The sequence below is a fragment of the Thunnus albacares genome, chromosome 21 (genome assembly GCF_914725855.1).
Source record: "Thunnus albacares chromosome 21, fThuAlb1.1, whole genome shotgun sequence".
Classification (NCBI taxonomy): Eukaryota; Metazoa; Chordata; class Actinopteri; order Scombriformes; family Scombridae; genus Thunnus; species Thunnus albacares.
The window spans coordinates 12438022-12559917 of record NC_058126.1 but is presented as its reverse complement, the minus strand read 5'-3'; the positions used below and the strand labels follow the sequence as shown (position 1 = coordinate 12559917).

Sequence of the window (121896 nt, the reverse complement as noted above, 5' to 3'; positions counted from 1 at the left end):
CAGACTTTACTGTCAACAGGTAACATGATTCCACAAAGTGCTGTTTTGTCCCTCCTAAAGCATTTTGAGCCCTTCCACACTCCTGTGCTTACGCATCTTTTGCTGAGCACACAGATAATGTTAAATCTGAAGGTTCAGGTCTTAAGAGTCGACATTGGGCTCCAAGATCTTGGCAGCTGCACAACAGCTGGACTTCAGCCTGAAGGATGCTTACATGTTGCATTTTAATACTTGGGTAGTCTGTTTGTTAGCAACTTGGGAGGTCATAAAAGCACAGTGATTGTCAGTTTAAACATTAACTTACAAGAGGACAGTCAAGTTGACTGTCGGTCGACATTGCTGAAAGCTAGACATTTCTCTGTCCCACGCTGCACTCTGAGAACATTCACATACCAACATGAGCAACTTTGGGCAAATCCTGAAGGAGATTGGGGAGTTTGGTTTCTTTCAGAAACGCTTGGTGGCTGCATTATGCCTCACCAGCATATTTACCGCCTTCGATGTGATTAGCCAGGTGTTTACTGGCATGAACTTCCCAAATTACTGTAACACTGACTGGATCTTGGAACGTGGGCCAAACCTGACATATGAGAAACAAAGAAATCTCACAATCCCAGTGAACAAGGATGGAAAGTTTGAAAGCTGTAAAATGTTCACACCTGTGGATTTGGATTTGGAGACCATTGAGGCATATGGGATTAACACTACAACAGACTGCACTAATGGATCTATTTTTGAGGTGCCCAAAGGTTCCTTCAGCATTGTGACAGAGGTAAGAGATATTTATATATCCACTGAGGAGCACATTTAACTGTTCTACCAAGCCAGTAAAATGTAGTGCTGAGCAAAAATGACAAAATTAGTCTTTTAGTACTGATTCATTTAAAAAAAATGAAGTGTGGCAGCTCTTCTGTGTTGTGTAGCAGTTGTTCACTTTGACTTCTTGTACCTTCTGAGCTATTATACTGTTGTGACAATGCCCAGTAATGGCTTGTATACTAGCTGTACAGGCTGCTGTTCATACTTTAATTGTTCCTACATCTATTTCATTTAATGTACACCAATTACATTTAATTGTAATGATGGGATAATGAAAAATATTTAACTGAGTTACATCCTCATATAAGAAAACTGTTGGTCTGCTTTCTAGCAGCCACAAACAGATTCTGAAATCTGAAAATCCTCTTCCTTTTCCACTATCAGTTCGACTTGGTGTGTGACAGGAGCAGTCTGATTGAGGCATCTCAGTCCATCTACATGGCCGGTCTCCTGGTTGGAGCCTTGGTGTTGGGCCAGATGGCTGACAGGTATGAACTTACAACACATCAACATACTCAGTATTTTCTATTCTTTGAGAATTTTTGTGGTCTTTTACAGCACGAAGCATAATTAGAAATGGATTTGAATGTACTTAAATAATGACAAGTACAGAGGATAAAGTGTGGAGCCAGCCCTGGGTTCTGCAAACTTGAAAATGAGAAATTACGTTGGAATTTATTCACATTTTCCTCCTGAATTCATCTAAAAGCACTGCACATACTGTAACTTCCCCACATCTCATCCATTATTGGTTGCATTGTCCAGAAAATATCCTCCTGTAACTGTGTGTAATCTCCTGTTGGTAATATTACACAAGATTTTTTTTATTTTGTTTAATTCTAAAAATATTATACAGATTTTTTAAAGAAAGATAGATTGTGACCAAAATTCATTTGGCTGTACATATAGTATCTACACTGTGCTGAACCTTTAGGAGGGAAAAGCCATATACGGTACATCTTATATTCATACAAAACTCAAGTACCAATGTAACAGTTTTTCTCATCTCTTTGTAGGTTTGGGCGTCGCTTTGTGGTCCTGCTTTCACTCCTTCTCCTGATGTTGTTTGGTGTCGGCGCTGGTTTCTCACCCAACATCTATGTTTATATGGTTCTCAAATTTTTAGGTGGCATCTCAAATTCAGGCATTGTTGCTAATTCATTTGTGATTGGTAAGTACAATGTTCACAACTAAAACTCAATGCTACACTACTATGATGGTCTGTCGTATTTGCAGGTGGCATCATTGCTGTCTGCCTCAGTGTCCTTTTTGATACAACCCCTGCAGGGCATCAAAGTCAGGCATTTTTATATTCTAATCATGTGCTCTGCCAATGAAAGGCACCTGGTACCACCACCACAACATGGCCCTTGGCACCTATGTCCTATTGGACTCAAACTCAGCTTTATGGCATTTACTCGTGTTGTTTTCTCCTGACTAGATGCTCGCTTGTGTTGTATCAGCTCTCAGATGTACGTTGCTTTGGATAAAAATGTCTGCCAAATAAAATTGTAAATTGTGGTTTAAATAGTGGCTTTAAAGATGCAATGTGTAGAATTTAGTTACATCTAGAGGAACGGATTTGGCAGAAATGGAATATAATTTTCATATCTATGTTTTAATTAGTGTATAATTCCATGAAAATAAGAATTGTTGTGTTTTCGTTACGTTAGAATGAGCCCTTTATATCTACACAGGGAGTGGGTCCACCACCATGTTTCTACAGTAGCCCATAACAAACAAACCAAACACTGGCTCTAGAGAGGTCCTTTCGCATTTTTTGCGAGTTTCGCAGCAACTGCAGGTTCTCCTACACATTTAGAAGAGGAGGGTTACAATCTACAACCTCACCACTAAATGCCACTAAATCTTACACACTGGTCCTTTAACCACAAAACACAAACTTTAAGAATGGGCAAGAGTGTTATTGTGGCAGTGTGCAAATAGCAGTGTTTGCCCTAACTGTGCCCTGATGCATAATGCATTACATAATCATATCATAAAGCTGATTATTTCACACATACAATTTTTTTTTTTACAGTTTTGGAATAGACATCGTTCACCTAAATTAAAAGTAATACAAGCACCTTCAAATCAAAACAAGAAGCATCGAGGGCTGACCATATGTGTCGACATCTGCAGCTGAAACATATTACAAACTACAGGTCAATTGACCCTCATTTTAATTTTACTAATAACATGATATTTTGTCATCTTGCTGCGGCCCTACAGCAACATAAAGTGCCTGAGCTTCACAAGGCAAAGCTGCCTGCTGAGGGTGTTGTTTGTAAAATTTAAATGAAAGTTACTAATGGTTGATGCTTTGTCTTGCAATGCATTTCAGCCCCAAATGTCAACTCATACATTGACAATAAACCTGTGGGAACACGTCTGGCTCTTTGTTCAGCTTATTGATCTGATTGCATTTTTTTTTAGCACTGCCTTGAGTTAGATTGCAGATGTGTTATATTGTAATTAAAGCACTGAATGTATTACATTTATCTCATTTTTACCTTACAGAAGCATACATAAACAAAACTGGATTAAATTACTTATAAATAATAGTAATACATATTGAATTACATACACTTGCTATAGTTACAGAACATATCATAGGATAGTTGAAATGATGCCATTTTTGTCTATCTTATTGCTTCTTAGGTGGAGAGTGGAGTGATTCCTCCAGGTTTGCTTTCTGCACCATTATCTGTCACTCTTTTTTCCCTGTTGGACTGATGATGTTGTCTGGCATTGCCTATTTGATCCGGAACTGGAGGATCCTGCAGATGGTGCTCTTCAGCCCCGTTGTCCTCGTTTTAGGATTATTTTACTGGTCAGCAGCCTCTCGAGCCACTTTAGATGCGCATGTCCAACATTTTAGCATTAAAAAATTAAACTTAGTGCACATTTACATTTGTGTTCTGACTAGGATTCTCCCAGAATCAGCTCGCTGGCTTATTACCCAGGGCAGGAAGGAGGAGGCCATAAAGGAGGTCCGGAGGGCAGCAAGGGTGAATGGGAGGAAGGTACCTGAAGATCTGTTAGACAAGGTGAGCAGCAACAAAAACACATTTTTCTCTAAAATTAAACAGAAAAAACCCTAAAATCAATACACACCAACTAAAAAATGCACCTACATTGTTTAGCTGGTCGTTGATGGTACATCTAAAAGAGGAACCATGTTGGACATCTTCAGGATATCATATCTGAGAAAACGTGCTTTTGTACTGAGCTATCTCTGGTGAGTATTTATTTCAACCACAACCTGCTTCCACAACTACATCAATACTTTTGTGGTGGCACTGAGGTTATCTCTTCCAATCTATTGACAGGTTTGCAACCAGTCTGATGTACTATGGACTGAGCCTGAATGTTGGCAATTTTGGTCTGGATATCTACCTCACACAGTTCATCTTTGGCATGGTAGAACTTCCTGCACGCCTGGGTTGTTTGCCTTTTATACAGCACTTCGGGAGGAGAATATGTCAAACAGGGGCGCTATTGTTTGGAGGTGCTGCTTGCCTTGGGATCCTTGCTGTTCCAACTGGTAATTTACCCTTTTATATTAAAATGTATCCTCTCTAACAGACACATTTTGCACAAATAACTTCAATATGTGTGTCACTTTTCCCGTCAGATCTTCCTATAGTGGTAACGGTCATAGCTGTACTGGGGAAATTTGCCGCCACTGCTAGTTTCTCCATAGTCTATGTTTATACGGCTGAACTGTACCCTACCACTCTAAGGTAAGGTAGGTAATGTCCCAGCGGTAAAACTTATTATAATTAACTGATTGCAGAAAATAAAAAACTTTGTCATGTTTGCTAGTATGACATGTTATGACTTTGCTAAATGGTCCTTACAGGCAGAATGGTGTAGGTCTGAACTCCATGTTTGCTCGTGTGGCGGGCATCCTCGCTCCGTTGATCAGGCTCCTGGATGTCTACCATTACACCATCCCCATGCTGATATATGGCACTATCCCCATTGTTGCCGGGGGTGTCTGTTTGCTTCTGCCTGAGACCCTCAATGTCGAACTTCAGGACCACGCTGAACCCACGTGAGTTGATGAGCGCTTACTTACTTTGCTTAAAAGAAAATAAAATCAATTCTACATAATAATCTTCTTCTTTTTAATTGCAGGGAACCTGAAAGTGGAACTGTTGACATGGGATCCGTTAAGAAAGACGAAAAATCAGGGAACAACACAAAATTCTAGTTTATAACAGTGTGCTTGCTCTCAACTGATACAGCGATAACTTGTCAGTATGCAGTTACCTAAAATGGAAAGCTTCAACTGAATCACATTTTACTTATAAATTATTACATAAATATTTTAATTTTTGCTGTTAAAATCTGTTTGAATGTATATGTATATTTGCTCTGCACTTATTTGTTTCTTTTTCTGGTCTAAATGTAATTGCTGAATGATGTACAGTATTATTATGTCTTATTCTTCTCTCATGGATGAATAAGAGTGAGTTTTGATTGTAATGAGTCAACTGATATAATGTGAAACAGAAATGGGCACTTTGACATGTTGGAGTAGGCACAGGCCTAACAGATCATATCTAGTCAAAGTTCACCTCTGAGCTAAAAATTTGCACATCTACAATGTCTCTCAAATGTCTTAAAGCTGCACTAATCAATATTTTTATGTGAACAATGGGTCAACTGATTGTGTGTAATATGAAAGGTGTCATTCATAGTGATGAACCCACAGAGAAATAACACCTGACTCTGCACTTCCACTCCGCTCTATGGAGCATTTCAGCATCTTTTGGCTCATTGTTTTGGTTTTTGCAGTTTGCAACTTTGCAGTTTTAGTTCCTTTTCACCGCTTCTTCGGCGAAATCCACTGTACACTCCCTGCCTGGCACCAAACAGCAGACAGACAAAGTCAGCAACTAGCAGGTGAACATAGTGGAGCGTAAAGCACCTACAGACCGACATATGAACACGAGTCCAAATGAATGCTCAAATGTGACTCCCTGGAAGGAGATATTGATGCATCTTGTCTGTGTTTTTGATTGTATGTGAATATTTCATTTTGGAGTCTATGTTCCTTGTACGAGTGCATTCAGTCTCTTTTGTGTTATGTTCCTGTACCTTGTGATGTTTTGAAGTCAACTTTATTTATCAAAACTGATTAAAGCTGCTTTAAGCAGAGTTGTCTTTCATCTTGTGTTTGAAAATGGAGAGGTTACTGTTCTACAAACTGCAACTGCAACTTTTTTAGGGATGCAGAGTGCAGGGGTGGACAGTCATGAAGCACCTTTACTTGAATACTGTACTTAAGTACATTTTTGGAGTATCTGTACTTTACTTGAGTATACATTTCTTTTTTAAAACTTATGACTTTTACTCCGCTACATTTGAAAGACAAATATTGTACTTTTGACTACATTTCTATGAAGGTTCCCGATACTCATTACTTTGAATCATAGCTTTGAAGTCAGTGAATTCATTTTCTTTTCTTTTCTAAAATATGATAAGCCATATGCTGTGTTAGTCACAGGAGAAAAAACTATCACAGTAAACTACTCTTATGCTTTCAGTCAATTTCTAAGTGCTTTCTGAACCGTTCAATTTGAACCTGTCGGTGGTAATGATGACTACGGCAGATAAAGATAACGATTCCTTGCCAGTTCACCCATGGCCATATCTGAAATCCATGTTTCAGATTCTTGAAAAGAAGAGAGATTCATATTGTTTTTTGTTTTTTGTTTTTGTCTCACCTAAAGCAGTGTTGCTGTTGGGCAGTTATAAAGCTAGAGGTGTGTAACTGGGATTTTAAGGTAGGTTAGTTGTTTTATTTATTCTTTATTTTCTGAGGAAGCTGCATCTTCAGCAATCCCACTGTCTGCCTGATGCACACACACACACACACACACTGCAAGAGCTGTGTCAGAGCACTGCCATGCTTTTTTGTGGAGGTGGAGTGGAGTGTGTTAAATAAAAAATGAAAATGACAATGGCTCTCCTGTCGATTCAACTGTGTTTCAGGCATTTCTTCAGGCTTCAGGCTTTTTATTCTATAGGCTCTACAGGCAAGTCAATGCATTCAGTAAGTTGTTCCAGAGTCATTAGGTTCTGTAAATGCGTTGTGGCAACAATACAACAATGTGTTGACATTAAAAAGAAAATGTACTTTTGAAGACAGTTACTTTCACTTGTATTGGAGTAACATTTGACCAGGAGTATCTATACTTTGACTCAAGTAATGGAGTTGTGCACTTTGTCCACCACTGGCAGACTGAGAGCAAACGTGACGTACATTCCATGTTTATCTGTCTCCTGCTATGACGTACCCCTCACTTGTTTTCATGGAATTGAGTAACCCAATTAGAGCAGTACTCATTGAAGAATCTGTTTTCCGATGACAGTGCCAGTGCCATCTATACTGGTCACAGTCTTATATGCCAAAATGCACTTACAACGGCAGTTTTAAAAGTTATTTTGAAAAAAGAAAATCTGATATACCCCATATAACTATCCAGCCAAACATTATATTTAGCAGATGTGGAACATGGACTCAAACTGTCTTTTTGACAGTGTTAAAACCTGTGAAATAAATCTGAACCATATTGCAATTATTCCCCTCTATACTGAAAATGTAGGTCTTCCATATGATAATGTAGGCACACTCAAAAACACTGACACCACTTTTGCAAAATGAGGTGCAGGCGGTCTGTTAGCATTACAGCATTCCTTTTCCAGTGTATTCATTACCAAAACTGTAAGGGATCTCTATATGAATCTCCTTAGCAGACAAATTTATGTCACGTTATATGCTGACATACATATTTTGAAAGTTAATGAGGGAATTTTATTGGAAATGCTTTAAGGTTTCAGTGAACATTGCAGGTTTCCTCTTTTGACTACTGTATATATCCACATGACTGCACTCTGTGCTGTAACTCTTTATATGTTGGTATATACGACAGGCTTTTTCTCTATGTCTGGATTTTGCTTCTGAATCCATTTCTGAACTTTTCTGTCAGAAACCTTCAGATCTTCTGAACCCTTGTGTTCTGTAGATTTTGGACTTTTCTCTATGGTTGGCTTACATTTAAGGAATCCCCTTTTGAGATTCAAGATTCAGCCTAAAACATATTTTTGCTGTCTGATTTATTTTTAGTATATTATGTTTGTTGGTGTTAAATTTTATTGCTACATTAGTGCAGTCAAGGTGAGTAGAGTCACATATACTGTCATTATCTGTTATTAATCATTTATTATTTTGTTGCACATCTCAACTTTTATAATTGTTGGAGCCGTGACAACTATTGTTCCCTAATAAAACACTATTACAAGTGCCGTATCACATTTTGACAAGCAGAATGGTGTAGATCTAAACTCCACATGTGCTTCTGTGACGGGCGTCCTTGCACCACTGATCAGGTTCTATCATTACAATATCCCTATGCTGATATGCAGCCTTGTCTCTATAGCTGCTGGGGGTTTCTGTTTGCTACCGCCTGAAACCCTCAATGTTGAACTTCAGGACCATGTTGAATTCAAGTGAGTTATGAGTATAAAATAGTCTGTATAGCACTGAAAAAATATATAAAACTTAAGTGTCATATGATTTTAAGGACAAAATTCAGTAACTGTTAAGTATAACTAATTCTTTATAATATCTGTATAAAATCTGTTTTTAATTTCAGAAAATCAGTAAATGGGCCTACAGGAAACCAATGCTCGGCCCGACAAATGAATGAAGAGCAGAAGCTTTAATTTGTGCTGAAATCCTCATCACAAGTTTATAATTTCTCCTTTTCCTTACTTATTATCAAGTATAAAAGCTGTAAACTACAGTTTGTAGTTTTTATTACAGTTTAGGATGCAGGAATCAAAGTGATGGTGTTTTACAAATTGATCAATCCAAGTGTTCCTTTCCCAACATACAATATATACCACACATATATCATCATCATGGAAGGCCAGTTAGATTAGTGTCAAACACAAACAGCAGTGCCTCCTAATGGCCATAAATCAATGAATCAATGATTCAGTGAAGGAGTATGTGAGTTAGTATCTCTAAATTGGGAGTTTTCCATCTTAACAGTTTTGAACAACTTTTGCATTTTTCATAATAATCAATCAACAACAGGATGTTTCTGCAAAACTACTACAACTTGATTCTTCTTTGTTATCCCAGTTCAAATAAAATTTATAAACTCTTTTTTCTATGTCACTTTCTGTCAATGAGAAAACAAGGTACATAGATATATTACTGTAATTTGTTGGAGTGATTGTGAACTAAAAAAATGTGAAAAGTCATTTAACAAAACAATCAGTGACAATTACATGTGTCAGCATTTGTCATACTTAATAGTTTCTTACAGTAATTAAGACATCAGTTTTGTGTCAACACACTTCATTAGCAATCAAAAGATGAACACACTGTAAAATTTTGACCATTTTATGGTGCCTCAAACACAGCTTCAAGATTTTCTGCGTTGTCACAGTCACCGTCACATCAGCTGAGAACAGAAAGAGAACACAGCTTTAATGAAGGGAAGCCACTATGATAAATTACTGTATCATGAAAATGACAGGAAAGCATAATAACATAATGTTGCCTTTTTTTTTTTTTTTTTTTGCTGGTACTCACATTGTCACAGGAGGTTTATCTATACCTCAGATTCATTGGACGTCATGTCAGGAGTATTCCTTAAAAGCCATCGGGTCTTGTGCTGAGTGTATCCAAAGCCCTCGTCGTAATTCCCTTTTCTTTTGAACAGTTGTTGGTAGTGAGATATGCAGTAGAATTCTCCATATAAGGGCGCATAATTTTGCATGCTACAAATAAGCACAGTTTGTCAGTCTCATTTAAAACTTACAACGGTTTAAAAATGAAGCATGTACATTTAATTTTGCATTTTTTTAAACAGTTAAACAATATCTCTTAATCTCTTGGCTAGTGGTTCATGTTTTCTGTCATGGTTTTGACTGTCGTTGTAGGAAAAGCACAGGTGGAACTAATGACATAAACAATGGCTCTGTTCCCACGTTACAGTATTACAATGCAATGCAGCAATTAACAATGTTATTAGGTACACCTGTATTTGACAATTAAAAATGTGATAAATGCAGTGGAGTAAAAAGTACTATATTTGCTTCCAAAATGTAGTGGAGTAGAAGTATTAAGTAGCATAAAAAGGAAATATTCAAGTAAAGTAAAAGTATCTCATAACTGTACTTAAGTGAATACTTGAGTAAATGTACATATTTACATTCCAACACTGTTCACTCCACATTTTTACCACTGGTCAAGTGTGGCCCAATGGCTATTCCACTCCTCTAACATTAGTTATGCTGTAAAGTTTCTCACAGTTACTTTTTTAATTTTTGGTGAAGAGATTTATATTTAATCAGTCAGCAAATTAAGCAATCCATTGATTTTGGATGTATTCAGCAAACATCCGGTCTGTAGTCAAATTACATTTGAATATATATATATATATATATATATATATAAATGCCTGTGTGTGTGTGGTTATATATATATATATATATATATATATATATATATATATATATATATATATATATATATATATATATATATATATATACACACGCGCGTGCACACACACATATTACATATTCACAACACCATCTTTTTCTGAAAAGAGTCAGGACAGAGCTTACAGAGTGAGCCTGTCACTTTAAAAGAGTGTTGCATTGTGGGTTGTTTGTAGCCTTAATGTTGCTAGGTTAGCTAGTTTCAATGGTCCAAACTGTATCTATAGCAACAGCCAAAGTTTACCCACCCCAAAAGTGTCCAGTTTATTATACAGAAGTTGCCTGTTGAATATATGAACACTAAGTGTTTTTCTCTCCTTTTGTTATAATATTTTTGTTTCTGGGTGAAACATGTAAAGCATCTCCTGAGGAATTTGCTGCTATAAACAGACTAAACAGAATCACCTGCTACAAGAGTTGAGAAGAAATGTCACACAAAGTCATGTTAGGAGCTTTTAATATTATCACTTCTGAGAGTTTTGTCAGAGGAGTGTTGGAACATCTTAACAGGTAAGATTCATGCTTTCTTTTTTCTTGATTACTCATTTAACTGTTTTGTCTATAAAATATCAGAAGATAGTGAAAAATGCCTGTTACAATTTCATAGAGCTCATGATGACATCTTCATATGTCTTGTTTTCTCTGACCAACAGTCCAAAACCCAAAGATATTTAGTTTACTGTCATGTATGACACAGAAAAACCTAAAATCTTCACATTTGAGAAGCTGCAACCTGCAAATGTTTATCATTCTTGCTTAAAAAATGACTAAACGATTATTCAATTATCAGAATAGTTGCCAATTAATCTTCTGTTGATCGACTAATCGATTAAACGACTAATTGTTGCAGCTCTACACTTAAGCGTTAAGGTATTTATCTCTCAGAAAACTGATGCTTAACGCTGTTAAAAATGACACATGAAAGACGTAAACTTGTGTCAGGTGCCAGTCTGAAGCAACTGGAACTATTTTTCAGCTGAAAGCTTTGACAAAACAGCTGAATTCATTTTGATGCTGATTTTGTTTTTTTTTTGTTTTTTTTGAGGTGGCAAAATTAAAAAACAAAATAGTAATATTTAAGTTGGTTAATTTGTTTATATGTATTTACTGTAACATATATTATTTAAATGTGATAATGCATTTGATGCATGTTAAATTTGGAATATTTGCCAATTTCAAAAGGCCTTTTTATTTTCTGTAAAAACAATTGTTGCAGACAGTAGGAGGGTTGGGTCATCTTGTAATCAGGGATATTTTATATTCAGGCCAATACAAAGTAAGAAATCATACTTATCAACCATATTAACGTTATCAAAGTAACTACCTCATTTTGGCACAGACAAGAAATTAATCAAATTATGAAAATCATTGATCAATATTGCAGGTGATTTGTTTGTAGAATATTTTAATGTCTCACCTCAACTTTTTCTTGCACTGTTTACAGCAGAAGCAACTTTTGTGAAAAATGTATTTGTCTGCAGTAATTTTTTCCATCGGATACACCGGCTTCAAACAGGCTGAGCACGTCTCATGACAGGCTGGTTGAAACTGATGAGAAAAGTGAGACAAGGCTTAGTTTGATAAACAAAACACGAAGGCATTTGGAAACCAATAGTCTGTATTTAATTTAAAATGCAAAAAGTGTGATAAAGAATACAACAACAAAAAAGATCCCAGCAATTAATAAGAAAATCTAAAACCAGTCATAAATAAACAAACAAGCAATAACAAATATCATATTAATTTCTTCGCAAATCAAATTCTGCACATGACAGCTTTGTCATACAGTACATAAAAAAACACTGCCAGCATTTATTTTTTTGGTGAGAAACTGCAGCCTTTCTGTGATTAAATTAAGGTTTCTGATTGATCGGCAGCCGAACCTCTGGGTACTTAGTCACAGCCTGACCTGTGGATGATGTAATTGTTTCTGGCTGACTATTGACAACAGTGGAGGTTTTAGAGGAGTAAAACCGGTTACCAAAGTTATCAGTCCTCTCATAGTTCTCTGTGACTGTCGTGTTGCCTGAAATACTGTTCCCCCCGCGGTCAGCCTGCACCTCAAGCATGCTGAGCTCTCGTTTAGGTTTAAGTGGGCTGTAAGTGGATTGTTTTTGACCTCCTTTTCTTGGGTCATTTTTTCTGTTTTGAGCTGGGCTGTTGCATTGAAGGGTTTTTGTTGTCCGGAATTTCTCTTCCATCTTCGGGCTTTGCTGACATGTAGGGCAGGTTGTGGTCTCTGGTGGCAGCAGCTCTGTTTTATCCGTCTTTCGAGCGGCTGACTGGATGGAAATGAAGGCCGGTGAAGATGGAGGACTCGCTCGTTGTTTTGCAGAGGCTATTTCCAGGCCTGCACCCTGGCCAGCTGGCATAGCTGTGCTTCCCTGTGTTGAAGGGCCTTCCTGTGTCAGCACTGTTTTTTTTCTGCTTGACCCGATGCTTATTTTGCTAATGTTACCAGAGGATGGTGATCCCTGTACTGTCCCTAAGGACTCTTTGAACAAGCATGATAAACCAGCAATATCTGAGTCTGATTTCAAAGTAGAGACAGAATAAAGAGCCTTTTTTATTGCTTCCTCTATGTCCACAAGCCTGGCTAAAGTCTGCTCTTTTAGATTCATAATTTCCTCACTGGCTCTCTCAAGATCTCCAAAAACATGCGCCATTGAAGATTTGCTTTCAGTGTTGTCCCTTGATACCGGCAACCTCTCCTCTTTTTGTTCTACTTTTATCTTTTTTTGTTTCCTTTTGTTGGAGTTGACAACCCAGTCAGGGACGTTCTCAAACACTCTCCTCAGTGACGTTACGTCAACCTCACTCGTGTCCTCTTCGATTTCTTCAACTCGACTGAGAATGCTCTGCAGTTCCTCCTGTTTTCGCAAGTTGTCAAAAATTTCCATGGCCGCCGTTATGTTCCCTCTCATGATCTCATCCATGTGAACTGACAGCCGCTGCCGGCGTTCGTCCTCTGTCTCGGTTCTTCCTTTCTTTTCCCTCATCTCGACTTTTCCTTCTTGTTTAATTTCTCTCTCGTGTTTGTCTTTGCTGTCAGCAGTTTGTCCACAGGTGTTTGGGTCACTGCATGATGGATCAGATGGAGTTTGTTGTGGTTTTGTCTCTACGTTTGCAAGAATTTTTGAATTATTGTCTCCAGATGAGTGCTTTGGGGTTTTATTGTCAGCATGGGCAATTTTTACTCTTTTTGGCTTTACAGGGGCCTTTTTCGCGGAAAGTACCTTTTTACCTCCAAATTTTTGGCATGCTTTGTTGAAATCTACAGGGCTTTCATCTGTTTCATTCATATTATCATTGACTGGGATGTTCTGGGGGCTTTTCTCCTCTGCCGTGTTATTTATCTTCTCTTGTTGATTGATGATATTTTTATCTGTGTTGTCACTTTCCAAGGTGACGACTGAACCTTGGACTTGATGGCTTACTTGGATTTCCTGGGACATCTGTAACGCTTTACCAAAAAATTGATTTCTTGTAGGTTTTTCATGATCCTCTAAATCTGGTCCTGAGTCTGCACCAGAGTGTATTTTGGACTGGTCTTCTTGCTTATGTTCAGCCTGATGTGACAGAGATGTTGTCAGTGTTTGCGGAGTTTTATCTTTCATATCAGATCTCATAGCATTAGTTTGATGATTCTCTTTGTTGGCCGATTGATTATCTCTTTGTTTCATCTTCAAATGTTCAGGTTTAGGCGGGATGGCTGGTTTTGGACAAACAGGCCTTTTGGTTTTCTCTGAGGCAGCATTTGTAGCTGGTTTATTTAGGGTTTCACTTTGTCTTGGGGGCTCTGTGGCCAGGTCTTGTCTCAGTGGTGCTTGAATTGATTTAGGTTCAGTAACAGCGCAAATCTCATTGTCAGATGTCTTTTGAAAGGACACTGCATCAACATTTTTTGATCTTTCTTTAGAAGATTTTTTGTATATCATTGCTGCTCTGAAATCTCCTCTAGTGACATTAATGTTGGACTTCTCCAGGGAATCTAAGGCTGCTTGAAGTTTACCCTCAAAAACTATTTCCTCCTCCTCTTGCTGTGCAGCTGTTTCTGAACTATTTGAAGACTCCGTAGCAGCTTCAAAGTGTTGCTTCTGGACGACCTCTGTGCTTTTTTGACCCTTTTTGCTGCATGTCTCAGTAGTATGAATTTCTGCAGAATTAATATCTTTAAGGCATGTACTCTCATGTTGATTTACTGGTTTATGTTCTGAAGTGATGCTGGAAGCTGTCTCTGCTTTTTGTGGATTTTCTTGAAGTAATTCTGCTTCTTTTCTCTGGGTTTTCACTGAGTTGACATCAGATATTGTAACTGAGGCAATGGGTTCCTTAGAAGATTCTTGAACAAAGAATTTCTGTTTTTCTTGTGATGACTGATGAAAAGATTTCGCTTCCATTGTGGCCTGTTGGAGGCTATGGATTGCAGTTTTGAGGTTTGAGATTTCGTCATTGTCATCTACCACCTTGACTAATTCAGCCTGGTGGACCCTGTCATTGTCTTGTGTCTCAAAATGCAATACGACTTCAGAGTTACATGCTTTTTCTTGTGCTTGGATGCCACACTCCTTGATTTTATTCTTTTCTTGCACATGGGAGACGACGCCAACATTCCTCTCTGTAGCGGAGTGCCTATTTCCAAGTGGCACATTTTGGCCTATGAATGCAGGAGGGATGGCAGTAAATTGTTTTGGTTGGGTTTGGGGTTGGTTGGGTTGTCTTTGATCTCCAGAGAACATACTTTTCAGTCTCTTTACATCCACTGGTACCCACTCTGATGCACTCTCCTCTGCCTGATCACCTCGCTGTTCGGGATGAAGCTCCGTGCCTTGTCCGCCCACATTTTGGTTGGGAGGAAGTTCCTCTTCTTGAACTGTTGGCTCAGCCTGAAGAGTTTTCAAATACTCCAGATCACCCTTTTCAATACAACTCTTGAACAGTTTCACATTCCCCTTTACTGTGACTTCAGGCCTGATTGATCCTGAGCAGGTTTGGTCTTGAGAGGTTTGATTTGAGAGGTTTAGGCAGCTTATGGTTGATTCAACAACCCCAGTTCTCAATCCTTGATTTTTTGTTTTACTCTCATCGCTCAACATTTCTGTTTCTGGTTCATCATACTCTGCACAATGCACTTGTGGAGGACAGTAACTTTTCACATCTTTCTCATCTACATAATTGTAAAGGGAGTAAACAATTACTTCAGCACATCTGTTGACACCCTCCTGGATTATCACTCCTTTCCTCAGGGAGTTATCTTGATTAAGAATATCCTCAACAAGTTGAACCACATTGGCAGTTTTAACCTCTGTGTCCTGGCTGGTAGTGAAGTGATGCTGGTGCACAGGTACATTCACCGTTGTGGCCTCCATATTTCCTTTGCAATCTTCCTTTAGGTAAGTGATCTGAGGCTTTAGGTTTGCCCGTGGTAGCAACTGGAGTATGAAGTTTTGTGCACCACCTTCAGCCACCTCATCGTATTTTATCTTAGGCCCACTCTCTGATAGTGTGAATTTAGCCTTTTTAGCTATCATTGTCTCATTCACCTCAATGATTGAGCCATCTGAATGTATGGTACTAACGTGATAAAGGGAATCCAATGTCTCCTTGATGTTCTCGACCATTGTTTCTATTTCGTCCCTGTTCTGATGTCTGATTTTGTCAAATGGCATTGATTCAAACAGATGAGCTCTGTTCTTGACATTAGCTTGCAGATAGTGCTCAGCTGCCTCGCTGTCTACTGCTGGGATTTGGGATTTTGCTGTATCCAAACAGGAATGCTCTCTTTCTACATTTGTTGAGATAAATGGGTTGTTTTGGAAAAGAGCTGCTCTCGTTTTGATCGTTTCACCAAATCCTTCTGGATCTGGAAGACTTGTAGGCTCATCCTCAAAGAGTGTTTCACCGGTGGAAACCTCTTCCCTGCCAGAAAACCCAAGATCAGTGCTCTGACCAACAACATGAACACATGACCCTTGATTGTGGTTCTGTTCTGTCAAATCAGTGTCACTGCTTCTGTTTTTGCTGTGTAGATTCTGTTTGCTACACATGTCAAACCCCTGTTTTCGTTTTTGGACTGCCCCTGTCTCATCCCCAGAAATAAAAACTTTCCCCTGGAACTTATTTTCTGGATTTGGTTTAGATGTGTTCACAGACTGACTCTCAAACATCCTTCTGGTAGCCTGAACATCTATTCTTACAATCTCCTCCTCGCACTCTCTATTAGGATCTGGACTAGAACCATTATCAGCCTCCACAATCGCTTTAACACTTGCAACATGAGGCCTCTCCTCTGACACCTCAAACACAGCTGATGTTTTACTGACATTGCCTCTTTCCGCTGTTTCCTCTGCCATGTGCAGCTTGGGGGTGTAAGTAGATACTTTATTACTCAGGGCACAGTTCTCGAATATCAAGCGTCTTGAAAGGACCTCTCCCTCATATCCGGTTTCAGCAGCTGCCACCCCAGACTCTGAGCTCAAAACCTCAGCAAGCTCCTCATCCACAACTTCATCCAACATCTTCAGTTCTGGGTGAGTGTGCTTCAGGAGCCTTCGCAGCTCACATTTCTGCCGCTGTTGGTACAACATTTCTTTGGAAGGTTGGGATGGCATGAGTTGTTGGGAATGTGGCCCAAAGATGTCTTCTGGTCCTGGCTGATGTCTGGCTGATGTTGGTGGAAGGTGGTCATCCTTTTTTTGTAGGGAGTCTTCAGCCATCTTAGAAGAACAAAGTAATGTTTTCATTCATTAGCTATCCAGTGAAAATCATGCTCCAGAGTGCGCAAACATGCTTATAGGAACGAGAGCCATTACCTTCCAAATCATGCCAGTTGTTTTGCTTTCCACATGCGCAGTGTCAGTGTGTCAGCTGAATTCCAAAATAACCAGCAATTTTAAACAAATGCAATGCAACCACAATGCAAAATAAAAGAAAGGAACACTGAGAGTGAGTGGCATCCACTTCTTTTGAAGAAAACTGTGCAGCTCTCAAGAAAAGCAATCATGTTTTGGGTTTTTGAGTTATATATGTGTGATACTGTAGAAAATGTTAGATGTTATTATGACAATGCAATTCCAATGTAAACCACACGGTTGCACCAACCACACCATCATGCAAAAAAAAAAATCTGGTGAAACTCTACCTTACCTTGGTTACTTTGACTCTTTTCCCAGATTCAGATGACTGATCTTGTTCCTGGATGGAAACAATTATTTTTTCAGGTCAACTTTACCTTAAATTAACATTGTCGTCTTGATCACTGTTAATCTTGTTTATCAGTAATCACTGTATGATATGTTTTAGAGTTATACAGTATGACACTGTCAAACATAATTAACAGCAGTGGAACATCTTGTCACAGAGTACATGCATGGGTAGACTTTTATATATTTTTTTGCTTTTGACAACCATTTCCTCTCTCTTCAGTGGAATTTAAAGGTCACAAAAGATAAAACAAAAACATTTTTTGATTTACATTGAACACTTTTTGTCTGATAATAAGATATCTTTCTAATTAAATCTTGAAATAGGGTGATTATGTATTTAGTGTCTGTCATGAAATCTCATAATTTAACAAGTCAAAAACATCACAGAACAGTTTGTAAAAGCATAATATCTCTGAGATACTGTTCATAAGATAGGGGTAAATATATCTACACATGTAGGGACAATGTTCCACGTAGGAGCTGACTTCCATGGAGCACCAAGACTCTTAAAATTTTTTTCGCTCAGGACACATAATGAGTTGGCAGACGTTTACCGGTTTTAAATGGCTGTGTGGTGGTTTCTGAGGTGCCACCTTTGAGAGATAGAGAGCAGATATAGCTTTGACCGAGACACACAGTTGCTCCTTGGTTTGGTTGAAGGAGCTGTCTTTGAAGTCTGCAATCGACCTCCTCTTTTCATCTGCAGACACATCAGACACAGCTGTTATAATGTGTTCGATACTGGTTGTGAATCTCTTTATGACACAAGTTGTACTCTGTAGTATGTAGAAAGGGCGTATTCAGAGCTCTCTGAGATTCATGTTTTACAATGGTATCCAATGCAAGGCTGTGATATAAATTTGGTATTAAATTCTTCACATGGGATTTAAAGACAAAAGTTGTATCCATAATTTAGTCTCTTTGTTTTACTCTCTTTGATCACTGGTTCATATTAGCTGTCAAGGACGGCACTGCACTGTTTATTTCAAGATATTGTCACAACATCATGTGACCGAGAGAGTCATAATTCTATTTGAGCAGAACATGGAAACAGAGTTTAAACAACTGGCTGATTTTATATAGGTGAATTATATATTCAAATCTTTGCATTTTAATTGCAATTTTGGGTCATAACAAATAACGGTTTCTAAGCTGATATTTAACAGCTGCCATGTGGTTGAGTTATAAATGTACCACTTGTGGGTGAGAGGGAGAGATACCTGACTCCACTGACACACATACTGAGATTTAAAAGGACCTGCGAGTCACTGCAGCCACAGTTGACTAAGCATTGACGAGCAGAGGTAAACACGCATATGTCTGAAAATTGTAGATAGATAGATATAGATAGAAAATGAACAGTCCGCTAGCAGCTGTCTATCAGCAAAACAAGGCAAATCAGACACTGTGATGATGATGAATGTTGGCTGTAGCATGTAAAAGGTGATTTTTAAATGTAAACACCCTTTTAGTTCAAGATTCACATAGCCATGAAAACTATTTTTTCAATCATTGGTATAATTAACTCCATCACAGTACAGTGTTTATTAAATTTTATGGGTTTAAAGTTTTCAAGAGCATGTGCAAGCCATATAACACACAGTTAAAGATTATTTGTACTCAGCAGATATACAGATTATTCTCTTTTTGCCACGGTCACAGTCTAAAGATGGACAAAATACAGATCAGTACTCACAGAAAATTAACAGCTCCCAGTTCCTTTGGTCCTGCCTGTCTTCTTACTTTCTGTAAATCTGCGTGAATGTGTTTCGATCTAATGTCTGGTAACGGAGCCTCTGCCACTCTCGGTCGTTCCCTCTCTCTGTGTCACTCCTGCACTAGTGACAGCTGACCCTTTCACCCTCCTGCACATATTCAGGACTTGTAGCGTGCTGGCTATTTCCGTCCTGTGGTGGAGTGTCCTACTACGCCCACACCAGTTTGAGTCAATCACTATTCCTCGCAAAGTCACTGTGCTGATATTAATTTCCACTTCATCCCTTTCATTCCCACTGCCCACAGCTCTGACCTTTGAGTCACAGGATGTACAGGGGGCTTTCTAGGGAATGTTTACCAGCAGAGCTGGCATCTTGTTTGGGGGTTTTCTCGGTTGCATGAGGAGTCAGACACTAAATTTGGCTAACATGAGGAGCTAAACAGGATTTTATGTTTGCTATGGAGATGGATCAAAAGCTAAATATGTTTAGGATACTCTTTTATAGAGTAAGGCAGCACTTTAAAGATTTTAGGGGTTGGTAATTTCCTAATAACTTCCTACTATGTTTTGTAAAAAGCACTAAGCACTAATGATAGGAAGAATAGGAATTTACGTAAAAGAACAACTCCATTTAAACCCAAGTAAATATTAATTTATTATTGTAAACTTAATTCTCCATATATGTTGAATTTTATAAATCACATTTTTGCATGTTTAGCTGACCTGCTATGCACTCCTTAAAATACACTCTATACTAGTAATTAATTTTAATTAATTAATTGGAAATGTACTAATTGAACTCTATTTTCCCTAGAATTTCTACCAAATTTTATAGTTCTTTCCAAGAAATTTCTTAAAGCTTATTGAGAAATTATGGAGCTGTAAAATAAACCATTAGAAATGTTTATTTTGGGAATTTTGATTCTGTTATCTTTGCGTTACTCTGACAGTCCTGTCTCCACCAATCCATGCAAAACAAAAGTTTGTTGTCAATAGTTTTTGATCTGAATCAGGTTTGTAGGGAAGCTGATGATGAGGATGAGGGCATGAAACCAGTTAAAATTCCCATGTCTTTCTATCATGTATAATTATACTTTGAACTTTACTTCATTCCCTAGTTTTTTTGGGCAGGAGGAAACACTGTTTTCAGGTTGCATTTTATCACAGAGCACACTTTGAATGCCAGCTCATAATATATGATGAATTATTTTAGAAGATAATGTCTCGTACTCACCAGCTTGATAGGCTGCAACTTTTTCAAAATCGATCCCCCCTATTGTTTTTCTTCTCTCCCTCCGAGTCTGATTTGCCACCTTGAGGGAGACAGAACTCTTGAAACAATGAACTGTAGGCCTCAATCTGTTTATATGACAATATGTAGTCTTTCTATTTCCGGAAGCAACATGATGGAAGAAATATTTAATGGTTTCAAGTTAAATATTTTTAATACAAACCCATCAAATCTATTGACATAATTAGAATCTTTTAATTTTATTCACCTTTCGAGATGCGTTCTCTTCTTTTGCATCAGGTTTAACATCATTAACAGGAGCATCAGCAGGAATTTGGGTCTTCTGTTTCTCTGCAGAGCTCTTTACTTCTTCAACCTCTCCATTCATCACTGGCAGGATGTCGGCTGCCTTGGAAGGTGTCGTGACATTTGCAGCTCTGAAACTGCTCTTCAGCTTATTTTGTGTTGCACCCTTTGACTCAAACAGAGCCTTCAGGGCATCTATGGATGCGCTGTTATGAAGACTCCCCATTGACTTGCTGCGGCTCAAATTGGTTTTGGGCTGAGAGCGTTCACTCTCATTATTTCTCTTCATCACAGACTCCAGATGAGTCTCTTTAGTTTCCAACGGGCCGCTCACAAGTGGAGGAGATGGTGTTGTCTAACATAAAAAAAAACATATCTGATATCTCATGTTTGTATGCAGTTGCATTGTTTATTTAATTCAAAGGATGCCTTGTGTATGAATGTGTCAGCATTACCTCATGTAGCACTGGCTTTGTATTTGCTTCACCATTATTTCTTGTTGTTGCTTGAATGGATGAGCTTACTGCTGCTGTAGTTTGATACCTGTTATGTACACGAAAGGCATATTTCAGTACTGTACAAGTGCTGCATTTAATTGTAAGTAATTGTAAGGTTTGCGTAATCATTAGTTGTTGTCATAGATATGAAGAGAGTGAGGAAGATGATGTTTCTTTCACCTTGCAACCAGCTGGGACACAGATGCTTGTTTGCCCCGCAGCCCTGCCTCCATCCAGTTGGGCTTGTCACATGACGAGGGGATATTCCACAGTGACTGGGTGCGCCGCAGGTTGCTCTTCCATTCCATGACCAATCACGTCACACACAGTTTGCAAATAACTGTATCACCCAGTATATCTGAAGGATAATCAATGACATAGTTTGGAGTATTGCAGTACATTTTGTCTTTAGAGAACCAGCAGTCACTGGAGGTCATAATCTGTTTTTTCTTTAATCCTAGCATCATCTTAACACTGCCGGTCAGCATTTTATACTTGTAAAATTACACATTTGTCAGTATCTCACAAATATGGCAAGTCATAACATCAATAATGCATAGCCTGGAATGAATGAGATGTTGCAAAGAGATGTTGCAATGTAAAACAATTCAGAGGATGTCATACAACTTAACAACAATGCAAAATAACCACCTAATCTATTTGTTTAAGTGAAATTGCCTTAAAAAAAACTTAAATAGAATCGTTACCTTACAGATGTCAGTTGGTGTCTGCTCCCTGTGGCAGTTAAAAGCACTTCCGCAGCATCATAAGACCTGCACACGATGTTAAGCATTTGGGAGCAAAGTCCTTTTTCCTTATTACTTTACACTGGCTGTGTGAAATGATCTATGAAAATGTCCGTAGTTGCAAACAGCAGGATATGAATCTCCAACAGTGTAACACAAAGTGATTGAATCTGCTGCTTTCATCTTGATTACAGTTAGATTGTCAATTCAGAAAACATTTATCCAACAATCCCCATTTCATTTTTTTTTTCTTTTGCTCCTCTGTGGGATGTGAGGGGAATCCTTGGTTTTTGATGTTAGGTTAAACTTCCAAAGCTCAGATGTAATTCCTTGATTTACAAGTTTACAGTGCAATATAAGATCATGTGAGATGAGGTACAATCCTGCCTTTTTTATCTGGAGAATTTTCACAGCAAAATGTTTCAATTATTTTGAGGAAATGCTTGAGCAGTTAATAATTAACTTCATAACATTTGTTAATGATCACATGTAACAGGATAATTACTGGAAAAACTGAAAAAATCAGCCATGGTCTATGGTTTCAGCAGTGTTAAAACAAGTCTGTGCATCACAAAAAACAGTTCAACTATAAAAACATAGAAAGTAGAAAAGATGCATTATGCATGAGACTGTAGTGCCTGTGGTCCCAGAATTCCCAAACACAGCTTTTGCCCGACAGCACAAATAGGAGGATCCAAGATGTCATGCTCAGCACCACCCTCCTTTATGTTTGTGCCCCACTTTGTCTACTCCATTCACACCCCTAACCCTGGAAACACCGGTGACACGAGTTATTTTTTTTACAGCTTCTCTTAAAAGTTCTTAAATTAGATTTCGACTGACTGGTTTTCCTCGTAGTCCTAGACAGCCAGTGAGGAACAAGTGTTGTGGAAGTTCGTCTCTACCCTGGAATTCCAAGCTCTCGTGACCCTGAGGGGTCAAATAAGAGCAGGAGGAAGCTCTGGTCCCTCTTGACCTCGCTGACAACATTGACACCAACCAGATTCCCGCTGACACATGCTGTGGGAAAACTATACTCCTCTGAACAGACCTTTCTCGAGGCAGTTTTATAAACTAGAGTTCATACTGTATGTTGGGTGAAACAAACTTAATACACATAAACAACCAATGGTTGGCTTCATGTCACACATGCTAGTGCTGTGATTTTTTTTTTCTTGCTAGCCTTATAACGCATAACTTGAGTGCATATGCAGATCAGCTTTTTCCTTATGGGAAATTATACATTTTTGAAATAATAATAAGGCCATCTTGTGGTGAAATATCTTTACTACAGCAAAACTAAAGATCCGTGGACAAGGCACATGGCACTGGTACAAAAACTCAAAAACTAACAACATAATTTTATAGGTGACAGGTAATTAAATACTATAAATTAAGCTGTTAAATCAGTGCAAGCAGAGGTGAAAGTACAGTAACTAAGTGCATTTATTCATGTACTGATCTTAAAGCTGCATTAACTGATTTTTGCCACTTGGAGGCAGTGGAACAAGCTGAAAACACCACATTGACACATTATTATACAGGATTTTATTTCAAAAAATACAAATATGAAGTGCTGGTACTTTTCTTCAGTATTTTCATTCTGTGAAACCAAATGTTTTCACTACACTAAATTTCAGATGGAAATCTTACTAAAAATGTATCTGACGGCTGCAGTTGATAAATACTTTGCAGATTAATGTTTCATTATTAAAAACAGTGTATTAAATGGTTAGAGTCCATCCCACCTTGACTGGACACAACATTAAAATGCTGCTTCCATGTTAACAGTTTAACAGTTAAAAGGAGACATTCTGCATCATACGTAATTTTACTTTTGACACTTATTATCTTTATTATCATATTATCTCACATTAATTACATTTTTGAATACTTTCTACCTGTGATAGAGTATTTTTGAATTGTAATATTTCTATTACTATACTATATATCTATTCTCTGTTTTAATTAATCTAAACACATCTTTGTATCACCCTTTATCTGGCTTTCCCTCTGTTTCACACACTAGTTAAAAGCAGTAGAGGTTTGAGACAATAGAAGCTTTTGTCAGCCCATACAATTCATATTCACTCTCTTTAGTCTTGGTTTCTGTTAATCAGTCTTCAGACAAAGAGAGAGCAACAGAAGCAGCAGCACACACCCCTGGGGCAAAAATGAGAGATTCAGCCTGGTTGTCTCCCCCCTCCTCTGCCCCTCCTCTGACTACAACCCTCATCCCTCCCTTCAAAAACCCACTCCTGTCTCTGTCTCAGAGGCACTGCGGAGATGAAAGGGAATATGCAATGCGCCGCCTTTGACTGTGAACTGTGCAGTGTTATTAGGGGAAGTTTACTGGCCTCGTCTGCACTTTAAACACACTTGCTTACACCAGCCAGCTGTTTGGAGGGAGGATCTGTGGCTGGGTGGAAGGAGACTTAAATACCTGCAGATTACACTCCACGACTGACGAAGAGTTGCAAAGAGGAAAGCACAAATACACTGATAGATACGTGTCTGTTTGTGTTTGATTCCACCTTTTGCATGCTTTTCTTGCATGTGTAAAAATATCCATGAGAAAGGATTGGCCTTTCATATTGTATTGGTAATCCAGCAGGGGGCGGTGAAGACCATGAAAACACTCTATTGTCTTACCCACATTCGGGTTATGTGGGAACATCACAGTGGGGCTATTCAAGGCCAAACTAGGTTATTTCAGTGCACCATAATAACCCAGAATGCACAGCAGTGAGAAAAGACACCAGATAATTCAGAAAGATAAGGTCAGTAATGGCTAATAACGTCTGGCTGGTGAGGCAGACATAAGCATATTTTAGCACAGACGGTGAAATCAATTTAAATGCAGGACTAATGTCTGCTAAACTTCTATTACCTCACTTCACCATGCCGCAGTACTCCCACAATCCCCTGTCTGCCCCACATAAAAAAAGCCAATGTCAGTTCTGCAAAGTGGGATCCTGGTCGTGCAGCATGTTGGATGTAAGTGACACACACGCAAAACACCACATACCACACACCACGCACCTCACACGGCCAGCAGTCATGAGTTTGCCCAGGATGGATAATATGCATGCATCGTGACACAGAGGGCAGGCAGAGTGTGTGTGACTCAGCACTGGTGTGTGTGTGTATGATTCATGCTTCTCCTACTAGTGATACTGCCCAACATGTAATTGAGGTAATCTAGTCGGTCTCCATTCAGAGTCTTTTGAGAAAAACAGACTTGTCATTCGTAAATGTGGGAGAAACCAGTAATATATATAATATAAATAATAATAGGGCTCTGTTAACCAGTTTAGAATAGTTTTGCCTAATATCATAACATTGCAAAAGTATTTCTTCAAATAATGTTTGGCACATTTAGTGGTATCTTATTTATTCATCAATCAGTTCTTGGCCAGCTCGCTTTCTTGCCAAGTGAAGCCCAATTAGTTGAAAATGTCCCATCTGTAGTTTTGATCTCAGTCTTCTTTTCTGAATCAGACCACCCTATCAGCACTAGAAGTAGCATATTTTAGTTTATTCGCTTTACTCCTTACTTTCACAATAATGTGGAACTTAATTATTAATGTGCACCTGTATGATAGTCTAACTTTGATGAATGAAGTCATACTAACAAGAAGATCTGTTAGATCAAGCCCAATTTTATTAATGTTTAGATCAATGTCTTTGTTTTCCGATGAAAGGCTTCCTTTGAAAAAAAAAAAAATCAACACACACCGGTGCAGATGTGATCAGATATTTAGTGATTTTCACTCTTGCAGAAGATTTTTCAGGGTCCTTGACATCACATACTGTACATAATCGGTTATTAGTGAACACATCAGCTTTGTCTCAATATGGATTCTTGTGCGTTCGTCTGTCCTTCATGACGTGTTTGACGTGATAGCAAATGTTCAGTGTATGAATCCAAAACAGAAGCACACAGATGACAGATGATGGTTCCCGAAGTGTACTGCCAAATGGCGAAATATGCAGGAAGCATTGGATGATAATTTGACTGAAAAGAAGAAGTGGAAAGCCCTAGTCAAGGACAAATAAACTAAATATTTAAATAACTAACTTTACAGGTCAAAGATGCTGTAATCAGTAGAGTACTACCAAATTTAAATGGATGAAGTGGCTAGGAAACTGAACACCTGTGGGTCTTTGTGGATTGTGTGACTTGAAGCACACATCTAATTTTAAACAGTTAATGTGTTTTCTGTTCTCATGCTCTTGAAAAATTATTTATCTGCAAGAAAACCTAAGAACAGTCTCCACAAGAACATGAATATCACATTGGATTTTTTTTTTTATTACTGATAATCACATGTGATTAGATTCACAGTTGCTATATGTAAAGGAAAATATTGCAGCAATGTCATCTGACTGTGATGTTTCAGCCTTCGATTTGAGAAATGGATGTAAAAAAGTAACATTTGGTACAATTTGCATTGCTTGTTACAATTGGTGAACATTTAAAAATCCAAATCTTACTGAACCACTTACTTATGCAGATTGAGATTTATTACCGTCATGCCATACTGAAACTCAAATTTTCTAACATTTTGAATCCAGATTTTAGGATTTATTTCAGTTTCTCAATGCATCCCTGCTACCAGCTAGTTCTTCATTCTTCCCTTAGCAAAGAAAAATGAGGAAGTAAGGAAGAAGAACAAGAGGAGGAAGAATGAAAGCAGTGAGATATTTATCCTTTAGCTGAGTCACAAATCAAAGAAACAACTAAAAAGAAGCTAAGACTTGAAAGGAATCACCAAGCGTACTTTGTGCAAGAAGCAATCTGTGGTTGCTGAGTTTACAGCATATTTTACATTTAGATTTTAGTCATTTAATTGACACTTATCAAGCTTAACAAAAGTATAAAAAGTTTAAATTCCTAGATCAGCAAAATCACAAGCAACCCGTAGTTCAGTGATGATGTATCTGTTGCTACAGAGTGTTCTGTTGTCAAAGAAACTAAATTGTTTGTCTGCTGTTGCCTACTCCCTCTGTGTTAATTAATCATTCAAAAAAAAAAAAAAAGTGGTTGATACTTGTCGATTCTTCTAGGTGCAGCTGTACACACAGACTGTTCCAGTGTGTATCATGTTTTGGAGAAAAGTTAAGAAAACAGAGGAAACCAAACCAACCGATTTCTCAGTTCATTTGTGCTCACTGCCTGATGGAAGAACCTAAGAGGGAATCTATGTGTCATTAGGAAAGTGTTTTCTTTCCAGCATTAAAAAAAAAAACGTTCAGGAACACACTGTCAGCTTATCCCAACATATGGCTATGATTTGTTGAAACACCCGTCCCTCCCTCTTTCTCAGGGAGAACATGAGTAGTGGTGATCAGTACATTGTGCATGTGTATTCTCTGTCCCTCTGTCCTGCATGTTTTCCTGCAGGTGTGTGTGTGTGCAGTGTGTTGTGCCTGAAGGGGAACGTGCTTCGGTACAGCTGAGTGGGAGTGACTATGACCTAACCCATCCCCTTTCTGTCCACATGAAGCAGAGCAGACCCCGCCTATCTCACTGTAGCCTTGCACAGGCAGTGACGAGCCCGCCTGCATGTGTTTGTGTGTCAGTGCGAGTGCACGTTTCACACGTGTGACCACCGTGGAGGCGGCTGGAGCTCTAAGCTGCTTTGCGAGGCTTAGGAGGGCAGCCGCTCGCTGGCTACTCAAAGGGCTGTGTTTGCTACATGCCTAGAGGGGGTGACAGCATAGTTGAGCACTGGAGCATGGTGCCCAGGGTTTCACATAACAATGCTGGGTCAGTGGCAGCCCACAGAGGCGCTGCACTGAACTGTACATGGTCACAAACACAGCTCTTGTTCAACAGTCAAAGCAAGTGACAGTATTAATCAGTCAATGAAACTGAAAGTCTTTATCCTTCCTTGCCTGATTAACCAAGAAAGAGCTTCTTTTTTATTGATGAGGAATATCTATGTAAGTGCAGGCAGTTAATTTGATACATTTGAGTGATTTACATATATTTAAATACTTATCTTTGTTGCATTCAATGCTCAGATCAGATAAAGTGTTAGTGCATGGGAAAGCAGGTTAACCTCTGCACTGACACAGTTTCATAACGCTCTTTGGTTGGTGGGATGATTAATTGGGGTTCAGATGTACTGTACAAAAAAAAAGGAAGCACACGCACACACACATGCACACGTGTGGAGAGTGTGTCCTGCAGGACTTAATGTTTGCTGCTGTTGATATCACACACAAGCACGCAATCTCCCTCCCTCTAGATTCAGTCCATGTCGAGAGCTGGAATATCAGGTTTCCTGCCTGTGTGCACAGTTTGTACTCACAGCTTCACCTTTGTTCCTCCTCTGTCAGCACACAGCAGCGCTGCATCAGGGCACTCTCTGCTGCTCTCTAAGGATACCAACCAAAACCACAGGCAAACTGTCACCAGTGAGTTTGGGGTTGCCAGGAGATCATTATCACAGGGAGTTAAAACTGCCTTTGTGTGCATTTGGATAATTGGTAGCATATGAGGAACAATGAATCCTAAAAGTGTTTAATGAGATTTTCTTGGTCAGTGCTGCTGGGCTTTTGCTGGTCTGGGTATTTCTTCTTTGTGTGCGGTTCATTCATGGTTTCATTCTGTAAAAATGTAAGATTGTTGTTTCTATGCATTCCCCTTCTGCTGTAGAACCCCAGATGACCCTGCTGTGGCGCCAGTAGAGGCTGGGCACTGTGAAGGAGGAAGGCGAGGAGGAGGAAAGGGGAGGAGGGCATAGAGGAAGCGACGTGAAGTATATGAGGATATTAGAGAAAATTTATGAAGCTGGAGAAAAAAGACGACAAGCACATAATACTGCAGCGTAGCAACACAGGAAAGGAAAAAGAGGGTGTATCTGTGTAGTTTCCTTTTAGTTTCTTAGGAATGAACTGCTCCTGTGTGTACGCTCGCCTTTATCTAATAAGCCAGTCCTGAAGTTGTTTAATGCTTACAAGTAATCAGCTGCACCAGGAAAGAAGTCTGCGGTTGGACTGTGGGTCAGTGTAGCTGAGCCTTTTGAAATGTGATCCCATGTGTAAGACGTCACACAGCGCAGCTCCTGGAATGTCCTGCGTAGAGACAGAACGAACTCAGAAGCCAACTGTAATCTCTTATCTCTTGGCTGTGACAATTTGTACTCTAGTACCGTCAAATAGGCGCATATCAGCAACCACTGACATGTGAGAAGCCACAATATTGGTATTTCATAGCTGCAGGGAACTTTTGTAATGCATTTTTTTATAAATGCAGTGGGATTTTATGAAGACACCATACATGTTGCTTTTAAAATACTTGAAACTGATCCATTACTATATTTTCCCTGCCCTTTATCTGTATTTCTTATCTCTTATCTCTACTAAAGAAAACACGTTTACAGAAAAGGGATTAAACAGAACCCTTCATGATGTCATCAGGGTTATCTTGGTTTTGGGCTTCGAAACAACACATCATTAAGAGAAACCGTGAATTGCAAAATCCGAAAGACGTTACCAGAAAAGAATGGTCTGACAAAAAGGTGGTATCAAGTTACATTATCAGAAGTTTTTAGAGCTTGACTTACAGTAAATTGGGGAGTAAAAGTCAGATATCTTGGCCTTTTCGCTGCCAAGGAATGATCCTCTTCTTTGTAAATCCTAAAATTTCAAGGAAGTACGATAATGAAATGTGACTAACCTTTTTTAATGAAATTAGTAATGAAAAATATATTTTTTCCCAAGTGTTATTCATTTTAGAGTCATGTATAAACTCAACATGACCCTTAACATGTAATCCAATACAACAAAACCACAAACCACAGCCTCACAAATAACCACAGAGTTGACTCAACACCTATAACACAACCTCAATGAAAAACATATCATTTTATACTTTTGTGGATTGTACTACAGCGAAAGGAGTTCATGTTAATTTGTCCACCCCCTGAGACTGGTTCGCAGTTCTGTCATTAGGACCTGTTTTGGTTATACTGGCCCTCTCCACTGGGAGCAGTGTTCTGCAGGTTTTTTTTGTGGAACACAGTCCTTGCACATGAAGGGCATGGTGCTACAGTAGATACAGTCAGTACATGATGCAATCATGTTGGATATCATCACACTATTGCAGCATTTGATCTCCTCTCATATGCATTTGTTGGGCATGTTTTTTATGATCAAGGGCTTAATCATGAATTACTTTAAACAGTAGAACAGTTGAAGAAAAATATATGTAAATTGACTAAATTAACATATTTTCTTAATTGACCAAAACATGTGGCGAGTGTGAAAGCAGAACTGCCTTTCTTGCTGTTATGAATATTTTATCTGACCTCAGGTTGTTTTAGTCGCACATGTGATTCCTTGCAACTGCACATGCAGAATCCTTCCCCTGTTACACAAGGCAATCACTAGATATGTGCATGTGCTTGTGTGCGAGTTGTGAGAGCTGGGGAGTGTGCACATGACCAGCGCAGAAATGATGAATTACTGTAGCTTGAAAAGACACTTAGACAGGAACTGACTGTATTATCACATCTGTGTGAGCTGCACAAACCAGTAAAAATCCTCTTTACATATTAATCAACTCATTTTTTTTAATACTATACATGTGCTTGTTGCCCTGATATATTTCTCATGTTTAAATCTCCCACAGCTCATAGGGGTTATCTGCAGATCTGCACTTTCTCAAGGCTGATTATCAATGTGCACCTGGCATATCAGCCTTCTGTAATGTAATTCATGTGCAGCAGAATCCAGCTATAATCTGTGACATGTTGTTTACACTTATGATCTAGATGATAGGCCTTCTATGCTCATGTGCTTTATCGCGTCTTATTGCGTTATAGAGACATTGTTTAGGTAATCAGAGTGAAAAGGTAATGTGACTCAGATCACGTCCTCCTTAAGCTGAAGTCAACTGTGTGTACACATTGTGGAGAGACGTCAGAGAGTGAGACATAAAGAGGTCTTTTGTTGCAGATCCAGTCTGCAGAGGGGAGGTTGGGAGGAAGATGACAGCCTGCTGGTTGTGTGTAGTCCTGCTGAGCTCTGGCTGCACGTCCCTCCTCCTCCACCTCCCCTCTCTCTCTCTCCACACTCACACACACACACACACACACACACACACCTCCGCACCATATTCTCCCTCCTGAGGCACGACTCTGGTCACTGTGGATATTAATACACTGCACTGCCACTGAGTGCGCTCAGCACAGGAGTGAAAATATCTGACAGGCACTATTTATAGACCCTGCAGGCGGACAGGCGGAATCCACAGCAACAAGATCCAGCCTATTCTGGAGTCGTGTTCCACAGAAATCGCCCTGGCGGAAGGAGCTGCAAAGCCCAGGGGCCAGGAGCATAACTTGGCCATGACGGGGGAGGAGTTTTTTATAGAACACCGGTGGCAATTATGGGTGGGGAATGCTGTTGTGGAGTATACAGATGAAAGAGACACACATGTGGCCGTTAAAGCAAAAACACATGTAATTTAATATTCATGCAGGTGTGCACTTTTACTCGCCTCTGTGTCACTCTCCTGCACCTTTTTTTAGACATACACACACACACACATGCAGCCTTCTTGGAGGTTTCGCACTATGTATGCACATTTAAAACAGTGAGGAAATCTCTAAGGAATGTGTGTGTGTGTTCCTGTTCATGTTTTGTGGTCATGCTTTTAATCAAGTTCACATTTGGATTTTTAAGCGGACATGAATAAAAGATGAATCACACACCAGCAGCATGAGAGTGTAATAGTAGAGTGTCAAGAGGCGGGTCAGCTGGGTGGACTGACCTTCGTTTGGCTTAGGCATCTTGTGTCATCCTGAGAATTTGGATACAAACAGAGAGGCAGGGATAGATGAATAATGAAAAGCGACTCGGCTGATTGTTGACCTCTGTCGCCTTCTTGATTATTCAAATCCCAGACAGAGGAAGAGGTACAGTATCTCTCTGCCTCCTCAGATCTACAGTGGAAACCCGCGCAGGGCCGATTCAGCCTAATTCATCACCACTGACATTTTAATAAGAGGTGCTTGTTGCCGTGTCCCAACAAAACAATTTGATTTGGCTAATTGGGAATCGTTCCATTCCAAAACATGTCCGTCCTAATCGCACATGACTGCCAGATAGTACATGCTTTTTATTGTATTTTGGCAGCCTGCAGCTTTATATCCTGGCGATAGTTTGCATTGTTGGATGTGAACCAGAGGCTGAAACTGTCACTTTATACGAGTAATCCATCAGCAGTGTGTGTCACGTACGGCAGGAGGAAATGCTGCAGATAGCACAAATTACTCACAGGCAATAGCATCATGCTAATATGCCCTTCCAGTCACTACATAACTCTTTGTGTAAATGCTACAATACAGCACACATTTTGACATTTTTTTTAAAACAAAATTGAAATTGATCCGTGTCCCTTAATACACTTCTTTCTCATTCCACTTGTCACCTTTTCTCAAGCATTTGTGTCCAACAGTCAAACTATTGGATGGATTGTAATTTTCACATTCATGTTTCCCAGAGGAATGACTTTGAGGGTTCTCTGACTTTTCATCAGGTTAATGTGAAATTGTCCAACATTAAGCCTGCATCACATGTCAGCATAGTCACTGTGCACATGTTAGCATGCTGATGTCAGCATTTAGCTCAAAGCACCGCTGCCGCTCGACAGCTGCCAGGCTCTGTAGACTCTTGTTTGTTCACTATACATGAACAAACAGTTAATATATGTTTCATAATGATAGCTGTGCTCTTTTTTTTTTTTTAAGATGATCCTCCTTTCTTCTCCTCTCCTCTTGTGTGAGACTTTTTCGTGATATACTCCCCCTGCTGCTCCTCCATCTCCATCTCCTTTTGCTGCTGTAGCAGAACTGGACTTGACGTTCAGTAGTTATGACACATCTCAGTTGCCCCCTGTAGAGAAGCCTCCTCCTCTTCTTCTGCGCTCCACAAATACAGTGTGTGTGTTTGTGTGTGTGTGTGTGTGTGTGTGCATGTGTCAGAGACAGACACAGACACAGAGAGTGGTAAAACAGACGGACTGGCAGACTGGTCATCTGCTTGTCTGCTTTCAGACTGACCAAACGTTGCCTTTTTGTGACTACACCGTGTACTCGCAAGTTTGAATAAAGGAGGGAGATCTCGCCTCCTGTTATCTGAAGAGTGTGTGTTCTGCCCGAGCATGTGGAGGGAGTCACATGTTCGCGTCGTGCTTTCCAAGCCTGTCTGCTCACCTGGTGGTTGCCATGGGAACAGCCAGACAGCGGCAGACTTTGCACCAGCCTCCTCGGGGGATTGTGAGAAGAGAGAGGTTTAAGGGCGAGGAATCTCTCCAGGACTTTTAAAAAAGCTGTAGGGAAAAACCTCCAAATATTTGGGCTACTTATGCTTTTCAAGGCTGTTTATTCTAAAATACGTGTGTGTTCTTGAAGATTTTAGCTGGGTTTTTTTTAAAATCTAAGGTTTTAATAAGGACTCCTTTGTTAAGCCGTAAAGTTTTAAAACACCTTTTAACAATTTACTTCATATAAATATCCCACTGTGTCTTGTAGCTACAGAGGAATTTAAGCTTTTTGGAAGATTTAGACAAAGGGAGTAATGTTTGTGTGCACAGATATATCAGTCCTCCTTCATAGTGTCATGGCAGAGTAACAGCACATCTGAGGTTAAAACACACATGCTTTGTAGTCTCTCAGTATGTCACTGTCTGATCATTTGCATTCCAGTGAGGGGGGAACAGAATCGCTCTGTTGTCCTTTTTTTTTTCCTGTGTCCTAAAGACAACCCGCAGCTGGACTGAGGCGCTGTGCGTTTTGAAACGCTGAGCACTGCTGCAGCACTGAGCACTTGTTCTTGTGGTTAGGGGGATTTTTTTTTTTTTCCCTTAATTGTGCCTTCAGTTTATTATGCTGACGCTTGAATAGCAAGATGTTCCCAGCTTTATCGCACCAGTTGCACACTTCTCTCCTTTGTGTTTTGCCAGCTGCCCTGAGAGAAGGAGGGGTGGGTGAGGGGAGAGGGGTGGCTGCGAGGCTGAATGTGTGTGGTGTTTCTTTGCATATATGCGGTTAATGTTGTGTACTAAATGTTATTTATAGTATTTGAATTGATGAGTTGTTTTTGAAAGATATTTTGGGTGTTTGCAGAGGTACACACACTAAGTGGTGTCTGAACTGAAAGACTTGTGTGCAGTGGAGTAGATTTTAGCCAATGTTTGTGTTTTGGGCCCAGTCCTAATCTCTACTATGTCTGGAGTCAGAACCTCTAATGTCCTTCTTCTCTTCCTGCCCTTACCTCACCCTCCCTCACTTTACCTCTGCCTGTTCCTACCCGTCCCAGCTGCAAGCCCTGGCAGCCTGGGGTGAACCAGGGAGCAGCAGCAGGAACGGGAACAGGATGGGAGGGGTAGAAAACAGAGAGACAGACAGAGAATGGACACACATACAAATACTCAGACAGAGACAGAGAGAGGGAGATAGATGATGCGGCGGCTCGAATCAGGGCACTCTGCGGTCCAGTCCAGCCGTGCCCTCCCCGTCCACTCCGTGTGGGATGACCACAACACAAACATGTGAGGCTCTCCAGCAGTCCCACAGGCAGGGAGACACTTACATAAAGCAGCTCCCGTTCGTGTTGGCTCAGTCTCACATGGGGGAGCATGTGAGACAGGCGCTCACTGTTGCTCCCGCCGCTTTCACTCTTTCCCGCCCCTTTGTCTATCATTCTATCTGGACAGCACCGCGAGACTGTCACGCACGCAGACGAACATCATGTCTTGTTCTCGCCGCTCTCTGATCAGTCAGTCTGCAGAGGAGCTCACCATCCTCCCCCCCTCCCCCCCAAACTTTGGATCCTGTTTCCCTCCCTTGCTTTTGTGCTCGTCTCCTCTGACCTGTGTACAGGGCTCCTGGTCGTGCTCCACCCCCCCCCTCCCCCCACCCCCACTTTACCCCTGTGGGCCTCATGGAAGATGACCAGAGGTCAGTGTCTGATGTGCAGCTGTAGGGCAAAGAAGAAGAGGAGGAGGGGTGAAAAGTGCTGACTACATAGGAACGGCCACCCACATGACGTCACGGTCACAGTTTCAGCTCACAGCATTGTGTCTGTGCCAGACTCCCATGCTGCCTCTGTGGCGTAAGCAGCACAGCCTCAGATAAACACTCACAACTAACTGGCTGCCTGGAACGTTACGTCCCTGTTTGGGACGTAACACAAAGCTGTATGTACAGTAGTTGTCATAGTAGTTTCAAAACAGGGATTTTGAGGGATTATAAACAATGGTAGAACGTTACATAAATTGGAGATTATTTTGTTCTTTTACTCAAACAGCTTTTTTTGTACAGAGACCAACATAGCTGCAACTAATGATTATTTTCATGATCGATTGATCCACCAGTTTCTTTTTCAGCATCTTTTATTGTGTACAGTATTTCAAACAGTGAAAAAATCCCATTGCAAGTATGCTGGGAATTGTTTGAACGTTTTCAATACCAATGCCAATACTTTTAATATCAAACTTTTCAAAGAATCATTCATCAGTTTATCATAATGTTAAATGTAATCTTAAGAAAAACAGTTGTCTTTACTTATAAATAAGTAAATCAAACGTTTGATATTTGAAAGTTTTCAATACTTACATATTTAATACTCAAAAAGTATTGAGGTTTAATACGGAACACTAATTCAAAGTTCCCGGAGCCCAACAAGATGTCTTAAATTGCTTGTTTTGTCCAACAAACTTCATAAAATCTAAAGGTATTTAATCTACAATGATATAAATCATTAATCGACTTATCGTTTCAGGACTACAGAATCCTCATGCTACTCTTGGAAAGGACTTGGCAGACTGCCATGGCATGACTTGGCACTTCAGGGCTGCTTTCATTAGGGTGAACTTCCAGTAGCAGCATTAATAGCACATCCAGACTGAATTAATCTTCTGTTCTCTGAAAACAGCATCTGCATTGCCTCCTGTCACCTGTAGAGACACCACGCTATCACCCTCATTTCCTGCCTGCCGTGCGGGGAAAAGATCCCTCAGATTGTTTTCTATCTGTACACATATTCTGGGCGTACTTCCCAGTCGGCAGAGCGCCCTTGGCACAGCTAGACATAGTGAGCGCTGATTCCTCCCCGTCCTTTACCTACTTCCCTGCAGCTCTGCTCCAGTGTGCCACTGCCGGCCTGCAGACTGAGGCTCCCAGGCAAACAGGCACAGTACACAGTGAACTAGACGGATTATCTTTGTCGAAGGAAGAGATCGAGACAGATTATCGCATAACAGTCCTCACCATCAGTATTTCACTCCCTCCAGGGAACCCAACAAAAGTCTCTGACTTATACAGATTATTATCAGCAGAATATAGTGGTTAGCTCATTTGGATGCTCTTTGGAAAGAGCTTCAACAAAAGGGTTTATCCCAGGCATCCTATTTAGATGTTGTACGCCAGAGATCATCAACTGAGCTGTCTCTGACAAACATCAGACATATCGCACTGATAATCTAATTTCTGGTTGTCAGACATAAATTGCTGGAACGGGACAAAACTATGAATAGTTAATGAGAAAGCATCAACTCTGAGTCAGAAAACAATCTTGTGCATGTGCAGACTTTCTGATCTCAACAGTGCCGGCTTTTGTTGTAGATCTCGAACGACGTCAGCGTTTTTTTTTTTTTTTTTGCCGCTTATTGTCACATCCGTCTCAGAGGGAGAACACACTTCCATTGTTGCTGTGATTATTGTCATGTGTTTGCGTTTGCTCTTCAGAAGAGGGGCCCGCCGCCGTCGCCTTGGGGTGGTTTAAGTTGAGAGGTCACGACCCCCTCAGGCTCGATGTGGTGACAGCAATGTGTGAGGGTTTCTAGTCTCATGATCGCGATTGTGTATTTTTTTTTGTGCTCTGTCAAATTCATAAACTGCTCTACATGCCTTTTGGAATAATAGGTCATGGCACTTTGGAGGACTTAAATAATAAAAGAAAGAAAACTGCAGAATGATGCTCAGTCAGTATACTTTTAATAAATGATACTGCTTGACTCTGACCTAATCTAAGTAAAGCACTCTCCCACGGCTTTATGGCTGATTCGCTAGAGGCTATGACTGGTTGAGATTAGCACAATTCCTGGGTTTTGGCAGTTGCAGTCTACAGTAAATTTATGTCACAGATATTAATCATTTGCTTTTTCAGTGGTGGATTATCTTTGGATTGTTGCCAGTGAGAGTCCATTTAAAGAGCTGCATTGTGGCTATCTGTAGAGGCAAGCCCTATTTTAAAGAAATTACAGGCATGCAGCCTTATCAGCACTGCCAATATGACTGATACTGAATCTTTTTTTATCAACTTCAAGTCCTTTAAAATGCTCAAGTTGATGCTAGAATAGAGGCAGTGAAGTGACACTGCTTGCCATCGTCGCTGCCGCTTGGTCGTGAAAAATGGGCTTATAGATTGTTAACAGTGGCGAAGAGTCATGTGTCTTGGTCATATGGTTGCCGCGGCAACCGTGACATCAATGCAGACATAGTGATGCATGAAAACTCTAATAGCAGGGGACCGGTTGCTAGGCGACCTGAACTCAGGGAAGTCATGGGGCAGACGGCCAAAGTCTTGTGAACTGGGGGCTCAGTGGTGAAACGGTGGGATTATTTCTCCCTCTCAGTTTAATGTGCTGCACTCTGTGAGAAAATACTCAACACATACGGAAACTCGCAATACGGCAGCCTATCTATAAAATACAGTACACAAAATCCGATTGATAGATTTCCAATTCATGTAAGTAATGTGCAAATGTTGAGAAAGCAAGGAATATAATGACTCATAATGCAGTGACTGTTATTTCAGAACTAATGCATGACCAATTTAGGTGCACAGACACCATCTGACTTGTAATTTGACAGCAATTTATTTTCAGTTATTAAATGTATCCATTGAGTCTGGATTTCTGTTATCATGCACATGTTTCAAAGCTGTCTTTTGACCCAAGTCTTATTTCTCTCTTACCCACACAAATTAAATACTCCTGCTGGAGATGAAGAACGGCAACACTTTGTCCGCCTACAGATTTTGTGCACGAATTTCAAAGCTTTTAAACACAGGTGAATAAATAAATAACATTCAACAGTATAATGTACGTAATACATGTAATACAGCTGGTCACCTAATGGGCCACTAGCTCATTACCATTATTTAAGTCTAGTTAATGAATTGTGAAAGTTATGTAACATCTGACCTGACGTAAATACAAGAACCGATATAGATAAAGACATAAATGCACAAGAGGTGAGAACACAAGTCACATGACTTATAGTGACAATTCACATGTTGACTTTAGGTTCAATATTACAGAATTTGTCGAAGGAAGAGATCGAGACAGATTATCGCATAACAGTCCTCACCTAGGTGACCAGCTGTATTACATGTATTATGTTGACTTTAGGTTCAATATTACAGAATCAACTTAAAAAACTTGCAACTTGACTTTAATATAATGACTCGTGTCTTCATTTGAACCTCTGATGCCCTTTCCAAATCTAAAGGTTAGAAATGATGCTATAAAAAAGTGTGCAGCAAATCAGCTCTGTCATTTCCTAGATAAAAGTTTTTATTTGCCAATATTGAGCAGAAAGATGATATCAGACATTATTTGGATACAAATGCCACACTCTGGTCAACAAAAAACTGATTTGCAGAAGCAAAACATGCAGGAAATAAAAATCACAGCTGGAGGTGCAACAACTTTCACACATTATTTGAGGGTAATGTATTTAAACAACAAGAGCTTATATGAAATCTAACATGAAATCGATATGATTTGAACAGTGTGAAGGTGAAAGTAAACACACAAAATTGTGCTCATTGCTAATAATTCCTGTTTGTACAGGAATGGTGTGTGTGTGCATACCTAAAGCAATTCAGCAGGTCAAAGTTGAAACAATTGATAGATATTTAAAACAGACAATTTGGATCATAATGTCACTGTTCACCTTTGTTTTCTCTTTCAGATGAGTCTGGCTTACCTGGAGGTTTATTAACCACCTGTAAGATCTGACTTCCAATGTTTTTTGCCCCGTCAACTTATTTTTAGTTATGTCACCACGTTTACCAGATCTCAGCAATAAACTTGGTGAGTACAATGTTATCATAGCCGATAGAAATGATGGCCCAAAAACTAGACTTATCCTGAAAAGTTAGTCCGTTAACCCTGCTATTGTTACTGTTACTGTTGTTTTCAATTATATTACATTTGGCAAAGAAACCATAATGACTTATTTTGGTCATAAAACTCCAGTTCCAGTCCATAATTCGGGATTCGACTTGGGACTTGAGAGCCCAGACTTGAGACTTATGAAGTGCGGAACACCTGTGAGGAACACGCAGAGCGAGGAGGCAGATAGAGTAGGATTTATGCCCCGCAGATGAGCTCTAACGTGTCAAAGTACTAATATTATGACTCAGGATGAGATCACCCTTACAATGGAAGATGGATGATGAGGTGCTCTTCTCTCTCCTTCTCCCTCTGGTAGTGCACATGAGTCATACTCTACAGGAAATGTGTGCCATTATGAATGAAGACTGTCAGAAACCCTTGCCATTATGAACCTAATTAGAAAAGGGAATCATGCACACATTCACAGAGTCTGTGTTGCTCTTGTGATGATGAAAGCGTTAGTCATAGCAATCAAGAGGCACCCAGTGATCTCTGATTAGATGGGAAAATAAAACAGTGATGCAAACAGGTGCTTGTGAGGTGTTAATGAATAAATCCCTGAGCTGTTTCATATAACACGCACCGTCTTTACTTCTTGACGTCAAACTCTTGATACTAAAACAAAAGTTCTCCTTTGTTTTGAATTTACACCCCGACCTTGAGCTGTGATACTGGGTCCGAGCTATTTGTATTTGGGATGGAAATGACACATGGCTGCATGTGCTTTCCCCCATATGTGGTAATGGATAAATAGAGAGAAGTTAAAAAAGGAAACAAGCGCCACCACTGTGGTAGATTGAGGTACTTATGTCATCCCTATGGCCTCGGGTGAGCCTATTTATAGAAAGTGTTGCCTTTTATATCAGTGCCAGCAACAGTGGCCTTTTATCCACCACAGCCAGCATAGCATTAGTTATTGCTTTTTGATGCGGCTGCTTAATGACTCACATGCATGTGATGTGGGATGACCATTAAAACACGACTTCAAAATAGATTTGAACAGAAGGAGATTTGGAATGGACACTTTTTTTTAATCACTGGATATTACTGTAATTAAAGCAGAGCATCCTCATATCTCACTGTTGTGCTAATTTCTTTCATGGTTTCTGTCATGCAAAAACAGGTTTTTGTTTAGAAGAATGAGGCTTTGATCCTTTTTTTTTTTACAAGAATACCAGAAGCAAGAAACAGGAATCGTATTTCCTAAAACTATTCTTTGACATTTTCTTCAGCTTTCTCCGACTTCTCAGAAGGGTCCTTAGAAAAAGAAACAAGCCTCCAGCTACAGAGGCCTTTGCAAATGAAAGGTTTTGCAATGAGCGATTCTGTTTGCCAGAGCCTGGCCGGTTTGTTTTCGCTCTGAAACGCGATAGCCCCTTGGGATACACCACTCAGTCTTCACCACCTAGGGACTTCTCGGGAACAGAGGGCTGCATCTGCAGAACAAACAGCATGTCGCCCTCGCTGTCTTACTACCATCCTGCCAACTGCCCTTTCTGCTGGTTACCATGACAGCGTGGGGAAAACTCCTGGAACCAAAACACCGCTTCAACTCAAAAACAACATTCAATAGCTACATTTGGGGCTCATAGCTTCAAAAGAGTTCATTCAAATCAACTGTTAATATTAATCTAAATAAATATGCATTTTCAAGCTTCTCAGAAGGATACAGTTTGTATAGAAGAGGCCATCAACCCCTCTTTTTATTCTCTAAGGCACCTGGTTGGACCATAAGGTGGAGGGCTTTAACCTATAATAATAACACACAAAAGACTCAGCTGCTCCTGACCGATTGGTGCAACCTCTCTCCCTTGCTCGTCTTCCATCACCTACAGCAGCCTCCCCCTTCACCTCCTATCAGCAGAGAGTTGCACAACACAGTTCTCAACATGGTGACAGAATATGCAACAAATATTGTTGGGGAGGTGGGGGCTGTTCAAGGTTTATGTGCACTGCTAATAGCTTAGGGAAAAACCTTGACATAGATTGACAAAGGAGACTCCAAGTCTTGCTAAATATAGGACACAGATCAAGTAGGTAGTAGTAGATTTCTTTTTTTTTATTTTTTATGAAAGGTCAATGGAATGAGTAAAGCGAGTGTTGTCTGACATTATCTGCGGGATCTTAAGAATATATTTTAGATGAGAAACAGAGTGTAGGAGTGTTTGAGGGCACTGAGAGTGAGGGTGGGAGGAATCTGTGTTTCACTGCAAAGACAGTAAAAGTGTTTCACCCTGGTGCTGCTCAGCTCAGGGTTTATTTCAAGTTCATGCTGACTTCAGAGCCGCTGACAATCCGACTGTCACCACGGCCGACTATATGGAAGTAATGTATGCCTGACCCAAGACAGCTTGTCCTCTGTCTTTGTCTCTACAGCTATCGGTCTCTCTCTCTGTTTCTCTCTCTCTCTCTCTCTCTCTCCGTCATGACTCATATGTGCCTCTGTACGCCCAAACACAGACGGATTCATGACTTGATGATTTCTGGCTGTGCTGTGAGTCAGCCTCAGCACATGCCTCCTCCGTAGTGGTGTGGGCTCAGCAAAGTACTGGCCACCTCTCTGCTTTTGTCATCAGTTCTGTGTGTGCTTGGATGTACTGTTCTGCAGGCTCAATTGAAAAAAAAAGAAGAAGAAGCATGTGTATATTGTAAAATTTCAAACTTACAGATAGTACATCTACACAGTAGCATGAGCAAAGCATGTGGTACACACAAAGCACACAGTAATAACAATAGTGACATTTTTATTTATGGAGCAATTTTCAAGTAGGGACAACAAAGTGTTTGGCTGCAAATTTAACATAATGAGAAGACATATGAGACATTAAAATATCAGTGTGAAATATATAAAGCAACAAAATGATGACACAGAACAGTAAAAAATATAAATGAAGAGAATATAAAAGAATAAGATGAATGGGAGAGTTAAGGTTAGGCTGAAAATAGTAAGAGGGATGAAAAAAATTACATTATATAGCACTTAAAGGTTAAAGAATTAGTCAATTAATCGATCAGTTGATTGCCATACAGTTAATCTGCAACAATTTTGCCAACTGATTAATAATTATCTGTATTTTAAGTAGAAATGCCAGAAATTCCCTCAAATATATATATATTTTTCTTAGTCTTTGGGTTTTGGATGGTGTGTTGTAGCACTAATAGCAAAAACTTCTTAGTTAAGAACAAAAGAAAAGTCATTCTATATGAATGGGTTTCAATACATCGGTGTAAAGCGGCTATAATATGCTGTATTAGACAAATACACAAACATTTATCTATAAAGATTAAAAATGATAAATAAATCAAATGTAAATATGTTTGTGTACCTGTACATCTGTGTACGTGTTCATGTATGTGAATGTATGTGCATGTACTGTATATTTGTGTACTGTTATTGTCGTCTGTTATACATCTACGTGTCTGTCACTGTTTGTGTAAACACATGAGAAAGAGAAACGGAAAGTTTTCAACCAGTTGTTCAACCAATCATCTCTCATCTTTTCCCCAGTGGGTGTTTTGTGGTTGACCCAGTTGTTCCTTTGACAGACTTACATGATGTTTGTACAAGAACTGCCCAGCAACTAAAAAAACATAACTTTTGCACTTTTTTTTTCTCTTTTAGTAGTGTATAAATAAATCAATTGTATCATTTTTAATGCACAAAACTAGACAAAAACATAATGATTTCATGATTCACCTCAACTCAGCCTTGTCACCTACAAGCAGTCACAGATATATAGAATCAGACAGCATATAGTACAAACATTAAAGGACCAGTGTGTAGGATTTAATGGCATCTAACAGTGAGGTTGCAGAGTGCAGCCAACTGAATCCCTATAACTTATGCAGCCAACGTTCTGGGCTACTGTAGAAACATGGCGGTGCAACATGGCAGGCTTCATGGAAGAGGACCCGCCCCCTATGTTGATATAAAGGGCTCATCTAAGCTAACGAAAGTGATTATACACTATTTAAAACATACTTATACTCCGCTAGATGCCACTAAATTCTACACACTGCACCTTTAAAGCAGGCACTGAGATGCAGGTTGACCAATATATATTATGTCTGTGTGTGTGTGTGTGTGTGACCCTGAGGCAAGCCTGCGCTTCGTGCCGGCGACAGATTGTTACGTGGCTGGAGCTCAGAGGTCAGAGCTCAGTAGGGTCGGTGGTATCAGGCTGCAGCTGGGTGTGACATACGAAACACACACACACACACACACACACACACACATTTTTGACTACATCTGCACACTCGTACACTGTGCTATACTACACTACTGAGATCAGGGTCATCTAGTTAATGAATGTCAAAACTAGGCCTGTAACAGCCTGCTCACTGTTTTACTTACAAGCGATTCAGAGCCTTTTCGGCCAGTTTATCTTAAATACACACAAAGTCGATCATCAGCAGCATGTGTATGTGTGTTTATAGGTGTGTGTGTGTGTGTGTGTGCGTGTGTGCGTGTTGTCAAGGCCCCACTGCTCTCAGATTGCTGTGTTTGCTGATGAAAGCAAAAAGGACAGATCTGGCACATTTGCATGTTGCTGAGTATGACGCAACAGAAGAGAAGACAGATTGTTTTTGCACTGAAAACAGACTTTCACTCTCTCTCACGTCAAATATATTTGCACTTAGTGACAAGAAGTATGTTACCATATCTGGACCGATGTCCTTCTTTATCAGGCTTATAAACATTTGAAAAATTCCATTTTTGCAGCTCAAATATTGTAGTTTAACCATTGATTTGTTGTTGTTTTTTTCTAAACCTGCTCATTTTTCTTGGTGTTTTTTGGTAAAAAACCTGGAAAACCAAAGACAGTTTGGCTATAAAAAAAAACTAAAATAAGGTTGTAGCTATTGTCTATCTCACTACATGAGGAAAGAGGCCTCGTTTGTGTTTTAACAACATTTCGCTCATGAATTATTGACGTGTTCATCACTCTTAAGTGTCCTCTGGAAACACTTCAGTTGTCATTTCTGTAATGTGTTGCGTTGTGGTGTTGGCAGCACGTTTTTTAAGTGCTGTGTGTGTGTTGTCAAATTGATGAAGATGTTTTCTTAATTTGCTTGTGTTTTCTTAAGTTGCAGCATGTTTGCTCTTGTCGGCGCCCGTAGTTTTCTGATCTCAGTTATCAATATAGGAACCAAGTAAACACAGGAAGAGAATCCCACTCTTTAAGCTTCTGGATGAAAGTAATCATGTAGAAATCACCAGAAATCTGTAGTAAATTGTAATAATACCAAATTGAAGAACAGCCACAGATCTTGATATTACAACCCATATATTTCTGGACATCAGACCAAATTTGCAGTGAAGAGCCTATAATCGGTCCAAACCTTCTACACGCTGATCTTGGTTTACACCTCATAGAACAGTACATCTGTCGGTCTGTGTGGTTTACGAGTTACTGCTCAATCTGGCACCAAGGTGTCAATATGCCTTATCTGAAATGACCGGCAATAAAATTTAAAATCAGGCCCCGCATGACCTCCAGAGGACATCGAGCATTGAAGTGTACGCAGCTGAATGTGAAGTCTTTTACCGTTCCAAATGAATTTAGAAGTCAGAGAATGTAATTCATCAAAGTATTTAGCTGCTGGGGGCACACATCATAGAAAAGAAGAAACTTTGGGTTGTGAGAGCTAAAAGAGTCACAATGTGTCTTTCAACTAGTGAACTAGCCATTTGGGTGGTCTGGTTTACGACATTTGCATATAATGCAAAAACAAAAAATTAATCAAAGAGTTACAGATATAAAAGAAGCAATGAAAAAAAAAATTGTGACATTTGTGATTCTTCATAACACTGTGCTTAAAAGTTTTCACTATATCAAGTGTTCAGGCTCCTGATTTCATAATCATCATTCAAGTAACACTGTGGGAGGTGAAACAATGCTTTGATTGCATAAGATTTCTCCCAGCATCGCCGCAGTAAATCAGGCCTCCCTGAGCTGATATAAAATATTAGTGTGTCATTATCCAAATGGCGCTGTTACCTCAATGAAGCGGGAGAAGTGAAGATCCCATTTTTATGAAGAGCAGAATGAAGAGCGTCGCAAATAAAATAAGTTTATAGTCTCCTGTAGATGGGCTCATCAAATATGGTCGGCGTGTATTATTCATAAGATAACTGCTTGTGAAAGGTATTGCAATCTTGTGGTTCATAAATCTGCGCAGACTGTCTGAATGCTGATGACCGCCCTGTTTAAAAGTCTATCGGCTGTGTGTTTTATTGACTCATCATGTGCAGTCTGTGGCAACACACCTGTCTGGGGTATTCTCATGTCTGTTCCTTCAGAGTTTATGTGTCTGTAATGACTGGTGTTTCTATGACTTGTTATTCCCCAACACACACACACACACACACACACACTGGCTTCTACACAAAGACATTATTCAATCCCTTCTCCTCTAATAGACCAGTTCTTTCCCCCAGCGGGCTTGTCCTGGTCCCAGCCGCATGGCTCCTCCCGGAGAGCTTTTAGGCTCCTGTAACTCTCTCTCTGCCAATTAGCTGATCACAGAGAGGCAGGTCAGGGGTCAGGCTCCGGGGGAAAGGTCACCCATCTCCACCGAGGGCCATTCTACTCCTTCAATATCCACTATCATGTGGGAAAGAGGTTGGCTTCCTAAGTTGATTATTCGATGAGGGACAACTGGCGTCTATTAGATTTACAGACCATAAGGATGCTAAGCAAAAACAAAGATCACAACATGTAAAGAAGGTTTTCTTAAAACTTCCTGAGACAAATCACAGTTTTGACACATCAGCTGTGTTGATGTTGGCTCTATAAATAATTAATCTTAGTCTTTTAGTGTCAAAAATAGTGATAAATGACCATCATAATTCCCCAAAGTCCAAAGCTGGGTTGTCAAATGGGTTGTTTTGCCCAGTTCAGTTTAAAATAAACGCACTGGTCGGCTCCACACATCCTAATGCTTTGAACCAACCACCGCTCGCTGCACATTCAGAGCCCCTGTCTGTCTGTTTGTGAACTCGCTGATAAATTATGATGCGCTAGAGGCATGCTGTGATATACAGACGGGCCAGGCAAGCTTATTGTGTCAGTCACTCCGTCTCCCTGGAGCATGTCTGGTATGTAAACAAAGAGGTGCCACACCGCTGGAGAAATATGTTCATCATGACCTCTCCTTAAGCCTGTGGAATGTGTGAATCATACAAACAGACACGAGAATGTGCACCTACACCCCTAAACCCACACCCAGCATAAATACTCCTGCCTGGTGACAACAACAAGTACAAGATACATTAGATAAACATAACATAAAAACATAAAACTAAAAACTGACATGGGCGTATTGTGAGAAGTGTCAGGCCACACTGTACACCTGCGTGAATATAACTGGACATTTCCGGTCAGCTGATAACCAGAAAGCTAATGAATGAGTCAATGATGCATAAATTAAATAGATGATGCCAATCAGCTGATGCATGAGCGACCCGAATTGCTGCTCTGCTTCATTTTTATAAAGCAGCAATTAAATGCCATTATGTACCCATCTGTAGCATTACTGGTAGTTGATTAAAATGATGTAATCTTGCCATTTTGTATTGAATATGTTTGCATAAAGGTAGTTGACACACATTGTATTTTGCTGAAATTTCACCATTATAATAGAATCCACCAATAATTTTGTAGTAGTCAAGAGGGAAACACACACTGACTCAATGTTTTAAGTTGCTTATGGCTTTTATAAGAAAAACTTGGTGATACAAATATAAAATTTGTGACATGTTTTCATTTACTGTTTTTTACTGCATACGTGGCAAACAGGAAATTTGTTATTTTTCTCTCTTTTTTTTTTATACGTCTGAAGCCGGCTGCACCTGAGGATTCAACATCATCAGCTGGGCCCTGCACAGCACCCACAGGACCACGGACCACAAAGCAGTAACCACTAATGCTGAACAGATGTTCATCGGCTGCTGAAATGGGATGAACTCTTCCCGCGCGGCGGCTGGTTTCATTGGGGCTTTAGCTGCATTAAGGCGCCACTGCAGTTGATTCGCTTGCTGCGGTCTAAAATCACATGATAACAAGGTAAACGGTCATGACCTAAATTCAATGCCTGGTTCCACAGCGGGGGAGATAGGTTTGTGATATATGACATCAATTCTAAAACCAGCTATGTGTGCGTGTGTGTGTGTGTTTGTGTGTGTTTGTGTGTGTGTGTGTGTGTGTGTGTGAGAGAGAGGGGTATTAGCACCAGGCTACTGTTTTTAATGTGCCTGTGATTTGACCGAGATCTGGTAACTGATTCCCCTCTTGCTCCCGACTAGCAGAGTAGAGCTTCTGTGACCTACAAAGCGATTGAGGGGGATTGAGGGAGCCGCATGGAGTTCCTGTGACTAACCCGGCTACACAGATGGGCCATGTGGGAGGACAAGGGCAACAGATTTCTGAAAAATAGAAAAGAGAGAAAGAGATTTGGTTCACTCAGAATCGACATTAACTTCTGTTTTCTTTTCTCTAACATAGGCAGGAATTTAGTATGAGGGTCAGACGAGCTGGAAGCCTTTATCTGGCCGGACAGCAGTTTGGAACCTGCATTAGCATATCATTAGCATTTTTCACAGGGGATATGATTTATCAAACCATACAGCAATCAGCGAGGGGGGAGAGAGGAAACCTTAATCAGCCAGGGGATAGGAGGACATATGGCTGGCTGATTAGACCAGCATTCACCTGCTGACTGAAATCCGCATCCTGAATTAAGATGCCTCGGTCCCAGCAGGAGAGGGATGGCATCCAGAGCAGCTAAATGCAACCGTTAGACATGCATCTCCTTAGCAAGATCTAAATCCTGCTTATAATTCAGGGTCATGCGAAGGAGGCAGGTTGGTTTGGCTTCAAAGACGGCTCAGATGCGCAACATAACAGAAACCTGAGTAATTCATGACAGCTATAGGCTGAAGGATATTTACATGATTTATATAACAGGCTTGTTATGGTTTGTTTATGTAAGTGGCCTAGGCAGTGTGGCTCAGTAGATCTAATCATGTGTGTTGAGAGTGGCCGTCTTATCCGGAGCCATTTGATTGACTTAACACAGGTCATTTACTGAGATGACCCATAAAGTAGCTCAGACCTGACTTACTTTCTTTTGTTTGAGCTTATAGATGGTTTTAATAAAAACAGTTACTTTTCACTGTTAGTTTAATGCAAGACTAAGTCATTTTTCAAAGAAGGAAAATCACATTCTTCCTTTTACAAATGAAAAGATGAACTTACAAGAAATAAAACACACTATTGCTAAATTCATACACACAGGGATTTTGCCGACGCAGCCTTATTTGGTCTGGTATGACCAGTAGATTATGATGGCTAATGCTAATTTTAGAGTGATATTTCTCTGTATCTGACTATTCTGAGTCAGTTCATTGACCTGTTGACTATTCTCTTTTTGTGTTACTGTTACACCATGTTGTTAAATTTACTATTTATTTATCACTAAAATTAAGTCCTTTCATTGGTGTCACTGACTGACAATAAGCCAATGTCAATCAGTATCATGATTTTATGTATGATGTATGATTTTATGTATGATTTTTGTTATTTTCTTGGAGATGCAATTGGGAAACTGTTTATAAATACAATAAGCAAATTGAAATGTTTGTTTTTGGCCACTGCAGTGAATTGAATACGTGAAAAATCAAGGTATAGTCCTGTAAATCCGATACTTCCGTAAAGCAGTCACTGATCACTGATTTGCAGCATGACCTAATAAATCCAGAGATATTATAGGGATTGCTACGTCTGTATGAACAGTAGAGCTGAGGAAATTCAATCGACTGGTGGTATATCATCATATCACCCACCTCTAATTTTCACTCTGCATCTGCTAGGGAGCAGGATTCTTCTCTGATGCGAGCCAAGTCCTCCCACCCACCCCCAACCTCACACTGACCCTTCCTCTACAGGGCCTCACCACATTCAGTTACATTCCCTTAAGAGGACATGCCATCACTACTTATTACACACTCAGGGAAAGGCAGGGGAAAATAAGTAGGCCACGCTAGCATTATCTGTTTTTCATGCCGTGAAGTTGGTTCAGAGCAAAGCCGACAAGGGCTGCATGTCCGGTGGGGGATGTCAGAGGTGGTAAATAGACAGTGACATGTCTTAATGTATACTGAGCTGAGGAATGACACTCTGTATTAAAAATCCAGCCTTGCACAAGTAGGACCACCTTTGGGTGGCGCGAGTGGCCGATTTGTTGTGATATTCTATATTTAACACAAAAAGTTATTCATTTATATTCATTGGACCTTTGAGGTTTATATTTGTATGTGTTCTTTGAAATCTGACAGGCATTACCTCTTCATGAGCTTCCTTTTTTTTTTGAAGAGGGGTTTTTATTTTAAATTAGTGCAGCCTGGGAATGCCTTCAGTATGCTGATGTTCAGGTATGAGAAGAGCTGTCCAAGATAACAATCAGTCAACAGATGGTCCACTGACCTCCCCATATGTGATTAGGCTTTTTAGTAGAGGCTCTCAGAAGATCTCTCATTTACTGCTTATTATACCATCCACAGCTCAGTGTATTAGAGTGAGAGGCATTGGCACAGATTCGTCTTCCTCCATGACACATTGCATCTGTTCTTTAGCTGATGTCTGAGAAAAAAATGAGTGCCTGCAGCATAACAAAGGAAAAAAAGATGTCCCTAATCTTTACTTCTTGCGTTTTAAGTGACCGTGCGATGGGACTTGTGAAACTAAAATTGTCATTCAAATATTTGTAAAATATTGCGGGGAATTTCAAACAGGAAGGGACAGTCTTTTGTCTCATAATCCTGATAATCTTTGTGAAATCCCTCACTATCAACTTGGATTAAGTATTCAACTGAAGATCCAGCTGGCCGTTATTAAATGTTAAAGGGGCGTAAGCCTAATTAGGCGAAGAAGTCCACTCCTGGGACAGTCCTGGGTGAGAAGCCTTCCTGCTGGCAGATTCCCGACCACCAAGCAAGAACGCCGGGGCTCCATGTGTAACTCAGACTCTCTTAACCTCTTCCAGGGCTCTTTTCCCAGGGTTCAATTATTTAAGCACCAGCTTGGTTCAGGGACGATGTAACTAAATGTTACTTTTGTTGTTGACTGCTACAGCAGCGCATACACACGCACTCACACACAGCTTTTTTGTTGAGCTCTCTAAAATGCATGAGTCAAATAGTGCGTACAGGCATTTGTCACCAAAGTGTCACTGCTGCAAACTGGTGGAACAGGGTTAAATGAGCAAATGAGTCTGCATCTGTCATGTGTAGGTCAGTCACAGCCTCACTCTGACTCAGGTCATCCACAGCCGATAGTACAAAGAGTGAAAAGAGTTATACCCTCACTGTTGTCTCACAGCTTCAGTGTACAGTTCTCACTGTTAATGTGGCGCCGCAGCCCGTCTCTACATGATCTGAAATCCTCTCACATCCCTTGTTTCCAGGGAAAACTCCCGGACAAGGGCAAGGGAGTGATAAAAAGCAAAAAAAAAAAAAAAACTTCATACAATCTCCTTTTTTCCATTATAACATACAGTAGATACAATGGTGCATTCATCAGGCTACACTCAGTGCTAATTTCCCTGTAGGCAACGTGCTCCATTTCACTCTCTGTGTCTGCCTTTAAAAAGCCAACCTCCCCCCCCTACACCCAACGCACCCCACCCCCCCACGCACCCCTCCCTTCATCTCCTCTACTTCCTCCTGTTCAGCAAAATGCTGATATGTGCGTAAGAGTGCTTATTTTTCTCATCCATTACCAGATTAATTAAAGTGTGGCTCTTGCCAATGCCCAGACGGATCCTCAATACTTCAAATGAGCTTAATCACCATGCACTCCCTAATCTCATGCTAATTTAAAGAATTGCCTGGAACATACTGATGACTGGACTCTCCCAATTTTCTACCAGAAAGCTTTATCTGAAAAATTCTCTGCACTGACTAGTTCCGCTCTGGCACCATCAACTGCTCTACTGTATTTCATGTCAAGTAGAGCTATTTGACAGGGCTTTTTCATTTGGATACGGTGCTTAAAGATTTCACTGTGTTCTGTGACATGTAATGCTCCCTGTGCATGGGGATAGGCTTGTGTTCTGGGGAGATAGTGCACCGCGCGCTGCCGCCTAAGACGCAGTGTGGTGTGTGCGCACACTAAGGCAGGCATTCTTGTAGCTCTTTGTTGTCCACATGTCATGATGGATTTGGTCATTGCCAGCAGTGAGCGAGACTGACACGAGAGCATGCAGTATGCCTCCAGGAAAACACAAGCTCAGCCTATTGTGCCTATTTCATAGCACTCAGTCCTAACTGCAATATCCCACTGTCTAATGTGCACCGGGCTCACTGTAGAAAAATGCAGATTAAATCAAAACCTGCATGCTTAAATCATATTACTCCTCGAGTGATACGCCTTTTTCATCCTCCTTCATTCATTTTGATTAATTGGTGCTTTATGTCTTCATTAATTGTTTACCATTGTGTGTTATTTTAGTATTCCCATGTCTAATATTCTAAATGGGTATCATTCAAATGCATATAATGCTTCTAGGCCAATTTATCGGCTAATTCCACAGGGGGGCACATACGCCGAAGAGATATCTCTGAGACTATATGATAAGAGGAGAAATAAATTATTAATGGATGGAGGCATTTGGATTGGTAAACATATTTTCCAGTCAACATACGTATAAATAAATTGAAAACATTGAATGTTTATAGAAGTGTGAATCCAGGTGTCAGACTATTCATGGCTTTCTTTGTGCTTTCATACCTGGAGAATGGCAGCTGATGCCTGCTGTGCCCAGGGGTCTCAGCGCCCTGACCCACAATCCTCTGCTACTGTGTTACACTGAGTCCACAGAGAGAACTATTAATCCTCTCCATACTCCCAAATCAGCCGGCTCGTATTTGCATAAAGATATCAAAGAGACTGAAGGGGAGCAGCGCATATACACACTGCAATATGCTTTTAGTCTCTCCCTGCTTAACAATTTCCCTCTTCTCACCTGTTTCTCCCTCAATTTTAGTCCAGTTTCTAAACAGAGAAGGTCCCCGGAGTCCTCTCTGAGGGTGTGCTTGTACAACAGCATGGGGATAGATTTGTTTAAAGTGGCAAATCGCCTAATTTATTAGCAAGGACAAAACACCTATTGATGCCATCCATCTCTGACAATTGAAAAGCCCCCCCGAATAAATCATTCATCCTGCTGTCAGTTAATGTAACGTGCGAACAACACACATGCACAAAACACTTAATGGATCCTCGATGGGGGGAAATAGCTGGGAATCGACCCATCTTTGCAGCCCTTGTCTGTGTGTGTGTGTATACAGGGAGGGGGGAGTGTTTTGCGTGCATGTGTGTGTGTGTGTGTGTGAGAGAGAGTGTTTGCGGAGGAGAATGGCATTGGCCTTGTCTTTGGTTTATGCGTGGCTGACCATGTTCAGGCCTCAGGGCAGTGCATGAGAGAGAGTAGGGTCACATTCTGCTGCTGCTGGGTGGAAGCCCACTGGATCGCCCCTGCCTTGCTGCAAACACCCCCAAGGCTCAGGCAAGGGGACAGGAGTATGTGTGCACGCTCTCCCCACCCTCCCCCCTCAGGCACCATCTGCTACCCCACTACTGAGCCACCCAGGATGGGGCCTAAGGAGGGGCAGCTGGGGGTGCTGGACGGGAGGAAGGACTTAAAGTAGCCTCTCTGCTTCAAATGTATCCTGTTCAAGAAGATGTGCTCAGACCTGTGCACAAAACCCAGATCCTGATTAACACAATGTGGAAAATGTAATGGCCTGTGTAGACTCCTGCTGAGATCGGGATAGAATTACCAAGGAAGGGCCAACACAATGTAATCCTGCTTTCACAATACAGCCGTGCACTGGCCCTTCACAAGAGCCACCGGGGGAGGCACTGATGATTGTTCATTAGCAAACTCAGTAGGAGCTTGCACTCGACCAACCTACAGAAGATCCTGGATCAGACACCGGCTTCTCTTGCCCCGCGAGCCTAACCTGACGCACATTCAGTAGTGAAACCAGAGACTCCGCATCAACTTGATGCTGGGATATAGTAATGAAAGGGGAACCAGTCTTTCTTTTGTTTGTAAACAAAGGGATGTTTATTTCATGGGGGTGCGAGCACAGTTGGTTCATTTTTTTTTAAAGCACTTTACACAGTTGCATGTGTGAGCGTATCTCTGAGCACACACGGCTCATGAGCAGAGCCTAAAGTCATTAATGTTAATGTGTGTGTGCATCCCTCACTATTCCCTGCGCGACTCTATATATAGGGCTGTAATGATAGCCAGCTCGGGGAGATGAGAGTAGTGAATTAATAAGCCTTGGTAGAAGATCTCTGCGCCGTCTCTAGACAATGCCGGGGCTCTCTGTGGAAAAGCAGCAGAGATGAAATGTTAAGAGACTTTTTTTTTTTTTATTATTATTATTTCTTTTTTTTTTGCTTTCCCACTGAAAGCTGAAAATGAATTGATTTCTGGCAGAGGCACAAATGGTTCCATTTTAGTTGGAAATTCATTTCTGTCTCAGACCCGTCTTGAAATTCTGAAGCGAACATCTGATTTATTGATGAGCCCGGGGAGCAGTCTAGCATGGGTCACATATTAATGAAAGGGGTTATAGGGTTAAATTAAGGATTAAGCTGTGTTGTCATCAGTCATAAGAGAATAAACCATCATCAAACATGGTTGAAACTTCTTTTTTCATACTGTCGTGAAATACAGAAGAGATAAATCACTGTATGAGTGTGGCCAAATTAGGGAATTTGTTAAAGGGATGAAATGACAGCAGCTGTTTAGCAGCTCCAAGCAATATGAAAGGTAGTGACAATATTTTCTCTGTGGCCCGGTGTTGCTTTCAGTCAGTGTGATTTGAGGACAGGACCCCTCCCTGAGTTCCCACTCCTGTGATGCTTCGCCAGATGAGCCAACGTCCAACCAGAGAGGGTGAGCTGAGGATAAGATGCCCTAGTTGCTAGGAGTGATTGACTGTCCCTGTCTCCCCTGGGAGTGTGTGTATGTGTCTGTGTCTGTGTGTGTGTGTGTGTGTGTGTGAAGTGAGGACAACGTGCAGTTCTCTGGTTCCCAGAGCTTTATGACACGCTACGTATTGTCCCTGGAGCTGCAGGACCCACAGTCCAGCTTCCTGTGATCTTGCAGCTGGGTGACAAATGTGTAGCCTCCCTGTTAGCAACATCATATCCCCCAGTTATGTGTATGTGGGTGGCTGTCGAGCTCGTTGGGCTCACTGGAATGTTTGATGACAGTATTATCACGAGGCATTGTTATTTAATTTCAGTGCATAGTCACTGCACGAAAACATTAAAAAAAACAACAACAAAATCTTAGGTAAAAGGTCTTACGTGTGGAAAAAAACAAAGTGAGATATCAAGGAAAGTTATGAGACGATTCATCCTCCCTGCAAGCTGTAACTCTCTTTCTTTTTTTTAACTTTAAAATGTAATAGAGTCATGCCACTGACCTTTTTCTACTTAGCCTGACAAAATATTTGCAAAATCAGCACAAATTGAAGCATAGGTTACATGCTGTGGACATGAATAATGTAAATACTGCTTTTCTCCATCACAAATTTGATGTATGTAACAAATTGCATGAATCGGGCATGCTATGCACATGAAAAGGTTAAGCGGTTAATGTAAGGCAAATAAAAATGTCAGTTAAGGTTAGTTTAGTTCATTTAAGGCTGGAAAAAGTATGTCATAAAACCGCCTCTTAGCATGAGTTGACAGTTGACTTTATATCAATTGAAAGTAATTTTTTTTGTACACCCACCTAACACCTAGATCACGGTGCTTTTACTTTCCACCAGTATACATCTTAATGTTAACCTGCTGCCTCTTTGTAGTTGTCTCTGTAATCCTTCCTCTGTGAGAAAAGAACACTCTGTCATGTTTTGTGGAGCGAGCGCTACATCTGATTTGCATCTTAAGACAGTGTGATCTTTTAACAACATTTCTGTAGAACAGGCTGACCAAAAGGCTTACAAAAATCTGCTGTCCAGTTGCAACCTCAAGTCCAAACTGGATTGGCTCCTCCAGAGGTCACGAACCCTTTCCTGTTCACTTAAGTCAGTGATTTTGTGACACAGGCCCTTAATCCAGACAAAACAGAGAGCTGTTGTTTTTTTTTTGTTTTTTTTTGTAGCCAGCGCCTCTCCAGGCATCTGCTCACTGCCATTAACATTCAACCGAGCAAAGTCACATTCAGACACTAATCAATTGATCAATATTTGCTCCTCTGTTGCATTTACTGCAAAGTGAGCCTAACAATTTATAATGTAGCCGACTGCTGTGTTTGCTAATATGCACAGTTTGTCCTCAACGGTCCAACGGTGACACAGAAATGAGTAATACCTGTTTGTCTCTTTTATTTGATGTGGTGTTTTATAGGTTGTAGATCTACGAGGTGCAGAACAGGTTGTTACGTTCTAGTTGGAGATGTGATGTGAGCTATGTGTGCCCCTGAGGCTGTCAAGAGACCAGGCCAGAACAGACAATCCTCACCTGTTTACTTTATGTTGAGCATCTGTTATAAAGACAAGCAAACAATACTCGCCCGTGATAGCAGGATTAGCATTATGAATCTTTTGCTAACAGCCATTAAGTGAGTGGCTAAAGTTGATATCCACAGGGGACAAACATGGGAGGGTGGGCTACACTAACATGCTAACATATTTTGTCCATTTCATATTGCAGAAACATGAACTTACCTGAAAATTAGCAGCGCCAGGAGACCAAAACCTGCCATGTAGTCTGTCTTCTGCAAGGTATTAAGCCTCATTCTTCTTTTGCCACAAGAACCTTTTATTCTAGGCCTCCCACCGACCACAGTCACACCAGCTCTTAGTTTTTCAAAGAGACCTTAATCATTTTAATATGAAAGCTGCTAAGTACCCCCAATAATCACTTTGATGAAATAGAGGACATTTTAAACAGCCCCCCCATCGCATTTCAGCTTTTCACCCCTGCCTTTCATCATTCTTTTCATCATTCCAGCTCCATTGACTAATGCTGGATCCTGAAATGCCATGTAATTTACAACCTTTCAGCCTTTCCTAACTCCATCTCAATTCATCTCTGCTTTTGGCTTTGTCTACCTTTTCCAATCAAAGTGACCAATTTGGTAAAAAAAAAAAAAAAAAAAATTGCTTAATGTTTTTTTTCCTAGGACATTTTTTTCATGTAGTACTTAGAAAGAGCTTGCCCTTGTTAACAGTCATCCAACTAGAAAGATTGAATGGAATGAATTGATATTGGACTTGAATTTGATCTGTGCAAAAAAAAACCCCAAAAAAACAACCAACAAACTCTAATGTGATGTTGCTCCGTGTCTGCAGAATGTGAAGGAGGAAATAGTTTGCACACACACACATTAGCCATAAACAGTTGATAAGCTGATTATATCTCAGGGTTGTGTTTATTTTGAAGTCTTTCTGCTCTGTACTGTTCAACTTTATGCAGCTTTAATCTTAATCAAATTTATTTAAAATTCTAAAATGTGTATCACTTAAAACTGAAGTTTTTAGCATTAGCTGTTGTCTAGGCAGCTGTCCTGCGAAAAAAAAGCCAACAAAGTATAAATTCACCTAGTTTAAAAGTTTGCTCTGTACAAGCTTGAGCTCTTGCAGAATCTAGGACAAGGTTTGTCTTTATCTGCAGACCTTAACTGGAGCAAACGTGGCAGTTGGAATATAGGCTGATATTCCGTTGCAAAATACCATTGTTTTCCCAATGGTTGGCTAAAGATAAAGAGGTCAGCACTGTTGTTATGATTTCTCCACATCTTCTCCCAGCTTGTATAAATATTGTCTTGACATATGAATCAATGACCTGCTGTCCGTCACACCAGGCTTGTCAACTATTAATAGTAGTGTACATTTTCAAGTTGAATGCAACAAGTACTACTGTAGTGCCTTTCTGTAACAGAGTACTGCATTTTTATTCATTGCATTTGTAAGCATACCTGAAAAAGTCACTGCTGTTCAGAACAGCCTCTTGTGAGCAACTTTATCTTTTTTTTTTCAAATTAAGTTATTGTAACAAAACCCTATTTGTTAATTTAATTATGTTGGAGCTGTAATTTGTGCTCTTTATGCTGAACTAAAATTCCCAGTGAATGTTTGCAATAACTTTGATTAAGTATAGTGCCAAGAGAGAGTAAGCACAGTTCATTTAAGGTTGTGTTTTCTTTATTTCTTCCACATATTAACCTTGATAAGTACAAGCAAGCGCAGGAAAAATTGCGTTCAAGTTGATGCACGGCAAGGAATCTGTGATTGTAGCATTATTTGATATGTTTTGTACAGTTGTTACAGTCTCCTGTTACCAAACATTGCATAGAGTAGCTTATGAGATTTCTGTATGTCACATAAATAGTGTCATATTTAGCAATATCAAATTACGTCAGTAAAGTAAAGGAAAATGGCTTTAATGGTTAATAGGGATAATGAAGGAAACAAGATGTTGCCCTCTGAGTTATGTTTACCAATCTAACAGCACAACATGGCCCCAAAAAGAGTTAATGCACTTGCTGAGATGTACTTGCTTCCTCTCAAACCCAATTTAACGTAATGCTACAACAACTCTGATAGGAACCAAGTAGTGCAAATGAGTCTTTGTTGACTTATTTATCACCTCTTGTGTGTTACCTTGGTATCTCTCTTTGCCTTTTGGCAGTTGCACTGCCTTGTGGTTTATTTATACCACATCTCATCATTTATTAAAAACTCAGTCAGTGGGGCAGGCGAAAGAGCATTAGGGAGTGAAGTCGACAGGCTGCTCGGGAATCATCCTTCCCTCGTGCCAAGTGGGGCTCCTCCTGCCCTCGCGCCTCGCACTGAGCGCCAAAAGCCCTGGGAGGCAGAGAGACAAAGGGAGTGCCAGTGAGTGTCGGTCTTCTAAGGAAAATAAAAATTGCTTCCATCTGATATTAGAAGCATAAAGAGTTTTAGGAATCTGGGGTTTAACTATATTAATTTTTGGAAGAATGCTTTTTGTTCTCCTTGAGGGGTTTGCAGTCACTGGCATCAGATGAGAAGCTGAGCACACGTCTTTGCCAGGCAGACAAATGACTACATCTGCTCTGGTAAGAATATGAAAAACTATAAAGCATCAGGAGAAGTCCAGATGTCTCCATAAACATCAGTGGACATTTAGTAGAAGAAATTGCAGAAGTTCCACTCGTCTGAGGTCAGAAATAAAAAGTTCTTAGAGGCAAACTTTGATCAAGCTCAAGTATTTTTGTAGTGATCAGTGATTTCCTGTGGAAGAAGTCTCTCATTTAGAAAATTGGCTTTTCTGTAAAACACAAAGGTTTTGAAGGACTATTTTAAAATCTCAGTGTAGGTCTAGTTCTTATCAAAGAACTGGGTACAAATTAATCATGAAAAAAAAATTAACCATTTAACTGAACTATAGCTCTTAATGGGGTTTGATTTCTATTGTTATCCAAGTGGTTGTCAGTACAGTCGACCTCAACAAGTCGTCTTTTGTAATGTTAGTTCACCTAAAATATATTTTCCCATTTAGCCCAAGTGCTGTTAGGTCTCACCAGTGGATATTTCCAAACTTGCGTAAATAAAACCAAAACCATCCCCATGGCTAGATACCACATACTATTGTTGGGGTAAAACATGTTTTCTTTTAATTTAGATGAACTGACCCTTTAATGATCTGCACATTCCTTTCCTTTGACTCCCCATTGTCCAAAGAACAGGAAGACCAACAAAGCACAATAAAAATTCTCAAAATTTTCCCTAACATCAATGAGAAAGGACAGACCTGCTGGTAACCCCTGTGAGGAATGTCACACGAATGTCAGACACTGTGTGGAGAGATGGTGGGAGAACTGGACCACCCAAAGCTGGAGCGCTGACAGAGATGCCTCCTGTCCCTCTGTAGTCCTGAGCAAAAAGCTACGAACAGCAGCTGTGAGAAGGGGAAGTGTTGGAAACTTGTGTCTGTTTAAACACTAATGCAACCTGGAATTGTGTAAGAACGTTGGGTGCTAACAGCTCGGTATTCTTGACAAGACAACACACCGCTGGCTGAGCTCTATATATGAGACTTTGATTGGCTCCGAGGTTTCCGCCTGGTGTTTTTGACTTTACTTGGGTTTCACGTAGATGCTCCAGCTTCATCTCACAGTCCAAACGCTCTTTCCTTTAGGTGTGAATGTGTTTGTCTTTTTGTTATAGTCGTGCAACAGACCAGCCATTTGTCTTACGGATTTCCCCCGACTTTTCGTCCAACACATGCTGGAAGAGGTTTCAGCCCTCCTTGACCCTAGAAAGAAAGAGGATGGATGATCAAATCTGATATGACTTTCTCATTGAAGCTAAAAAAAAGAAATAATTGCAATTTATAATTACAGTAGTTGATGTTTTATTTATTGATGATGTAATCTTGGGTTTTCAAAGACACCATGCTATGCCACTGTAATTTGAAATGCTCTGACTTTGGCAACTCATAGTCTCAAAAAAGACACTGTGGTGAGAGTCTGATAGTACTGTAACACACACACACACACACACACACACACACACACACATACACACACACACACACACACACATTGATCGGACGGTGAGATAAGTGGGCTGAAAGCAAGACTATTGCATCAATTTTCTTCAGGATTGTCTCATTTTTCTTCAAACAACAACTCATTCGAAAAATAAAACAGATACCATAGTCATATAAAAATTCCTACACATTTCTACTTGGAGAGTCTTTGTTGATTTATTTACACTTTCGCCCTGAAAACGTATTAAAGGCCTAAAACAAACTGTGATTATGTAATTTAGACTGCTCTGCAGTCCATTGACCTTTGGTCGACTGTGTGATCTGGACACCCGGACGGAGCACCTGGCTGCAAGATGCCGACTCACCATTTAAGGCATTCTTTCCCTGTGGTCTTTTACAGACTGCTGTTTCTCTGTACTGCAATCAGCTGCTATGAGTGACAGACAGATAAGAGGGCTGATATAGATAGCATAGAGACAAAAAGCAAATAATCACTGGGCTTAGATTTTCATACATTATTTTGTTGTGTAAGTGTGTCTAGTTCTCCAGCTAAAACCTTAAAATTGCCATTGTCAATTGTTAAAGTTGGTGAGCGGCTCAGCAGCTCAGTAGATCATAACCTCTTTTGATTGAGTGGGATATTGAAAGCAGGTGAAAGGTGATGGTGCTGAAGAGCTCATTAAAATAACTAACCTGGTAATGCATTCATTCTGGAGACAGTCTGTGGAGGAGCTTATTTTGTCCTAATGTATGGATGTTCAGAGGTCTCCTCCCTTTGATCCGTGTGAATAGAGAGGCATCAAAGGAAGCTGAGTGTGCTCTCTCTCTCTCTTTGTGTGTGTGTGTGTGTGTGTGTGTGTGTGTGTGTGTGTGTGTGAGAGAGAGAAAGAGAGAGAGAGAGAAAGACAGAGGGAGTAATGAATGGGGAGTAATCTCATCGTAAGGAAATTGTTTAACATTCAGTAGTTCTGCAGCCTGATGGATCTGCCACCCTCTGCCTGAAATGTCACACTAACACTTCAGTAATCACCAGTTACCATCGCTAAGGTAGCCATTACGACTTATTTCGAATGTCACACCATTTGAATGCCGCATTCGTGAATGTGAGAATGCCAGCCATGGTTTGCACTGACATTCCCGTTTCCCCTTTCTGTAATTGAGAACACTCTCCATGTCATATTTACATTTATAATGTTAGGTGGTGTTACTTTCCCTTAGACTTACAGTGATTTTTATCTGCAGGCATTTACAGCACACACATAATATCTCAAAAATGCCAAATCTGGAGGTGCAGTTACCAGTACCGCCGCCTCAGGGAAACCTTTGAGAGATCACGCCCTTTTAATAATCTTTAGTGACTCAGTGATGTATATGGGATCGCTTGAACTGCCGCATGTGTTGGAGGACTGGAGGTGAAAAGAAGTGGTTAGTAACACCATATAATAAAGAGGAAGCATATACGGATGGATGACAACTAAAGGACAAACCAACATAAAAAGCCTCAGTATGGTTTTGGGCCACCACAAGCCACAGAGAACAGTTTTAGTGCTCCTTGGCGTAGATTAGGCTTTAGGCGAATGTGGAAAACGGTTTTCAATTGACATGACATAAAAGTCACATGATATGTGAGACAGCTAACATGTGAAATGTAATACATAACTTGTACATTTTACATGTGCTTGCTTTTGCAAGGGAGAAATACACCCAAGTGAAACAACATTTCACTTGATAAATTCACAAATTTTATATGTAACATTTTTGAGGGTTTAATAATGTGAAGAGCAGTTTACATTATACGATTACACACATAATACACACATGTAGAGTTTTTTCAGCATCAATTGTAATATTTTTCGATCTAGATATCTTAGAATTTACATGTTTTTTGGGCAAAAAAAACCGACGGCCCTAGATGCTAGCTCAAAAAAATCCCTGCCTGCAATTGACTTCCTTTCAAAAAGCATCAACTTCTTTCTAGAAATACAAAGTTAATCATTTTTTTTCAATAAGCCATTATGGTCTCAATCGCTACATCAAGCCCTCTGATAAATGTGATAGTGGTCAATTTGGAAATTATTGCTCCATTAATAAGATTTGAAGACTTATAGTAGGTTTCGATGTCTGCCGTGTGGGCGTTGACAGTTGTGATTGACAGTTTACTCATCTGCTGCTCTCTCCAGCTCTGGCACTCGCACTTGAGGTGAACTCTTGTAACAATATTTCAATAAGTTTGATGTTGCAATCCAAACAAATTGGTGACATCACACCTTGCGACATCCATCTTTATATACAGCCTATGGTAAGAATCGCCTATCTGGTAGTGTAGAGAAGGCTTTGAAATAACATTGAGCCCGTAATTAGGGAAAATCAACTGATAGAAAATATAATTAAACAGTTTAATTAATACATGAAATGTGAAATTTTGTGATTCTTTTTAAGGTTTACAGATTTTGGTTTGTGACTTATCAAAAGTTTCTTAGAGAGGTGGGGTTGTAATGACCTCAGTATTTCTAAATACTGGCTGATACGCACATATGAAATGACCTTTTGTTGAAAGGGGAATTTGGGAGAAAAGGAGGCGTTGCTTATGCTTACAGTAAGCACAGATTGTTCTAATTTACTCTTGCATACATCTGTTACATTATTGTAAGGCAGCCTAGTAACACTGCTCAGACATTTGATCTGCTGTACTGATTGCCTGCAGTCATACTGATGCTGTTGACTAACCAGGTGTCAGAAGATAAGATCAGGACATCAGTCATTGCTGATGAGGTGCTGCCTACTGCACTGTGGACTTCTGCTTTCCTTTCCCTGGCCGTCTGCCAAGTTACCTAGTAGCAGGCAAGGGGAAAAACAAAACAGATCCCTTTTCCCTCTCCTCTGTTTCTGACTTCTTTGAAGTTTCCATGGCGTCAGCAGAATTGGGGGAAGAAAAAAAAAAAACCATGGGAGTGTTCGTCGGGAAACCCCACCCTCCCCTTGTCGCGTTGTTGACGTCTCGCTAATTTTAAGGGCTTGGTCTCGTATTTTCCAGTCTATGGTTTTACTCTCCATTTACACACTGACATCATACATTCCATTTGAATGTGAAAATCACCTCCTGAAGCAGACATACTTGCTTGTGTGTGTTTGATGTAGTGTAAACCATGTAATTATTTGCTATCAACACATACTTCACCGTATATGAGACACAGGTCTGGTTGTTAGAAATCCTGAGATTCATCACTTGTTACATCCACAAGATGTATTTCAGCTTTTTTTAAGACCTTTTTTTTTTTGGCCTGCAGCTGCTGATGGAATCGATTATGTATCTGTTACAAATTTTCTGGTTTTCCTTCATGCATTTTCATAGGACATTGTGTTCTGATGTGTTCGTTGTGTTGCTTTGATATCACAGCTGAAATAGCCAGACTAATGCCAGCAATAACTTGGAGAAGATTTAAGGGATAACATTGGGAAAGCCATCCAGTGTGTCTTTTCTGCCAGAGGGAAAGAGCCTTAGAATAACAGGCTTAAGATTAAGGAGGAAATATTTTCTGCTTTCGCTCACTGTTAGTACAGCTCACAAGAATTTTTCAGCGGGAAATAAATCAAAATATTCAATACGGCTGATGGTGATGAGTACCAGGGAGAGATTTACAGAAAAGCCGAGTGACAGTACAGCCTTTCCAAATTGTAAGATGATCTTTATATTTTCTAACTGAGGGAGAAAAACAGAGAACTTTCTGTGGTTAAGTACCTCAGAGAAGAGGACGATAAATGTTATTCTTTTAGGTCCATGGCTCTGGTATTGTGCATGCCTGCTCACTGTCATGGCTTACTGCAGCGGAGGAAGAAGTACTCAAAAGTACAAGTGAACTATGTACAAATACCAGGAGTCCCGATAACATCATAGCACTGATGCGTTACCACGTAAGTGGCGTTTTAATGTTGTAACTGACTGAGTGCTGCAATACAGTTGGATAGTTTTATGTAAAGCAATACATAATGTGACCTGAAACAATTTGTTAATTGATAGAAAATTAACCAGCAGCTATTTTGTTAATTGATTAATTGTCATTTTCGAGCACAAATGCCAAATATTTGCTGATTGCAGCCTCTAGTGCTTTTCCCTGTTTTTTATCATTGTAAAGTAAATATCTTTGGGTTTTGGACTGTTGGTAATTGTGCATTTTTCACCGAAGACATTTTGACGTTTCACAGAAAGAAATGCCCAGGTGTGAATAATGATGGCTCAATTCTATTTAGCTGCTTCAGCTTTAGGGTGCATGCTGGCTCACTGTCACACTGCCATGGATTACTGGGACACTTGGAAACATCATTAATGTTACTAGCAACACCTGTGCTTTCCCTACTATGACAAGTCAAAATATCTGCTGTAAAAAAAGGCCTCTGGGTATTTTTTTACTATTTTCTGAAGTTTAATTGCCAAACAATTCACTAGAATTGGAAAAAAAAAGATCTTGTTTACAAGATTATGTCATAATTTGTATTTAAAATGTTAATCTGTAAAGTAACCATAGCTGTCAAATAAGTAGTATAATATCAGTAAAAAGTACAATATCTACTGCTGAAATGTAGTGGAGTAGAAGTATCTAAAAAGTAGCCTAACATGTAAATAGTCAAGTAAAGTAGAAATGCCTATAGTCTGCACTACACAGTACTTGAGTAAGTGTACTGTCACATCCCACTACTGGTTTACTGAATTATTTTAATGGAACAAACTGCTGCATCATTTATTAATGTTATTAATTACACCTGTCATTTTCCTACTATAAGTGTTATGAAAAAGTACACTCTCAATGCATGTATAAACATTTTTTAAATGTCAAAACCAACCCAAACGTTATAGTGAATACAGTTTTATGTTCTAAAACTCCAGCAGCCGAGAGAAAACTCCTTTATGGTGTTATCAAATTGCAGGGACTTTCCCCAAACTTGTTTTTGAGACATGTAGATGAGGAACTTCCTATAAACAATTTCAGTTTGATGGCTCAACTCTCTGGTCTATGGAAAACAGGTTGTCCTTTTGAAGTGTCCGGGTGTTGTAGAATGTTATTTGTTTTATTTACCAGTTTGTTAATGCAAAGCATCTCACAGGGGATTTCTGACCTGGAAGCTGGGCCAGTTTACGTGATGAAACCAGGTAACCAGGTGGTAATGAAACAACTGGAAAACCCGCAATAAACACACAAATTGTCAGTGGTGGAAGAAGTATTCGGTTAAGTAGTAGTAGTAGAAGTATTCACTAAAAGGTTCTATATGTAGAATTGTAAAGCAATTTACATGTATTCATGTTTTTATTGCCAATGAGTGAACGGGTAGTAATGTAAGGTAAAAATTAAGACGTTCTCCAACTTTCTCGGTTGTCTGTAACAGCCTGTGGACTGGTTTCTATGTGAAGGAACTGGGTTGGACTTTCACGAAAAGCCAACGGAAGTGACGCCTTGCCTCTCTCCCGCTAACGTCAACAAACGATCGGCATAATGACACGACAACACAACAAAAATGGTGCTATCCAACTAGAAACACATTGCAGATATTCAGCTCTCCAGCAAATGAAACAGCTAGTTGCCTCCGTTAACCACTACACATTTCACAATACAACACCCCCGCAATGACAAGTTGCCCACTCCCAAGCACATACAGCTAAAACAACATTATTTTCTCAACAAAGGAGCAGAAAACAAGCTCCAGAGCGATAGCAGAACATAGTTTACCCCTTTTGTTTTTCCCTTTGGTAGTCCAAAGATTGTAATAAGCACATATTTCACAACAAAACCACAGCGTGTTGCTCCCCAGCCACAGTTCGTTGCTGCCTGGACACAGCCTGTTGTTCCCGGCCACAGAGGTCACTAATGAGAAGGAATTTCTGATTCCTACATACAGAACCTTTAAGTATAAGTACTAATACAGCAACGTAAAAATACTTCATTACAAGTAAAAGTCCTGCATGAAAAATCCTACTTAAGTAAAGGTACATAAGTATTATTAGCTTGATGTAGTTAAAGTATTGGCAGCAAAAGTAAAAGTAGTGTTTGGTTCCACTGACTGATATATTATTATATATGACATCATTAGATTATTAATACTGAAACATCAGTGTTAGAGCAGCATGTTACTGTTGTAGCTGCTGGAGGTGGAGCTAGTTTGAACTACTTTATATACAGTTAGCTAGTTTAGTCCAGTGGTTCCCAACCTAGGGGTCGGGCCCCTCCAAATGGTCACCAGATATATCTGAGTGGTCGTGAGATGATTGATGGGAGAGGAAAGAATAAAAAACATACAAAAAGTTCTGATACACAAATCTGTTTTCAGTTTTTGGACTTTTTCTCTGATCTTTGATTTTTGGTGAAATGTTGGATCATTTGAACATTTATTGAAATGAAACCATGTGTGAAGTCTAGAGGGAAAAATCACTATTTGGTGGCGCTGTTAACAACTCATAGACATCTGAAATGTGACCCCGACTACACACTGCTTTTTGTAAGACTAAAGCTGCCAAATAAATGTAATGGAGTAGATAGTAAAATATTCCCTTCTGAAATAGTGAAAGTATAAAGTAGCATTAAATGGAAATACTCAAGTAAAGTAAAGTACTTTCCACCACTGCAAACTCTCATTTACTGGTGGGTGTTTAAAGTTCTTTATATGACTGTAAATTTGTTTTCAATGAGAGACAGTAGATATACTCTTTATAAGGCGTTAGCTAGTACTCATTATATCACAATTGTGATCATATCACTTCTGTCTGGCTGTGTGTTTGGTGGGTACATTTTTAACTAGTAAATAAGTTTGCCTGGAATTCCTTTTTCTTAAACAGAGCACATGATGCAAGAATTTTATTTTAAACATAACGTAAGTATTTCTTCATCCACCAGAATCTTGCCAGCAGTGCATGTGGGAGTTGAGTTTGTGTCACTTTGTCGCAATCATCATAAGCAGGTTTAAAATAATACACAGAGCCGAAAACAACCAATTAGAGTGCAAGGACCTCTTTTCACCATGCACTAAATCTGTCATGCTAATCACAATCTTGTGAATCAGGAACATTTCTGCCTCCTTCCCCCTTGACAGCTTTCTGTCTTTGTCATTTGTTCTATTCTCTCTTTTTTTTAAAAAAAAAAAAAAAAAAAAAAGAGCTGAAGTCTCTTTTATTCTCAGCACCTGCAGTAGCATGTTTATCATTTTCACTTCAGGCTTCAACATATCTGCCTCAATTCTTGCTGTATTCAAAGGATTTCAAATGAGCCCTCCCATCAATCCCCCTCGCTGAGAGTCGCTCCCAGGGCTGATCTGATGCAGACCACATGGAGAGCTTGTGTATGATGGTATTGACTTTACATTCAATCTGCTTACTCTCCCAGGACTTCCCTTGGAGAGGTAAAATAGGGTTGGCAACCTCCTTTTGCCTCTCATAAAACCTCACAGTGAGTTTCGGCATGCAGAGTGGATTTATGGATTTGTTTTGGGATGTGAGTCAGAATTTATCAGCGTTGACAATATGCACTCCTGATGGAGAAACAGAAAAAAAGTGCACACAAACCGGCTTCAAGGTATAAATCGACAGCTACGCTTTAATGTTGCCGTTGTGATACCCAAACATACTCCCCCAGTGATGTCAATGTCATGCCTGTGTAAATGGTGATGTCATCTAAAAGAAAAAGGGTCGGAGCTCGCCAAAAGAAGACTGTCTAGGAGCCAGAGCATTAGCATAGAGGCTAGACAGGTCCACTTTCAAACCCAATCACCCGAGCTGTCATCTCTCAGCTACCGCAGCTTGTTGCTTCGAGCCCCTGCCAGGGCTCAGTCTCAAAATAACTACAAAATAATATTCAAAGAAGTGGCTGTATTCCATAAAGATATTTCCCCTGCAGAGCTCATCTCTCTGCCTCGCTGTAATTGGGGTGTGACCTAAATATCTGACTGAAGCTGCACTTGAGCGAGTCTGCAGCCTCATTGACCTACATATGAGGAGAACATTGGTAAAGCTTTGCAAGAATCAATACCGCCACAACGTCCTTGCACTTGGCACCGGGATTGTCCTTTCAATAGAGTACATTTTGTTGTTATTGACGCGGGAAGCCAGCAATCTGGATTCAGTTTGTAACTCTATACAGCGACAAACACGGGAACAACCTGTTGTGCAGCTGCAGAGTTGAGCAGTAGTGCTATACTGCGATTATTTTGACATATACAATTTTAAACTATTTTTCAAGTTTTAAAGGGGAACAGATGAGTTTATTCTTGCGGCTTTACACTCTGTACAACAACAGAATTCAGTTACCACTTCCAGTTTCTCCTCTTTGTGGTTGTGTCAGCTACCGTTCAAAGAAACAGTGTGTTTCAGAACAGCCTCAACAAACCTCTCAAGTTTGCTTTTGACCTATTTAAGCTTTCACAACACTTGTTTCAGTCGTGCCACTATAGTCAATGTGTGTTCCAGACCTTTCAGGTTTAAAAACACTGTGTTTGTCACTCTGCCCTTCTTTTGAGCCGTACATGGAGAAGAATGAAAATGACTCTGCACTGATTACATCTCACAGAGCGTCAGAGATAGTATCTAATGTCGCTACAGATAGCATTGATGACTGACAACAGAAATGGCAACAAGAGCGGCAAACGGAGCGGCTACATCTAAACAGCAGATGTTTAGTGATTGTTTTAAGTGTTAAGTATGTAGTATGTAGAATATACAGTATTCTAAGAAATAGCTGTTGCATAATGCTCTTATATTTGTTTAATTTATCTGCATAATAAGAATAAAATTGCATAAGTAAAATACATTTTATTAACATATTTACATAGTAATTAAGTGGCTAATCTGTTAGGCTAAAAGGATTTCCATAAATGTAATGTCTCTATACTTCGACAGCATAAAACTTTTGATTCAATGTTCACAAAATGTCCTAAATATGTTATATTTTGGGGGAACAAGGATATGTGTCTCTTTTAATGTAGAAATTAGCTCTAAAGAGTTTATCAGCACAGAAAAGGTCTGGAATTAAAACAAAGCGAGACAAAGGCTGGTATCAAAATTCATTAGGGGTATTCCCTGTGGTTTTGTAATTGATCGTGACAGATCCACCTCCCGTTGATGACAGCCTCTTTCCTACTGTGAGCCCTCAGTGAGTGGGATTGATTTAGGACTTCCTCCACGCTCTTCTCCTCAGCCTTGGCAACAACAATAAAACTGGCTCCAGCCTGATGTTCCTGTGTTCTTACCCCCTCCAGGGGTAACCAGGCTCGGTTTGGTTTACACGTGCCCTGTAATTAGGAACATCCTCTGGGTCTTGTAATGTCCGTGAATTAGGAATTGTTTTGTGAGGAGATGGCCAGCACCGGTGTGTGAAGTTAGGAGACGGTGTAGAAATAAATGTTTGTTTTACAGCATGTGGACACAGGGATTCTCAGGTTTTTAATTACAAGGCCGCCCTTACTAAAGTTGTTTATCATGGGTGAGAACTAAAGGTCAGGCTAATGAGAGGTTTGACACCCTGTGGCTGTCTTTAAGTAATGTTTGGTTCTATTCATGGTATTAGATTTGACTATAGACGGCTGATGTAAACACATTGTGAGCAGCACTGTTTTTCTCCTTGAGTGCATTATAAGGTCACTTTATATGTCTGTGACTTGGTAATAACTCAAGACAATAAAAAGCAACTATCCAAATAGTTAGTGACATAATTCTACTATCTACTTTTGTTTTGACAATTTTTAGCTTTTTTATTTTATTTTATTTTATTATAGCAATGCCAGCAGCACTCATTTTTAAAGATATTGTACGTTTGTGTGACACCTGTCAATGATGACTCACAATGACAATCACTCATAAATTGTCCAAAATCTTGATTTATAGCTATAAATTAGTGTCTATTATAGGGTGTCGTGAATGAGTGAACCAGGGAGTGGTTTCAGACATGGTGTTAGCCTTGTTTCCTGTTGCGACAAATTGAAATATAACTTAAAATGTTTTTAAATTGTACCTAAAAAGAGCTTCTGTTCCACCTAATTTGCAAAACCTCGCACAGATGTTTTCACTCTGAACCCTGACAGGATCTGTGCTTTGTGCACCTTTCGGGAATTCCTTTTATTGATTGGATATGGATCATATAATGCAGGGGAAAATCAATAATCATGGCTGCACACAGAAATGACTCTATAAACTAAAATGTCTTTTATATTATGAGCTATCTATCTGTCTGCACTGAAGATGAAGATGTAAAAGTGCTTGAGGAAGTTTTAATTTATTTGTCTTAATAGTTATAAAATAAAATAGTACTTATTTCCTGGATGTTTCACATTTTCATCAGTCAGTGTCACTAATTGTTTCAAACAGATTTCCTCCTCATCCCCTTTCCTCCGCTCTTACGTAACATCTCTCTTGTACCATGAAGCATGATTATTTACATGTGATCTAAGCAGCGAATGATTGTCCGGGCTCTTTCACTGTGAGGAAGTTGCTTTTTTCTCTGACCATCAGCCAGAATTACAGGCAGGAAATTGAGAGCAGAATCGGTGCCAGAGGGTGTGTGTGTGTGTGTGTGTGTGTGTGTGTGTGTGTGTGTGTGTGTGTGTGTGTTTGTAGCAATGGGTGTTTTGTGGAGACAGCAAGTTGGATTGTGGATCCTGTCCCCCGCTCGGCGCCATGAGGCCCACGCACAGGAAGCTTCTCCTGCTAAATACAGCTGACCCCCCCCCCCCCCCTCCCTCCCTCCCTCCCCTCTCCCACCCCTCCTCCATCTACAGGTCTGCACACTGAGAGCTGAACAGAGCCGAACAGACAGTGAAAGTAACCTCCCTTTACACCCCTCTGCTAATTCACCAGAGCCAAATCACCATCCCTCCATCCCTCCGCAGCTGCTGTGACTTGTAATGCCTTCTCACTACTTTGCGCTTTGTTGCGACTCATTGTTCGAGATCATATATTTCTATCTGTAAATGTCTGTGACCGTGATCTGACCCTGCTGCTCGCTGCTCAGTAATCGCACAGACACACAACTCCACTTGAGACCCCCTGACCCGCCGTGGCAGAGACCCTGTAAAAAGCTAGACATGGTTTGTGGTGTCGGAAACAGGATTCTTTACGACCTCCCTCTTCTTTCATGGGTTGCCATCACAGTTACACCCTTTCTTTGCCAGTTTGGATCCCGAGTGAGGCTTCAGCTTTATACTGCACAAATAGAGACTTAGGAGGTGCTGAAATTAAGCCCTGTACCAACACCTTGGGTAATAGTGTTCTCACTGTCCACACTTGGTTATTTTTTTAATCTTAAACACCAGAAAAGACTAGGAAAGTAGCAGTAAGTAGCAGAGTGCTGTCTAACTGGCTGCATGTCAATCTCCTCGCCTTTGAATCAATGAGAATATCGTGCATCAGCACTCTGCAAGCACCAAGTAATTTGGTGGCATGAAATTTGGGATTTAGCGTCAGACAAATTGAACCTTTTTTGGCTGATTCCAGGCAGTTGAGGGACCTGTTAGCAATAATTACAGATTATTCAAGGCATTTACACCAAAGCTATATTGTAAAATGATTAGTTTAATCCTAGGCCAGTATCCCTATGGGAATTATGTCCGTGTTGGATGATTTTGCACCTCCGAATTTACATCCAATGTCAGTGTTCAGTGCCAATGCAGGAAGTAGTGTGCCCTTTATGTAGTGAGGCAGAAAGTGGTGGTGACTGGACATATAGCAGGTCTTATTTTGATGCAGAAGACCAAAGTTTACAACCTGTCACAGACCTGCAGTTTAAGTTAAAAGTAAAAAAGGTTAAAAGTAAGTAAAAAATTGACACAAGAGAAGAGTTTTGTACTGAAGTTCTGAATTGTATTACTATCTGCTGTTTAAATACTTCTTATAGGAATTGTGTGTTTGTTAAGTGCAGAAGGGAACTGGAAGAATGAAACTGTCCTAAAGAGAGCAGCGATCTTAATTTACAGTGACAGCAAAAATAAAATAATCAAATTTTCAAATTAAAGAAGCAATGTGCAGGAAATGCACCACTGTTGGCGACACCATGTATCTAGTAGAAGAGTTTGTCCTCTCTTAACTTCCACTACAGCACAGTAGGCCCAGCAGGCTCTGTGGGACATGTCGCTGGCAGATTGCAGGGAGATCAATACGCTCTGCAGGAGGTAGCAAATGATGGAGATAAGCGCAAGAGACTTTAGGATGAGATGGGAAAGATGATAGCGAAGCTCTGAACACAGGAATAAGAGGAAACGGGAGGAAATTTCAGCTGAGAGCCCGCCTCGACGACAGACCACTTATGAATCAGTATGTGTAGAACTAATGTTAAAATGTGCTGTATGCTTCCCGCCATAAAGACTTGATCGAAGTGATACGAGGAGATCAAAGTGAAGCAAACAGCCTGTCTGATGAGGGACTGCTGCTGTCTTGTCTAACTGGCTCGGGAGGTCTGATCTGAGCTCAGGGAGAGTTTGCTATTAGATTGAACTCAGCGGCAAGTGGCTTGTCTTAATGTGATTAGGGCTCTTTGAACCCTCGCAGGGGCACGGAGGACCCCTCACTTATGTAACCTTCTCCAGTAAGCTTCCAGTATGGAAGACGCACTGGGACTGGGATCATTCTGAACACTTGAAGTGATGCAGCCGGCAGTTATTGTGAAGTAATCAAGGATAAAGAGGTGATTCAAAATTCAAAAGTACTGTCTTTGTCATCAGTGACCAGGGTTTTCCTCAAACCTTATTAGGATTAGTGATACAGGATTTAATTACAGAATGAAAATTGCAATTAATAATAGGAGTGCAGGTGTCAAGGACAAGCGTGTGCATAAATGGGAGGCTTAAGCAGTGTATTACAGGTGATTTTGTTGACCCACTTTGATAATAAGCCAAAAATACTTCATAGTGAGGGTCCTTCCTCCTTTTATGAAGTGCTTTGATGAGATGATAGCCATGATACTTCATTGATTTTTCCTTTTAAATGCAGAAATTTGAGCTCCAGCAGGATTTTTTAGGCTTTGAGTGATAAAAAAGGAGCTGCAGCTCAGTAACAGCAAGATGTGCTTATTCAGTGAATTTTCCACTGGGCAGTACGGGTTGTGGGCATAATTGACCAGTGGCACAGCAGCAGAGCATTGATAACCAAACATGGACAGAGTGGGCTCAGCTGTTTAAGGTACTCATCTGTGCCGTTTCTGCCGCTGTGTATTAATGGGGCTTTGGAGTGTTCCTGAGCTCTGCGGACTCCTTATCCCCATCACTGTTGTGTAAAGAGAGGGAGCCTAATCCTATCTGGCCTGCAAATCCTCCTATGGGGCCCAGACTGTGTGGAAACAGACAAACCAATGCACAGGCGCCTGACTGGCCCTCTCTGAGTTTCACACACAAAAACACACACCGTCGCACATGCACGGACACACGCACGGACACACGCAAAGAACACACGCATGAACACACACACACACCTCTGGAAAATTGCCAATGCCACTGCAGTCACAGGTGAGCCGCTGTAGTTTACTACAAACAAAGAAAGGGATTGTCAGGATAGTTTTCTTGTCACACACACACCGTGGTGGAAAGTGTTGCCTCTTGTGTATATGTAAGCAAAAGGGGAAATTCATGCATTGGGAGGTTATGAATAGAAATGTGCATCAACAAAGTCAAGACTGTAAACAGCTGGGAAAAATGTGAATCTTTCATTTCACACTACATTTCACCGCACTGAATAAAGAGGTGAAGTGAGAATTGTGTGCCCTCCTTTAAACTCTCGTCTTTTACAGTAAGACTGTTTGCCAGTTGATTATTACGCTGCGGCCAAGAAAACCTGACCAAATGAAAACAGCAACCTCCTCACGTCTCCCGCTCATGAGCCGGGGAGAACAGTTCTCTAATTGTTGCTTTGCTGCTTGGCTCTCCTTTGCCAGCTAGCTACATTATCCCTAAATGACAAACACACAGTGTTATTTCGGGTGATCCGCAAAACTGCAGGAGTCAGTAGGACGCCGCATTAAAACACACACAAATGATAGTCTGCCAGGTCTGGTGCACAAATCATCCGCTAGAAATAAGCAGTGTATGTCCAAAGCATCCTTGTGTTCAGACTAAATTACCTCTGCATTTTTACGAATTCAACCGAAAAATTTATGTTTTGATTTAAAATTGCAGGTTATCTTGTGCGACTGGTTTTGTTCTGTTTATTTTAGTCTCTTTCATGTTTTTTTATAGTTGCTCATTTATTTTTAACCTGACTAGCATCATTTTTGATCAACTCAAATGTTTGTCAGTTAATTTCAGTTTTTTTACATTTTAATTTCAATATGATCCAGTTGAGTGAATAGAAACTCTGTCCCCCCTTTTCAATGCAGGCTGAGATGTGTGTAGGTTAATTTTTTATCCGACACTCAGTTTGATGGCAAAAAAATTAGCAATCATTTACATTTCATGTATTTAGGTAAAAGGAAAATTACATTAGAGATGCCATTAGAGGCAATCTCACATTTTAAACAACTCACAGCACTCTCATGTTTGTACACTAAATATGAAGAAACAGCCAGGGGACAGTTAGTGTAGCTTAGCATAAAGACTGGAAACAAGGGAAAACAGCTAGCTAGCCTGGCCCTGTACAGGTAAATAAATCCCAAAATGTCAAAGTATTCCTTTGAGGGTTTTTACTTTTTTCACAGAATTATTAATGTTATAATTATTCATTTTCTCACATAATTAATGATGTAACAAAAACTTTTATGTGTGTATATACATCAGCTGTACATGTCATCTCTTTGCCTCGACATGTAATCAACAGAAGAAATCATTCCATCACATCTCGCTAAATTTGCATTTTTATTAATCCCAAATCACGGCCATGAATTGGAATTATTTCTCACCGATTAGAGCTCCTCTTTATTCCTCTGAGGCTTATACTCCTATAGTCGATCTATCTCAGCTCTGCAGAGCCCATAAATTGTGGCTAAAGAGGGTAGACAAACACAGTGGGCTGGTGGTGTGGGAATCAAGCGATTTAATCCTTTGTCATTATCTGGCAGGCCCTGCCAGCAGACATCTGCTTGTGAATATAGTTTCAGGGAGCGCTGAGAAAACTGGCGTTACTTAGAGGGGAAGAGACACACCCTGGTCCCTTAACACTGCTTACATACACTTCATTGGGGTTTGGGTGTTCTTCTCAACAATGGAGAACAGGCACTGCCGCTGATAGCTTTATCTCTGGGTGGCTAAACAGGCGCCAGAATCCGCCCAGAAGTGGTCCATCGCATTGCCAGCTTCAGCAGAAAAAATACAACTTCCTGCATCCTGCCGCGTACGATCGGTAAGACTGATGAGTCAGGTTAATAAAGGTGAAATGATGAGTCATGCTTGAAAACAAGAGCACAGAGAGGGCCAGAGTAGTGAAGTGAAACGTTTCATACGGAAAGGGAGGAAGTCTTTTGTTTGATTTACTATCCTGACAATACCTGGCTGAGCAGTTTGATACGTACAACGGAGGTCCAGTGGTCAATTTGTGAGAGTAGAAAAAAATGGTATTTGACAAAAAAACAAAGATGACACAATAACCGCTGAGTAAAAAAGAAAAACAGGGAAAGCTGATCCTGTTTGTTTCTTTAAAAGGACCATTGGAAAGGCAATGTGGCAAACAGAGGAAAACAGAGTCCGTGGAAAGGATACTAATCTAGACCTAATCCCCTCAGCATCTGTCACCGATGCATTAATCAGACAGAAAGGAAACATGTTATTCTGTAATGCCTCCTCTTAACTAAAGCCACTGTTGTTGAATTTTACAGACGGGGACATGGGTCACAAGTCTATTTCTTCTAGAAACAACAACAACAAGAACTCTCCCCTTTTTTCCAAAACACTTATAAACCAGTTTTTACCTCTTTTAGCTGGATTTTCAACAGATTAAGTAAACTGAGTGGCTGATTGTGGTTCTAGCAACACTCGGAATTAAGAGTACATGTATAAATGGTTTGTAAAGGATTTCCAAACTGCTTGTAATTAGATTATAAAAGATTTACAGGCTACATATTTCGTGCTTGTGTCCTCTTAAAGGGCTCTTATTAAATTCACCACATCTGCTACAATATGTAACAGCATTAACACTCGCTGCTACAACTAGACCTTGCTTATTTGCTTGCGTTAGGGAAAGCATGTTGTTTAAATTGACACATATTTGCTCTTGAGGGTTTAACAATGCTGAGGTGTCAGATTCCATCAACATCTTGCGTCGCTTCCCAGTCACACCTGCAAACTCACAGCCCTGATCTACTGTGGAATTAACTCCAGGAAGCTATAAATAAATAGATACTGTTTGCCTTTTCCACTTTAATTAATTAGAGTATCATGGTGTCATTAGCACATTGATGGAGATCAGTCAGCTTTCGATTTGCCAGCCATTACACCTATTCTCACTAAATAAACACTTGTCATCAGCGGTATCGCAGTCGTTACCATAAATGACCCGCCGCCGCTGATACCACGACTGATGGCTGATTGCTGGTGCGTATGGATCCATTGTGTGTACGATGTAGGGAATGTATTGTTTAGATGATTAACAGCACCTGGAGGTGTGAGCGAGCTGATGCCTGGTCGCTGATGGGCTCCTCGCTCAGCTTTTAATCATCATGAAAAACATGCTGTCACTCCACGTCCCTGAACCCCATCAGTTAGAAAGGGGCTTATGTTGGTGCCAATCCCAGCCGGGCTGAGTGTAGGGTGAAACAGGCCTGGAGGCTCTGTATACATGCAATAGAGTACTCCGGTATAGTGTGATGTCACGTTAGGAAAGAGATGATTAAAGTAGCCACAACGCGCATCAAATCTCAAACACATCATGGGATCCGCTGCCTTAATCTCTTCACAAAAGCTCAGCTTTTCCACGAACAAAAAAAAACAAGCACTCCTTCTAAAAACATAAAATGTGTTTACAAAGGCTGAGGTCAGCAGCTCAGCACTGATTGGATCACTTTGTTGTGTGTTTTTCATCCAGTAACATTAAGACAGACGTATTTACGGCTTTGATGGACAAGTTAGCTCCAGAGTTATACCTTTCATTTGCATTTTCACCTCACCACATGCAGGATTTGAGACAAAAACTGATCTGCTTCATCACGATAAACACATTGATTATGCAATAACACATAATTAGGATAATGATTCACCCCGCCGCACACGACAGTTAACGCCTGCATTCAAAAAGAAACAAATGGCCCCTTTAGCATATGGTTTTTGTTTTCAGTTTCATCTCTGCTTATCTAGATTAGTCTCATTAAGATCAGAGAGCTCTTTTATGAGCAACACAGCAGCAGCACATTTGGCGTCAGACAGCAAACAATAAAAAACACCACACAATAAATTAGATAAATAAATAAATAAATGATAAAATAAATGATAAAAAAGTAAGAAAAAAAAGGGAGGAAAAACTTATTTGCATCTGTCATCTATTTAGTTCACAAAAAATATTCTGTGCAGTGAATTTGCCTGCACATGCATGCACAAAAACACATTATACATAAGCTCTATAGCTCCTGACTAATGGAGTCCTGTGTCTGCATGTGACATGCAACTCCCTCTCCATTTCACCCGGACGACCTTCCTCCTGGTACACAAATATTGCTCATTACATGGGGGTTTATGTGCTCGATATAGCCATTGACCCTCAGCCTGACTCTGGCTCCTGCCTTTCCCTCTCTCTTCCTCATCTCCTCCCCGTCGATGGCTAGTTACCAATGGGGCAGTAAATTATAGTGGCTGGGCTGGTATTAGGTATGAGAGGGGGATGTCTGAGAGGCAGAGTGGAAGAGGACACACACAAAAACACACACACACACACACACACACACACACACACACACACACACACATACCCGCACAGATGATTGTCTCTTCGTATGCCAGACAACTCCACATTTTACTGCTCCTCCCCCTCCTCCCTCCACCTGCAGATTGCACTATCACTCAATCCAATTTTCTGTTCGCTTTTTACTTTTTATGTTTGCAGATGCACAGGTTTGAATACACATCCGGCAAGCAACACATTTTAGGGCTGAAAAGGACCGTTTCTGCATCTGTTCAGAAAATAAAACTACATGTTGGATGATTAAGAATTGAATGCATGGATTTGTTGATGTGCAAATATATAAAAACTAGTTTCAAACCGATATATGTTGTTGAAACACATACAAATGATAAATAATTGCACCTTTTGCCTCATGCAAATGTTAAAACAAGTGTAATCACCTTACTCAATTATATCATTTTCACAGTATTCATTAAAACTGCATGTGGGAGTGAATGACTTGTGATGGTCAATATAATTTTTTTGCAGTGCATGTTAGGGGTAAGAGGAGCCTGTAGTCTTAATATAGGGGATGACCTCAGTGGTGTCCTTTCCTCAGCTCCTACAGACTGTGCACACATGGACTCACGCTCAAGGCAGCCGATGGAAATAGAATTGCTACAGGGATTTCTCCACCAAATGACCTGGAAAACATTGCCTGCTTGACTTGTGGGATAATATGTGTATCTCCTGCATGTCTCTGCGCTGCTATGTAATTTCTCAGGACACCAGAGTCATCTTTAGCTATTTGCATGGTTGCTTAATAATATCTGATGCTGTTTTTGCGCCATAAGGGAGGATATGAAATAAACATTCTGGCATGCTTTTGGCATAACAAGATCAGGGCACTTAAATGTTTTAAATATCAGGACTGTGCTGTGTTGCAGGAACAAATTCACTCCATGACTAAATGCTAAACCAATTCAAGACTGCTCTCTTGGTGTGACTCCAAACTATTTGGCATTCCTTTCTCAGTTCTCTCTGCTGAGAGGTGCCAAAACATTTTAGAAATAATTACGTGTACTTCTGTGAATACGCTCTGGAATCTCCTTCTCTCTCTTTTCCTCTTTCGCTCGCATGCACAAGCAGATATGCGAGTATTCATTGTGTTTGTGTGTTTGCATGTGCAAGTGTATGCAGCAGAGTCAGCGTGTGGGGTCTTTGTGTCCAGGAGTGAGAGACCTGCTCCAGTGATTAATGGGGTTCTTGTGTGAGGCACCGCAAGGCGCCGTACACAATCACTGGGCCAGACCGCAGCCCCGCCAGGCTTGTCCTTCACATGAGGAGAAGAGAAAGGCGGGAAGGAGGGAGGGAAAAATATTCCCTCGCTGTCCTTTCCTCTCTCTCTCCTTTCCTCTGCCCATCCATCCTGATTTTCCCTCCTAAAACTATCTACTTTTTCAACTACTCCCTCCCACTATTCCATTCCCTCCCCCTTTCTCTTGGCCCCTGTTCTCTGTTCAACTCAAACTGTGTCCACATGCACTCTTACACGTGCACACAGACACAATGTGTAAAAAAAAAAAAAAAATTTTAAACACACAGGAAAAAGAAAAAAAAAAGCAGAAGTTTAGTGAGAGAAAAAAGATAAGTGAAGTGGCTTTGAAGAGAAAGCTGGGGTGGAGGTTGAGGAGCCTGCTGTGAAATCGTCTCCCTCCCCCCACTCTCCCCTCCCTGCGGTTTGGGTATGCGGCCCCTCTTCTCAGTGTTAAACAAGCCTTTTAAATAGGCTTTAACCTGGGCCCACCCTCAATGGGACCATTGTGGGAACGGATGTGTGGACAGTAGTGCTCGGTAAACACTGCTACTTGTCCCTTTCTCACATTCAGAAGCCATTCTGCGCTGGCTAGCCCGGAGGTTGAAGCTGTAGTTTATGTGTGTGAGTGTTTGCATGTCTGTCGGTGTGTGTGTGTGTGTATTGAGGGAAGTGTGTGTGTCAGAGTAAGTAAGAGACAGACTGAGGCCCTGTCCTGGTATTAAAATGCGTCTTAGGTGATCCAATCACAAGTGAACATCTGTGAATGCACCAAAGATGCACTGAGCACTCATCGAGGTCCGATCCCTCAGACTGCGTTCAGAGGTGGTCTGGGTCACGTATGGCCACATTCTTTTAGCAGTGTGTACACGAATGTGTCCTTGGCCACACTGAAGGACCGCCCACTCAACTGACGTCCTCTACATATCCATTTGCAGGCCAACAATGTCATATTAAAGTGCGAAACAAGAAGAAGAAGCCACAACAACAGGCAAAAGGTCAGGGTTTTTGCAAACTTCTTCTTCTTTTAATTTCTGGAAAATGGAAATGGAGAGTGATGTACGTGTTTATTTGCATATAGAGCAGGGAAGTGAGATCCAATCGCAAGTGGTCACTCGAGACGCATGTGAAGACGCATTCTAATGCTAGGTGTGAACTGACATAGAGCTGTCCACTTGTGATGGGATCACCTAAGATGTATGTTTATGCCAGGTAGTGAACAGGACCTGAGAAAAGCAGAAATGGACTGAAAGAGAGCAAGTGTGGTAAAGCAAGCAAATGAAGGACATATACAGTAACTGTTGAAATTATGTTGAAACACTGTACTAAGTCTAATAGACTTCTCAGTCTGTCAGTCAATGAATTTGAACGACTGTCCAGGAGTCTTTGACCACTTTTCTTGACCTGGCATCCACCCAGTTGTCTTTTTTGTTAACGCTAAACGACTGTGGACTTATTTTGTTAACCCACGTCAGTCCGGGGCTGGATTTCATTATCTTCCCTCTCCCAGGGTCTCTAATTGGGCCTCACTGTTGTCGGCCTGGCACCTGCAGTTGGCCTGCATGTCACTGTAGCCGTGGTAACAGCAGCATGCTGCGATGCTGATTCTCCGAGCCTCAGCGACTGCTCGTCCCCCAGCCACCCCCACCTGCTTCTCCCCTGCCGTTCCCCCATTACCAGCGCCGTATTGTCCTCCATCCCCCCAGTGAAAAAATGCCACTCATTAGACGTTACGTGGTGATTTTGTTTGACGACAACGGGCTACTGCAGCACTGAAAGCTGAGATTTAGTTAACTAACTGTAGCACAGAACCGTGTTGATGGACTGGGTGCACACATGACTCAGACAGTCCGTTACTTGAACACAAATAAGTGGATTACATAACCAACATAATTAAATTATTACATTCACATGGCTCACATTAATATGACATCCCCTGTATGTCTGCTTTAAAGGATTTGCTTGATAGTTGTGTTAACATGTAGAAGGATGTTTGTTAGCTGACAATGTATTAGGGAAGTGGGGAGACTGTTGCTGTTTATTTATTTTTTAATACAGTTTCAGAACAACTTAAAGTAATAGTTTGACATTTACTTAGAAGAGTTAGAAGAGAAAGTTGATAGCACTCTCATCTTTATACAGTAAAAATGAAGCTACAGCCAGCAGCAGGTTGGCGTAGCTTAGCATAAAGACTGTAAGCAGGGGGAAACTGCTAGCCTGGCTCTACCCAAAGGTAACAAAATCTGCCTACCAGCATGTGGAAAGCTAGATAATTAATATGTCATATCACGTTCACATATATGACAACAAGTTTGAGTTTGTGCAAGAGTATTTCTTGGCAGGGAACAGTGACTTCCTGGAGTCGCTGTTGGTTGCCTGGCAGCCTCACGGTGATGAGAAGACTCAAGAAAGTCACTGCGCCAAGAAATAGTCCCACTCAAAACCCATTTTTCCAAATTTCAAACAATTTCCTTAACACAATTAGCTGTAATATGAAAGCTGGTTTGCTGTCACCCCAGCAAAAAAAAGACTTGTCTGTAACAAAAAGTCTGTGACCATAATGTTGTATGCACAAAAATACAAAAGTAACTGAGTAACTCAGTTTTGCTAATAGGGTTGCGGTTGTTACATTGTATTAACGACTCGCTCAGGTTCAAGAAAGTGAAAGTGCTGCTGAGTCATGTCACGACAGTTTTATTTATATAGCGCCAATCACAACAGAGGTTATCTCAGGGCACGTTTCACACAGAGCAGGTCTAGACCGCACTCTTTAATTTAAAGAGACCCATCATTCCCCCAAGCACTTGACAACAGCGGCAAGGAAAAACTCCACTAATGGGAAGAAATCTCAATCAGAACCGGGCTCTAGATGGGCGAACATCTACCTCAACCGGCTGGGTTTAGACCCAACTTGCGATACTCACAAGTATTTCCTCTGAATCCTTAAGACAACTTGATCAGTTTTCCACTAGTGCTGGAAATTTCAGCGGCCCACCTGCTCTTCTCAGCAGCGTCTAATTTGACAATGTGATTTACTGTACGCTTTGAAATCATAACAAACACAATGAGAACAAAAAAAGGAGGAAGTGCTCAGTTTGTTACGGGAAACATGGCAGTGTGTGGTTTCCTTCTCCTTAAATGAGTGAGAGTGTGACGTGACGAGGGACTTCCATGACAATTCGGACGAATTCTCATCGTCTGTTACAGAGAAAGCCAATATGTTTCTGTAAAGCTTGTCACTAATGACACTGATAAATAACACAGCAGAGAAAAATATGTTATTACTGGAGGCATGATAGCAAGGAGAGGGAAATTATTACTGGTCAGATAACTTGATTGGTTTAGTGTAGTGGCAATAAATACAGATTAACAATTGTTTGTGTTTTTGCATCGGTGTTGTATGCTGTATGTGTGTGTGTGACTTTGTTATCAGCTCTTTATCAGTATCAGAGGAGTCACTTGCAGCAGAGCATTTCCTGTGCCTCAGAAGCCTCTGTCTTGTCTTTGAAAGCACGTGTGCTGCATGTAAACATTTCAATGAGGAAGTGCTGCAGTCAACGGAAAATAAGCTGATGAGGGGTTTCGCTTTTGTTGTCTGGCACTCAACCGAGCTACTATCTCTGCGCTCACCCTTACACTACATCTTTTAGAACTGTTATGTAGCCATAAAGCACAGGTTTGCCATGTATTGATTTCCGGGCAATGCAGGGAGCCATCAAGAGCTGTAAATTTCCGGAATACATGTATCCCAACAACATTGCTGCCTTGTGCATTGACAGTAGTTTCACAGCAATTGAGGAGAGTGTGATGGCAGCTTAGAGGTCTACAATGATCACGGCGCCTTTGTGATGAAGTGGTCCAGATGAAGGCCAATTGCAGGGTCAGGCGTGGAAGTGAATAGCAGGCCTGGAGTACCAGTGAACGATGTGATTGGACAGGCAACGTTCTCCAAGTGTGGAACCCCGTCACTAATACCCATGTCACTCATCATTAGCCCCTTCAGCACCAGATTTACACACCTCTGTTTTCACTTTCTGTCTTGTATGACGGCATTTCTGTGCAGTCAGAGATGCAGTTTGATGATCATCCTGATCGTCCCCACAGTGTGCAAAACACTGAAAATAATAGATTCAGCCTATTAATATTCTAAGGTGCCAGTGCCATCTGTCTCCTCTCAGGATTTCTGAAACTGGAGGATTACCTGGAGTCACAAAATGCACCTCATGAAAAAGGTTAATGCTAAGAAATGCACCTGCTTTTTTTAAATTTCAAGTAAATTTAACAACAAAGATGTAAACATTGAATGAGTTTTGAACAGATCTACTTTGTCACATACATCTACACCTCTGTGAACATACTTACACGCGCACATACAATAGACACATGCTCTATACACCTAAACACAATCAGCTGTATATTTTTTTTCCTGAATCTATAAATGTTTTTATCTGTTTCTTGTATTTTTTTTAAACTGAATTTAGAAGCCTAACCAGCTGGCTGCAAATTAGCCTCAGCTGTACTGTACATGTAAGAGACATTTTTATTGTTTATGTTGTACTCACATGTATATGTTCAAACATTATTTAAGTTCATGCAGCAGTTTATGTGTAGCATATTTACAGTTAAAGCATATTTTGCTTTATTTGCAACAGCAGGCAGTTTTAATGCACATGAGCAAAATATGCCCTAAAAAGCCTGCTAAGATGTAGAGGAATCTGTATCAGACATGTATATATAGCTGGTAATAACGTATGTTACCGTTTAAGAATTCAACATCACATCGGGATTGGACCAGGCTTAATGTAACTTCAAATATATTTTCATTCCATGTGTTTATGACTTGTGAATACACTGGGTTTTTGCAGGCTTGGATTTAATTCAGTGGAACACGAGTCAAAACTAAGATATTGTTAGTGACCTAGGAACTTAGAACATGGTAAAACGGCCACAATAATACCGTACATACATTACATTTGTTGCACTACTTTTTCATATGTAATAATGTTTATCTGTGTTGTTCCTGTTGAGAAATATCTGTATTTTTCCAGAGCTGAAAATTTAAGTTGACTAATCAATTAGTAATTCAACAGTCATTCAGTTCATCTTCTGTGATATTCAATTGAATCTCTGAGGGTTTTTGACATGACCTTGGTTGAGATTTTTCACTATTTTCAGACCATTTAAACCAAACAATTAATCATTTAATTGAGAAAATAACCATAATAGTAATAGCTGCAGCACTATAACAGTCTATAAAAGTAAAGACATCTTGTACTCTTGATGCTTTGAGTGCGGTCATTCTTTTGATAGTCTATTAGGCAATCAATAATATTATGTCAGGGGGAAGTCTATAGCACATCACACGAATGAATAAAACATAGAACAAACGTCCTGGGAGAGACAATCCAGAATGCATTAGTCAGACAGCCTTGTGACATTGCCAAGTAAACAAAACACAAACTGGCAGCTTCTCGTCCCCTAAAGCTAAAGACACATAGTACAGAGAACCAGTAAGAGAAAACACACATACTGTACGCAAAGAGGGCAACTCAAACATAGTGCTTGTTTGTTAGTGAATGAATGGAAGCATTGAAAATGGGACATTTCTTGTCTCAGTGTAACGGCGACAAAAGGAAAACAGCGGAGCAAGTTGTTGAATTTATGAATCGTGCCTGTCTCAGAGCTGAACAGTGATATGTGGCGTTTCGAAACAACACGAATATCAGTCAAGCATCTGGTTCAGACAAGGCTACAGAATTGGATATAGACAACAATCCTTTTATGTCGAGGAAAAACAGGAAAGGTAGACTCTTGTAAAAACTCTTTGTTCCTCACACATTCTTGGAAAACAGCATCACATTTCCTCACTCATCCTCAAAGGAAGAAAAGAAAAAGAAAAAAAAAAGTGACCTCTCCTTTAATGGGCAGCTGATGATGTCATATCACTACACACAGATTCTTTGGTCTCCAAGTAAACCAGCTCTTCTGCGTGCTGATTGGCTGGCCAGCCGCGAGAGGGGGAGGGCTTTGTCTTTTTTTTTTCTTTTTTTTTTCCTTCCCCTTCTTGCTTCTGGATTAATCCCAGTGCCTTGTGAGTGAGCTTATCTCTTCTTTTCCTTTTCTCTACCTCTCTCTTGTAACTTGTCTCAAAACAACAATTATTCTCAATGTAGTCTTGTCTTGAGTAATCTCATACGATACGGCAAAAAGGGATGATTTAGAAGACTGTGTTGTCATTAGAGGATGATGAGGTGTGAAATATAACTAAGGTGTTTTCAGCTTGAGTTTTAAGTAATCTTATTAATAAAAGTAATAAAATATCCTTACACTTGCTTTCCTTGGCTAAATCTATTTCCTCAAGTGTTTTTATATTCCTCAAGTCTCATCCTCCTCCCCCCCGAAGCTCTGCTGGTTGTTTTTTCTTGGCTGTGATGAACAGTGGCCTGAACTCTGCATTGCACTGGTTGCCCTCTGCAGTGAAACACAATGCCATGCGCCTCTATCACAGTCATGTCTGGGGCTACAGGTGACCAGCTGTCTGCCTGTGTTCCTCTCCTCTGGGACAGCTGGAGCCATCAATCAGCTCCCCCTCGCCGAGCACCCGTTGTGTCCGTCTGCCCCAGCCTGACCACAAACAACAACAACAACATCAGAGTGTCTCATCTGGTCTGTCACTCCTCCGGGGGACACTTCTCAACTTCTAAATGTTCTGAATTTATACTTTATTATTTCAGGCTTTCTAGACAAGCTCTCTAAATCTCAGCTGATGCTCTCCAATGCTTTTTTTTAAAAATCATGTCTATTTATCTGTGGCTTTAACATTTCACTCAATGGCCCCGGTCTTCACCTTAGGAGTAATTTTATGACGCCTCTGATGGCCATAAATTGATACATTGTTGAGCCACTCCACGCAGCACGTGCAGTCACAGGCCTTTTTTCCCTCCGCAGATGGAAAGCATTGAAGCCCATTATTGTGCTCTTGGAGGGGCGTCTTCCACCATGAACTCTTTGGCACACTTTTAAAGAGAGTGGCCTTAATGTATTCAGGCCTGATTCAGTTTTGGCACCAGGGCTACCATCCCCCCATCCTACACACACACACTCATACACACACACACACACACACAGTTCTTTTTCTTAGAAGAGAGGGTAAACATGTGTGAGTCGCACTGTTCCTTGGAACTTTTCCTTGTTTATCAAAAAGGGAATTGATGGGCCTGACAGGGGACTTCAAAGGGCAACATAAAAAGCATGAGTTCCACAGCCAAGACATTTCCTGTTTATCTCGAGGGAACTTCATGAAGGACACTTCATCAAAGACCCAGAGTCCAACGTGAGAACTCATGACAAGTTTTTTATGACACCCAGATTCACTTCTTACATATTGTATGTCTATCCGAACAACACTGTTGAACCTGTGTCAGTGATCTTATGTTTGCCAACGCAGCAGCTATAATTAGGCTTTACCCTGAACCAAACTACAGAGAATGGCTGGAGGCTCTCTGAGACTTGTCAAACAGAGGGCTAATTGTTAATGTTGGTGATTATTTGGTATATTTTTTTGTGGAGAGAGCAGAATTCCTCAGTAATAGATGTGACTACTGCTACTGCTCATGTGACCGTCAGTTTCTTCCTCTGGGCCGTGGATGGCTCATTGTTGTGTCTTAAAGAGTTGCAGGGCGACAGGGAAGCTAATTGGGTGGAGTCTGTCTGGACTTACTGACTCCCAAGCTCTCAGGGCAGCATTACAGCGTCATATACCTACGGTATTACACACCTTGGACACGTGAAAAACAAAAACAGTAGTACAAACAGTATCATTATTATACCGCACATGCTATCTGATTAGAGATAACAGCAAAGATTTATGATGCAGTTAGCACTATTAAATGTTTATTGCTTACTCTTTTAGTGTGATGAATACAACAACAAGTTTATTTTGAAGGATTTTTATGAGCTTTAAGTAGTAAAAGTAAAAAAAATAGTTCACAATAAATGAATAAAAAAGAACAAAACAATTTTGTGATTTGGACCCCTCAGGTTTATCGGCCCTGAGGTACGGAAAGACTTCCCCCACTTCTTCCATTTCTTTTCGTTGCAGTAATAACAATGCTAAAGCTACAACAACGTTGAAAACGACACTTTAAATTGCTCCCCGCTATTCTTACTGTAATTACAGTGTAATTAGGCTGCAACAGTCTGTGATTAAATGGATATATTATTTACCTTGATCTTGGCTATTTACTGAGAAAAATGCTGTATGTTTGAACCACGGAAAACCTAAAAAAACATTACTTTGAGTCTTTTTTTAACCGTATGTTTTGCTAACAGTGTTGCTCACAGTATTGTCTCACAAATTTTAGTTTTAATGTTCACACTATCTTAATGTCCAAACCTCTAGAGTTTATCTTTATTCTCTTTATCTCTTTATTCATACTGCTGGATGACGCAACCTGCAATATATCCTCTCTGTTGTCAATCTGGACATTTTCACTTTAACTTCCAGTTACTCCTGTGGACATTTGCAGCCATAATTTCTGGCTTATCATATATGCATTATCACAAAGCTGTTCACGTTTGTTTAAATGCTAATTTATGGCTCCAGTGAAACTACTGCCTCCAAAGCAAATGACTGGAATCAAGTAAATCCACACACATTTCCTATATATAACCTGAATTTTGAAAACCTAACTTGGTTTCAAACCATAAACACTGTGGTCCCAATAAGAGCAGTAATGAGACTATTTCTGCTGTAATTCAGCTGGATATGCTTGTTTAGCCTCCGAGGGTGACGCCCCAAATGAGGCCCTAAAGGCTCAACAAGCTAGTGAGAAGAGGGCCCTCTATTAGCAGGAGACAATTAGCATAGCTCTATGTACACAGCTTTACGACACCTCTTCCCAAATATCTGAGTTGAGCACCTGTATTGACATTGGCAGAACACTTTGCTCCAGTGTTCAGGTCCAGCTGGGAATGAAAGCAAAGCATCTCGGTGCACTCACCGTGCAGGGGCAGCTAGACTTGTGAATACCAGAGAGAAGTTCAGTGGAGGAGGGGCGGGTGTGTGACACCGCCGCCTCTTGGGAAAAGTTGTTGCAGATTCATCCCATCAGTGATTACAATACCGTGGAATTTCAAACACTGAAATGCTGGTTTGAAATTACTAATGTGCTTGAGTGAGAAAATTCATTCATGACCTTAGAAACAGCAGGTTCATGGCCTACACCAAAACAGAGTCTGGAAATATTTTAAATTATCTGGACTTTTCATATTTTGCATATTGAGTCAGTTAGTTGTTCAAAAACTTTTCCTGCTAGTAAACTCAGAACTATATATAAACTAAAATAACTAAAATCTAAAATAACTGTCTCAGGATATTCCCTCTTTCCTCTTTAATTCATACAAAGTTACAAGAAACTTTCTAGTACATTATTAGGAAATGATGGACCCTTAAAATAAATTATTAAAATCACAAATCATCTGCATAGTTTGTTTTATTAAAAGATACAGAGACTAAAAATGTTGTAATCAGCCTAAAAATAATCCTCATCTTGTGTACATTTTTAGCTGAAGAATGTAAACTCTCACAAATGACCTCAGTGTCTTCAGTAGCTCCAACTTTGACTAGTTTTACAAAAAAAATCTTGAGTCTTCCAGTAATTTTGTCAAACCACTACTAAACTAAAACGTCACTATAACGCAAAATCATGCAAGATCATAGATTTACAATAATATCAGCTGAGTCCCCATACTGTATGACACACGTGCTAGAGATCATTTACAGTTATGATCGTTTGTTATAGTAAAGCAGCTGTTTCCTCTGAAATCATACTTCACTTTTGTGTTCCATGAAAAGAAAGTGATTCATAACTTCGTACAGCCTCGTCAGTGTTTTCCTTTAACTGGAAATAAGCCACACCGCACAGCATTGCAGCACCGCCCACGTCACTATTATGTTATGATGTTATCTGTCTAGTAATGACACCCGTCTCGCTGCTCACCAGTTAGCTCACAGACAAGAATCTGGGGATCACTGTAAGGTGTTTATGAGGGTTAAGGGGAAAAAAAATAAACTCACGTGTTTTATTTGAAGATAGGAAAAGTTTTGGGGGTGATATTGATTATAGATTTCACTGTTTTCGCTTATTGTCAGTTCAAGAGGATATATCATGTACATGTAGCAGTGGTTCCAAACATTTGTTGCTTCTGAGCTGATAAAACGAAGCAATTTCTACTTGCAGCACTAAAGAGTGATTTTTTTTTCTGTTGTTTGTTTGAATAATTTAAATAAAGTGAAATTATGAGACCGTCCTCCCGTGAAAAACAACTCAATATGTCGTAATGTTAGGTTCCCAAAAGCAACAAACGAGTTATTGTTACGTTTGAGTGACAGAGGCCATTTAGTGGCTGTAATGATTATGACCTGGACAAATTTCTTCATCCCGTCTACGATTATCCACAATTATCTTTTTTCTTTTTTTCAAAAAGAAAATATCAGAAGAAAGACTGAAAAAAAATGTGCAGCAAAATATAGTTTTTCTACTTTTCTGTCATATCGCGACCACTCAGATTTATCTTGCGACCCCTTGTTGGGGCTCCGACCACCAGGATGAAAACCACTGATGTACAGAATATTACCAGCCACTATCATTGTATACATTTAAAGTTAGAGTATGGTTATAGTTTCAAGTTTTAGTTGAGCTTCTTAGTGATTTAATGTTTTTATATATTGAAATCCAAGCAGATATTTTCACAAACTCACCACCAGAGGCTCATCCTCAGTGGGTCAAAGGGGTTTATTTCCTTATAGCCCATGACATTTTATTATAATGTTAATTAATACAGTAGATGACCATATGTAGGCTGTTTTCTCACGCAGGTAGTCGACTATGGGTACAATAACATAGGAGGACAGGCAGGAAGCGGCGTGGGCAGCCTCCCTGTGTCACCGCCTGCGTCAGACCAGACGCCAGGAGGGAGTTTTCCACTGACGAAAAACGCTGCGCTTCTCGGCAGTCTGCTACAGACAAGGGAAGCGCTTCAGCTGGTACGGTGCCCCGTACGGCAGAGACACACACAGACAATAGCACCCGAGGATAAACGCTGTATTCGTTCGTGCCATTTGGATTACTATACTGTTATCCCACCGGCTGTTTATCCAACGCTATTTTGTCCCTAATGGTGATCGGATACTTGAATTGGTGGTGAGTACAACAAATAGAATCGGGGAGTTCGCTGTCGGGTTATTGAACACCGTAATTTACGTAACCTCCGCTGAGGAGGGAAGCCAAATAGTTTGAATGTTCTTTCCCTTATGTCGGAGACATTTAAACACACAGGCTGTGTGAGAGGGGTAAAAAAAAAAAATTGCAGTTACAGATGAATATTTGCGGTGTCGGCTTCTCTTAAAACACACTTTACATATAGTCGTGTTCGCTTAACTTGACGCTTTAAAATGATTGTAAATATTGATACGGTTGGCTGCCTGCTAGAGTTTAGAGTAATTGGCTTCATATCTGTTTTACGCACAGGTGATCACAATTTGATAACAGGCACGAGACGTAAAGAATAATTTGTTGATTTAGGCGAGATTCCAACAATCCGCTTCATTCACTTATTGATTAATATATTGATGACTCAGATTTTTTACAGACTTCCACAGCAGCTCAGATCAGATAGCTTATGTTTGCGCTTCACATTTCAGTGTGTCCCTGCTGTCTTTTTTCATTGAACCGAACAGGTTGGCTTTGTGTATTCAGCCCGTGTGGAGTTGTTCTCGTTCACCTCAGCGGTGCTGGTGCGCCTCTTGTAACTAGAGCGACTCCTGAAGGCACTACATCTGAACACACAGCTGACGGGGGCTGCTGTCATTAGAATTAGCATTAATCATGAGGAATGATCGGGTCAACAGGGAAAGAGCACCGCGCTCGGCCTCACGGCTTTGCATGTATATAGCCGCTGCGAGATTTAATGATTGATTTGTAGCCATTCATTTGTGCTGATATCATTATTTTATGCCGCTGTGCGCCAAGTCTGGATACGGAATGTTGAGCGCCTTCATTGTTTGACAAACAGTTTAATGTTTCCATAACAGCATATGAACATTTGTCCCATGTGTCATAGACAATTAATATGATGGCGAAAGTTTGTGCTGATGTGATTTCTATAAAAGGCACGAGTGTGTCACAGCTGCTTGCTTTTTTTAAATTATTATTATTATGATCATACAGCAGGCTACTGATCAGAAGCTGCCCTTAATGTTTCACTTATGCCACTAGGATATAATCTGAGGCTTGTTTTATAGAGCCAGGCTGTATCTGTTTTTGATAGAGCAATGTAATCGTCTCTAGCGCGACCTCACCCGGATCATTTTTGGAATCATGTTTTCTGGAATTAGGCTACAGAGAGCTGAATGATCCTTTGTTTACAGAGAGGTTATATATCACTTGGTGCTGTGCATTTCTTGTGCTGTGTGTTTCTTAGAAATGTTCAGTCATGTCAAATGCCTCTTTATCTCCACTTATATAATGTCATATTCCATTTTAGCTCACATTTCACACCCTGAGCTCCCTGTGATGATTAATAATAATAATAGTTTTGTTGCTCTTTGATGAAACCTAACTTGAATGTCAAAGCAATAAGAGCTCTGTGCAATATTTGGAGGAATTCCAACCCTGACAAACACCGTCCATGCCTCCTGACACCCTCGTCTCCATCATACTGTACTCAGCTAACCTTGTGGTGCCTGCAGCTGTCAGACACAGCATTGATAATCTGGATGGCCACTTCCTGTGCACTGCAGTGTATGTTTCACAAGCTCAGGAAGCTCACACACACTTTTAGTATCTGTCTCCCCAGCTGGGAGAGGCAGCAGCGACAGTGCTGGGTTCAGACAAGGTTGTCTGTGCCTGCTTCATTTTGGTCACGCAGGATGGCCCCCATGCTTTTGTGCCTGGAGACGTGAAGAGGAGGAGGAGGAGGAGGAGGAGAAGGAGGAGGAGGGGGGGTGGGGGTGTGCAGGGAGTCTGCTGAAGGTCTCCCACACAGCAGTGGAGAGCTCCCATCTGCTTTGTCCTCGCCCAGCATTCCATACAGCAAGTGTCCCAGACTGGAGCACGACCCCTGAACCCATAACCACCTCCTCCCTTCCTCCCCCCTCACACACACACACACACACACACTCAAACACAAAGCTGCATGTTTGGTGCTAGCAGGCTGTTCTGCAAAGGAATTTTTTTTTGTTTGTTTGTTTATGCACTGCACAGCTCCTGATCTGTGAAAATCTGTCAGAAAAAGAAAAAATCACAGCCCCATATTTTTACTTCTTTTATCTCTCATTCTTTAATAATTAGTGCAACTAAAAAGAAAAGCAGCCAATTATCAACATTTCTGTTTTTAAGCCCTCTTTTTGGTTTACACTATGTGTAGCCTAACCCAAACCAGTAAGAGTGCACACACTGACTCGTGCAGCTGATTCAAGTTTGGCCTGCATAACAGATTGATGACAGCTGAGTGCATGTGAGCTCCACGTGCAAGCTAATACCCTGTCAGGTGTGGCTGTGGAAAGGTAGCGTTTGCTCTCTCTGCTGCCCCATGGGAGGAGGACTTTCCAGTGGTTAGCAGTAGAAAACACATCTGGGTTAGATAGAGCCTGTGTTCTTCTCCCACTATTACAGTGAGAGTGGCGCTGCCAGAATGGAATTCCTGTGGCTTGGAGACATGACATTATTTATTTGTTTTGTACGATCCTCCCTCTTTCTTCCCACTACCTCTCCTTTTTGGAATCAGTGTGTGCACGGGTCAAGGCAGAGGAACAGAATGTTTCTGTGGCACAGTCACAGCGAGCTCTGGGCTTCCAGTGAGAACAACAGGCTCATAGAGCAGAAAACAGGAGCTCTCCCCACATTGTTCCAGCAGGTGGAGCGCTTCTGAGTAACAGCTGAGTTAAGAAACGAGCCAGTGTTTCCCCAGCTGTGCAGGAGCTGGAATCCAGCCCGCCGTCACCTCGATGGCTCTGATCAATTACCCCCGTCTTCTCAGTGACAGAGCTGGAAGTGAGAGAGGTGCAGTACCTTGAAGCCTGGAGGGACGGCCTGCCCAGACACGTTTCCACACACGCAGGAAGACTCCCGGGCTCATCATTATCACATTTTATGAGCACTCAACTCAGTCAGTCAGTCATTCAGACACTGCACAGGGTTGTCAGTGTGCCATGTAAATGCTCTCGGCTGGCTAAGATTAGTGTGTCTTGTTGCTCCCACCCACACCGTTATCGGCTGCAAAGGGGACGGACAGGCAGTGCGAGGGGGCAAAGTCAACTGTGACTTGTCCTGTTGGGGCAGACAGGGCAGTTTGAACAGGCTCCTGGATGACATGTCTACATTTGCATGGATGGATATGCACATTTTTTCCTTTAGGTTTGTTTAGATTTTCTTGATGTATAAGTGCTTGTGGTTTTCCTAGTTTTTGTACTCCTGATCATGTCTCCTAGAAACCAAATGACTTCTGTTAACTCTTCCTGACATTTTGGGAAAACTAGAAGTGAATGTAGGAATTGTTTCACCTTAAAATCCGCTTTTTAACAGTCACCTAAGGTGAAGAATTAGAGCAATGTTATAGAATTTAGTATTTTTATTGTTAAATGTTCTTAATGAGTGATTGAATTTAACTTTTTTTAATTTTTTTACCTCCTGTCCTTATAATTTAAGATTCCTTAGGAAGGACTTGAGCTGTCTGCAGATACAATAGAAATTAATTGGGATTCTGAAGATACATTAACAGCCTGTAGCTGCATGTATTAAGATAATCTTATTCGACAGACATAGTTATGCATCTGACTTGAGCTGTGTAGTGCTTCTGGTGACAAATCTCCTCGCTGGAGATTTATCTTCCCAACTCTGTGACAACTGGCTGGGGAGCACCTCAGCGGATGCGTCCTTTATCTGCCTGCCTGTGTGCGGTTGATGGAATGACAGTGATGCATAATTTAGTGTGCGTTGAAAACATGCTGTGCTCCCTCTCTGGCTCGGCTGTCCGATCACATCCATTCTCCATTTAGAGCAGACATTCACAGGCACTGCTTTCTTGAGGAGCCGGCTCTGAATTCTTCTCTTTTATCTTTTTTTTCCCCCCCTCTCCACCCTTTTTTGCAAATGAGTCATTGCACGATTGCTGTCTTTTTACCCCCAGTCCCTTGTTCCATCCGCTCTTCCAGCTCTCTTGGCTGTGGGTGCAGCGGCTGAGCAGGCTGAGAAGCTCCAGATTGACTACAAGCCGTCCCCTTGCCAGGATTAACCTCTCGCCATTGTTTCTGCCCGTTGAACAGGATTAACAAATCAATGTGTCAGGTAGACTGCAGTCAAGAGACAATGACCCAGTTCTGACACCACTGCCCCCCCCCCACCCCCCACTCTCTCCCTCTCCTCCCCCTTCTGCCTCACTGCAGCTTTTAATTAAAAAGACTTTGCTTAGCTGGCGCTATGCACTCCCTTGAGGATGCCTCACAGCTTTGTTTTCATTTTTTTTACAGGGAATTGGGGGTGGGAGTGATGGCAAAAAAATGTAAGGTGAACCCATGTGCGCTCCTCTTGCTCTTCTCTTGCACACAGATACATATGCTGAGGTGTGGCATTAAAAAACACATATGTTGTTTGGTGAGTGCAGCTCACAAGCAACAGATGCTGCACCCAGGTGTTCCTAAATTGTTTCAAGGCTAATCGCATGATGTGATGATATTAGTAGCTGTGAGAGGCATTTGGAGATTATTTCCTGCTCAAGTGAGTTGATGAAAGGGAACCAAGTGAATGCTTTTCTCGTCGCTGAAGCGCAGAGGTGGTCACAGTGTGGAGGAAGATTATTTGTTTGTTGCAGAGACAATGCGAGCCAGCTTGACCTATTGCAAGGTGATTCATTCATCATATGTGCACGAGGGACAGCAATATCTTGACTGCAGCAATAGCCCTCTATACAGCTGCAAAGCTGCCCCCACCGCCTATACAAATGTGTCAGCCTCCTGCCCTTGACTCTGACTTCTTCTGTATCCTTGTCAAATGGAGGACTGGTTTTACATAATTGCTCCCTGTTGCATGCTGAAAATGACCTGTGCCTTGCATATCAGCTTTTTTTTTTGTTCACTCCGCCCCTAGAGTGCTGACACTTGCGTAACATCTTGATAAGACAAAACATGCATGCAGGATACACATGGAGTTAAAGTTCTACTAAAAGTCATTGGAGGATCTCTGGGCATGACGTATCCTGCCTTTGGCACACTTAGCTGTCTGCAAAGGTATAATGGTGACAGTTAAGCCTTTTGGCAGGACAGCTTGGTGTTTGTGCGCCTTAGCCATGTTCTGTGTAATAATGGACATGGTTAAATTTAACTTGCTATGTGATGAAAATGTAAAGATCCCTATACTCCACAGTTATCAAAAATCTGTAAAGCGAAAAGAAACAGTGCAAAAATGACCATTGACAGATTTTACAGTTGCTCATAAACATTTTTTTTTCCAAAATTATAGGTATAACCAAGTAAATGTTTAAACAAACAAAGCTAAAAATAACTATACATAACATGCTCAAGCTGCAGCAGCTGTAAGTGATTTGGCTGCGATTCTGAAGACAGTAAACAGTTTGCTGGTGAAATGATCTCTTTATGGCTAAAGTAAAAGCCTTCTTGCCCATTCCACATCATTGTAGGGAGTGTCTACGCTGGAGCTGAGCCCAGTCATGTCTTCCTTCTCCCCTCACTTCCTTCCTCCCTCCACCCCTTCTTCGTCCGTCCTTGTTTAAGTTAGCAGGAGCTCGGCCCCAGACTGTGACGATGACCTGTCTTGTCTAGCAGTCATCATCGCCTCGCACTTCCCAGAAGTTGTGAAGATGACTGTCTGTTGTTTGTCATAGCTACGTGACGCATTCACGTTCCATGACCGTAAAATACACCAGCAGTAAACATTTCCTCTTATCACAACATGTTAATTTTTCATGTCAGTGGTTTCTGTTCTTTTTCCCTGGAACAAGCTGAGAAGACAGGAGGTGGAATTGGCGAGTATTATTCATTGATTTAAAATAAGATTTAAAGACATCAGGCAAGCTTGTACACGGAAGAAGTTTCACAGATAATAGGCAATGTTTTTAAAGATTAGAGAGTAAATGGCATTCCCTCTTCTCAAGGCCTTTAACTGGTGATCATCTTTTTCGCTTGTCTCTTTCTCCCTGCCTGTCTCTCTCAAAGGATTGATTGTTTTTATCACTGAAGCAGCAGCCCTTCTCGCTGGAGCTCTGAAAGAATGCATTCAGGAGTTGCATAACAAAACATCTCGACTATGCGTAGCCATACATATTTACTATGAGGGCCATGTATGCATATTAAACAGGACAAGTGGCAAATTGCCCCAGCTTTGGCCCTGCGTGTTTTGATTGCGAAGGCTGCCTAAAAGGAATGATTGAAATTAAATGTCTCTGTGTAGATGATTTGGTCACCTCCCTGCTCGGTCCTTTCTCTAATCAATGCATTTGCTGAGCTGATGGGATTTGGAAGAGGGTGAAGGGTCCAGTAATTGTTGACTTATGCGAATGGACCTGATTGATTGTTTCCTGTGCCATGGCTAACTCCCTCTCTCAGCTGAGTACTGCACGAGATTGGCTGCATACGGTCTCACATGGCCAAGCACAGGACTCGCTTGTATCAATAACCCTGTGAAAAACTCGTGTGAATAGCTTCCATGCTACATAATGGTACTGTGTTCTTATTAAATTCTGTACATTAGCAAAACAAAACCTGAGTTCTTTAGTGATCAAAGCTGTTGAAACAAGTGTGAATAATTTGCTAATAACCCCTCCCTCTGCTCCTTCCTGCAGATTGTTCACACTAACGCCATGAGTGGGCTTCTCAAGAGGAAGTTTGAGGAGGTGGATGAGGACCCATGCTACTCCTCGCCCTCCTCCCTCTCCTCTGCCTGCTCAGGCTGGGACTCGGAGGGGGAGAGCTGCTACTCGGACACCCTGGATTCCACTCCCAGCAACCCCAGCTCCCCAGCGACAAATTTCAATAGTGAGTGTCCTCTTCCAGCCATGATAAATCATACAGAGCCGATGGTACATGCTTCTTAATGTGTTCTTTCGCCTTGTCTTTGCTGCTCCGTGGAGGCTCTGATAACAAACCCATAAAAATGGGGTAGAGGTTAAGGAATTTAGGCAGCTGGCAACCCATGAAACACTTGACAGAAATGATTTCAGACTTCTGCAATGAATACTCCTTTTGATTTCATGCCCTAAAGCGGCAAAATGGCTAATCGCATTATGCAGTGGCTGCTCACCTTGGCTCCATCTCCACCTTCTTCCCAGAGCCTTGCAGACAGACAGAGCCTCACCTTTCCTGGAGATATGTGGGTCGAGCGGCTTTAGGGTGTTTCTTGTCTGGACCTGGTGGGTCCGTCTGCTGGCCTTTAGGGGACGGAGAGGGATTGTAGGGGAGAAGGGCAAAAAGTTGTGAGGTTTCCAGGATGGTGGGGCTGGGAGCCAGGAAGAGAAGCGTGGCAGGTTGCCAAAGCTGGGAACACACAGAGCCTTGTCTGAAGCCCGGGCATGCACCCAGCACAGGTGCTGAAAGAGGCTGGGTGAGGGATACAAAAAGAGGGGGGTAGGACAATCAAGGAAAGAAGGCATACAGACACATCTAGAAGAGCAGATTGTGTGGACTATAATCCGGTGTTTATGTTGGACAGAAAGTTGTTTGCCATTGTGAAGTGAAGGGGGGAAAAACAGCCAGCAAAGCTATCCCATTTATAGACAGCGGAGAAGGTGTCATTTGTCTCTTGCAGGTGTCATAAGCTTGACTGGATTTGATGGATGTGAGGCTGAAACTGGCAGTTTGTTTCATCTGTATTACCCCCTGGCAGATTACACGACATATTAAAGTTATTGTCTGCCTGTAGAAGGAGAAAAGGTTGCTTTTCTTCCTCTGAGTTTCAATTTATCATACCAAGTACACAAATTTTACTTATTTTACCTTTTGACTCTTGTGATTTTGGTGAGTAGTTGTTCAGAGCTTGTCACAAGAAAGCTCAGCAGCTGAGAAAATGGGAATCCACAAGGAGTTTCCCTACCACATAATAAAGGTAATGCCCAACACATGTGGGGTATTCTCATCCTTTTCATTGGCCCTGGCAGCTTAAGCTGAGGAAAAAGTGACTTGTCTTAAAGCGAGGCTCAAAAGTCTTGCTGAATATTCTTTGGATGAGGATGTTGAATTTATAATAAATCTTGAATAATTGTTGGGCTTGTTCCCACATATGGTTCTACTTTGATTCCCATATGGTTTTATTGTATTTGTCTGGGTATAGAAAGATGGCTCGTTGCTCTGGACCCTGAATGGTTTTAACAGAGAAAGGACCTTTGACTCCTGTCAGTTACTGGGCCATCTGTGGGTATTGTCAGCTAGCAGGGTGGGCAGTTTTTATTCCTGTCCTGAGAGTTACACTGACCCGCCCCCACCCCTTCCTCCTCCTCCTTATTCAATAGAAGAATTATGAAAGTCTCTTCTACTTGGACAAGATGTATTCTAAACTGAAAACCTCTTTTCCCTCCACAGCAACATCCATCCTCAAGAAATCAAAGAGAGCACGACGGGGCAACGTTACCTTTGACCAGGTGACAGTGTTCTTCTTTCCTCGGTGCCAGGGCTTCACTAGTGTTCCCAGTCGAGGAGGATGCACTCTGGGTATGATGCAGCGCCACAGCGCGCTCCGCACATACACACTCGCTGAGTTTGCTGTGGAGCAGCGGCTCCTACGCCGGGAAAAATTCCTCAACAGGCTCAGGGAAGAGAAACTGGAGGCTCTCAAACTGAAGGTGAGCAAGTTTGCACAAAAGTGTGACGGATAAGGATGTAATATGTAAAATTCCAGGCAACACTTACATATTTAATGCATTTTTCTCTCCAGCTGACTAAGAATGGAACCCAGGAGAGCGAGGAGGCAGAGCAGCTGACGGTGGACGACATCCCTGAGCAGGACATCGACATCAGTGGAGCCAACCTCGACGAAGGCTCTTTCCTCCAGCCTTACCCGTCTAAGCGCCGCTACGCACTGCTGAAAGCAGCCGGTGTGAAGAAGATCGACAAAGAGGAGAAGAGGCAGCTGCACGAGCTGAGGATCTCCAGGGAGAACTGCGGTTGTGACTGCCAGGGCTTCTGCGAGCCAGAGACCTGTAGCTGCAGCCTGGCTGGCATCAAATGTCAGGTAAGAGCTGAAAACCCCCTTCATGCTCAGTTGGATTCAGAGGTTCTGATAAAAAGAGAACCAAATCAGTTGGGGGCTTCTGTTATATGTATTTGACAAGTGATTTAACTCCCTCTATCTGCTTCTTGTAGATGGACCATTCCTCTTTCCCATGTGGCTGTACCAAGGACGGCTGCGGGAACACAGAAGGTCGCATTGAGTTCAACTCCACCAGGGTACAAACGCATTACATCCACACTATCATGAAGCTGGAGCTGGAGAAGAGGCTGGAGGAGCAGTCTAGCACAGAGGAGGAGGAAGAGAACACGAGCGAGGCCACCCCATCGCAGACTACCCCTCACGGGCCCCTTGGTTTACCCATTCAGGCCGAGCACCCCTCCATACCCGCAGTGCCCTCCTTCCCCTTTAGCTCGGAGCTGGCGGCAGCTGGAGAGAACAGCTGCAGTAGCGATATGACAGACTTATCAGACTCTTCAGGTCAGAGTGAGTACTCCGAGGCAGGCGAGAGCCCGTGTGAGCATCGCACCCAGCTGGATGTCGACGAGAAAGGCCTTAGCCGCATCCTCAGTTTCAGCGACACAGAGAACTGCTCAAGAAGTAGCAGGGACGGTGGGGATAAGAACAGTAAAGACACTTGCTGCCCAGATCAACGGCAAGAGCAACAGCAGCCATCTACGGAGGCATTTAGTAGCTTTAGCATGGTGGATTTTGCTGACGAGAATGACAATATAGACGTTGCACTGTTGGACTCTGAAGAGGATCACACAGACAATCGAGCAACAGCCATCTCAGAACTTTTGGATGAGAACGCCAACCAGGGAAACGCCCTATTCCATAGCAGTAGTGTGCCACACACACCTTCCCCCACCATCGATCGCTCAGCAAGCTATAGCATGGACCTGAGCCTCTCTTCAGAGTCAGACCTGGAGTTCTTTGACGGTTTCCCCTGCTTGGGGCCCAGCTCGCTCTACAACTCCCTCAAGGAGTACGAACACATGGACAACTTTTTTCAGTTTCAGCTGCCTAGTTACCCCAGCCTCCCTCCGGCTAGTGACCCCGGGACCTGCCTCCTGGAGTCACTGATTGGCCTTTCAGAATCCGTCCCAGAACCCCCTGCCACATTTACAGACAATCAGCTGTTGGAGGAAGCCATGAAATTGTCTGTGATGGAGTCTGTGAAAGTTTGACAAAACGTGAAAATTTGTGGACAGTGCAAGAAAAAAACAGGGGTTTTTCGGGGGGACTGTACATGCACATAAGATGTCAATGTCAACATGTTTGGTTTTTGGAGGAAGCTGTGATTTCCCTCTTGCCTAATAAATGTTTAAATTCCAGACTTGCCTTCAAAACGTTAGCAAAGCAGTTTGGGAGTATTGCTGTGTGAGATGGCAGCTAGTGTTAAAAGTGAAAAGATACAAAATAATGATCAAATTGACCAGGCCCACATAAACCAATGATGGCTCTCAATTCCTAAGAAAGCTCTTTTAACCAAACCAAGATCACCAACCATATGCTAAACAGGAATCAACCTTAATGAGGCCAGGTTGGGAATCTCAACACAGCTGAATGTGCACCTCAGGGATTTTTTTCTAGCTTTCTAGCTTTTGGAGGCAATGTGTGGTGACCATTGCTGTGATGGGCATGGTTTTGCCTTCATATGAAAGTCAAATCACAACATAGTCCTGTTCATATCCTCCCTTTGGGCCCAGATGACTTGAGTAGGTGGGGTCCTCCTTGTGTTGAATCCTGAAGCTAGTGGACTCTTTCTCCTCAAGATCTTTCCTAAGGGTCTTATATGGTACAAAAAAAAAATCCCTCTAAAAGCTCCTCGATCAGCACTTTATCTGTGAAAATAGTTATATATGAATAGGCATTGTTTTGGTTGTATGGGGTCGATTCAACAGTTCAACGCTAAATTATGGAGTTTCATATTTATGAGCGGGGTAACTAGAAATAATGCTCATACCATTAAAAGCTGTAGCTGTATTGTCTTTATTACTTTTGTTTTAAATTATTTCCTTTATGATTTTATTTTATTTATTTCAGATTAAGCCTACTTTCACTCAAGAAGCACTGTGGTTTGATATTTTCACCTGAAAGTGCAATCTTCCTTCCTTTTTTCCATATCACGTTTTGGCATTGTTATGGGAAATAGGACCACAAGTCCATCGGAAAGTATTTAATATCTATTCTCTTATACAGTACATTTAACATTTTTTTTTGTAACTTATTATGTCATTATTTCATTAGTTATTTAATTTAAGACATTTTGGCAATAAAATGGGCTGTTGTGAAGTTTACTGGATGTGCCTGCTTATCAGGGGAGCCATGCCTGCCAATGGTGTGTGCACAGTGCTTCCATTTAAGCTTTGGGACTGAAAACTGTGGAATCTCCCTAATCACTGAAACTAAATTATGGGTCTATTGTATCGCTGCCTATAATGTAACCATAGAAAATTACACTAATATTTTGTAACTAATTTATGTAGGTTGACAAAAGAATTCTAATCACTGACAAATTGAATATTTTATTAATAAAATGAAATGAGTAATTTTCAATCTGGGACAACCTTTGTAATATATGAATTATAGAGAAATGTATACTTATGAAGGTTATCGCTCTCTAGCATTCTGAAGTATTTTTCATAGGCAGTCTTATGGTTAGATATCTTAGCAAAATGCCACTAAAAAGTAAATTGCAAAGATCAATTTGATTGTACTCTGAATTTTCTGGAAGTCTGTGACTTGGGTTACATTATGTTATAAATTCAACATGTTAAAGGTTTTTGTGGATAAAAACTGCATATATTATACAATTTTTATCGCACACACAAAGCCTGAAAATTGAAGAGTTGCCTCATTAATTACAGAACAAAACCTTTCAAAGGTGATTCTGCTGTCACCAGTGTGAACAGTTGAGGGACACTAGAGAGCTGATGTACATATCTCACCCTTTCTACAGCTGTGTCAACAGCCTTTCTGGACCCTTTAGAAATTATGCATGCAGGTCCTGTTTGTTAAAACTTGTTCTGATTAATTGTATACTTTGAAAAGTGCAGAGTGCACATTGGAAATGTATTATTCGCTTTTTGCCTTTTTGATTACTTTGAAATCCATCCGATATATGTTCTTATGCCACGAAGAGGGCACTGAATTTTGCAAGCAAACATTTGTTTCTCTTGTATAAAACATCAATTCTCATGAAGAAATGGCAACAGTGAGTGTTTATCAATGTAATGTATTACAGTACAGCTTTTTTTTATTATTTTCAAAGAACGTGTCTTACTTTTTGCCTTTTGTGTTGTACATATTTCTGCTTGAATGGTCCTGCAGAGCAAACAAAGCTGCTTTATTTTTTACATATTCACACTTTAACCTGCTGTTCAAAAACAGTTTCTTTCATCTAAGCCATTTTGACAGCCTGTCCCTCCAAATAATAATAAAAAAAAACATTTTCTAAATTCTTGACTGTTATTTTTCATTTGTTGATATGTCAGAGTGAACTTCCACTAACTTTATGCTACATAATAAACCTGTCAACTGATTCAGAGGCAGAAGATAAATAAATATGCCCACAGTGTTGCTTTCTGTCAGTTCAAGTATATTTTATGTAGTCTTAGCTACCTAACACAAAACAGTTTCAAATGTTTTATGTTCTAAACTACAAAAAACTATATTAAAACAAAATGTACAGTTCACATTCACCTTAGGTTAAACGAAAGAACCGTCTTTTTGCCTTTTTTGTGTGTGTTAACCACTGGAATTCATCTGCGGTTTCTGGTCTCCATGGCTAAGAGAAAAACACCGACTTTACGTGATGTCATGCTGTCGTCTCCTGACTACCACCACAAACATATGGCTGGAGATCCCAGACAAGAAGGAAATGTCGGGCCAGTGACTGCATATAGCTCACATGTGGCCATCATTAAGAAAATTTGGTTGTCGTTAAAAGTCTTTTGGTGGATGTTGCAAGAATTTTTTGGTTTTCTTTGATTCTGGCTACATCAAAAAGGTTTTACCCCTTACTGTCATATTGCCACTTGAGTCTTTTTTGCTAATAGAGGTCCAGTCCCTTTGGTCTTTGCTTGAAAACATCCATTAAGACATCCTGAGGAATTTTCCATCCTCTGGGGTTGCAGCTTGGGAGGTCAGAAGATCAGGATTTCTACTTAAAGTGGTATTCGCCCAGTGACCCTTTAACTGCGGACTGCATTTGCAGACATGCTGGTTGTAAGCAAAGTACATCCACCCAAAATGCATCTAGAAAGCCATATATTTCCTGAGATTGTGAGAAATTACAAGAGTCCTGAGAGGATCCAGCATGCTGTTTAGTCTAAACATGAAGCACTTACGCCACCCTCTGGATAAATTAAGAACTACATGCAAATAGTTAAATTCAGAATAAGTGTATGTTAAACACAAATGACTGAGATGCATAGACTTTTTATTTCACAGGTTCCATTTTGCAGTTTGGACAAAACACTGTGGCATTTACAAATTCTCCAGAACCTGAAAAAAAAACAAACACAAAAATCAGGCAACTGATAAATGATGACATAGTCTGAATCAAACAGTTATGAATGAATTAATCACAATCTGGGATTACAATAGACTTTGCAGTCAAACACAGTGATCAAGGTAACAAGAAGCTTACTGAATATATCCAGTCTTGGAAGGAAGACACTCTGGTGAAGACGGTGGGTTTGGACACTTGGTTGCATGCACCAGATGGACCATAGCTGACAATACCATGGACTCTCCATTCTCCATCAGTGAAGCAGTTCAGGGGACCTCCGGAGTCACCCTGGGACAGGTAGCAATAAGAATAGACATTTGTCCTCATTCATACAGCCTTTTCTTCGCCAATGAGGAAAAAATTTGATTTGGAAAAGTCTTTTTATGGAATTTATGGAAAAGAAAAAGTTTTATTGCCAGAAATGAAAGCCAGATTATTATTAAAAAAGCAAAATAAGAATTTGCTTCTGATGTTTTCTTCTTTTAAAAATGTTGCTACATTAAAACAAAAAACAAATTCAACAAATTCACATTGTAATTTAGGGTTGAGGCAAACTGGTTTCACAATAACAACAATATCCCATGCATTAGGCAGATACACTTTTTTTTTTCTTTACCTGGCAGCCTGATATGACTCCATCCCCTCCAGCACACACCATGGTTCTCAGAGCAATGCTGCCCCACCACTGAGGCTGGGAGCACACTGAATGCTCCACCACTTTGATGGGAGCCTCCTGTAGGATGTCAGGGACACTTCCTGTGAAAGCTGTGAAAACAGTGAATGCATAAATGTGAACATGTGAGCATGGCATGTGTGGACATACAGAATATGTACTATATGTGTGTGTCTACTCACAGTCCAATAGTCCCCAGCCGGTGATGACACATTCGAAGTCATGAGGCAGCATTTGGTCAGGATAGGGAAATTGGGCATAAGCCACAGCGCCGTTGTCGTACACAGGTCCAGCCAGTTTCATCAGAGCAATATCATTTCTATAGAAATGGAAATATTAAAAATTTTATCATGTAGTATAAAAATCCTGGATGTAAAAAATGCTCAGGACTCTGAAATCTATCCCTGAGGGCCAATACTGTCAGTAAAATTGTTTTTGAATAGCTTGTTGTTTTTAAATTGGGGCTAAATTAAGAGAAGTGGACTATTACTTTACCCTTTGCCAAGGTCTCCAGTCCAGCTAGGGTGGACAATAACTTTTTCCACATTGAGAAACTGCTCACTGCCGTCATTCTCATACAGGTTATATTCACCCACTGCCACACGGTACATGTTACCATCCATGCTGGTAGGAACAAAAAACAAGAACGCAATATGCTTACTTACAATCATCTGTGCAGAAAACAAGCAATAAGCACATAACAGGATTGCCAAGAATTGTGCATGACTGTTAAGTGCATTTAGTTTGACATTAAGGCAGACTTCCAGATGTTACATGTTCAAATGTAAACATGGGAGGTGTGATATTGATGCCAAAAGCCCCAACCTGAGGATACAGTGAGCAGCAGTCATAATGTAAGAGTGACCAATGAGGGAGCCTCCACAGATGTGGTAGAAGTAACCATCACCGTATGAATCATACTGGAGAGAAATCTGAGGGAAAACACAGACCAAATTAACACAGTTACAGTGGATAGTTTACTATTATTTCAGTATGATGGTCACTAATATGTCTGTGATTGGCAATGAGAAATTTAAAAAAAAATGCACAACACATTCAATTTTGAACTACCTGAACATTTTGAACAAAAACGTTGATGGTAATAAAGCCACAATCTTCTCATATTGGACAAAAGTACACCAAAAGTGTTGAATGTTAATTACATTGATACACCTTTTGCACAACTGAATGGCTTGACCAAACTTGGAGAGACTCATTGTGATAATGCATAACCTACTGCACTGTAAGAGTAATTCAAAGAGTTTCGGTTTTACCTGCCATTTCCAGGTTTTGGGTGGAGCATCATGGCCTCCTATGACTCTGTCATTCTGCACACCATAGTTGAAAGATGCCTTAGCACAAATCAACCCTATAGTGTATAAGAATATAGTATAGAAAGAAAGTATGCATTGGTGCAGTGTTCACAAAATCACTTGCAACACTTAAAAAGTAGATTGCAGCATGTTGATACATTTCTTACCAATGCAGGACAGAAAAGCCACAAGCCGAATCATGTTGGAGGACTGAGTACCAACTGAGTACCAAATGCAGTTGGGTTTCATCTATTTATATCATTTTCAGACTGGAAGACCTTCAGAAAGTATTGGGCGTTACCTGCCACTATCAGCAATACATTTGGCTAATATCAGATCGAACATACACGTCAGGTTATACTGGGGAACAAATTATTCACAGTGTGAGATTTCTTCACAGGAATTTATTTACATCTGTCAAAATCCATATAAAATACTGTAAATTTGAAATATTATTTTACATTTGTATTAATTTAGAAACTTTAGAAACAAGTGCCCTCATTTCTTATCAGCTGATGGGAAAAGAGCAGGTGTAGTCATATTAAAGCAAGGTCATCTAAACCGTCTGGGAAAAGCTCAAATGTCTCAAACACAAATTTTGCTGCAGATAACGGTCATAACAGCCAATGAAAAGAAGAAAACGTCCCACAGCGTGCTACAGTATCAGATGTTATCCAACTCAATATTGAACGAGACAAGACATATTCATATTTCAGTGAAAGATAAATATATTCAATTAGTGTAGAACAAACATAAAGAACTATATGTACATAATGAGTTTCATTGCCTGTAGAAATATGTGGAGGGAACAGCAGCATTTGATGAAACACAAAACAGTCTATTACAATTGTAAGCACTTTGTAGATAATGAAGTGGTTGGCGAGTGACTAAAACTGCCTGAACATATGCTAATGTCTCTGGCTGGATAAGGGGAAATCAGACGAGGCGAGGCAAGTTTATTTGTATAGCACATTTCAACAACAAGGCAATTCAAAGTGCTTTACATAAAACATTAAAGGCATTAACACAGAGTGCAAAGAAAACCCATTATAAAAGGACATTTAAATGCAATTAAAAATAGTTATTAAAGAGTTAAGAGAATAGAAAATAAAAATAAGCTAAGATAGAATAAGACAGATAAAAAATGTGAGAATAAGAGGAAATGAATCAAAAGCCTCAAATGTGATTTAATCAAAGGCAGCAGCAAACATAAAAGTCTTCAGTCTTGAATTAAAAGAACTGAGAGTTGCAGCAGACCTGAAGTTTTCTGTTGTTCCAGATATGTGGAGCATAAAAACTGAACGCTGCTTCTCCATGTTTAGTTTTGACTCTGGGGACAGAAAGCAGACCTGTCACAGACGACCTGAGAGGTTGTAGCAGAAGATCAGGAATGTGTTTTAGTATTTTAAAATCAATTCTTTGACAGACAGGAAGCCAGTGTAAAGATCTAAGAACTGGAGTGATTTGATCCACTTTCTTGGTCTTAGTGAGGACTCGAGCAGCAGCATTCTGAATCAGCTGCAGCTGTCTGATCGATTTCTTAGGGAGACCTGTGAAGACACCGTTACAGTAGTTGAGTCTACTGAAGATAAATGCATGGACACGTTTTTCCAAATCCTGCTGAGTCCTTTAATCCTTGATGTATTCTTAAGGTGATAGTAGGCTGACTTTGTAATTGTCTTAATATGGCTGTTGAAATTCAGGTCTGAGTCCGTGACTATGCCAAGGTTTCTGGCTCAGTTTGTGGTTTTTAACATTACTGATCGAAGCTGAACTGACTTTAATGGTTCTTCCTTGGCTTCAAAAGCAATTAACTTCAGTTTTATCTTTGTTTAATTGAAGAAAATTCTGGCACATCCAATCATTGATTTGTTAAATGCACTTACGCAGTGCTTGAATTGGACCATAGTCCCCTGGTGATATGCTTATGTAAATCTGTGTGTCCTCTGCATAATTATGGTAATATATTTTGTTGTTTTCCATAATCTGAGCCTTGGTTGATCAGAGTGATCAGGATGATCAGGATGACCAAGGTGCTTCAGTATGACCTAATAACATAAAATGACATATAAATAGAGACTAACAAACATAATATTCCTAACAGTACAATCTCTTTCAAGATATTCTCAAGAAATTATACACTAATGTTCAGTAGTAGCTGTATCGTATTGCAGCCTAATGTAAAATGCCTACTTTCTTGTGTTTTAGACTAAGATATGGGGGATAATTTACTTTCAAAACATGTTAAAAGAGTAACTGTTACTCTTGTAACATGTTTTGAAAGTAAATGCATTACTTTGCATAATTTGTGCCAGGTATTGCAGTGGGTTTATTCTCTTGGGGCATATTAACCCAATAGGCAGGTCTCTACTAAATCAGATTAGCAGCATGCCGGCTGACTACTAACCAGTAATCTATTTAATGATTTGCTGTAAAAAGAGAAGAAAAACTAATGGAAAAGTTATTTAAAAAAATATGTGATGAAATGTTGAATTTGTTTGCCTCAGTTGTGCTCCCATTAAGGCTTCAAACTGACAATTATTTTTTTATGTAAATTTCTTGTTAAATGTCCGTAAAATTTTATTTCATTCATAAGACTATAAAGCTTCTACACTAGCGTTGTCTGTTGCTAGGCAACCGCGTAGCACACCGCTTCAAGGACGGCTAATCGAACACAGGCTGCTCCGTCTCGTCATGGAGCTCAAACTCAGCACGGCTCGATTTTTCTGGCATCTTTGTTTATTAGCTTTGCCTGCAGTCAACCTGGCCGCCTGGGCTGCAGGGTTAGCTAGCTTCAATCAGCCGTGTAGCCTCCAGTAATGACTTCTAACGTTACTCTACCTCAGTGACAGTCAGTCAGTGTTATTCTAACGTAACTGTTAAACGCAATGGGTTTACCGCAGAGCTCGTTTTTGTCGGACGGGGGAACTAACAGTGGATATCATGTCCATGGGGTACGTTGTTGTAGCGTGACTTGACTAGTGTAAGGTTGTATTAATGACAGCGCTCAGTTTCCTCCTTACAGCTCCTTTTTATTGAATGTGGGTTACCCACTTTTAGCTCACTGACTCGTTAACCATTATAGTGCTGAACAGTAGTTATTGTCACTTTTATCCACGAAGAAAAACAATAGTTGGTTGTTCAGGTTATTCTGTAAATGTAGCTAATTTGTGAAACCGTGGACGCGTCATAATGGTGTCCGCCTATGATGAGGTGGCATTTGGCAAATATCCAAGCTATGTGACAGTCATTATCTAGGAATTACTGCAGAAACTGTATAGTTAGTATAGTTACTAGCGAGGATGTTTTGTAACGTTACATAATAACCTATTTATCATTTTAGGAACAGCTGTGCAGGACAATATCTCGCACTGAGGATCCCCTTCCCCAAATTCTTGCTACTGCAATGCCTTGAATCGACACATGGGAGCGACTGTAACAATGTACCCTTTCAAATAAACCATACATGTTTTGTTTTATCATATTTCAGGTACAAGAGGACTCCCCTGCTCTGAGAGCAGGACTGGAGCCATTCTTTGACTTCATTCTCTCTATAGGAAATACCAGACTTGTGAGTAGACTCCAATGATGCTCAAGTCAAATGTGGCTTTGGCATGTCCTGTCATCAACTGCAAAAACATTGCACTGAATGTGCATTTCAAATTAAGTAATCTGTTGTTCAGGGTTATGTATTTACAATGAGAGAAATTAATGAATTGACTTGTGAATCAGACAGGTGAGGTGAGGACATAATAAATGGCAATCAGATCAAAAGTGAGACTTGAATTATTGAAGATAAATTTATAAAATGTATCACTAAGTCACTAAGTTTAGTTAAAAATATTAAAGCCAGCTCTGATGGTTTTTAATGAGGAGCACAGCAATGACATGAGCAATGTTTGGTTGATATGCATGAATGAGCTCATGAAGTTAAAGCAGTAGATATTGTAGTAAAAATGTTGTCAACCATGTATATTAAATTTTAAAAAATCATTAACTGCAGGACATAACAAGGACCTGTGATCCCTAGCCAGGTAATTCAGACTTTTTTTTTTTTTTTTTAGATCTTTACCCTTTTTTTATATGTAAATCAACTTCAGAAGGTGGCGATCCTTTGGAAACATGCCACCATGAATCCTGAGGTGTTGTTATCATGATTACCTCATATGCTATATATAACCATCTTATCTGTATTTCCTGTATTCCCCTCCCTATTTGCATACATTTGAACTTGCATACAAGTTAATATTAGACCTCAGTAGTCAAATCAAGTGGTTATCCTCCAAAGTTACAATCATTTTAGAGCAAAATGCCCTCTTTGTGTTACTGTCCCTCCACTGCAGCTCAACAAGGAAACACTGATAGAAGGAATTTCATACTGAAAAGACTTCAGCTTTGCCCAATTGATTTGTCATCACAGCAAGTTGCAGTTTTATAAAACATTACATTTATGGTACAACAAAGATTAACATATTAATTTTGGCCTGGTCCTATTAACTAATTTTGGACAATGTAGGTGTACATTGCGGTGACTTGCTACGGATTTTATTTTGCTTTGATATGCTGTTAGGTGTTTTTTCTAACATGGTTCTGTTGTAATGTGCACTTCTGTGCAAACCCTATTTGACAGCCAGTTTTTCTTTCCCCTTAATAACATTTAACCATCAGGTCTGAATCATAGCCTCAGGAGGGAAAGTGGCCTTACAGTCTGCTGCCATAATCTCATTTCATGTTCTTTTACATGCAAGCTGGTTCTCCATGTCTGCACTGTCACAGCTGGATTAGTCCATATTTCTTTGTTTCTCCAGAATAAAGAAAGTGACTTGCTGAAAGACCTTCTAAAGGCCAATGTGGAGAAAGCGGTCAAACTTGAAGTGTACAACTCTAAAACCCAGCGGGTGAGAGAACTGGAGGTGACACCCAGTAACATGTGGGGTGGTCAGGGTCTGCTGGGCGCTAGTGTCCGCTTCTGCAGCTTCGAAGGAGCCAACGAAAACGTGTGGCATGTCTTGGTAAGTCAAGTTGAGTTAGCACAGATAGAAAAGTTAAACAAAAGACAGCTGTAAAAGGATAAAAAATCAAATTAGCGTAACCGTAAGTATTAATTTGCTAACTTGCTAGTGAATCCTAACAATTGAAAACATGTTGAGTGATATTTTCGTTGGTATGTATGCGTGTCAGCAGCCACTGAATGGTACCCACTTGAATTTTGAAGAAAGTTTAAAGTATTATTGTTGTTCAAAAATTCCCATGTAACAGAGTAAAATCATTTCCAGTTAATTCAAACCATAACTTATCTGTTGCAGACAAAGTATTGTCCTGTTCAAGATTATTTTGTTGAATTTATGTTGTGGTTTTGAATATAAAATGCTTCAGTGACCATCTTTCCCTTGTTAGGATGTGGAAGCCAATTCCCCTGCAGCATTGGCCGGCCTTATTGCACATAATGACTTCATTGTGGGAGCTGACCAGGTGTTGCAAGATGTAAGTTTTGTTTTTTTTCTTTCTTTTATTCATTACAAGCTGGTCAAAAAGGCACAGTCATACATGAACAAAGTCTACAACAAAATCTCTCTCATTTTGTGTAACCCATGCAGTCAGAGGATTTCTTTTCTTTGATTGAAGCCAACGAGGGGAAACCTCTGAAGCTGCTTGTGTACAACACACAGAGTGACCATTGCAGAGAGGTAGTGGTGACTCCGAATGGAGCATGGGGAGGAGAGGGAAGGTAGGTATTATATCTTCAAATTGAAGTTGAACCTGATATTATCATGTCACAAGTATATGTCCATACACAATAAACATTTATGGTAATGCCCTTGTCTTATTTATGTTCATTTTTTAGCTTAGGCTGTGGTATCGGCTATGGCTACTTGCACAGGATCCCAACTCGTCCAGTTCAGCCCAACACTGAGACTAAAAGTGTTCTACAAACCACAGTCACTGGCAGCAGTGAAGAGCTGGTTGCAAGTGACACTGAGGTACAGGTTATCACATCCTTTTTTACATGACAGTAAATGTTCTTCGTTAGAATTTTTACTTTAGTTTAGTTGTGTGGATTACTAGTCTGACATACAGTATCTGTTCTCTGTCCTCAGCAACCCTCGGTGACTGCAGGTAGCCCCTCTGGTGTCAACAAAACAGGTTTGAATCAAATTGAAGAAGCTGTGCAGGAGTTGTGTGTAACCTCACCCACACCGCCAGCTATAGACTTTGGTAACCAGAGCTCATATTAGGAGTATTCATTTGTTTTCAGTGTCTCAGTTGTTTTCACACATTTTAAAATGGACATTTGTTCTATGTGAATGGCAGACATTTCCAACATACCTGAGGCACTTACTCCAGACTTGTCAGACATGGTTTCCACCAATGACATGGGCCACAGCTCCATGTTTGCTAATTATGGAGATGACTCTTGTGATCAGTATAGCTTGGGTGAGTACCTCTATAAGTGATTGAATTGTGCAGCTCAAAGGTGCAGTTACATGTTTTCAATGCCATTCTGCTTATATGAATTATTATAATTATGATTAAAACCAGCTATTTTTAGCACACCTCATATTTATGGGTTTATTTAATTGCTTAGGCAGTGCGTTTTTTTTCCTATTCCTGAGGAATAAAAATAGTCCGCCTAGATGAAGAAAATGTGATTTTTTAAATAAAGATATAAGATCTAGATCTCTGCTTGTGTTGTATCAGCTCTCAGATGTACGTTCCTTTGGATAAAAGCATCTGCTAAATGAAATTGTAAGATTGTAAGATATTAGCAACAATCTAAAATATCAACTGGGTCAGGTTTTGGTATGATTTTGTAATTAAAACATATCAGACTCACAGGTAAAGACTTGATTAAGGACTTTACACACAAACCAGTTGATGGATTTATAAATAGCTGGTGTAACCTTGTCCTACTCTGACTTTCACTGTTTGGGGTTTGCCCAGAAGTTCAAAAATCTGAGTTTAAGTTGAAACTTGACAGAAATAGTTAATCACACCGATTCATTATAAAATAATGTAGATACTACTAGATCTACTATACACTCAATACCAGGGACTGATTGTTTATAACTGTTTTAACTCCCAGGAACATTTATTTCTTCCAGATACCTCATCTGCAGACCAAAGACCTTCATCTCCAGAGAAGGAAGAAGAATCCGACCTCCAGGAAACTGTGCAGGGTCATGGTTTAGACCTGATCACCAGCACTTCTCCAAACAGCGAGGGTGGTGACGACATCATCGGCCTCGAAGTCACCACAGAGAATCTGTCTGACACAAGTATCCCAGAGGTGCAAGATACTAATTCTGATCCCTCAAGCTCAGCCCGTATTATGAAGGAAGAAACGCCTGAGAGTGCAGTGACAGAGAGTTAAGAGGACTGCTGCACTGATGCTTAATCAACACTGGTTCAAGCTGACTTGCATAACAGCAGATTTAGAACATATTATGATACAGAAAGCTGTAAGTTGCATCACTGGAGCAATTTTTTAATTTCCAAGAGTTTTTATTTATACACAGGTGCCATTGCTGCATGCTCAATTGCACATTTAAGAAGATTTTATGTTGACTGGAAAGACCAGAAAGGCAGATGCAATATGAATGTACTCCATATTTTACGCATACTGCATTCAGCATCAAACAGGATGAAGCCTTAGTTGAGTCTTAGCTGCTGTTATTTATCAATGTCATCCTGGTTTGCACTAAAAAGCCAAAGGTTAATAATATTTCTTGTTGCCCTTACCATCATCACCTTATAAATTGTATGAAACACTGTAGAAAAAGAATGCTTAAGCTGGAATTCACGCAGATCCATCATGTGGTTTTTATATTTTGGAATTTGGGCTTTATGTTTTTATTTTCATGTAGGTTGAGTTTGAGGTAAATATATATGTAGGAAAAAAAAGATTCTTTTAAATCTCAGGCATTTACTGTTAAGCCTCTTTGCCTTATGTCTCATTTGAAATTTCCTTTCATATGTGTGGGTTGAGTTTCGGTTGTTGTAAACGAGCAGCATGTTGTGAACATGTTTGATGCAGCTCTTATTGTTTTCTGTTTCTCTTCTTGACAAAGTTTTAAGTTGAATTAGGTTCCTGATTTTTATGGATGGACAAAAATATTCAAATATTTATTAAAAAAGAAGCTACTCAAGATAAAGCTGCAGCAGTCTAATTAATGTCTATTTGGATTCTATATAAGCAAACGTTTCATTGTTTTCTGTATTTTAACCACTAAAGTGACACACAGACAATATAACATACATATATACCCGTTATAAATGAAAACACCTAATACAGTAAATGTTGAAATCAAGATCAGGCATTTATACGGGAGTGACTTCATGTTTCGAGCCAGCAGGTGTCAGCAAACACCTCATTATAGCTCTTAACATTGAAAGCTTGAGATTTCTGCCACTGCAGCTTCAAAAAATGCTGCCAGATTAGGTGCCCTGTTTCAAATTTACATTAATGAATTAAATGTTTCTGCACAATGTTTAAACAAAAATCACATCTCCTATTTCAACTGTTATGTGCAATAATAGGATAAGTGATGTCTGGTTTGCTCCAGCAGAAAAGGAGCAGCTTGATTTAGAGGGGTATGAAAAACTTAACAACACAGACACCTCTAAGACCTGGTGACATGATGCATCATTTCTGCCTTTCATATGACATAATGCTGCATATGTTGTGCCAGAAAAACTCATCTTCAAAATTAAATTAGGAGCAAAAAAAAGGGGGCATCAAACATTAAATCATAGATATTCTGTATATTGTATAATGTAAAATTGATTTTTTTTTTGGTCATTATGTAGGGACCAATTTTTGCTTATTATTTTTTTTTGGCTGATTAATCCCATCCCTAAAGATCTTTATGTTCTGATTAATGGGCTGTACAGAGCACCAACCATTAATGATAATGCTTTTCTCCTCTCGATTTCTCATTAAAAAAAAAAAAATCTATTCTAAATCAAAATGACTAAATACTGAAGAGACGTGGAAAAAAAAAGCAAGGAAGCTACAGTAGTGAGATGTAGCAGAGGGGGAATATGCCTCAATTATTTACCAGGGCACTCCTCAGTTGGAGGGGGGGATGGGCATTAAGGGAAAGAAAAGACTGTATGGGGGAAGAAAGAGGAGAGGGAGATGGATTTGTCTTTATCCACTAGAGAGTGGTGTCCTTAAGGACGTTTTCCTCTGGCACACCTGTGTATGTGTGTGTGCGTGTGTGTGTGTGTGTATTAAATAAGGATTATGTTTCTAAGCCAAATAAGGAGTAGCTCAGTAGCTTTGGCTCTGCCTACACGCTGAAATGTAATGATGTTGAAATTTCAGTAATGTAAAGCTTGTCTTAAGTAGCGAGTTAGATTTATATTTTTCTACTCGGGGTGATTACACCGTTTCATTGCCTCCATGTTAGGATTTGCAACATGAAGATAACATTATTTGAAGAAGCTGCCCGAGGCAAAAAGCCAGCAGCTGCGTGCCAGGAGGAGCCAAGAGGTGAAGTGTAAAGGGGGCCACCTCTGGAGGAACATGCCTTGCCTTCGTTTTCTCCTTTTTTCTGAGACTGTTTCAAAGGACACTGTGACGCAGCTGAACCCGCTTGTCAGCTTAGCTTTATCTCAAGCCCTGAGAGGCTCGGCTCACAGGCACCAGCATAGTGCCCGTTGCCTTAGCCTGTCGTTGCAGCATGACAAATTGTGAAATAGAATAAGTACAGAGAAAGAGAGACGGGGGTGGGGGGGGGGGGGAGACATGGATGATGGGAGAGAATGAAATACTGTAGGTATAGAGATAAGGCTGGAGAGAGCATTGAAAACTGAGCGAGTAATTGCTTAGATGACAGTGGTCACACATCTCCAAATAAAACTGCATCTTGCTCTTTTTAACCCTTTTTTTTCTGATGTGAATTTGCAGTGGTTGACTCTATGTAGCTGGAAAAGACTTAAATCAGCATGTGCGGATGCTGAAGCGACATGTTTAGTGACATGTTTATGGCATGTATGAGTGAGAAAAAATGCTACAAACAGTCACATAACTGTTCACGTGTGGGTGCAAAAATCCCCAAGACACTCACAGACTTCTATTTTCAGTTTTTGTCGCCTTCCCACCCTAATCACAGATACATCGGTGCGATGCAACCTATATTTGGAAGAGCTGGGAGCTGTATTTGCATACAAGCACCATGCAGTTTTCTTCACACTGTGCACACTAGAGCCTGGGAATAATCTCAGTAAGTGCCCGTCTGTGTTAGACCACCAATGTACAGGCCGTAATTACATTCATTCATGCAAGAGGACTGTCACTCTGAGGGGCCTGAATTCATTAGGAAGTTGTTTTCATCTCCTGTTTGCTCCTGTTTGAACAGAAGACAGTCATGTGCTTCCAGTAAATATTGCACGTTTTCATCAATTTTCTCTTAAATTACACATCTAAACATGCATTAACCTTTATGACTAAGTAGTTTACAGTGCACAGAGCCAATATGTTGTGCTGCCTTGGTTAGCCTACAATGTGTAGCTTTGATATGTGCAGTGTGTAAGCAAACCAAATAAGAAGCAGTACTGTTGGTTAAAAATGCAACAAGTCCTCATACCTAAATGATAAAATAGGTTGTCATTGTCTTCCCAAACAACGTCCTGTGACAAAATATGATTCATATGAACATTTTCTTATTATTTTTAGGTTTTTTTTATACCTTTATTAGATAACTGACAGAAAACAGATGACAGGAAATGTGGGGCAAGAGAGAGATGGTGAATGACTTCAAAGGTCCCTGGCTGGACAGCAGTAGACGGATTGATTACGTTTGGGCAGCTACAGCTACCTGGTTGAGGTTGGGTAAAAATTGTGGTTAAATGAAAACCAATGCTGACTGTTTGTAGGAGATGCAATGTGAATCATAGTCAAAGCCAGACACTTTTAAGATCACGACCATGGCAAAAAAAAAAAAAAAACACAACTACTTGATGAAAGGAATAGTTGAACATTCTGTGAAATACACTTAAATCCACTTGGTTTCGATCTTCTCATCCAACTCACAAGACAGAGAAAAGGATCCTGAACTATTCCTTTAAGGCTCCTGGTCATAGTTAAAAGACCCCTATGCTGACAGGCTATAACAATCACACTGTTTCTGTCTTTGCATCTGAGAACATTAGTCATTATTACATTATTAGCACGACCACATGAGGTCTCCTGTCACTAGTCACTAATAACACTAATGATGGCTCTGTACTATTCAAGCATCCCAATATATTTAATTACGTTTTTTACGACTGTGCTTTTCATGCTGAGACAATTCTTAGCTACGTCCGTGTCTCCGACCTTTGTCACCTCTCTCACTACACCACACTTTCTCTCTATTTCTATTACCAGAAGCGGCTAAGTCGCTTAAAATAAATCTTTAATCTTGTACAATTTGCACCAGTGTCCTGGTGACAAAACAGAAAAAGATAAGGCAAACAGGATGCAGCAGCCAATAGAGGGGTTAAGTAAGAGTGCCCTGCTTTCTTTCCGATACTAATTGCCATTCAGCAGGGGTGAGAAGCTGGCCGCTCAGGACAGCACACATTGTTCTACTGTCAGGATGACCCTGCTGATGTCAAGACTGCACCCATCTGCTACTGTGGCTCCCTCAGAATGACTTCACTCTTGATGTATGCCGCCTTTCAGAGTCACTGTATAAGCCAAGGCATGCCATTTATCAACTAGATTGCTTCTTTAATTATCGTCCAATCATGTAATCATCCCTCAGGTGATTTCATTATTTTCTCTCATGTAACTCTTAATATAGGAGTCCAATAACTTTGATATTAAGCCATGAGCTGTTTGCTCATTACAGTTCTTTGTACAATATTATTCAGAGGCAAGATATTTGTTACTCATACTAGGCTGCTGCTTTCATCATGACACAACAAAAATATGAAAAACAGACATATTTGGCAGCCTACTATATAAAAATGTCAAATATCTGCAACTTCACGGAGTTGGCAGCATTTTTGGCTCTCAATTTTCTCACTTTTTTTTTTGTCTGATGGATCAGGAGGCCCTTTTGTTCTGGTGAGGAGCAGCAGATGAGACAGAGGGATAAGGGTTTGGCTCAGCCTTTCTCAGTGAATGTGAGTGAATGGAGAAACACAACTCGGCACGTTCCCTGCTGTTTTCCTGTGTCTGTGACATATTTGCTGTGACATCTCCACCACTACCCAGGCTTGGTTTTGACCCGATAGGGAGCTGTCTCTCGGAGTTAGCCTCATTTAGCAGTTAACTGTCGCCCCACAGGGCAATGCATGCCTGGCTTTGCTTTGCCCTCCTCAGTCAACATATATATACATGCACACAATATAGCATGCAGTTCACAAAAGGACCCACAAAGCATGAAAAATTGGAATTTTGCAGGATTAGCTTGAATGTCAGAAACACCGGAGTAATGATTTTGTCATCTAGAAAATGTCAGGGTCATTGTTAGGTAAGGCTGTAAAACTGGAGCAGGACATGGTGTCATGTAGGTCTGCAGTTTCCAAACGTTGCAGGTGCAGTGCAGACATTTTGGATCATTTGCATGAAACCCAGTTTTGATTTCAGTGTTCCACAGCACATCCAACCAAAAGAAATCTTGAAATCTAGACAATATGTTCCCAAAAATGTTGTAAGCACGGTGGGATCACATCAATTGATACATTGTGGCCCACAGAAAAGCCTGAATACGAGTGTACCAATTTTCCTCCACTGACGAATAAAATCCTTTGTCACACGATTTATTGTCCACTTAAACAAACAGCCCTGCACTTATGTCCAATTGTAGCTGCTTCAATCAGCTTTGCTTCTGCTCTACATTGTGTGTGTGTGTGTGTGTGTGTTCATGAACAGAAGACAGCCTGAATTTGACAACAGAGCATGTGCGTCACTCAGGCTGTCTGTGTGAAGCCAGAATAGTACTGATCTACCTGATAGCCGAAGAGGCGTGTTTCTGCTGGGTGGCGCTGCCAGTATGGTGCTGAACTGTGTCAGCTTTTCAGAGCAAAATGGAGGCACCGTCTCATGGCGCCGGGAGAGAGGGATTAGAGGGAACGGTGGTGCAGACAGATAAATAAATGTAGAAAAATTATCCAGTAGAGCTGCTGGAGGTGTGCAGATGGGTGGGTGGGTACGGTGGGGTGGGGGGATGTGAAAATTCGTTTTTCTCTGCATGCTTGTGTTAATCTGAATCTCTTAACAAATTCAGCATGATTTGTTTAAGGTCATAAAATATATAACATTTCTAGTTAGTTATGCCATTACAGGCAATTACAACAAGTTTAAATCTGGTGGACAGTACAATATGTTATCTAGATGTGCCATGAGTGCAAATACTGGATATGACTCATAATGTAACCACTAGACTGTGAATTTTCTCCTCTGTCCCGTCAGCTGCACAGGAACAAAAAGGCAGAATATATCAAACACCTAATTTCCGAGTCAGATATGACTAATATTGTTGTAACTGTCAGCTAGCTAACACCTGAGGGTTGACAGAGGTTTTGTTGCAGTGCTTTGATAGTGTGGCTCTGTGTACACACATTATTTTGATAAAACCTGAGCCCCCAGACACAGAGAGTGTAATAATATACCGACAGAGTTGGGAGGGGACACACAAGAGGGTCGATGAAAACAACGGCCAAAATGAGAGTAACCCGGTGGAAAATTGTGTGTGTGTGTGGGTGGGTGGGTGGAGTATGTACTGCATGTGTACTAAAGTGAAAATGTGCTATTATCAGGTTAGGCCAAAGCCACATTCTCCAACAGCGGCTGAGCTGCACAAACACTCAGCCTCCCCTTGAGATTACCTTTTTTTTTTTTTTTTTATTTCGTAATTACTTTGCAGAGCAGAGGGAGAAGATGGACGCTGTGCTTTTCTCCTGCTGTGTGAAAGCTTCACTTATCTCATCTTCCTGCTCTAAATGGTCTGGCTTCTGTCAAAAGCTTTGCAATTCAGCCCTCATCCACGTTACTAATGCACCCTTAAACGCAGCATCAAACCAGGGGCCATTTGTTATGCAAGTCATTAAATTGCTATTAGGATTTATACGTGAGCAGCTATCAGTTGATGACATTAACAATCTATCATAATTATAGTGATTGTATGAATGGCCAGACTTTGCATTGGCAGATAGTGTAATTCAGCCATCCAGAGCCCGTAGGGGGAAAAGCGGAGGAGGGGATGTCTGTATTTAAGTCAACACATGAAATACAGACTTTGTTTACCTAGTGAGAGGCAAACAGAGAATGGCAGGTGGGTCTGGGCCACCGCCTCAACCTGCGCCTGCAATTACTGTGATAAATAGAGATCAGAACACTCAGGTGACTTGGAGCGAGACAGCTGATCACTTATCTGGTGGTGAGTCATCAGCGGCCCCTACTGTCAACAACGCCCCATCAGATGCAAGAGTTGGAGGGAGCGTTGCGTATATGCATGCATCTGGATGTGTGTGTTTGTGTGTGTGTGTGTGTCTGCGTGTGTGTGGGGGAGGCTTTCAAAGCGCTGATGGCAAGTTTCCACAGTGGTCATCTAGTGTCCTCTGACAATGTGACTGTGGTCTCTTCAGTTTTCCAGCTCTGCCTACAGACACGTGTGTCACACAAACATGTAGATGAAGACACAAAGCGCAGCAAGCAGCAGTTCACTGGTTTAGATGTTACAATCCCTTTACTATATTGTGTCCTCTGCACTGTCTACAAGGCTACATATGGAAGGCTAAAAATGACAAGGTTAATTAATCCCTTCGCATAAACTTAATCACTCTGTCAAATGAATTAGTCTTTGTGTCCATAACACTTTCAGGCAGGGAAGATGAACAAGCTCATCTTGATTATGTAAAACTTTAAAAATAGTATGATGTTTGTATCCAGTATGTGAAATCCATGCAGCTTTCCAGATGCAATAATGCAATATTTTCTTTGTCAAAGAACTTATGCAATCTACCTTTAATCTCTTAAATAATTAACAACTAATATCTATTTAATAATTAACTTAAATGATTGCTTGTTAACATTTCTGTTTCCAGGACACCAGCATGTGTGGTTTAATTGATTGCATTGTCTCTATCCCTATGGCAACTGGAAATTACCATGTAGGACATAATTACAGGGTGCTGCAAGATGTCTGAAAATTCATGAAATTGTCTCTTTTTTGAACCTCCCATTTGTATGCAACTCCTCCTCCTTATTTTCTATTCATTTTATGCACAAATTGATCTAGCAATTGATTTTAGTACCAGCTACACCGTACTATAGCTGCAAAGTGCACAGTGTTTCTAACATGCCCACACTGGGAGAGAACAGGGGTGAGCCTATAGGTGTTCCTGATGTGCAGGGAGCTTCAATCAAAGCTTCTTTTTTTTCCAAAGGAGGACCATAATGGCGGAAGCTGCAGCTCATCATGTTGGCGTGACTACAGCAGCGTGCCCTGAAGTTAGCCAGCTGGCAGCTGCCGATTCTTCTCTTCCTTTCCATTGATGTTTCCCAGTCCAAGACTCCCATCATGACATTTCAGACAGCATGCAATTCTAGTAATAGATGTGAAGAAAAAAAAAATCTGCACTCTTGCACAGCTTAGTTAATATAACCTTCTGTAGCAGTTACAGCAATACATTCATATCGCTGACAGACACCATCTGTTATAATTGAAGTAGGAAGAATAAATTTAGATAGCACAATACATTCGCACAATGCTGTGGAACAAATTTCACCACCCTAACAAATACTGGATTAACAAATCAGCTTCCCTCTGTCTGGCATGGGAGCTGGCAGAATAACACAGAGAATCTTTTTCTTTTACCCTAAAAAATAACACCTCTGTTCTGCTTTCTATCCCCTCGTATAATCCAAAATCAAAGTTAAGACAACATATCTTCAAAATGCTGTATGCTTTCAAACGTAACCCGTCAAAAACAGGGAATAAATGTAGTGAATAGCCTGCAATACAATATGAAACTCAAAGTGCTATTATATTGAAAAAAAAAACAACATAGTATTATATTTTGTAATGCGTCCTTGACCACATTTGCCATTGTGGTTCCCTCTCTTCTCATTCTCTGCTGACCCATTGATAACCTCTAAGAACTGGCTGAGCTCTAGAGAGAAACAATCAATTGATCGGAAAGGCTTAGTAGGATCCATTTGCATCCAAGATTACAGTGGTCTGACTTGGTTTTGTGGTTGAATACGGAGCGTGAGCAGCTGGATGTGTAGAGATATGTAAAGCTGCCAAGATGGTGTG

General features: G+C 40.5%; 5 protein-coding genes and 1 long non-coding RNA gene across 8 annotated transcripts; 4 read left to right on the top strand and 2 right to left on the bottom strand.

Annotated features, from left to right (window-relative positions):
- Window positions 1–276: 276 nt before the first annotated feature.
- On the top strand, window positions 277–5988 carry slc22a13b (solute carrier family 22 member 13b). Its single transcript, XM_044339876.1, has 10 exons — window positions 277–772; window positions 1204–1307; window positions 1836–1990; window positions 3481–3652; window positions 3749–3869; window positions 3966–4060; window positions 4152–4366; window positions 4457–4565; window positions 4685–4879; window positions 4963–5988. The coding sequence occupies exons 1-10, from the start codon at window positions 398–400 to the stop codon at window positions 5036–5038; spliced, it is 1617 nt and encodes a 538-aa protein (XP_044195811.1). The 5' UTR covers window positions 277–397; the 3' UTR covers window positions 5039–5988.
- A 2982-nt stretch (window positions 5989–8970) lies between these two features.
- On the bottom strand, window positions 8971–22072 carry LOC122972880 (LIM domain and actin-binding protein 1). 2 transcript variants are annotated; one of them, XM_044340275.1, is made up of 10 exons: window positions 22017–22072; window positions 21490–21667; window positions 21268–21355; window positions 20775–21167; window positions 20510–20588; window positions 18113–18258; window positions 17500–17547; window positions 11771–11901; window positions 9440–9627; window positions 8971–9308 (listed from the first exon to the last, which is right to left on the bottom strand). In XM_044340275.1, the coding sequence occupies exons 2-9, from the start codon at window positions 21615–21617 to the stop codon at window positions 9459–9461; spliced, it is 1182 nt and encodes a 393-aa protein (XP_044196210.1). In that variant the 5' UTR covers window positions 21618–21667; window positions 22017–22072; the 3' UTR covers window positions 8971–9308; window positions 9440–9458. The 2 variants fall into 2 exon arrangements, with proteins under 2 accessions (XP_044196210.1, XP_044196209.1); XM_044340274.1 differs by lacking the exons at window positions 8971–9308; window positions 9440–9627; window positions 11771–11901 and adding an exon at window positions 11954–17069.
- Window positions 10477–59636, top strand: LOC122972883. Its single transcript, XR_006399867.1, has 5 exons — window positions 10477–10863; window positions 47104–47327; window positions 54150–54234; window positions 56004–56074; window positions 59504–59636. It is a non-coding gene; the product is annotated as an uncharacterized LOC122972883 (long non-coding RNA).
- A 30255-nt stretch (window positions 59637–89891) lies between these two features.
- On the top strand, window positions 89892–100472 carry csrnp1b (cysteine-serine-rich nuclear protein 1b). The gene is made up of 5 exons (XM_044340276.1): window positions 89892–90105; window positions 96758–96950; window positions 98490–98749; window positions 98842–99138; window positions 99270–100472. Exons 2-5 carry the CDS (start codon window positions 96776–96778, stop codon window positions 100323–100325), a joined length of 1788 nt encoding a protein of 595 aa, XP_044196211.1. The 5' UTR covers window positions 89892–90105; window positions 96758–96775; the 3' UTR covers window positions 100326–100472.
- Window positions 100473–103565: 3093 nt separating this feature from the next.
- Window positions 103566–105889, bottom strand: LOC122972882 (chymotrypsin-like elastase family member 2A). The gene is made up of 8 exons (XM_044340277.1): window positions 105808–105889; window positions 105602–105696; window positions 105153–105259; window positions 104823–104951; window positions 104510–104646; window positions 104271–104419; window positions 103793–103942; window positions 103566–103647 (listed from the first exon to the last, which is right to left on the bottom strand). Exons 1-8 carry the CDS (start codon window positions 105887–105889, stop codon window positions 103630–103632), a joined length of 867 nt encoding a protein of 288 aa, XP_044196212.1. The 3' UTR covers window positions 103566–103629.
- A 2476-nt stretch (window positions 105890–108365) lies between these two features.
- Window positions 108366–113793, top strand: LOC122972893 (Golgi reassembly-stacking protein 1-like). Of its 2 annotated transcripts, none has more exons than XM_044340293.1 (9): window positions 108366–108594; window positions 109131–109211; window positions 110449–110652; window positions 111038–111124; window positions 111238–111368; window positions 111486–111621; window positions 111739–111784; window positions 111953–112075; window positions 112744–113793. In XM_044340293.1, the coding sequence occupies exons 1-9, from the start codon at window positions 108529–108531 to the stop codon at window positions 113010–113012; spliced, it is 1143 nt and encodes a 380-aa protein (XP_044196228.1). In that variant the 5' UTR covers window positions 108366–108528; the 3' UTR covers window positions 113013–113793. The 2 variants fall into 2 exon arrangements, with proteins under 2 accessions (XP_044196228.1, XP_044196227.1); XM_044340292.1 differs by having other exon boundaries at window positions 108367–108594; window positions 111739–111856.
- The last annotated feature ends 8103 nt before the right edge of the window (window positions 113794–121896 follow it).

Coding starts and splice junctions, on each gene's coding strand:
- LOC122972893 (XM_044340292.1), top strand. CDS start 108,529: ATGGGTTTACCGCAGAGCTCGTTTTTGTCGGACGGGGGAACTAACAGT. Junction 111,369..111,485: donor GCATGGGGAGGAGAGGGAAG/GTAGGTATTATA, acceptor TTCATTTTTTAG/CTTAGGCTGTGGTATCGGCT. Junction 111,857..111,952: donor ACCGCCAGCTATAGACTTTG/GTAACCAGAGCT, acceptor TGTGAATGGCAG/ACATTTCCAACATACCTGAG.
- LOC122972880 (XM_044340274.1), bottom strand. CDS start 21,617: ATGGAATGGAAGAGCAACCTGCGGCGCACCCAGTCACTGTGGAATATC. Junction 21,168..21,267: donor CAAAGCCAGTGCTACATGAG/GTAATGCTGACA, acceptor TTTTTATGTTAG/ACAACACCATCTCCTCCACT. Junction 17,548..18,112: donor CACACAGCCATTTAAAACCG/GTAAACGTCTGC, acceptor GTTTCCATCCAG/GAACAAGATCAGTCATCTGA.
- slc22a13b (XM_044339876.1), top strand. CDS start 398: ATGAGCAACTTTGGGCAAATCCTGAAGGAGATTGGGGAGTTTGGTTTC. Junction 773..1,203: donor CCTTCAGCATTGTGACAGAG/GTAAGAGATATT, acceptor TTCCACTATCAG/TTCGACTTGGTGTGTGACAG. Junction 4,061..4,151: donor TTTGTACTGAGCTATCTCTG/GTGAGTATTTAT, acceptor ATCTATTGACAG/GTTTGCAACCAGTCTGATGT.
- LOC122972882 (XM_044340277.1), bottom strand. CDS start 105,889: ATGAAACCCAACTGCATTTGGTACTCAGTTGGTACTCAGTCCTCCAAC. Junction 105,697..105,807: donor GGCTTTTCTGTCCTGCATTG/GTAAGAAATGTA, acceptor TATACACTATAG/GGTTGATTTGTGCTAAGGCA. Junction 104,647..104,822: donor ACTGGAGACCTTGGCAAAGG/GTAAAGTAATAG, acceptor CCATTTCTATAG/AAATGATATTGCTCTGATGA.
- csrnp1b (XM_044340276.1), top strand. CDS start 96,776: ATGAGTGGGCTTCTCAAGAGGAAGTTTGAGGAGGTGGATGAGGACCCA. Junction 96,951..98,489: donor CCCAGCGACAAATTTCAATA/GTGAGTGTCCTC, acceptor TTCCCTCCACAG/CAACATCCATCCTCAAGAAA. Junction 99,139..99,269: donor TGGCTGGCATCAAATGTCAG/GTAAGAGCTGAA, acceptor TGCTTCTTGTAG/ATGGACCATTCCTCTTTCCC.